The sequence below is a fragment of the Lagenorhynchus albirostris genome, chromosome 3 (assembly GCF_949774975.1).
Source record: "Lagenorhynchus albirostris chromosome 3, mLagAlb1.1, whole genome shotgun sequence".
Taxonomy (NCBI): Eukaryota; Metazoa; Chordata; class Mammalia; order Artiodactyla; family Delphinidae; genus Lagenorhynchus; species Lagenorhynchus albirostris.
The window spans coordinates 35,749,203-35,893,381 of NC_083097.1; the positions used below are offsets into that span (position 1 = coordinate 35,749,203).

The window sequence follows — 144,179 nt, forward strand, 5'->3', positions numbered from 1 at the left end:
CTACAGCAATATGCAGTCTTAGAAAACTTTTGCTCTGTGTCGGCTCCCAAGATATGTCAAATATCCCTACCAGGAGAGAGGAAGGAGAGTGGAGGTAGGAAAACCCCATGAATAGCCCAGGTTCCCATTCAACAGGGATGCTATGTATCAGGTAACTTAATGACCAGAAAATAAGAGTAGAATGTCCCTATATGCCCTAGAACAGCACTAAAGGTGGAAAGGTCCCTCAAAACCTGAAATAAAAATAATAGCTACCATTTATTAGGCATTTATTAGACATTTGGGCCCCAGCTACTTAGAGACTGTGATGAAAGGAGTAGACAGATACATTGTCAGTGGGGGGTCCTCCTGACTACCACCTGAGCCCATGGACTCCAGATTAAGAAAACCTAGTTTACTGTTTTCCAGAAACGTTGTCTCAATTCTCACAACTCCCAGATTACAGGTGAGGAAACAGACTAGAAGGTGCTTGAAACCAGAGTGTCATATAAGTAGTAAGTAACAGAGCTACGAGTCAAGGTGTAGCTTTATGACTCAAGAATCTAAACTTTTAGCCACTGTCAATGTTACTCAAAGTATAGAACAAGGACCTCCTGCATTAGAGTCAGTTGTTCCTAAGAATGTTTTTGACTTCTTTTCCGCTAACACAAGGGAGCAGGGTTTAGCAAACTAAATTTTAATGAGCTCTGCAATAACATGAAACTGTCTATACTGTCTTTACAGGTCTTACAGTTTCCTCAATTCTTTTGGAAAATAATATTTTTCTGACATTAAAATTTTTCTCTGACATATACCCCATTGTAGAAAATGCAAACAACACTGGAAAGTATTAAGATCGTTTAAATCACCTGAGATTCTGCCACATAACCAAAAACATTTCCAATGTCCGGTGTAGTTCCTTCTAGTTATATATATCACAGATTTCTGTCATTCTGTTTTGCAACTTTTGCTTTCACTTAACATGTTGAAAATATTTCCCCATACTATTCAAAACAAGACATTTTAACCTCTATATATTACTGTTACATTGTAATCAACCTATTGTTGAATGGCCCTTTCTAGGAGAAAAACAACACGTTTTTCAAATGAAGGGAATTGAACCATGAGGTCAGCCCTGTATGGCTGGGTATCCCGGGACTCCCAAGGGAAGGGAAGGCATGAAGGAAGGGTTTATGATTTGAAAGGGAGCAGGCCCTAGCAGCATGTCTGCAAGAGAAATTGGGGTATAGGGGGCTCCTGGAATGGAGTCTGGCCAATGGACTTTAAGAGAAGTGGTTTCTGATGCTGAGTTTTAAGTTTTCCTTTTCTATGATAGCCTAAAGTTTTCAGTAACCTCTTAATTCTCTAGAATCGAGCATCGGCTTCGCCCTCTGGTGCTGTACGGGTCCGTACATGGTGGGAGGGCCTATGACAGAGTACATGTCAGGTTGGGAGTTTGAGGCTCTTGGTATCTAGGCAGTTTCTTTATGAAATCCTGCTCTGTGTATTGTCATGTTGTAGGATTCAAGGAGTATTTTATATTTTAAAAATATGCAATGATTTATCCTGTATTTTATTGTTTTAGAGAGACTGACGGCATGTATTAAGATTACTCCTTTTAAAAAAAGTCCTTTTGTCTTTTGAGGAGAAGTCCTCCCTTTAAAGTCACACTTTTCTCACAGAGAACCTTTATCCTACACAGGTAGATGACCACTCTTACAAAACAAGGAAGCAATTATTCTAGGTTCTCTTGGTTTTCCTGCCAATCTCAATGGTCAGTCTGTGGAGCTGTCCAAGGTTTTATTTCTTGTCTTTCCTGTTCTGGCCCCTTTAATCATCACACAAAGAGGCAGCACAGGGTAGTAAGGAAGAGCTGCAGACTCGTGTGACCTTGAGCAAGTCAAATAACGTTTCTGGGCCTCAGTTTCCTCATCTATCAAAACAGGGATGGTAATAAGAGCACCTAACTAAAAAGGTTATTGTGAGGATTTAATCGGTTACTCTTTGTGAAAGTGTCACAGTTCCTGGCAAGTAGTGAAAAAAGGAATCTTTGGATACCCTAATTTCTACCATAAAAGGGTTTTAAACTTAGGTTATTTTTCTCCTCAGCTCTTTCGATTTTGTAAATACACCCTGGTAATCATGAATTGAGGATGCCGCAACAGGAGCAGGAGGAAAGAGTGTTCACTGAGCTGTGACTTAGGGCTCCTAATCATGGCTCTGCCATTAACTAGCTGTGTGGCCCTTGTTAAGTTAATTGACCTCTCCGACTTCGATTTCCTCCTCTGTAAAATGAAGGACTTGAACTTCAATAAATCAACTCTATGCTTCAGTATTCGGTGAATCGCATTCCCTCCTTGTTTGTAGACTGGAAAAATATTTGGCACCTATCATTAGCCAGAGAGTCATAGCTGCGGAGTACACAGGAAGTTAGGGGTCCACTGCCTAAGTGGCACCAAAGGAACAGGGCCTAATATATGCAAGGACTCCACGCTGAGGGTGGCATTAGCGCTTATTTCTGCAGAGCCTAAACCCTGCCAGACTCACCTGAAGGAGCCGTCACTCTGGTTTGCTAGAAAACCCCGTTCTGTTAGGAAGATTACTGGGTCGCTGTCTCCCAAGGACACGGAAACCTTTTTTATCCAGAGGCTGGAGCGGCTCAGTACGAAGCGTGAGTTGGGAGCTGTGTCAACCCTCTTTCGGCTGTGTGGCCACTTCGCATCCGTGCTCTAGGAGGCGTCCTATCTGCGGCAGGGCCAAACCCCCTCCTCGAGTGTCTGCGACGGGTGTCCCCGCGCCGCGCGCCCCACTCCCTCCAGTCCCTCCCGCCTGGCTGCCATAGAAACCGACCTACGAAGTCCAGGCCCGCGTCCCGGTACCCCGCGGGCCTCCCCTTCCCCCCCTCCGCCGGGCCAGCCCCCCGCTCCGGATTGGTCCTTCGGGAAACGCTGCGGGGCGACTGGGTCCCCTCGGAGGAGCCCGGGCCGGGCCGGTGGGCGGGGTTTGCCGCGGCCGCCGTCCGTCAGGTCGGCCACCCCTGACAGCTCCGGGAGCCTACAGCGCGGCCGCGGCGCCCCGACACACACGCACCGCCCGCGCCCGCGCCAACCACCGGGAGCGCCTGGCCGGGCGCCGCGCAGCCGACTCCGCGAGAGGAGCTCGCCACCAAGGTAAGCGAGGGCAGCGGGGCTCGCAGCCAGCACCCCACCCGGCAGCCCCTTCCTCCGCCAGGCTGCCGACCTGGGTGCTGAGGAGGGACGCCTCTCCTCCCCGTGACCCGAGGGGAAAGAAAGACACAACTCCTGGCGGGGGTGGGCGACTTGGGGTTAGGAGAAGGTTAGGTGCTTTTTAGGGGCTCCCCCTCCCAGGCCCAGCGCTCCTGGGAGGAAAGCGCGTTGGAGTCGGAGACCGGGGTGTGCCGGCCCATGGGGCCCGTGCCCGGGGGCGTGCGCCCGGGGTGCGTGTGCGCCTGTGTCCCGGAGTCCCGGCTTGGTGCGGGCACCCGTGTCCGGGGGCGCGCCCTGAGCCTCGCCCCGCGCACGCCAGCTGCGCGCCACCAGCGCTCCCGGGCGCAAGCCCAGAGCTCGAGAGTTTGTATCGAGGGCCGGGGTGACCCTCGGTCACCCGGGGTGACTCCGGCTGGCAGTGGGCAGTGGAGGGAACTGACAGTGAACGGCTGTGGCCCAGAGGAAGGAACCCTCCACCACCACCCACGCCACGACGCGCCCTAAAGAAAAACGCTCCTTTTGGAAGACTGTACAAGTAAGGAAGAACCTGTCTCCTCTTCCCTGAGGTCCCTTCAGGAATATTAGGAGCTCGAGGATTGGGCGATGCGACCCGGAGAGGATCGCAACAGGGTCTTTAAAATGCCGTCTCCGATCAGCTTTGTGTGCCTCACACAATACCGGAGCGGATGGAGAGGTCCAGGCAACAGATAAAGGTGCTCCTAGCCCTAATAAGGGTAGCGGAGGTTCAGCCCTCTGCACTTTTTTTCTTCCTTTCTCTCTCTCCCTCCTCCGCCGTCCCTCCCGGCCTGTCTCCTCAACCCCTCCCCGTTTTCGTCCTCCCGACTTTATTAGACAAGAGGGCTCTCTGTTAGACCCACCCTCCCCCACCCCATTCCTCACCCCGTTTCAAACCGAGAGCGAAGGAACCACATTCTAAGCTCTCACCCGTGCAATTTCAGACAAGTTTGGAAGTTAAACAAATCGCCTTTGCACTCGAGGCCGCGGGAATCCAAAAGGGAAACAAACAAAACCAGACCGAAAAATCGATTCCAAGTTAAGTCAAGATTGCAAAGGGGAATCTAAAACGAGTATTTGTTCATGGCGATAGGATTTTTTAATGTTTGAAAAATATGTATCACTCAAGTTTGCATCATCAGTATTCAATTTGATTCACAGAAGAGCTTCAAAAGATGGTTTCTGTTAGTGTTGCAAAAGCACTTCTAATTTTGGTTGCCATGGTAACTGAAGAAGTCGCCCGGCACTGTTGAGAGGCTGCCTGGCTGGATCCAGGAACTGTTCTTGAGGAGATCTCCCCACGTCGCCTCATGTTGCCATGGTAATAATAATCGAGCCTGTAAGATACTTGTTTCTTTAAAGTACTAAAAGCCCAAGGCATGTCGTTGTTGTTTAATTTTACCTTTTCAGAGTGTGCAATTTGTGAAACAGATCTTCCCTCTCAGACAACTGAGAGTAAACACTGCCCTCCAGCCAATCAGTCCCGCTGGCCCAGCTCCCTTCCCACAGCTCTCTGCACTAAGGACGGAGGCCGAGGAGAGTGTTTGATGCTAAAGGAATCCTGGCCTGTGACCAGATCTCTCTCCCCATTAAGCGTTAAATTTGGAATCCTAATTAGCTTTCTAATTAGAAGAGGGGGGAATGTGAGTGGGAGGCCCAGAAAGAGGCTAATAGGGAAAAAGCTAAGTCCAGCTCTCCGCGGACTGGTGTTTTGTGTGCTGTTGAATTGCCTAGTAAAGTCCTGGTAGGTTTATTTTTGGCTTGACCACTGTTAAGTGGTAAGCCTGTAAAAACCTTCAGAGAGGCCTCATTCTGTGCTAGGAAAAAAATGTGGATTGATATTTAGTTTGAGGTGTGTGCTTTTTTTCTAATAACACTGCATTTAAAATAAAGACAGTTTTGTGTGAAATCTCAATTTCCCAGTAATAACTACAGATAGGCCATAGAGCCCTTTATGCTCTTGGTTTGGCCTTAGGTTTTCAGTTAAAAAGGTTTAATTTGGGCGGAGCAATGGTCCCATTCAAATACTTTTATTAGTAAGTGTTGATGTCTTTAAAGGACCATAATATTTTACACATTCACAATTCCTGAGCATTGAATCCTATAAATTAAATTTACATATTGATAGCATATGACTGGGAAATTTGAAAGCCCCTAGACTTACAGTTAAAAAAAAAAAAAAAAGAATTTGTCCTAGTAGGTTAATGTTTTCAGCCAAGTATCTAGTTCCATTTTAAGAAACTTAAAAATTAAAATATAATGTAAAATCCAACTGCATTCTTTGAATCTCATTACAGTATTTCTCTAGGGACTAAAGAGCCTTAATTCATTGGCTGATTTTCTTTCAGTTGTTGAAAGGACAAACTGTTTATAAAATTAGTCTCGTTCTATGGTTGTCACTTCCTATGGTCATTCTAGAAAAAGTTCTCTAGAATTGAAGTTATAAATTTCAAGAAAAGAAGAAAATATTCAGATTTCTTATGAAGACAATAGTCTACAATTTGAATTAATCAGATCACAGTTCTTAAATTACTTTTTTCTCAAGAACTTCAAAGATAGCTCAACCATTATCATACAGTATACTGGGGAATATTAACCAGTTTTATGGATGGGCAAGTTGTGTTCTAAAGACTCAAGTCATCTCAGCTAACTACTTGGAAAATTAAGAGATGAAAACTAAAATCACCTGGCATGTCTATGAACATGAGTATCAGGTAGGACTTAGAGAAAATCTAGGTGAGAAGAGAGACAAGGTAGAGTGGCAGGAAGAATTTAAGATTATGAGAAAAATAAAACAGTAGGGAAAAAGTCTTAAGTGAGAAGAAAACTCACAGATTAAAGGAAAGGGAGTAAAAAGAAAAAATTGAGTGTAAAGAGAGTTGCACAGAAAAACAAAAACAAAAGAAAAACAAGTTGGAGAATAGGAAGCTAAAAAGAACTCTACTCTTCATCTTCCATGGAGAACAGAGAATCTGATGCTTTTCCAGAAAGCCCCCACTATCCTATTTAGCAAAATCCTCCAACTTAGAGGATCTCTGGGAGGCCTGAGTGGTGGACCAAAAATCTCTCTGGGTCACCGCTTCCTCAGTAGTATGGGCTGAGGCAGCCTTCCCATCTGCTCGCTAGACCTCCTTCTTCCCAATCCTTAAGCCACTAAGAAAGCTTTCTGCATTTACACTTGTTGGGATCATTTAGTTGGGATAATTTGTAGACACACTTGATTATGTAATTGCAATTATTAAACTTTAAATTGCAGGTTTCACTTTTAAAAATCGCTTAAATTGTTATCAAAGTAAGGCATTCATCTAATTTTGTGAATTAGAGCATGTGAAAAGATTCTAACAAAACAACAGTCCCCCTCCTTGGGAGACTCTGCTCTTAGCTGTTTGATCACATACCTCCCCATTTCCAAATAATTCACTTATGTGACTGGTCCTTGAGTTACCAGTTTTAGACAGAATCTATGTACTTTCTCTTATTATAGGGGAACATATAGCTCTCTTACTCCACCCGTCCAACTTCCCCTTCCTCCATTTCTGCAACATAGTTGGTGGAAGAAAATCAGCCAGAGCACCATTAGTATAACCCTTTATTTACAAATACCAGGCAGGGGAGAGCTCCATAGAGCATCAGGCTTAGGGAAGGAGGACTAAATGTTTCCTAGGACTTTAGCCAGAGCAGCCAAAGTTCTGCTAACTTCAGAAATAGTTGGTCAAGGATAGAAAAGGGAGAAATGGCTCTTTCGGATTAGTAGCCATTATTTGAGTAATTTGGATTTTATACAGGGGAATGGGGAGGAAGATTCAGGGGCTAATGTCTTGTGCTAGGACAGTGAGGAGGAAGAGTGCAGGAGGCAAGGACTTGCACACCTCTCCGTGGAAAATCCTGCCCTATTGTGCTTCTCACAAGTGGCATCGCAATGTTAATTAAATCAACATTGTGTTTGCATTGCTATGACTGTGTGATTATTGTTCACTGCAGGGCCAAATCGCGAACTATGGTTGTATTTCTTTTTCTCTACAACTATTTTGAGGAAAATAGTTTTTCATTTGTTTACTTTTTAGAACCTATCGCCAGTTCTTCTAGAGGCTCTTTAAAATGCCTCTCCTGGGTATTTTCCACACAATGAAATGCATCGGCCAATTGCCTTCTTTCTGGGACCCACTCCAGCCCTCCAAAATGGACCCCTCAGTTCTCCAGTCTGAACCAGTTTTCTGATGGCCCTGACACCCACTGGCATTCCAAGATTTCTCTTTACCTTCCTTCTGTGCTGATTCCCTGTTCCCCCTGTTCTCTTGTTTTCTTCTTTCTTGGTTTATGCTTTCATTTTATGGGGCATCCATTTTGCTAGCTTCTTAAGAAAGGGTACAGGAAGTAAATTTGGGGGACCTTGCATGTCTGGAAAAGTCTATTTCACTCTCACACTTAATTGATGGTTTGCCTAGGTCTAGGATTCTAGACTGGCTATTCATTCCTGCGAATTTCCAAAGATTGGTTTATTGTTTTCCAGCTTCCAGTGTTTCTGAAAGTTCATTGCCATTCTGATGCTTGCTTCTTGGCGTGAAATCTGTTTTTTCTCTTTGGAACCTTGTAGGACTCTCTCACTGTTTTATGAAATTTCAGTAAGTATGGATTCACTTTCTATGGATTATGTTCAGATACTTGGTAGAGCCGGGAAACTCATGTCCTGCAATTATGGGGAATTACTAATGTAGGCATACTTGGGAAATTATTCCATTTTATTGGTTTCTTTTCCTTGTCATGTATTGATTATTGTTAATTGTATCAACTCAGGATTTTTAGCTTTGAATAAATTGGGTGCTGCCCTTTGGAATCATGCATGCTGCCAGACCAGTTTCTCTTTTCTCACCACTTTTGGTCTTTTAAAAACCGATCTCTACTCTCATTCATATAGTACCATATCCTTAGCTCTACTAATAGTTTTGGTACTCTTTGGGCATCTGCGTTACGGTACATATTGGTTGGAAGATGTTAATCTAAGCACAAAGACAGCAAATTTGCTACAGACTAATCAATGACGTGAAGGCCAAGCCTAAAATGATGGTGCAGGTTTCATGACCTTTCATGTCAACTATTGGTAACCTGCAGAGTAAAATATCTCTCTAGAATATAGACTTGTTCACCTTCACATTTTACAGTGGAGGAAACCAATCCTGAGATGTTAAGTGTGGAGTCATTTCTCCTGACTCCTTTCTAAACCATTATTCTTTCACCTTGTCTCCTCTCTCTGCTTGGCTACCTTGTCTTATATTTCTTTTTCTTTTCATTTCTTAATCTTCTTTTCTTTAGTATAAAGAAATAAAGAAATATTATAGTTCTTTACTGTAAGACATATTATATTCATACATGAAGTATATATTCTAAAATAGTACATATTCCAGAGGCAGCAAGAAGTAAGGGTTGGGCTTCCCTGGTGGCGCAGTGGTTGAGGGTCCACCTGCCGATGCAGGGGACACCGGTTCGTGCCCCGGCCCGGGAGGATCCCACATGCCGTGGAGCAGCTGGGCCTGTGAGCCATGGCTGCTGGACCTGCGCTTCCGGAGCCTGTGCTCCGTGTCAGGGGAGGCCACAACGGTGAGAGGCCCGCGTACCGCAAAAAAAAAAAAAGAAGTGGGGGTTAAGTCTAATTCTGGAATAGCTTGCTGAGTTTGCATCCTGGCTCTGTGACTCACCTACAGTGTGACCTCGGGCACATTATTTTACCTCTTTGTACCTCAATTTTGGGGGCCTATAATAATGGTACCTACCTTCTAGGATAGTTGCGAGAATTAAATGAGTTGATTCATGTAAAGCTCTTAGAACGGTGCCTGGCATACAATAAATATCAATGTCACTAGTATTCTTGTCAGAAGTACAGAAACAAATGTTAAAATGAAAGAAATAATTATCTTTAATTCTGTCTCTACTACCATCTATAATCCCAACTAGAGAGATGGCCATGGTTAACATTCCAAGGGTTGTTTCTTGGTAGTTGAAAAAAAAAAAAAAGGCATATTGTACATACAGTTTTAATGTTGCTTTTTCCACTTGTCTTTATAGTCTAAGCTTGACTGTTCAATATTCTTCTGTGTGGTGTATTTGCTTCCTGTATTGGCCCTAACACAGAGCCTTGCAAATTAGGTTCTTCATAAGTACTAACTGACTGGGAAGCCAGCTCTTCCTCCTGGACCCTTTGGGTTTGGAACAGGTGTAAAGAGGTCTTCCTGTCATGAATTCGAGAAGACTCAGTTACCTTTAAGACAGGTCTTATCTTTCGCTAGACATTGAAAGCATTCTGGCATCTGAAGAATCTGGAGATGGCATCTGAAAAGTGTGGATCAGAACAAAATGAAGGGATACTCACATGAAAAGATGATGGAGGAGGAGAGGGAGGGCTGGGTGACAACCAGAATGGAAGTGGTGGGGTGGGACTCAGTGGGACCATTAAGCATGGAGGTGTGGGTCTCCCCACCCGCACGGCAGAGACCACATGGAATGTGGATCTGTTATTTTGATTTTTTCCTTGGAACCTCAGCAATTAAGTGAGGCTGGGAAGCCAGTGAAAAGGCTTCTGTGTGCAGACACATCCTGAAAGCTGAGGCTGCTTTGATCTCTTGGGAGATCCGACGTGATCTTCCCCAGTGCATGACAGTCACCAGTCTGCTTCACTCACACAGGACCTATGTAGCCAGAAGCAGTCGACTTAGCAATGTTTCCAGAGTTCTGGAATTAAGCCTTGAGCAGCCCCAGTGAAGATTCATGCCTCTTGAGAGCACTCCATGTAACACTGAGACAAATTGATGTTAGCGGGTTTGTGTTCTGTCATGTTGCACATGCTAGAGAATTACTGTCTTCTCGGGAAGCAGAGAAGTTCTTCAGAGGCTTGTGGTCTGGGTGGTGGGTTTTGGATGGAGATATATAGAAGGTGATGTAGAAGGTGAGGAGGAATGCTTCTGTCTTGCCTAAACTCAGGCTTCCTTAAGAGTCACCCTCTCTGTATAGCACATCACATCCATGTGAGAACTAGTCTGTGTAGTTTGGTGACTACTGTCTGCCGAGAAAAGTAAAAAAGATTTAAAACAATAAAACAGGTGGCATAGTTAATAGCTATAGGAAACAGGATGCAACATTTCTTTAAAGGTTAGTATATAAAAGTGCTAAGTTAGTATATAGCAGTGCTAAGTAAGTAGACTCTGGGTTTAAAGCTGTTTGTCTCATTGATGGAATGTTCAGTGATAGTTGAAATTTGGTGACTTAAACCTTTTTTGTTCAATGCTAGATTAATTGGTGAAAGTTGCCCATCAGAACAGAGACTAAGATGCAAATACAGACTATTACTCCCATTCTTGGCTAATAAAATACACTCTGATCATATTTAATTATGATTAAGTTTTTTTAAAAAACCTTTTAAACTTTTCTGAACTTCTAGTTTAGACAAATACCCTTTGGACATAATCAACAGCACTAGTTCTTGTAGCAGACAGTGAGGTACAGATTTTCCTACCCTTTACATTGCCTCACATTCAATGGCCATTAAAAAAAACAACAACCCCCATTTCACTTTCTGTTTCCCTGACCTACATTTCCTTATCTTCGCACTTGCTTAATCACAGGGGCAAATTCTTTCAGGTTTCATCTCATTCAGGAAGTTTTCCCTGAACATTGACCATACCCCAGGTGTTCTCTGGGTGCCCACCCTACCTGTACATATGTCTGGCCCAATGCTTTGAACGTTATATTTAAATTATCTGTTTTAGGTGTCTACCTTGCCCCACTAGCTGATGATTTAATCGTACCTATGTGGCTCTTGGGGAGGACCTCATACCCACTGGCTTAAAGTAGGCAGGCACTTAAAAATAGTCTGCTGACCTGGATATTTCATCTTGTTATTGGAGGAGTATCCCACAGCCCTAGCTCTGAGGGAGGAAGAGAAACTGGGCTTTCCAGCCCCTACAGCAGAAGAAGGCAAGGAAGGGAGAGTTAATAAAGATGTTGAGTGAGCCAGCCTACGGTGACTGCCACAACATCACTGATTGATAGGGTGACCATGTGTCCCAGTTCATCAGAGAAGGCTCTGGATTACATCTGTTGTCCCAGTGTGATTATTAATAGCACCCCCTTCTACTCTCAAAAGTGTCTTGGTTTGAGTGACAAATTCTGTGTTCACCCTACTTACTGAGCACTCGCTATTTATTGTAGGCTCTCATTAAACAGTAGCTATTAATAAGGGAGATAGACCACAACCATAAGATAAATAACAAGCCAAGATTACATGTGGTGGTCTAACAGCACTTCATAGGTCTAACCGTTTTGACACAGTCTGTGGCTGGTTGATCATCAGCTCCACCCCTCCCACTCCCATGTTTCCTACTGAAACAGGAGGGAAGGGGACAGGGCACAACCTTTAAAAGAATGACATAGCCATAAGACATGACAAAAACTGGTTAGAACCAACTAGGTCCAAGATGGTGGAAGCTTCGACTTCCAGTGGACCTTGAGCCTCATTATACACTCATTGTAATACATTAGCGTTTAATGACACACCCACCAGTGCCATGACAGTTCTGAGGCTAACCATAACAGGCCAAAAAGTGGGTGGTGGCCCAATTCCTGGAAATCCCCGCCCCTTCCCTGAAATAGTTGGAATAATCCTTCCACTTATTAGCCTATGAAATTACCTAGCCCATAAAAAATAACCACCCCATATTTCGGCACCTCTCGCCTTCTGAGGTGGCCCACACTCCATCTGTGGAGTATGTTTCTCTCTAAACAAATCCACTTCTTACCTATCACTTTGTCTCTCACTGAATTCTTTCTGCAACATCAAGAACCTGAGCTTCATTAAATCCTGAGACCAGATGTGTAATCTCAATTAAAAGACCATAGGTTCAGGGATTTCCCTGGTGGCACAGTGGTTAAGAATCCACCTACCAATACAGGGGACACAGGTTCGATCTCTGGTTCGGGAAGATCCCGCATGCCATGGAGCAACTAAGCCGTGTGCCACAACTACTGAGCCTGCGCTCTAGAGCCCATGAGCCACAACTACTGAAGCCCGCACTCCTAGAGACTGTGCTCTGCAACAAGAGAAGCCACGGTGGTGAGAAGCCTGCACACCGCAACGAAGAGTAGACCCTGCTCGTCACAACTAGAGAAAGCCCGCGCGCAGCAACGAAGACCCAACACACCCAAAATAGAAAAAAAAAGACCATGGGTTCAAGTCCCAATCTGAGTTGCACGGTTTCACTATGACCTCCTTTCTAAAGGACATCTCTTAGGTTTTGCAACATGATTTTCCTATCACTTTTATTTTTGAAACAAAAGACTTAGAATCTAGAAAATTTGCATGTTCAATCATCCCGACTAGTTTTTGTTTAGATTTTCCCTTGGGAAATCATGTTATCAAATAGCTGAATATATTAGTATTACAATGTCACACTGACATTTTAAGGAGTAACCATGTTATAGATTTTGACATTTCAGTTGCCTATTGAAATGGTGATGCTGGACTAATGTCTTAAAGGTACCGAGAGCTCCTATTCCTGACCCATTCCAGGCTTCCACCTCTGACCACCCTTAATGTGGTTTATAATTATTTTGGAATTTTTCTTCCTTGGAAGTTCTCACCTCTACCTTCTCTGCTAACCTCTCTTCCCCATTCTTAAAAACGCATTTATTTTTATGAAATCTTCCTCAGGTAAGATTTTCATTTTCTCAACTTTTCACTTGTCAGAAGATAGAATCATCTGCTGAGCACTTCCTGATTGAGCTAACTGACGGAAGTGTTGAAAAAGGTACCTCCCCCGTTTTTTGCCCAGGACAACTCATTGCCTTCTTGGAAAGTTGCTTAAAACCCTACACTTCTGTGGCTGTTCTAAATGACTCATGTTAACAGTTTTGCTCATACCTCTTTCAGAAGGCATGAAGATGTTTCCTGTTCTGAAATTTGGAGTTGAGAGCAGGTGTACCAATCTAAAGCATGAAACTGGAACAAGCCTCTTCCATGTGTTATGGAATACACGACGAAATATGCCGTTTTAAGCATACTCATACACAAAAACAAAAAACAATTGAGATTTCCATTGAAATTCACTAAGTTTGTATATTCATTTAGGGAAGAGTTTACATCTTTATGATATTGAGTATTCTTTTATTAAACATGGTATGTTTTTTCCATGTATTCTTTTTTGTTCTCCAATAAGCTTTCATAATTTTCATGATTTATGTCTCTCTCATCTCCTTTGTTGCATTTATCCTTAGGTATCTCATGAATTTTTATTGCTACTCATATGAATGGAATATGTTTTATTATTGTTATATTTTCTTATTATTGCCAGATTATTATTGGTGAATACAAATGTTATTGAATTTGCACTGATTTTGTCTTCAGCAACATTGTTAAACTTATTTATTAGTTTTAATCGTTTGTGAGTAAAGTCTCTTAAGATTTTCAATGTTTAAAATTCTTTGTCGGGCTTCCCCGGTGGCGCAGTGGTTGAGAGTCTGCCTGTCGATGCAGGGGACGCGGGTTCGTGCCCCGATCCGGAAAGATCCCACATGCCGCGGAGCGGCTGAGTCCATGAGCCACGGCTGCTGAGCCTGCGCGTCCGGAGCCTGTGCTCCGCAACGGGAGTGGCCACAACAGTGAGAGGCCTGAGTACCACACAAAAAAAAAATTCTTTGTCAGCAAATCAGAACAGTTTTGTTTCTTTTCACTATTTAGTTCTTGTCTTCTTTCATTGGCCAGAGGCTCCAATAAATATTGAATAGAAGCAGTGTTAGCAGGCAGCCTTGTCTTCTTCCTGATTTTGTAGAGAATGCTTCTAATATTTCACCATTTAAAAAGATGTCTGCTGTAGGTTTTGGCAGATAGACTTAACTTGGTTGAGTAAGTTCCCCTCTATACCTAGTTTGCTAACATTTTTATTAATAATGAGTGTACAGTATTTTGGTTTTTAAATTTAATTTTATTATTGATTTTTTATACAGCAGTTCTTATTAGTTACCTATTTTGTACATATAAATGTATATATGTCAATCCCAATCTCCCAGTTTATCCCACCACCACCACCCTTCTTCCCACATCTCCCTTAGTGTCCATACGTTTGTTCTCTACATCTGTGTCTCTATTTCTGCCTTGCAAACTCATCTGTACCATTTATCTAGATTCCACATATATGTGTTAATATACGATCTTTCTGACTTACTTCACTCTATATGACAGTCTGTAGGTCCATCCATGTCTCTACAAATGACCCGATTTTGTTCCTTTTTATGGCTGAGTAATATTCCATTGTATATAGGTAGTACATCTTCTTTATCCATTTCTCTGTCGATGGGCATTTAGGTGGCTTCCATGACCTGGCTATTGTAAACAGTGCTGCAGTGAACATTGGGGTGCATGTGTCTTTTTTTTTTTTTTTGGCTGTGTTAGGTCTTTGTTGCTGTGCACAGGCTTTCTCTAGTTGCAGTGAGCAGGGGCCTACTCTTCGTTGCAGTGTGTGGGCCTCTCATTGTGGTGGCTTCTCTTGTTGCAGAGCACAAGCTCTAGGCGTGAGGGTTTCAGTAGTTGTGGCACATGGGCTCAATAGTTGTGGTTTACAGGCTCTAGAGCACAGGCTCAGTAGTTGTGGCACATGGGCTTAGTTGCTCCGTGGCATGTGGGATCTTCCCAGACCACGGCTCGAACCCGTGTCCCCTGCATTGGCAGGCGGATTTTTAAACACTGCACCACCAGGGAAATCTGCATGTGTCTTTTTGAATTACAGTTTTCGCTGGGTATATGCCCAGTAGTGGGATTGCTGGGTCATATGGTAATTCTATTTTTAGTTTTTTAAGGAACCTCCATACTGTTCTCATAATGGCTGTATCAATTTACATTCCCACCAACAGTGCAAGTGGGTTCCCATTTCTCCACAGCCTCTCCAGCATTTGTTGTTTGTAGATTTTCTGATGATGCCCATTCTAACTGGCGTGAGGTGATACCTCACTGTAGTTTTGATTTGCATTTCTCTAATAATTAGTGATGTTGAGCAGCTTTTCATGTGCCTCTTGTCCATCTGTATGTCTTCTTAGGAGAAATGTCTATTTAGGTCTTCTGCCCATTTTTGATTGGGTTGTTTGTTTTTTTAATATTGAGCTGCATGACCTGTTTATATATTTTGGAGATTAATCCTTTGTCCGTTGATTCGTTTACAAATATTTTCTCCCATTCTGAGGGTTGTCTTTTCATCTTGTTTACAGTTTCCTTTGTTGTGCAAAAGCTTTTAGTTTCACTAGGTCCCATTTGTTTATTTTTATTTCCATTACTTTAGGAGGTGCGTCAAAAAAGATCTTGCTGTGATTTATGTCAAAGAGTGTTCTCCCTATATTTTCCTCTAAGAGTTTTAGAGTGTCCAGTCTTACATTTAGGTCTTAATTCCACTTTGAATTAATTTTGTATATGGTGTTAGAGAATGTTCTAATTTCATTCTATTACATGTAGCTGTCTGGTTTTCCCAGCACCACTTATTGAAGAGACTGTCTTTTCTCCATTGTATATCCTTGCCTCCTTTGTAATAGATTAGTTGACCATAGGTGCATGGGTTTATCTCTGGGCTTTCTATCCTGTTCCACTGATCTATATTTCTGTTTTTGTGCAAGTACCATATTGTCTTGATTACTGTAGCTTTGTAATATGGTCTGAAATCAGGGAGTCTGATTCCTCCAGCTCTGTTTATTTCCCTCAAGATTGCTTTGGCTATTCGGGGTCTTTTGTGTCTCCATACAGATTTTAAGATTTTTTGTTCTAGTTCTGTAAAAAATGCCATTGGTAATTTGATAGGGATTGCATTGAATCTATAGATTGCTTTGGGTAGTAGAGTCATTTTCACAATATTGATTCTTCCAATCCACGAACATGTTATATCTCTCCATCTGTTTGTGTCATCTTTGATTTCTTTCATCAGTGTCTTATAGTTTTCTGAGTACAGGTCTTTTACCTCCTTAGGTAGGTTTATTCCTAGGTATTTTATTCTTTTCGTTGCAATGGTGAATGGGATTGTTTCCTTAATTTATCTTTCTGATCTTTCATCGTTAGTGTATAGGAATGCAAGAGATTTCTGTGCATTAATTTTGTATCCTGCAACTTTACCAAATTCATTGATTAGCTCTAGTAGTTTTCTGGTGGCATCTTTAGGATTTTCTATGTATAGTATCATGTCATCTGCAAACAGTGACAGTTTTACTTCTTTTCCAATGTGTATTCCTTTTATTTCTTTTTCTTCTCTGATTGCTGTGGCTAGGTCTTCCAAAACTATGTTGAATAAGAGTGGCGAGAGTGGACATCCTTGTCTTTTCCTGATCTTAGAGGAAATGGTTTCAGTTTTTCACCATTGAGAATGATGTTTGCTGTGGGTTTGTCGTATATGGCCTTTATTATATTGTGGTAATTTCCCTCTATGCCCACTCTCTGGAGAGTTTTTATCATAAATGGGTGTTGAATTTTGTCAAAAGCTTTCTCTGCATCTATTGAGATGATCATATGGTTTTTATTCTTCAATTTGTTAATATGGTGTATCACATTGATTGATTTGCGTATATTAAAGAATCCTTGCATCTCTGGGGTAAATCCCACTTGATCATGGTGCATGATCCTTTTAAATGTGTTGCTGAATTCTGTTTGCTAGTATTTGTTGAGGATTTTTGCATCTGTATTCTTCAGTGATATTGGTCTGTAATTTTCTTTTTTTGTAGTATCTCTGTCTGGTTTTGCTGTCAGGGTGATGGTGGCCTCATAGAATGAGGTTGGGAGTGTTCCTTCCTCTGAAATTTTTTGGAAGAATTTGAGAAGGATGGGTGTTAGCTCTTCTCCAAATGTTTGATAGAATTCACCTGTGAAGCCGTCTGGTCCTGGACTTTTGTTTGTTGGAAGATTTTTTTTTTTTTTTTTTTTTTTTTTTTTGCGGTACGCGGGCCTCTCACTGTCGTGGCCTCTCCCGTTGCGGAGCACAGGCTCCGGACGCGCAGGCTCAGCGGCCATGGCTCAGGGGCCCAGCCGCTCCGCGGCATGTGGGATCTTCCCGGACCGGGGCACGAACCCGTGTCCCCTGCATCGGCAGGCGGACTCCCAACCACTTGCGCCACCAGGGAAGCCCTGTTGGAAGATTTTTAATCACAGTTTCAATTTTATTACTTGTGATTGGTCTGTTCATATTTTCTATTTCTTCCTGGTTCAGTCTTGGAAGGTTATACCCTTCTAAGAATTTGTCCATTTCTTCCAGGTTGTCCATTTTATTGGCATAGAATTGCTTGTAGTAGTCACTTATGATGCTTTGTATTTCTGCAGCGTCTGTTGTAACTTCTCCTTTTTCATTTCTCATTTTATTGATTTGAATCCTCTCCCTCTTTTTCTTGATGAGTCTGGCTAAAGGTTTATCAATTTTGTTTATCTTCTCAAAGAACCACCTTTTAGTTTTATTGATCTTTGCTATTGTTTTCTTTGTTTCTATTTCATTTATTTCTGCTCTGATCTTTATGATTTCTTTCCACCTGTTAACTTTGGGTTTTGTTTGTTCTTCTTTCTCTAGTTCCTTTAGGTGTATGGTTAGATTGTTTATTTGAGATGTTTCTTGTTTCTTGAGGTAAGATTGTATTGCTGTAAACTTCCCTCTTAGAACTGCTTTTGCTGCATCCCATAGGTTTTGGATCGTGTTTTCACATTGTGTCATTTGTCTCTAGGTATTTTTTTATTTCTTCAGTGATCTCTTGGTTATTTAGTAATGTATTGTTTAGCCTCCATGTGTTTTTGTTCTTCACATTGTTTTCCCTGTAATTTATATCTAATCTCATAGCGTTGTGGTCAGAAAAGATGCTTGATATGATTTCAATTTTCTTAAATTTACTGAAGCTTGATTTATGACCTGAGATCTGATCTATCCTGGATAATGTTCCTTGTGCACTTGAGAAGAAAGTGTAATCTGCTGTTTTTGGAAGGAATGTCCTATAAATATCAATTAAATCTACCTGGTCTATTGTGTCATTTAAAGCTTGTGTTTCCTTATTAATTTTCTGTCTGGATGATCTGTCCACTGGTGTAAGTGAGGTGTTAATCTCCCCCACTATTATTGTGTTACTGAAATTTCCTCTTTTATAGCTGTTAGCATTTGCCTTATGTATTGAGGTGCTCCTATGTTGGCTGCATATATATTTATAATTGTTCTATCTTCTTCTTGGATTGATCCCTTGATCATTATGTAGTGTCCTTCCTTGTCTCTTGTAATAGTCTTTATTTTAAAGTCTATTTTATCTGTTATGAGTATTGCTACTCCAGCTTTCTTTTGATTTCCATTTGCATGGAATATCTTTTTCCATCCCCTCACTTTCAGTTTGTATGTGTCCCTAGGTCTGAAGTGGGTCTCTTGTAGACAGCATATATATGGGCTTTGTTTTTGTTTCCATTCCGCAAGCCTATATCTTTTGGTTGTAGCATTAAATCCATTCACATTTAAGGTAATTATCAATATTATGCTCCTATTACCATTTTCTTAATTGTTTTGGGTTTGTTTTTGTAGGTCCTTTTCTTCTCTTGTGTTTCCCACTTAGAGAAGTTCCTTTAGCATTTGTTGTAGAGCTGGTTTGGTGGCCCTGAATTCTCTTAGCTTTTGCTTGTCTGTAAAGCTTTTGATTTCTCTGTCAAATCTGAATGAGATCCTTGCCAGGGAGAGTAATCTTGGTTGTAAGTTCTTCCCTTTCATCACTTTAAATATGTCATGCCACTCACTTCTGGCTTGTGGAGTTTTTGCTGAGAAATCAGCTGTTAACCTTATGGGAGTTCCTATGTACGTTATTTGTCTTTTTTCCCTTGCTGCTTTTTTTTTTTTTTTTTTCCCTTGCTGCTTTTAATGATTTTTCTTTGTCTTTAATTTTTGTCAGTTTGATTACTATGTGTCTCGGTGTGTTTCTCCTTGGGTTCATCCTGCCTGGGACTCTCTGTGCTTCCTGGACTTGGGTGGCTATTTCCTTTTCCATGTTAGGGAAGTTTTTGACTATAATGTCTTCAAATATTTTTTTGGGTCCTTTCTCTCTGTCTTCTCCTTCTGGGATGCCTATAATGCGAATGTTGGTGCATTTAATGTTGTCCCAGAGTTCTCATAAGCTGTCTTCATTTCTTTTCGTTCTTTTTTCTTTATTCTGTTCCGCAGCAGTGAATTCCACCATTTTGTCTTCCAGGTCACTTATTCGTTCTTCTGCCTCAGTTATTCTGCTATTGATTCCTTCCAGTGTATTTTTCATTTCAGTTATTGTACTGTTCATCTCTGTTCTTTCATTTTTCTAGGTCTTTGTGAAACATTTCTTGCATCTTCTCGATCTTTGCCTCCATTCTTTTTCCGAGGTCCTGGATCATCCTCACCATCATTATTCTAAATTCTTTTTCTTGAAGGTTGCCTATCTCCACTTCATTTAGTTGTTTTTCTGTGGTTTTATCTTGTTCCTTCATCTGGTACATAGTCCTCTGCCTTTTCATTTTGTCTGTCTTTCTGTGAATGTGGTTTTCTTTCCACAGGCTGCAGGATTGTAGTTCTTCTTGCTTCTGCTGTCTGCCCTCCGGTGGATGAGGCTATCTAAGAGTTTTGTGCAAGCTTCCTGATGGGAGGGACTGGTGGTAGGTAGAGCTGGGTGTTGCTCTGGTGGGCAGAGCTCAGTAAATCTTTAATCTGCTTGTCTGCTGATGGGTGGGGCTGAGTTCCCTGCCTGTTGGTTTTTTGGCCTGAGGCAACCCAGCACTGGAGCCTAGTGGCTCTTTGGTGGGGCTGATGGTGGGCAAAGGGAGGGCTTACACCAAGGAGTACTTCCCAGAACTTCTGCTGCCAGTGTCCTTGTCCCCTCGTTGAGCCACAGCCACCCCCTGCCTCTGCAGGAGACCCTCCAACACTAGCAAATAGGTCTGGTTTAGTCTCCTATGGGGTCACTGCTCCTTCCCCTGGGTCCCGATGCGCACAGTACTTTGTGTGTGCCCTGCAAGAGTGGAGTCTCTGTTTCTCCCAATCTTGTTGAAGTCCTGCAATCAAATCCCACTAGCCTTCAAAGTCTGATTCTCTGGGAATTCCTCCTCCCATTGCCGGACCCGCAGGTTGGAAGCCTGACGGGCTCAGAACCTTCACTCCAGTGGGTGGACTTCTGTGGTATAATTGTTCTCCAGTGTGTGAGTCACCTACCCAGCAGTTATAGGATTTGACTTTATTGTGATTGTGCCCCTCTTAACATCTCATTGCGGCTTCTCCTTTGTCTTTGGATGTGGGGTATCTTTTTTTGTGAGTTCCAGTGTCTGCCTGTCAGTGATTTTTGGCAGTTAGTTGTGATTTTGGTGCTCTTGCAAGAGGGAGTGAGTGCATGTCCTTCTACTCCACCATCTTGAACCAAATCCTCGCAAATAGCTCAAGTGTACAGTTTTATCGGATGCTTTTTCTGCACCTGCTGAGCTGTTCTTTTATTTTTCTCCTTTAATTGATTCACGTGTCAAATTAAATATACACATCTTCTATTGTTAAGCCATGCTTACCTTCTTGGGAGAAGTTTTAGCTGGTCATACTTTTATAAATATACTGCCAGATTTCATTTACTACTATATATTTTACATTTTTTATATTTATGTTAGGGAGCGAAATTGGCTTCTAATTTCACTTTTTTGTGCAGTCTGCTAAATTTCAACAGGTATTCTATTCCAAGATGGCCTGAGCTGTGATCTAGCTTGTTTCTTCTCTGGTGTATACATATACAGCAAGTATTGCTGTGTATTCTTATTTATTTATAACTTCCATTGAGACATTTGAACTTGTTTAGCAATAATAATAATCACAGTGAACCATTTTGATCTTTCTCTGTGTAGGCTGTCATCCAATAGCATAGGGTTATCTAGAGTTTCATCAAGTCAGGTCGGGTACTTGCAATGGGGAAGGCAAGTCTATTACGTAGTTGTGAATAAAAGATACTTCCATTTGTATATTTACTGTCACTGATATTCATCAGGCCCAGCGGTTTATTAGAAAATAAAGCACTTTGAAGACTCTTCCTTTCTGATTCTCCTGTCTGCCCTTGCTGCTATCTGTAACTCACGCCCAAGCTTGGACCTCAGGGCAACGGCTTGTTCCTTTGAGCATTATGTTCTGCTGTAGTGTAGACCGCATGGAGGCAGCCAGTGGAGTCAGGAGGGCCTGGCGTCCGTGCTGCCCTGACACTCACTTGCTCTCTGAGTTTGGACAAATTCCTCAGCCTCTATACACTTTAATTATTTCATCAGTGCAATGAGAATTTTAATATCTGTCTTACGGGGTTTGTCATAATGACTAATCAATAATATAAAAGCACAGTGTCTGGTATATAGTAATTGCTTATAAAAGTAGCTTTTAGTATACCTTCTCTGTCATATTGAATAAAATGCTAGTAAGACTATGCTAACACCAACTAAAAGCATGACTGCTTGCAGTCGTCCTTCCAAAGGTGCTATTCGTTTGTGGTTTATAGGTTTATGTTACTTCACCTTTCGTATATTGTTTTAATTCTTTATTTTAAAACAAATATTTTTTTGGCGCCTACCATATCCTAGGACTAGATGCTGGGGAATATTAAGGATACAAGGTAAACAAGCAGCTGAGGTCAGTCCAGAAAGGCCAAACATAATTAGAATATGAGCTGATAGGTTATCGGATATGAGATAGCAAGACAGAACATCAGGATAAGATCTGAGAATATCAAGAAATGAATTTCAGTGGGAGTGATTAGGGTGGAACAGCGAACTCTGTCTGGTCTAACACCAAGAAGGTGATACTTCAGCAGGGTCTTGAAGCCTGAGTGAGACAAGGAGCAAGTGTGCTCCAGTCAGGGCAAGTTGGGGATGTCAGGCTACCTGGGCATGAAAGAATATTTTATGATAGGGATGGTAAAATTTTAGGAATAAACTGCATAATAGATTCAGATCTCAGAATTCCTTTCAGGGCTGCCTATTTAACTGTGAGTCTTTGAGCTTGGGACAAGGGACGAGGGATGCCTTGGAATCCTGGGTAAACACTGATCCTCTGGTGTCCTAGTGGTAGGATTTAATTCACCGCTAATTAGTGTTGGTTTTAGCTCCCATGGGGAAGTGTAAACACAAAGAAGGCAAGGAGTAGGGAGAAGGGCAAAGGCAAGTGCATGGGTGTGTCTATTTGCAGAACCATTTTGGAGGAACTGAGGAGTGCAGAGAAGGTCTTGAAAATAGAGCAGGGATTATTTCTCCTGCTTTAAACACAGCAAAATCTGCTGGAGGCTACTAACATGTCACACCCTTAAAATAAAAACAGAGGGAAACGGAGCCTTCTTTACTTGTACTGTGATCATTTTAACCTCAGTAGCCTTCCAAAGGGAGACCGTAATCGGGTTGTTTTTATTGTCTGTGGGCTGGAGCAAGCGTTGGTCTGTAAACATTGGATGCCTCCAACTCAAATAACCTACTTAGGAATGTCTGCCCACATTGGAGGTGTGCTTCACTGGGAACCTTAGAGTGCTGTTCAAAAGCAGTAGGGCATCTCCTCAAACTCACAAGGTTTCAGAAATTTTCCAGCCAGAGGTGCTCGGGTGAGGGGCACTTGTAACAAACCTGCCCTTGTTTTAGGAGACAGCACTTGAAGAGTTTTGTTTTTTGTTTGGTTGTCTTTTTTTAGATTTTTGCCTTTTCTTCTTCATCATACAACAGTTGTTTGTGGTGGGTTTTTTGTTTTTTTCAGCCAGAGAAGGATGTCTGTTAGAGAAATACCTGTATCTTCCAAGATCCACACTACCTTTTAAAGTATCTGTCCGATTCAAGTCATTTCAGCCAGCATTTATATACTCCTCCTGGGTACTGGGTGCCCAGAATCCTGAAATTAATAAGATTGAGGACCTGCCCCATAGAAACCCACGTTCCGCTCAGGAGGACAAATACGTACCCACGTAACTCAAACACCAGACAGGATTTGAAGATGTTGAAGGAAAATGTTGGAGTTCATGGGGGAAAACCAGAGGAGGAGCTAAATTCTTGCGAGGAGTATCAGAAGGAGAACAGCAGGGAAGGGAAAGGAAGGGAAGGGAAAAGAAGGAAAGGAAAGAGAATGGAATGTAGTCTTAATTTGAATACGTAGAATTTCAACCATTAGGTGACTGAAATTAAGAAAAGGAATGAAATTAATCTCTTGTAAAACAAGAGTTTAAAATGATTTTTCTGCTTACCAACAAAATAAACCTGTTTTAATGCATTGATTAATTCTTCTACTCCGTAAACATGCATTGGGTACCTATGATGTGCCAGGCACTGTTCAGAGATAGAAAAGGAATAGAACATCTCTGCTCTCAGTTCCTTCATTGTCTAAACAGGTAGACAGAGATGTGCACACAAACAGTGACACCACAGAGAGACAGATGTACCCAGAGGGAGGCATGAAATACTCTTGAGAGCCCCGTGGGTGTAAGAGAGTCGAGGAAGACTTCACGGACGGATGGAGTTTCAGAGGTTTGATGGTGAATGGGTCATGGAAACAGTCCATGTAGAGGGCATGTCATGTACAAAGGCAGAGAAGCATGAAGCAGCCTGGGATGTTTATGAGACCTCAGGTGTTTTGATATGTCTCAAATATAGGGTTATAAGGGATGAAAAGTTTGGCTGGGTCTGGAAATTAAACTGACAAGAAGAGGATACAAATTTATTTAATATACATCTTATGTGACATGGGAGCCTTCATAAAGAAATGAAGACCTAAAGAAACAGGTCTGAGTGTTTTACACTGGTTTGATGAAGACTTGACAGTCATGGAGGAATATGATAGGCTAAGGAGTACGAGTTGAGTGTAGTCAACTGGTAGAAACTTAGCAAAGCCTCTTTGTTAGGATTCTTCCTTATGACCCTTTGTCTTCAGAGATAAGGCTGCTCCTTTCCTCCAGGTATAGGGAGAGCCCATCTCACCTGAGGGTTGTATAACATGTTTCAGGGAAGAAGGGCAAGGCGAGAAGAAAGTCAGAGTGACTCTCCTGCTTAAAATACTATGGGGCCGGGCTTCCCTGGTGGCGCAATGGTTGAGAGTCCGCCTGCCGATGCAGGGGACACGGGTTTGTGTCCCGGTCCGGGAAGATCCCACATGCCGCGGAGCGGCTGGGCCCGTGAGCCATGGCCTCTGGGCCTGCGCGTCCGGAGCACACAGGCTCCGCAACGGGAGAGGCCACAACAGTGAGAGGCCCGCGTACCGCAAAAAAAAAAAAAAGTGGATTCCAGCGCAAAGCATGACGTGACTCCCAGCTGAAGCCAAGCCGAGATGCCGGGGTCTGGGCCTCAGGGCAGCGCTAGTCCCCCAGGGTGGCGGCCACAGCAGCACCTACCCCCCTATAAGGCTCCGGGGAGGAGCCACTAGGAAGCCACTTCCTCCCTCTGGCCCCGAAGGGTTCAGCCCGTCCTCCTCACAGCTGTGATCTGATTTGTGGAGAATTTACAAGACGAGGATGACCTACAGAAACCGTAGGAACTGTGACCGTACATCCTTTCTTATAACTCTCGGTGTTCAGTGTCCCACCATAGAAAAGTTCGTATCCAGAGAGAGCAGGTACGCCACGTGGAAGGGGGTCTGCGCTAGGAAGACAGTCGGGAGGGCGGGGCAGGGAAAATGCCAAGACCGGGACCTTGACCGTGACCGGCGTGGAAACCGTACGGGATGTCAGTGGATCCAAGTGGAGGTTGGAGAGCTCCCCTTGCTGTGCTGCGGCAGCTGCCCCTTCCCTCCCGGTCCGGCCGCCCGCAGGCGTGGGGCTCCCACCATCCATCCGCGGTGGCGCTGGGCTGGCAGGGGCGGCGGGTGGGGGGGTGGGGGGGTGGGGAGGAAGGGAGGGAGAAACTCCCTGCCCTCGTCGCTCCGGGGCCGCCCGCCCGGAGCTGAGGTCCTCCGACCTTCAGACCGTGATGGAGTACTGAGATATATAGTTTCTCGGAAAGTTTGAGAAACGGAATCAATAACGTGCTCGTCGTGGGGCCCGACGGCGCGGGAGGACTCGGGCGGCTCCCCAACTGCTGCTGCGGGTTGAGCGAGAACTTCCACTACTGGGACAGCGCCGGGCCGCACACCTGCACGCTCAGGCCGCGGTTCTGGGCCCCCGTACAGGCTGTCCAGGCACAGGGTGCTTCCCACGTGCTGCCCACGTGCCCTCAAGCTGCTCACATTTCTGGTCTCAGGACTTAATGAAGCTCAGGTTCTTGATGTCTCATGGGAGAAAGAATTCAGCGAGACACAAAGTGATAGGTAAGAAGTGGATTTATTTAGAGAGAAACAGACTCCACAGACAGAGTGCCGGCCATCTCAGAAGGTGAGAGCGGCCTCCTGCAGTCATTTTAATGAAGGATTTTAAGTGGGAAAGTAATATCTACATTTTAGAAAGATCCTGCAGGCGGTCTCCTGGAGAATAAAGTTGACTGGGCAAGACAGGAAGTCGAAAAGCCCACTAGAAGGCTGTTTCAGCCAACTAGGTACCAGGTGGGATTGACACCTTTAAAGACCATCACCTTCATCCCCCACATGCAATTCAAAATTTAAGCAAAGCTAACCATAAGATAAGAATAATAGAACCCAAGTTCTGATTTTTCTTATGATGATTGTTTAGATGCATTGAAAAAATTATGTCAAATATCAAAATATTTTAAGACTTCTATTGCCTCTTCTCTTTGGTGCCCTGGTCTGCTGGTGCCCTAAAGCATGTGCATCGCTGTGTCTTGTGGGATCCAGCCTGCCCAGTACAGGCAGTGGTCAGGATGATGGGTAAAAAGACTGGGGTGGTTTGAAGTGGGAGAATCAACAGGACTGAGTGATGGATGAGGGGAAGAGAGAAGCCAGGGACGGCGCCGAGACTTCTGACTTGGGTGGCAGGGTCGTGCCCTGCCTTTGGATTTCTGCTGCTCATCATGGCTGACATTTGGCCGTGGCCCCTCCCAGGCAGGCACCCTTCCAGCATCTGTTCCCTCTGCAGAGTGCCTCCATCCTTTGCACTTAGTCCAGGCTCCAACAGGTTATTTTAAAATGCCCTCATTCGAGGGCCCCCAATAAATCCCTCACAGACTTTAAAATCCTCAGGACCAGATTCAGCCTCTGACATAACCACCGTTTCAGCACAGCTCTGTCATGAGACTCCTGACACAACCTTGGCTCGGATAGGAGGGCTCAGCAGGGGCCCCCGTTCCTTTCACCCATCTCTCATCCTCCCCTTGTAGGTGGCTCCTCTGTGCAAAGGTAACCTGGTCCCCTTACTTGCTCTGGAACTGTGGCTCAGTGATAGAAGGAGAAGATGCAGCCTGTGGAGACACAGCTTTATCCTGATGACATGCATCATGTCATCAGCCACTGCCAGCCCCCAAATCTGTCTGGGAACAAAAGGCCCCAGGCAGCCGCTAAATATATCTCTGGGATTGTTTCTGAATATTCTGAAATATCCATAACTCAGTTGGGAAGAGAATTCCCCCCATGATCCTGGGACTAGAGTTCATCATACTGTTTTCTTCGGGATTCCCAAAGCCCTACCTCTGAGAGAAACAAAAACAAGTGCAGGGTGCACACCAGCTAATATTCTCCATGAGGGCTTTAACTCCCTCTTCGTGTTCCTCCAGGCCTGGTGTCAGATACTGGCCCCATAGTGCCCTGTATCGTTTTCATCACCAAGATTGGAGCACCCCCTTCTGCCTGGGGGTGTATTCTACAGTCAGTTGGTAATTATGTCACCATTTCAACCACTTGACACAAAGTGCCAGGTTTCATTTCTTTCCAAGTCACCCTACTTCTGAACTCACAACTCTGGAAAATCTCAGCTTTGGAATGCTGGACTAGACCATGCCACGTGGGTAGGCCAGTTTACTGTATCAGAGATGAGTTACTTTTACATACACAGTCACCAGAGAGAGGCCGTGTTCCCCAGAAATCGGTGGAGGTAAATGTATACTTTTAGTCCTTAAGCCAAGAAAATCGCTGTCATAATCATAAATAGTCCAAATAGCGACAACAACAAAAGCACACGCTGAAGTATACAGGGTGAAATGTGAAAGAGCTTCTTGAATTCTCCACCTCCTCCCCTATTTCATTTCCCTCCTCCTTGGCAACAGTCGGGTACTGCGCATCCAGAACTTTTCCTGCACTTTGTAGATATCTTTCCCTGTGTGTGCGTAGATGGCCACTTAAATGAAGTGACTGTTATCATGAAGCTCTCAGAGATGTGCCCATTTCATAGATCCGTACATACCCCTTATCTTTACAATGATAAATAATTCATAAAATTCAAACTAAAGTAATACAGGGCAGGGAGGAGAGGGGGAGTGTGGGCTGAGAATCACAGCAGAAATCTTGATGCATAATTCAGAATCTTTCCGTGTTCAGTCTGTGATCTTTTTGCAGTTTTATACATTCGAATAATAATAATACCTGGTCTCTAAAGCTCATGCTCTGTTTGTGGGCTGCCCCATGAGATGAGATCCTTGTTATCTACTGTCACTCACCTCCTTGGGGAAATATTTTCAGCCTGAAATACCGGGTCAATTAGCAAGCACCATGGAACAGTATGTAATTCTCAGAACTGGCTCCAGAAGCCTCCTGGCTCCCTGGTGGGTGCCCCTTAAACTGCCTCGCCAACACTGTGTAATCACTTCTTCTTCAACCAGCCCCAGATTGTTCCCGCTCTGGGGAAGAAAGCGTCTCTAATTACATTTGCCTTTCTCTTTCTCAGTCGCCAAGGTCCTCTGTGCAGATGCCTGTGCTCAGCAGTTCCTGGAGCAGCAAAGGCGCAGCCAGACAGAAGGGCCCTTCCTCTCCTTTTAGAGAGCAGTGCATTTTGCTTTTCCAAGCCAGGTAGGCCTGCGTGATCTTTGACTTCATGGCTCATGTTCCTTAATGGATTTACATTATTATTTACTATGTTACTCCATTCACACAGAAGGCCAGTTTGGTATTAATGTATGTTCTCTTCATGTAAAATCCAGAATGACTGCTTATACCTACATGATTTATGAATTTCCTGCCTCCCTAGAGGATGTTCTATTTCTCATCAAGATGAATATTTAGTTGATTTAAAAAAACAACTAATCTTTGATCCTGGTATACCTACTGGTATCGACCTATAAAGACATGTAAATACCCTTTATTACCATTTTCTTTCCCGAGAGCATTTAAAAATGTGGAGATGCTGTATTTTCTGTGGGCTAGATTGCTCTTTACTGAAGACCTCAGTAATGGTTTTCTGTGAAGTAAGTTGAGGGAACGTCCTTTATGGAAACCGGGTGGGGGGTTTTCCCTGTGTTTGCTCCTGGCTGGTTTGAGGCCAGCCTCCTATGAATTTTCTTTTATTTTATTGAAAGTTTATTTTATTTTTTTTATACAGCAGGTTCTTATTAGTTATCTATTTTATACATATTAGTGTATACATGTCAATCCCAATCTCCCAGTTCATCCCCCACCCCCCCACCCCCCCACCCCCCCGCTTTCCCCCCTTGGTGTCCATACTCCTATGAATTTTAAATTGTTCATGACAACAGAAGAAGAAAAAGCTACAGCAGCTGAGACGGCAGATATAGTAGCCATGGAGATAAAAGCGCTGCTTTTTTCCTTCTGGGATGCAAAATTTGTGTTTGAATGTGAATGACATCTTGAGATCAATGCATTTGGTACAGTTCAGTAGTACAATAAAGAATGGTGTCAGAGGTTGGGTAGAAAGATAAGGGATCAAGGCTTAATGAATCAAGGCTTTTGGGAAGAGGTGGGCCAAAGATGAAGTATTTTGGGAACTAGGGACAAGTCATGTAATCTCTCTGGCCCTTGTCTCCTAAGCCCTAAAGTGAAGGGCTGGGAGGGAAGGACCACTGAAGTGTCCTCCGTTTCTAACATTCTGTAATTCTTTGTTCTAGCCATTTTGAACAGTGTAGGCAAAGAACAGCAGGCAAAATCTAAATAAAAGTCCGAAAGGGGAGATAGCTGTTAAGAATGCAAGCTGGAGGGACTTCCCTGGTGGTCCAGTAGTTAAGACTCTGCACTCTTCCACTGCAGGGGGTGCAGGTTCAATCCCAGGTCCGGGAACTAAGGTCCCACATGCCATGCGGCGCAGCCAAAAAACAGAAAGTGAGCTGGGATGGAAGATGTGCGCAGAAATGTGAATGGCAGAAAGGGAACAGGAATGGTCTGGAATCAGAAGGTTGTATTTAATCCAAAAATATGGTCAAGGTAGTAGGTAAAAGATTTGAAGGCAGCTGGCTGGGTAGTTTGCATTAAGTGAGTATTTTCTAGTGTAACATTTTAATTCCCTTAATTGTTTCAAATGTATTTTAACAGCTTTATTAAGATGCAATTCAAATACCATACAATTGACTCATTTAAAGTATACAGTTCAATGACTTTCAGTATATTCACAGAGCTGTGCATATTTATATCACCACAATCAGTTTTAGAATATTTTCATTACCCCTAAAAACAAATGTTGCTCTGCTTAGCCAGTGTCCCCAGCTCCTCCCTCTAAGCCCTAGCCAACCACTAATCTACTCTCTGTTGCTATAGATTTGCCTATTCTGAACACTTCATGTAAATGGGATCATACAATATACGGTCCTTTATGACTGCTTCTTTCACCTACCAGAATGTTTTCAAGGTTTGTCCTTGCTGTACATATGTCAGTACTTCATTTCTTTTTATTGATGAATAAAAATAAATTAAATAAATAAATAAAATAAAAATCATATAAATGAATAATTATAACAATATGTTGTTTTATTTTTAACATATAAAGATACAATATTTGTAACAATAATAGTACAACAAAGAGGAGGAGGGAATGGAGCTATTTTATTTATCCATTCATCAGTTGATCGATATTTGGGTTGTTTCTACTTTTTAGCTATTATGAATTATGCTGCTATGAACATTTGTATATAAGTTTTTGTGTGGACATGTTTTCATTTCTCTAAGGTATATACCTAGGAGAGGAATTGCTAGTTTATGAGATAACTATATTCAACTGTTTTAAAAACTGACAGATTGTTTTTCAAGGCGCTGCACCATTTCACATTCCCACCAGCAGTGTATGAAGTTTCCAGTTCCTCCACATCCTCTCTAACACTTGCTATTACCTGTCTTTTTTATTCTAGCCATCCTAGTGGATGTGAAGTGGTATCTCATTGTGGTTTTGCATTCCCTGATGGCTCATGATGTTGAGCATCTTTATATGTTTTTAGTGGCCATCTGTATATCTTCTTTGGAGAAATGTCTATTTAGATCCTTTGCCCATTTTTATTATTTTTATTTATTTATTTATTAATAAATTTATTTATTTACTTTTGGCTGCGTTGTGACTTCGTTGCTTCACCCAGGCTTTCTCTAGTTGTGGCAAGCAGGGGCTACTCTTCGTTGCAGTGTGCGGGCTTCTCATCTCGCTGGCTTCTCTTGTGGAGCACGGGCTCTAGGCGCACGGGCTTCAGTAGTTGTGGCATGCAGGCTCAGTAGTTGTGGCTCACAGGCTCTAGAGCGCAGGCTCTGTAGTTGTGGCACACGGGCTTAGTTGCTCCGCGGATGTGGGATCTTCCCGGACCAGGGCTCGAACCCATGTCCCCTGCATTGGCAAGCGGATTCCTAACCACTGCACCACCAGGGAAATCCCCTTTGCCCATTTTTAATTGGGTTATTTGTCTTTTTATTTGAGTTATTTTTTGTGTTATCTTTTTATTTTTAATTGAGTTATTTTATTTATAGATTCTCGACACAAATCTTAACACTAGACCATCAGGGAACTCCCAGAACCTAGTTTAAATTTATACTAACTCAATTTTAGTGAAATCAAGAAACTTTACTCCTTTATAGCTCCATTCCCTCCTCCTCTTTGTTGTACTATTATTGTTATAACTATTGTATCTTTATATACTAAAAATAAAACAGCATATTGTTATAATTATTCATTTATATGATTTAATGTCTTTTAAAGAAGCTGAGAGAAGAAAGGATAGCAAGTGTAGATAGACTTGAGGATTATTACAAACCCCTTGAGTGAAGAAATCCTCTCTACTTTGTTTCATTATCATATCCCCTGCACCTAGAACAGTGTTTGTCACATAGTAGATGCTCATTTAATATATAAATGAATGAATAATGATCTCCATACAGACAATCAATGAAGTCCCAGAGAGAGACAGTCCCAATAAGATGTAGAGATGAGTAATGAAGAGATTAAGATTAAGAGAATAAGTTTGCGTGACTTGTGTGTATTGGGGGAGAGGTAATAATCATAATGAGAAGAAGTGAGAGTGTCTTTCTTATTCAGTGCCATATGTGTCTGAGGCTTAACACGGTGTTGGCACATAGCAGATGCTCAATAAATGTTGAATGAATGAATGATGCATCCTATGGCTGGTGCAGATCTTGGAGGATGAGGCAAGAGAGTTTCAGTCTTAGAAGTCCCTGTGTTGGGACTTCCCTGGTGGTCCAGTGGTTAACACTCTGTGCTTCAAATGCAGGGGGCCCAGGTTCGATCCCTGGTCAGGGAACTAGATCCCGTTTGCCGCAACTAAGATCCCGCCTGCCGCACCTAAGACCTGGCGCAGCCAAATAAATAAAATATATTTTTTTAAATAAAGAAGAAGTCCCTGTGTTCCCCAAATGAATACAATCTCTGTCTCTTCTCAGTGCCTCTGGCTCTAAACTGGTGCTTCTCCTGGGGTCTCACCTTGTGTCCCACATCCCCACTGGACTGCCTGGACCACCTGCTCCCTTTGTGGGTCCTAAGCAGGATGTCCAATTACTGAAGGATAAGAAGTGCAAGCCTATTGGTTAAGACTGAGCAGAGGGAAGACAGAATAAATTTATCATTAACCAAGCTGGTAGGGTGGAGGGTGGGCAGTGAGAAGGGGAAGAAGAAAATTATTAGTGATTGGCGGAGGCAACTGAGAGAAAACCTGTGATCTCCTACATTTGTATACTCATTCATTCACCCACAACATTTATTGAAAGCTTGCATAGAACAAAGTGTTCAGCTTTCCTTATGCCAAATATTAAGTCCTAGACATAAAAAATTACTGTATTGTAAAAACATTCTGGAAATAACTATATAGCCCGCTGTGGTGGTGAAGATGAGCCCCGAGACTGGAGCCTCCCTGCCTGGGCTTGAATCCTGGATGGGTGGAGTCGCCTGACCTCCCTTTCTGTAAAACCGAGAATTCATGTAAGGATTAAATGGTTAATACACATAAAGCACCTAGAATAGTGCCCACCCCATCGTATGTATTATATTATGTAAGAGCTAACTATTATTATTGATGTAATAATTGTTATCAAACAAAGACTAGAATAGTTGAGATTATCAGTAAATTTCAATACAAGTTTAGACTTCCCATTTTCCATACTACATATCTATCTAGGCTTCTCCTTAGTAGCAGCCAATTAATTATGTATATATGTATTTATTTATTTTACAGCTTGAGCGAATGAGAAGCAACAACTCTCTTCTTATATATATTTATTTCATTTTGTTATGTGGTTACTGTGGTAAAGAGCTGTTTTCTACCTCTGAAAAACCGGCTTTACTCCAGAGGTTACCAAAACAGAGAGGAGCCCCCTGGATGGATAATTCAGAGGGCAGGAAAGCAGTTGCTTTTCTTTCAAATTAGGTTGATCTGAATGAATTCCTGCCTGAGATTTCAAAGCCATGGCAGATCAATGGGCTCAGGAATCAAAGACACCAAAGGTGATGTTTCTAATGTAAATGTATGAGCCATTCAAAACACTAATTAATGACTGTTCCTAGCTGGTTGTATCATGTAAAAGAGCAGCGTCATGAAAGATTCTTTTTTAAGGTTTAAAAAAAAATCTTTAGATTAGAAAGATACAGTAGAAAGGTTGGATGTTTATTTCCATCGCTGAATGCAAGAACCGCCCCTTCCCCCCTACTCCCCTATTCCCCATAAGTGTTCCACAACCCACTTGCATTGCTTGGACCCTTAAAGTTCACTTGTACAATTAAGATTTGTCTTACTGTAGAACTGCAGGGTCCCTTCCAGTCAATTTTCTCAGTTGAAACATAGAACACACTTTAAACACCGAACATCGGTACCCAATGTGCTTATCTCAGCAGCAGATCGCCTATTTTAAGCCAGGCACGCACAGTGAGTGTCCAGGTCGTTGGAGCCTTAGTAAACTCATCATGTGGAGAGGGGGTTTTGGGCACATAATAGGTGTTTAATAAATGTTTGCTAAATGAATGAATGATGGTGGTGATGGTGAGCTGAAAATACATTTATCATAAATAGGAGTCTTATCTAGATTTTTCACCCTGAATGATCCCAGACAAGTCATTTAACCAGATCATTTCATGCCTTGGTTTCCATGTCTTTAAAAGAAAGTATTGATATAATTAGTGGTTTTAGGAGTAGACTAGAGCTATGTTAATTCAAAATAATTACACTGAAGACTTCTACTGCCGAACTCACCTGGTTACAGCAAGGAGCAGGGAAGCAGTCTAAACATCAGGTTATACATTTGTCAACACAGTCTTACACTGGTCGTCAGGAAAGTGAGCACTCGTTCTTATTTGGCCTGAGGTGCCTTCCAGGGAGGGATGCTATCAGGTAAAACAAATAACAGTGGACATGCAGCTACACAATTATTTATCCTCATTAACTATCCAAAGTAAGAGGAAGAAATAACACATTTAAGTAAAATGGTCACATTATATATCATCCAAACAATGACACTTTTTTTTTTTTTTTTTTTTGCGGCACGCGGGCCTCTCGCTGCTGTGGCCTCTCCCATTGCGGAGCACAGGCTCCGGACGCGCAGACTCAGCGGCCATGGCTCATGGGCCCAGCCGCTCCGCGGCATGTGGGATCTTACCCGACCGGGGCACAAACCCATGTCCCCTGCATCGGCAGGCGGACTCTCAACCACTGCGCCACCAGGGAAGCCCCAATGACACTTTTGAGAATAAAGAAAGGAGGTAATATTAATCACATTGGGAAACGCATGGACAGTATTAGGCAAACCAGAATGTACAGTCAGCCTGGGTCTATGCCATGTCCAGAAGCAGTCTCAAGTGTGCAGGATCAATTTTGCCCTTTTTGAACTAACTAAAAATTTTCCCTTCCTGACCTCACCGTTTGCCTGTGATAGAACTCTCAATCCTCTTAAGATCTACGGTAGATCACTTGTAGCTTCAGCTTATTTGCTAGTTACAGCATCTGTGTTTCTCATTATAAAATCATTAGCATTACCTAGGCAACTAAGAATGAGGCATATGCCTTCTGCTCCATTTGGTGAAATTCTTCCTCTGTTTTTAGCTAATTTCCTTATGTGAGTGTTCTACTGTTATTCACACCTTATTTTGTCTGATTTTCTACAGGTCCTGGTGCCCTGTACACATTCTCCTAAATTTGCTGACTACACGTTTCAGTTCTACTAGTGAATCTTGATAACTTTTCTTCCTCCTATAAGATAGATTTCCCCTCTAACTAGCACTGCCCACTCAATAGTCGTAGGATATTGACACCTCAGCTGGCTGTACCCGCTAGAATATCCATGTATTCTGGTGGAAAAGAGCCAGATCTTTTATACATTTGCTCAACAAATATTTAATTGAGCTCTTATTGTGTGCCAAATACTGTTTAGAGTCCTGGATGTATAATCTAGTCTTTGATCTGTCTGCTGGTTTTCTTAATGGTATCTTTTGATACCCGTAAATTTTAAATGCTGATAAAGTCAAACTTATCAAATTTTTTTTCCCTCTTACTGTTTGTGTTTTTTGTATCCAGTCAAAAAAACTTGCCCTACTTCAAAGTCCTGGAGATATACTTCTAGAAGCTTTATGGTGTTAGGTTTTATGTTTAAGTCAATGACATATCTCAGATTAATTTTTGTGCCTGGTGTGGGCTAAAGGTCAAGGTTCAACTTTTATTTACACAGACATCCAGTAGATCCAGCACCATTTGTTAAAAAAGACTGGCCTTTCCCCACTGAATTGGCTTGGCGCCTTGGTGGAAAATCAATTGACCGTATATATGGGTCAATTCCTGGACTCTCTTTTGATTTTTTGGTCTATCCTTACACACTGTCTCAATTACTGTAGCTCTTATGAATATAGTCTGTATAAGTCAAATATGATCACTACCCTGAAGGAGCTTACAATCTGATTTATGAGAGAGACAGTCAACATAGAAGTCATAATAGTACAAAGAGGTGGAGAAAATCACAGTGCTAGCTACAGATGTTGGAAGTACAAAAGAGAACTCCACCTGGTTTAGGTGTGTAGGTACACAAGCTACCTGAAGGAGGTAACACCTAAAATGATCCTTAAGGGATCAGTAGGAATTTGCAGAGGAGTAGGTCTGGTGCCCTCCAGTAAGAGTGAGAAGACCAGTGTGGCTGGGTGGAGTGAGTGAGGTGGAGATTGGAAGAGATGACATCAAAGAAGAAGGGGATCACATTGGGCTGAGCCTTGAAGGCCATTTTAAGGGTCTTAGCTTTTACTCTGAGTGAGAAGGGAAGCCATCCAAGGGTTTTGAGTAGAGAAGTGACATGATCTGACGTCTTTTAGAAGGATCTTCCTGGATGCTCTGTTTGAAACAGACGATGTCTGAGCTGGTCTCCGAGCTTCTATCTTACCTGGCTGGTGGGTGCCAGATAAAACAGAAGCTCTGAGACCAGCTGCAGAGACTGTAACTATAATCCAGTCAAAAGCTGTTGGCGGCTTGGACTCAATGGTAATACTGGGATGACTGTGGTTTGGGTAATAATGGGATAAAGGGATTGTGTTCTGGATATATTTTGAAAATAGAGCCAGTGAGATCTGCTGACAGATTGAACATGAGATATAAGATAAAAAGAGGAGTCCAGGTTTTCGGCTTCAGCTAGAAGGATGTGTTGCCAGTCCCCAGTATGTGAGAGCAAGTCTGGAGAAGAAAGTCAGAAGCTTGGTTTTCCTACTTTAGAGTAAATATGAGAGATTGCTACCCAAAGTACGAGCCATTTTCCCTACAGAGAAACCAGGTGGAGATAAAGTCATCATGTGAGTCGTCAAGCCCAGTGTGAGCAGCACTGTCCTAGGTGGTGGGGAACCTAGGGGAATGGACGTGACCCCCGCACGCGAACCCTGCTCTTGAGGAGAGCTGCGAGGGGGCTTGATTCACACAAATGAAATGGAAGAAATGTGAAGTCAAGGACCAGACTGTGGATGCAGATCTCAGGTGCCACAGGAGAGTGGCAGTGTGGTCAGGAGTACTTCAAGTATGCTTCTAGAAGGAAATGGGAAAGAAGCCATCTTCACAGGTTGGGGAAAACTTAGAGAGGAAAAGGCAAAACTGTGGTGCTAAGCAGGAACCACTAGAGACACAGATATTCTAGGCCTGGCTGGAAGGGTTGTCAGAAGGATTTCTAAAATTTGGTTCCTGGCCCATAGTAGGCACCTGAGAAAGAATAGCTAGTAGTACGTGTTATATGGGGGGCATAATGGAGATAAAATTATGAGTCAAACTTCCTGAGTTCAGCCCCACCCCCATGTCAACACCTACTCCTTTGATGCCCTTTGCCCTTTCTCCCTTCCTAGGTTGTCTTCTAATACCTCTATTAGAAACCTTCAAATCTGGCTTTCTGAATTGTTTGTGAGGGGGAAAGGGAATTCGACTATCCTATGTCAGCAGGTTCATGCAGGCTTATGGGGTTTTAATCATTTCACTTGTGTGAAGACTACAAAGTTCCAGAGGGGGGCAATGTGACTCTTGGACTTCCGGAGGGCTTTCTTTTCCTACAAATGCTTTGGAATTCATCCCCTTGTCCCCTGCCACCAGCACCCCTCACGTACCTCCACTGCTGGGTAACTATTTAAGAATCCTCAGATGTGTTTCTTGTAGGATGTAAAGGGATCACTTATGATGGATGGGAGGATCTTAGTAAAGGTTTCAAATTTTACTTGAAATTTGAATTTTTTATGATGGTGAAAGTAAGAGCTTTTATTCTGAAATGCTGCCCTCCTCCATGACTGTAGCGCTGCAGCCCTCCTGCCATGATAGACTTTCTTGAGTTCTGCTCAAAGAGAAAAAAATGTTTTTTCGAACACCCCCTATGGCCATCACTCAAACATTGCTCCTGCTTCTTAGTGAACACACTACATTAGAGTTGAAGAAAGTTATAAGGCAGCAGAAGAGCAGTGTCTGCTTTGACTTGCAAATATTTTTAATCCCTTAAAAATAAACCACGAGCTGCAAAGAGGCATGAGTGTTCCTGTACTGTGTTTCCTAAATTAGTTATTCCTGAGGAGATGTAGGATACATTTTGTTTTTCTGCTCAGGGCCACCTGCTTGTGATTCAACCCATGGTTTCGTTCTGTACCTTAATGCCATTCCTTATTTGTATGGAGGCAACCATGCTCCCTCAGAAGAGCTGGGAAGATCTGTGTTTTGGAAATGAATTATAACTGAGATTCATATCTTTATGGGGAAGGGCCTGAGTTTCTGCCATGTTGCTTCTGGAACTTGACCCCATTCTCTTCCTCATGTGTTTGAAATTCCTGGTTTCACATGTTGTAAGGTTAACTTAAATATACAATCTCCACGCTCTTGGAGGGCAACTTTAAGGGCAACTTTCTTAATTTCAGTTGGCCTTAGTTTTGTTTTTCATTTTAATCTGTGAAAAGGAAGTGACAGTACCTTACCTCACAGGGTGGCCATGTCATTCATCCATTCATTCACTTATTCATCCATTTCACTGTTGTCTGTGGTAAAATACCTAGCATTATAAAATTACAAACATTATATTTTTGATCTAGTAGATTTTAACAAATTTTAAAATTGCATTCTAGAAAAATTTAATACAGATACAAAAATGGTGCAAAGAACGTTATAAACCTCCATGTGCTCATCACCCAGCTTCAAAAATGATCAATTCAGGGCTTCCCTGGTGGCACAGTGGTTGAGAGTCCGCCTGCCGATGCAGGGGACATGGGTTCGTGCCCCGGTCCGCGAGGATCCCACATGCTGAGGAGCGGCTGGGCCCGTGAGCCATGGCCGCTGGGCCTGCGCGTCCGGAGCCTGTGCTCCGCAATGGGAGAGGCCACAACAGTGAGAGGCCCGCGTACCGCAAAAAAAAAAAATCAATTCATGGGTCAGTCTTGTTACATTTAAATTCCTATCATTTTCTCCACTCATTATTTTGAAACAAATTCCAGACATATTATTTTATCTAACAATCATTTTTAAAGATTAATGTTTATCCTATTAAAAACCTAATTAAAACGTTTTTAGCATTTGAAACTGCCTTTATAATTTAATCTATTTCATTTCCTTTTAAAGTACTTTATTTGATTAGAAAAAATAACTTTCAGAATACTAATAATTCTTATAAATATAATGATAAGCATACAAACAGGGTAAACCTTAAGTTCTCTTAAATATGTTCCAATGCTACTTATAAACAGTAAAATTTCCACGAAACCACCAAAGTCAATTATTCAATTCTTCATTTTAGAGTCACAAATCTATTTTGTTACTTTATTATGCCAATTTTCTTCACATTACAAGTATATAAAATACCAGTTTCCTACAGGTTCATCAAAACAAAAATATTAATAATATGGGATTTGAGTCTCTTATTAAACATTTCTGGTTTTGCTGCTAAATCTTCCCAAGGTTAAAAGATACTTAATTGAAGGAGTTCCCTGGCAGCCTAGTGGTTAGGGTTACAGGCTTTCACTGCCCTGGCCTGGTCCGGGTTCAATCCCTGGTTGGGGAACTGAGATCCTGCAAGCCACGTGGTGTGGCAAAAGAACAAAAAACAAACAAACAAAAAAAACCTTAATCACTAAGAAACTACTATGTCATCCTAGACCTCACAGAGGTGCGCCCTTCCCACCCAGCTGGCTACATTTGCGGATTAAACTCCACTACTCTGTTTTCTGTTTCATTGTATACTGAATTGTTTTCATAATATTCCTTTTGGGACCTAAATTCTTACAGCTATTTAACTGACAGTTAATTGAGGATTTTATAGCTTTATCTAACTCTGAAGTCAGAGTTGTAAGAAAATGCCAGAAAAAGATTTGTAAGAATGAATTCGATGGTGGGACTTCCCTAGTGGCACAGTGGTTAAGAATCTGCCTGCCAATGCAGGGGACACAGGTTCGAGCCCTGGTCCGGGAAGATCCCACATGCCGTGGAGCGACTAAGCCTGTGCGCCACAACTACTGAGCCTGCGAGCCACAACTACTGAAGCCCGCAAGCCTAGAGTCCGTGCTCCGCAACAAGAGAAGCCAATGCAATGAGAAGCCCGTGCACCGCAAAGAAGAGTAGCCCCCTGCTCACCACAACTAGAGAAAGCCCGCGCCCAGCAATGAAAAAAACAACGCAGCCAAAAAGTGAAGAAAGAAAGAAATTTATTAGAAAAAAAAGAAGAATGAATTCAATGGTCAAATAAACTTGGAGAACACTGAATTAAACAAAGAAACACAAACAAAAAACAGATTTTATTTGTGTGTGTTTTAAACACCAGAAGATCATGAGTTACTAATACAAATATCTAAGAAGGGTGTAATATGTACCATCCCCAGATGTATTTGACTATGGACCTATGGACTGCCGTCCCCTTTTTTTCTGATGATGTTCCTATAAAACCTAGAGCAGAATTGGCAAATTAGCAACCTGACGGCTAAATCTGGCCTGAAGGTTCAGTTTCACTAGGCCACACGGTGTTTTTAAAATATTTAAGCCACCATTTAAAAATTGAGAGAGTTGACCAAAAATTTATTGATTTCCAGTTGCCTTTAAAGAATTAAAAGGCTTGGAAAAAGTAAGCCTGCCTTCCAGCATGGCTACCCAGGCTGTTGCTGAGCCTGGGCTGCCTCGTCATGCCGGGCATGGGGGCTCCACTAAGCCCCATTGAACACCTGTACGGCCCTCCTGGGCATTTGCGTCTGTGACCTTGATGGTCAAGAGAACCTCAAGTAGGTAGAGCTCAGTGAGGGAAGAGCTGATGTAAGCCCATCAGCCTGGGTGGACTGGCCATGGATGTGAGTGTAAGCGGAATGGGGAGACCCCAGCCTCCTGGCTGGGAAAGTAGCTTGTGAGATCAAGTGGGGCAAGAGGGCGTGTCAGGAGCCGCGCTGCTGTTCCTCACTAGGGCAGAACCAGTTCACGTTCATTTTCCATTTGCTTCAAAGTTTCCCAGCTGCCACCACCCCCAACTCCCCTCCCGTGGGGTTCCTGACAAATATGCTGAGGAATAAAAAGCTCGGGCCAAAAGCTAATATGGTGCAAATAATTTTTAAATGTTAAAATAGATTTTCAAATGAAGCATGTTTGCTAATGATCTCCCCCGAGGGCCCACCATGTCTGAGGAGGATTATGTGGGCTTTGGCTGTCCTCGCCTTCTGTTTTCACACATAGAGAAAACCCAGCTATTTTCTAAGCAGCCCAGTGCCTGGCCTTGCCAACCAAGGAAGAGGTTGTCTGAGAGCCTTGCCCAGAAGTTTTGTAATTTAAACTCAGACAAAGAGAACAAAGACAAAATGGTTTTCTTTGATATTATTTTCACAGTGGGTTGCAAGTCAAGAAAATAAATGACCGAGTAAGCTCCGTTTTCTTTAATCTTATTGAATGCATTGCTATGCATCCACAGTAAGCTAATAATTAAGGACCATTCTGCCTCCTCAGAGGCTTTGATCTATAATGACACGACTCTATATTTTTGGCTGGTTGGGTTTCTAAGCTCTCATTAATTTCCATAAAAATTGGTCAGAATCAAAAGGGCAGAGAGTAAAATGACAGCAAACCATGCTTGCATCTAAGAAAAGGGAGGATTTCGTCTGCAATTAGGTATGTCATCATTTCCATTATTGCTTATTTTCAACATGATATAGTTTGATATTTTAGGACACTACTAGAAAGCAGTCCAAATATAAACTATTTATAGCAACGCCACAACGTGTAATCAGAATTTCTGTTTCCAGACATCTAAGAAAAGTCTTTAGGAAAAAAAATCCTGCAAAATAAAAATGAATATCCACAGCCACACAGGATTTATCTTGCTAGTTGGATTTTTTTCTTTTACTTTTTTTATTCTATTGGAATATGTGAGAATCTGGAGTTTTTCCTCACTCATTACTAATTTTGAAATTTCTGAGATTAGTTGGCAATTCAATTACAGTAGAAACCATATGTCTTTGTTTATTGGGAGCACAATAGTGTGAGTCTGGGAATTCTAATAATTAGATGTTGGACTTCATGAATTGATTACCCCCTTTTCTTGTCTTTTTTTCTCTATTGTTCATTTCTTCTAGATTTTTTTAAACAACTCTTTGATTGAATTCCTTAATTTAAATTTCTAATAGAGAACTTTCTTATTCTCTGAGGGTTTTTATTTTGGTTTGCTTTAGTTTTAGAATTTTGTTCTTGTTTTATGGATGCAGTATTTTGTCTTTTGTCTTCTGCTTCCTGCAATGCTTTCTGTTTCCTTCAAGTTCCTTTCAGTCACTGCTGTTTTGGTTGGGTATGCTTTCTCTCTTTTTTCTTTTTTAACATCTTTATTGGAGTATAATTGCTTTACAATGGTGTGTTAGTTTCTGCTTTATAACAAAGTGAATCAGCTATACATATACATATATCCCCATATCTCCTCCCTCCTGCATCTCCCTCCCACCCTCCCTCTAGGTGGTCACAAAGCACGGAGCTGAGCTCCCTGTGCTAGGTGGCTGCTTCCCACTAGCTATCTACTTTACATTTGGTAGTGTATATATGTCCATGCCACTCTCTCACTTTGTCCCAGCTTGCCCATGTCCTCAAGTCCATTCTCTACATCTGCGGCTTTATTCCTGTCCTGCCCCTAGGTTCTTCAGAACCATTTTTTTGTTGTTGTTAGGATTCCATATATATGTGTTAGCATACGGTATTTGTTTTTCTCTTTCTGACTTACTTCACTCTGTATGACAGTCTCTAGGTCCCTCCACCTCACTTCAAATAACTCAATTTCGTTTCTTTTTATGGCTGAGTAATATTCCATTGTATATATGTGCCACATCTTCTTTATCCATTCATCTGTCGATGGACACTTAGGTTGCTTCCATGTCCTGGCTATTGTAAATAGAGCTGCAATGAACACTGTGGTACATGACTCTTTGAATTATGGTTTTCTCAGGGTATATGCCCGGTAGTGGGATTTCTGGGTCATATGGTAGTTCTATTTTTAGTTTTTTGAGGAACCTCCATACTATTCTCCATAGTGCCTGTATCAATTTACATTCCCACCAGCAGTGCAGCAGGGTTCCCTTTTCTCCACACCCTCTCCAGCATTTATTGTTTGTAGATTTTTTGATCATGGCCATTCTGACTGGTGTGAGATGATACCTCATTGTAGTTTTGATTTGTATTTCTCTAATGATTAGTGATGTTGAGCATCCTTTCATGTGTTTGTTGGCAATCTATATATCTTCTTTGGAGAAATGTCTATATAGGTCTTCTGCCCATTTTTGGATTGGCTTGTTTCATTTTTTGATATTGAGCTGCATGAGCTGCTTGTATATATTGGACATTAATCCTTTATCAGTTACTTCGTTTGCAAATATTTTCTCCCATTCTGAGGGTTGTCTTTTCGTTTTGTTTATGGTTTCCTTTGCTGTGCAAAAGCTTTTAAGTTTCACTAGGTCCCATTTGTTTATTTTTGTTTTTATTTCCATTTCTCTAGGAGGTGGGTCAAAAAGGATCTTGCTGTGATTTATGTCATGGAGTGTTCTGCCTATGTTTTCCTCTAAGAGTTTTATAGTATCTGGGCTTACATTTAGGTCTTTAATCCATTTTGAGTATAGTTTTGTGTATGGTGTTAGGGACTGTTCTAATTTCATTCTTTTACTTGTAGCTGTCCAGTTTTCCCAGCACCACTTATTGAAGAGGCTGTCTTTTCTCCACTGTATATTCTTGCCTCCTTTATCAAAGATAAGGTGACTATATGTGTGTGGGTTTATCTCTGGGCTTTCTATCCTGTTCCATTGATCTATATTTCTGTTTTTGTGCCAGTACCATACTGTCTTGATTACTGTAGCTTTGTAGTATACTCTGAAGTCAGGGAGCCTGATTCCTCCAGCTCTGTTTTTGTTTCTCAAGATTGCTTTGGCTATTCGGGGTCTTTTGTGTTTCCATGCAAATTGTGAAATTTTTTGTTCTAGTTCTGTGAAAAATGCCAGTGGTAGTTTGATAGGGATTGCATTGAATCTGTAGATTGCTTTGGGTAGTATAGTCACTTCCACAATGTTGATTCTTCCAGTCTAAGAACATGATATATCTCTCCATCTGTTTGTATCATATTTAATTTCTTTCATCACTGTCTTATAGTTTTCTGAGTACAGGTCTTTTGTCTCCTTAGGTAGGTTTATTCCTAGGTATTTTATTCTTTTTGTTGCAATGGTAAATGGAGTGTTTTCTTAATTTCACTGTCAGATTTTTCACCAAGAGTGTATAGGAATGCAAGAGATTTCTGTGCATTAATTTTATATCCTGCTACTTTACCAGATTCATTGATTAGCTCTAGTAGTTTTCTGGTAGCTTCTTTAGGATTTTCTATGTATAGAATCATGTCATCTGCAAACAGTGACAGCTTTACTTCTTCTTTTCCGATTTGGATTCCTTTTATTTCTTTTCCTTCTCTGATTGCTGTGGCTAAAACTTCCAAAACTATGTTGAATAATAGTGGTGAGAGTGGGCAACCTTGTCTTATTCCTGATCTTAGTGGAAATAGTTTCAGTTTTTCACCATTGAGAATGATGTTGGCTGTGCGTTTGTCATATACGGCCTTTATTATGTTGAGGTAAATTCCCTCTGTGCCTACTTTCTGGACGGTTTTTATCATAAATGGGTGTTGAATTTTGTCAAAAGCTTTTTCTGCATCTATTGAGATGATCATATGGTTTTTCTCTTTGAATTTGTTAATATGGTGTAACACATTGATTGATTTGCATATATTGAAGAATCCTTGCATTCCTGGGGTAAACGCACTTGATCATGGTGTATGATCCTTTTAGTGTGCTGTTGGATTCTGTTTGCTAGTATTTTGTTGAGTATTTTTGCATCTATGTTCATCAGTGATATTGGCCTGTAGTTTTCTTTTTTTGTGGCATCTTTGTCTGGTTTTGGTATCAGGGTGATGGTGGCCTCGTAGAATGAATTTGGGAGTGTTCTCCCTCTGCTATATTTTGGAAGAGTTTGAAAAGGGTAGGTGTTAGCACTTCTCTAAATGTTTGATAGAATTCACCTGTGGAGCCATCTGGTCCTGGACTTTTGTTTGTTGGAAGAATTTTTTTTTTTTTTTTTTTTTGCGGTACGCGGGCCTCTCACTGTTGTGGCCTCTCCAGTTGCGGAGCACAGGCTCCGGATGTGCAGGCTCAGCGGCCATAGCTCATGGGCCCAGCCGCTCTGCTGGGATCTTCCCGGGGATCTTCCCGGATGTGGGAAGATGTGGGATCTTCCCGGACCAGGGCACAAACCCGTGTCCCCTGCATCGGCAGGCGGACTCTCAACCACTGCACCACCAGGGAAGCCCTGTTGGAAGATTTTTAATCAGTGTTTCAATTTCAGTGTTTGTTATTGGTCTGTTTATATTTTCTCTTTCTTCCTGGTTCAGTCTCGGAAGGTTGTACTTTTCTAAGAATTTGTCCATTTCTTCCAGGTTGTCCATTTTATTGGCATAGAGTTGCTTGTAGTAATCTCTCATGATCCTTTGTATTTCTGCAGTGTCAGTTGTTACTTCTCCTTTTTCATTTCTAATTCTATTGATTTGAGTCTCCTCCCTTTTTTTCTTGATGAGTCTGGCTAATTTATCAATTTTGTTTATCTTTTTACAGAACCAGCTTTTAGTTTTATTGATCTTTGCTATCATTTCCTTCATTTCATTTTCATTTATTTCTGATCTGATCTTTATGATTTCTTTCCTTCTGCTAACTTTGGGGGGTTTTTGTTCTTCTTTCTCTAATTGCTTTAGGTATAAGTTTAGGTTGTTTATTTGAGCTGTTTCTTGTTTCTTGAGGTAGGGTTGTATTACTCTAAACTTCCCTCTTAGAACTGCTTTTGTTGCATCCCATAGGTTTTGGGTCATCGTGTTTTCATTGTCATTTGTTTCTAGGTATTTTTTGATTTCCTCTTTGATTTCTTCAGTGATCTCTTGGTATTTAGTAGCGTATTCGTTACCCTCCATGTGTTTGTATTTTTTACAGATTTTTTTCCTGTAATTGATATCTAGTCTCATAGCATAGTGGTCAGCAAAGATACTTGATGTGATTTCAATTTCTTAAATTTACCAAGGCTTGATTTGTGACCCAAGATATGATCTATCCTGAAGAATGTTCCCTGAGCACTTGAGAAGAAAGTGTAATCTGCTGTTGTTGGATGGTATGTCCTATAAATATCAATTAAGTCCATCTTCTTTAATGTATCATTTAAAGCTTGTGTTTCCTTATTTATTTTCATTTTGGATCATCTGTCCATTGGTGAAAATGGGGTGTTAAAGTCCCCTAGTATGAATGTGTTACTGTCGATTTCCCTTTTTATGGCTATTAGCATTTGCCTTATGTATTAAGATGCTCCTATGTTGGGTGCATAAATATTTACAATTGTTATATCTTCCTCTTGGATCGACCCCTTGATCATTATGTAGTGTCCTTCTTTGTCTCTTCTAATAGTCTTTATTTTAAAGTCTATTTTGTCTGATATGAGAATTGCTACTCCAGCTTTCTTTTGATTTCCATTTGCATGGAATATCTTTTTCCATCCCCTCACTTTCAATCTGTATGTGTCCCTACGTCTGAAGTGGGTCTCTTGTAGACAGCATATATACGGGTCTTATTTTTGTATCCATTCAGCCAGTCTGTGTCTTTTAGTTGGAGCATTTAATCCATTTACATTTAAGGTAGTTATCGATATGTATGTTCCTATTACCATTTTCTTAATTGTTTTGAGTTTGTTATTGTAAGTCTTTTCCTTCTCTTGTGTTTCTTGCCTAGAGAAGTTCCTTTAGTATTTGTTGTAGAGCTGGTTTGGTGGTGCCGAATTCTCTTAGCTGTTGCTTGTCTGTAAAGGTTTTAATTTCTCCGTCGAATCTGAATGACATCCTTGCTGGGTAGAGTAATCTTGGTTGTAGGTTTTTCTCCTTCATCACTTTAAATATGTCCTGCCTGTCCCTTCTAGCTTGCAGAGTTTCTGCTGAAAGATCAGCTGTTAACCTTATGGGGATTCCCTTGTATGTTAATTGTTGCTTCTCCCTTGCTATTTTTAATATTTTTTCTTTGTAGTTAATTTTTTTTTTTTTTTTGTGCAGTACGCGGGCCTCTCACTATTGTGGCCTCTCCCATTTCGGAGCACAGGCTCCGGACGCACAGGCTCAGCGGCCATGGCTCATGGGCCCAGCCGTTCCACGGCATGTGGGATCTTCCTAGACTGGAGCATGAACCCGTGTCCCCTGCATTGGTAGGTGGACTCTCAACCACTGCGCCACCAGGGAAGCCCTGTAGTTAATTTTTGATAGTTTTATTAATATGTGTCTTGGCATGTTTCTCCTTGGATTTATGCTGTATGGGACTCTCTGTGCTTCCTGGACTTGACTGACTATTTCCTTACCCATATTAGGGAAGTTTTCAACTATAATCTCTTCAAATATTTTCTTAGTCCCTTTTTTTTTCTCTTCTTTTTGGACCCCTATAATTTGAATGTTGGTGCATTTAATGTTGTCCCAGAGGTCTCTGAGATTGTCCTCAATTCTTTTCATTCTTCTGTCTTTATTCTGCTCTGTGGTAGTTGTTTCCACTACTTTATCTTCCAGGTCACTTATCCATTCTTCTGCCTCAGTTATTCTTCTATTGATTCCTTCTAGAGAATTTTAATTTCATCTATTGTGTTGTTCATCATTGTTTGTTTGCTCTTTAGTTCTTCTAGGTCCTTGTTAAACATTTCTTGTACTTTCTCCATCCTATTTCCAAGATTTTGGATCATCTTTACTGTCGTTACTTTGAATTCTTTTTCAGGTAGACTGCCTATTTCCTCTTCATTTGTTTGGTCTGGTGGGTTTTTACCTTGCTCCTTCATCTGCTGTGTATTTCTCTGTGTTCTCATTTTGCTTAACTTACTGTGTTTGGGTTCTCCTTTTTGCAGGCCACAGATTTGTAGTTCCTGTTGTTTTTGGTGTCTGCTCCCAGTGGGTAAGGTTGGTTCAGTGGCTTGTGTAGGCTTCCTGGTGGAGGGGACTAGTTGCCTGTGTTCTGGTGGATGAGGCCTGATCTTGTCTTTCTGGTAGGCAGGACCGTGTCCGGTGGTGTGTTAGTGGGTGTCTGTGACGTTATTATGATTTTAGGCAGCTTCTCTGCTAATCAGTGGGGTTGTGTTCCTCTCTTGCTAGTTGTTTGGCATCAGGTGTCCAGCACTGTAGCTTGCTGGTCATCGAGTGGAGCTGGGTCTTAGCGTTGAGAAGGAGATCTCTGGGAGAGCTTTCGCCGTTTGATATTACATGGGGCTGGGAGGTCTCTTGGACCAATGTCCTGAACTCGACTCTCCCACCTCAGAGGCTGAGGCCTGACACGTGGCCAGAGCACCAAGACCCTGTCAGCCACACGGAATCCCTGCCTCACCCCATGGGCGAGCGGCCGAGGGGGTAGGTGTGCTTTCTTCCTTTCATTGTGGAGCCTTTCCTCGGGTGTCTGGCACCTCTTGGCTGGACATTCATTCTAAGCAGAAGGCACTTAAATCTGATTGGAAGCTCCTTGCCTGCAAGTGAAACTGGAGGACTGCACAGTAGGTGGTCAGGTGGGTTTTGGGTTGGAGAACCTCCGAAGATGGGTTTCAGGAGGTCTTTTCTCTTTAACCAAAAGAGGAATCCCCTGCCTGGGGCATTATATACATGTTTCCCTTTATTCTGGAAACTCAAGCATTTAGGGGTGCAGAGAGAAGAGGGAAACAGTGCTCCCATAACTGGATCTGAGCTAATGGACTGTCTGTCCTGTGCCTTCTGCTCCTGAGCTGGCCTGGGAGTGGGCAGAGGGAGTAGCAAACTGGCTCTTAGGAGAAAAGGGGCTGGGGCTCTCACTGCTCTACATTCAAACAATCCCCGTTTTTGGTCTGCTTCAATCCTCCAAACTTTGAGGTAGTTTGTCTCTTATAGTTTGAAGTCTCTTGAGCGTTTGGAACGGTATATCTCATTAGCGTGTCCAGTTTTGCAGTTTTCTTCACTGTCTTTGCAGAGTCATTAACTACTCCTCAATTTGCTTTCCATCTCCCCCAGATGTGTTGGTATCTTACATCTGCTATTACCTCTCTTACTCTGTTTGTCCTTATGGGTTTATGCCTTTTTCCCCTCCTATTTCTACTGTGGGGGTTTGGAAGGAAATAGAGATAAATGAAAGCATAAAATTCTGTATTTAACTAGAAGTCCCTAATTATCTTTTGATTTTAAAAGCAGTCCATTAGTATTAGACAATCAGGTGTGGCAATCTCCCTGTATAACCAAAAGTAAAGCAAACTTTCTGTACACCAATTGTGTAAGATGGCAACATATTACATATTTTTAATTTTCTCTTTAAAGGTAAATACATGCACATGAAAAAAGGTAAATCATATAAAAAGAGTAAATAGTGAAAAATACACACCTTTCTCTCATTCTAGTTCCTAGTCCAACAACTCCCCTCCTCAAATGCAGTAAATATTGCCAGTTTCTCAGGTATACCCTCCTCTTTCTTATACTTCTGATATCACATTATGTAAACTCTACTGACCACTTAACAATGTATCTTGGATATCATAACTCATTCTTTTTCACAAGTACAATGAATTATTTCACAAATAATCCGCTATTTTTGTATATGTATGTATTGTAACATTTAACTTGTCCCTACTGACGGGCATTTAATTAATTAATGTCTAGTTTTTTCCTACAGAACAATGCAGCAGTGAATATCTATCTAGCCATATTTATATTAGAAATATGTATACCTTTGTGAATGTACGTGCAGGATAAATTCAAATGGAATAGCTGAGGCAAAGGATACGTACACTTGTACTTTAATACCTATAGCCAGTTGTTCTCCAAGAAATTGTACCAATTCATACCCTCTAACAATGAATGAGAGCTCCTGTTTCCCTCTCTAACCAGTGCATGATAATTTGAAGACTTTGGATTTCTAAGCAGTACTGTAGCAATTCTCAGTTGGATGGTGGAATTCAGACTAAGTTTTCACCTACACAAGAAGGCGGGGCCAGGAATACTATTGGCCAGTAGAAGGTAGCCCAGGCCTTGGAAATGTGGACTGAAATAAGCTTTCTGAGATAATTCAAGTAAATGTTGGGATAGTGGTATGTGTCTATAAATAAAATATTTACCTCTACTCAATAGATCATACCTGAATGTAACGATCAATCAGTTGGTAGGTTAATTCATTCCTTCTTCAACAAATGCTTATCATACAACTTCCAGGCACTGGGCTGAGCCCTGGGAGTTCGAAGAATAAGGTGCAGGTTCCTGCCCTCCAGGTGCTTATCTAGTTGGGGTTGGTAATGACAGCACCGTGGTGAGGCACTGGGAGAGAGGCAAGCCTGGAGTCCTGAGCAAGGCCCAGGAAGGACACAGAGCCAGGAGGTCCTGGAACCTGCAGGAACACGAGGCGATCGAGCACTGCATCCTGTCGAAAGGCCTTACTCTCTTTGCGTAGGTGAAGCTAAAGTTTCTTTCAGGATTAAAATTGTTACACCACTTCTTGTCTGCGTGGTCTCTTTCTGCCAGGGATCTGAGGAGATCTTTGTAGAGCTTCTTAATCTGAAGTACAGGGATGGGTCTCAGAGGGTCTGTGAACCCCTTAAAACTGGATGCAGATTAGGTGTGCATGCTTTTTCCTGGGGATAGGGTCACAGGCTTCATCAGAATCTCAAAGGAGTGTGCAACTCCAGGAGGCTTAAGAACCAGTGGCTTAGATTTTCCTCAAGCGAATTCAGGCTCTTTCACCTTAAAATGTCTTTTAAAACACCCTACTCAGACTCTAGCCTAGAGATGTGTGTGGTTACTAATACCTGGCCCCTTTTAAACCTCTGTCCTTTATCCTTCATCCAGCTTCCCCTCCCCCATGCAGAAATAGGCACAGTGATGGGCAGCCTCCCACCACTCCTCTTTCCTGTCCTTGTTTCTCTTTATTCAGCAACCCCATACTTAAACACAATTACAGTGTAAGCAGTTCTGTACCTAACTGGAATAATGTGATATCATCAAACAGAATTGGGAATTCCCATTTCCAAGGCAGTCTCTCATGTTTTCGCTCGGGTTTTTTGGTTTGGAATGTTCAAGTCCAAAAATCGAGTTCAGCGCACATTTAGCAAACACTTTCTTTATTTAGGACATCATGCTCCATGCTGAGGGAGAGAGGAGGAAGAGCAGGATATAGAGATGAATTAAACCTGGTTCCCACCTTCAGGGATAGGAGACCTGTCGGAAATTGTACAGAGTGCTGTGGGGATCCAGGGAGGAAGTGATTATTTCTTACTGGAGGCTGCATGGAAGAAAGTCATGAAGATATTCTAGCTGGGCAGGTATTTCTCATCACTGAGGAGGCCATAGACTTTTGCCCTCCAGTAACATTACTCTGTTTCTGAACCTTCAAAATGAGCTGCTGCGCCTGGAGGCTGACACCTGATTAGAAATACCTAGAAAATAAGCCTAGGAGAAAAATTAGCCGGTGTATGAGAACATACAGTATAAAGGAAATATAATACATTGTTATTCGAATCAGTGTAAGAACTTTTGAAAACTGATAGGAAATCTTTGTCATTATGATGATCGTATTATTTTATTTCAAAATTTGACATCGTGGTCACTTTATTTTATAAATGATGCAACCAGAAAAGCTGACAGATTTTACTAAAGACATTTCCACTGTACCTACTAATTTCTTTTTTTTTTTTTGGCCGTGCCACGTGGCTCGTGGGATCAAACCCTGGCCTCCGGCAGTGGAAGTGTGGAGTCCTAACCACTGGACCGCCAGGGAATCCCCTACTGTATTATTATTTTAAAAGTCTGGCTTCAAAGCAAGCCAGAAACAGAAGCAGAAAAATTATTTTGCTAGAAATATTTACAGGCTGTGAGGGCCTTTCTGAAATGTAGATCGAGGGGTGTGTGTGCGTACATTTTCTTCTTACTAAATCATACGTGATCAAGCATTTACTACTGATATGAGTCATAACTGAAATTTGTAGAGTGCTTTTAGACTGGCGCTTACCAAGCAGCTTCACATTCATTATAAATCCCGTACTGTACATTAGCATGGGCTAATACATTTCCTTATTCTCTGTTCTTAGGATGAAGTAGCACCCACCAAGTTTTTGAGACAGCTCACGGCTTAGAGGAAGGCTCATCTAAATAAAGGCCGGCTAAAGTGGCATTGCGGGGATTTAATCCTCCTCTGGCTGCCCGTGTGACCAGAAGGCTGATTTGCAAGTTTCTTCTTTCCTGGGGTCCAGATTATCAGGTCTCTGGGGCCCTGCAACTTGACAGCAAAAGTGCAACATGAAGAAGATCAGAGATGCGCACCAGCAGCGGGGACCTGAGGGCCTCTGCGGGGCGTTTACACACCAGAGCAAAAGGTTCCCTGGCCATCAAAGGAAATAGCAAACTGGAGCCTTTGTTTTGGGACACAGCCACCTACCACAGAGCACCAGCACGGCCAGCCAGAAAGTTCTTGGATCCTGATCAGGGAAGCGGCTCTGGTACCTGGACGTGTGCCTGATGGGCCAGTTAGAGCTGGGAAGTTCAGCGTGAAGGAAGGTCTCAGAGTGAGGGCGGCTTCGGGCTTGGCTGGTAGGCGGTTCTGGCATCGGCCTCTGCCCTCCCCTGGCCGAAGGGGGAGCTTGCCCAGCTCCCAGGGACACAGGGCTCTGGCAGTCAACTCCCATCTCCCACCCGCCGGGCCCCTTCGGCCCCTCCCCAGCCTGCCCCCCATCGGTGCCTCTGCTGAGATGGAAACGTGGGCCTGCGGAGGACGATGACTGCCTTGTATGTGAATGGAGGCGGCCTGGAGAACACCCGCTATGCCAGGTGGGACCGGCGAGAGAGCGTGGAGAGTGGCGGTCAGACGGAGTGCACCAAGGAGAACGGAGAGGGACAGCCTCGCCAGCTGACACCCTTCGAGAAGCTGACCCAGGACATGTCCCAAGACCAGAAGGTGGTGAGGGAGATCACGCTGGGGAAACGCATCGGCTTCTACCGCATCCGAGGGGAAATCGGAAGTGGGAACTTCTCCCAGGTCAAGCTCGGGATTCACTCCCTAACCAAAGGTAGGATCCAGACTCCACGGGTGATGCCCAGGGGGTTGGGACCTGGTTGGGGGTCGGGTTAAGGGTCCAGGGCCAAGGAGGCAGGTGAGGCGTCATCACTGAGCCCCTGCTAAGTGCAAGTCCTATGCCGGCCGCCGTCCACTGTTGCCGCAGTTGGTTTTCACAGTGATGGTGTGAGCTCAGTATTTTTATTTCACTTTATAGATAAGGAAACTAAGATCCAGAGATGTCAAATGTGGCTTTAGCAGTTTAATCTTAGATGATTTTGACTCCAAAAACTCTCCCACTATAGCATGCAGGTGAACTCACTAAAACATTGAGGGCAATCTGTCCTCTCCAGTTACACCTTGGAGAAGCGGAGGGGAGTGTGGCTTGATTCCAAGGCCACTCGTATTCCGGGTCCTTATTTGTAACTTCTGTTTGTGTTTGTTTGTCAATACCAGTGGCACAGGGGACCTCCCGGATGGTCGGTGGATAGCGGGGTCCAGCCTCTCCTCCTTACCAGAGGCTGCTGCTTCTGTTAGGTTTGGGGAAAAGGGACTTGACCTCAAGAACTTCTCTGCTTCAGTCTGCTCTGTGCTAGTTCTCATTGTTGTCAGCTCCTTGCTTGCTACCAAGAGCCACGCTTGCTTGGTTGCTGGTCACTCTGGATTCTAGCCCAGCAGCGCCCACCGCTCTGGCCTCAGAGAGGAGCTGTGTGGAGAGACCAGCAGCCCTTTGCTGCCCAACCCATGTGGGCATTTCTCCAAGTTACCTCTAATTTAGCTAACTAAGCCTGGAGATAGTCATAACGGAGTCACAGGACAGAGAAAGAATGCCTGCAACTCGGTATAATCTACAGACTTCCTAAAGCCCATGGGCTCTGCCCTCTCCCTGAGAGTCCCGTACTGACATTTATTCTCCTTGCACTCAGGCTGCCACCACGTCTCCAGGGCTGCGCTTTCTCGTGTCAGAGTTTTGTTTTCTTTTCTTCTCCAACCCCCAATCCCATTCCCCGCTCATCCCTGTTTGGCCCCTATGGAGAAAGTACCACAACCTCCTCTACCTACACACACACACACACACACACACACACACACACGCACACACATGCGTGCACACACGCCCAAGTCACTGGAGCTCCAAGTCCCCTTCTATCTTGCTCTGAGCCCGAGTGTCTGGGTTCATGCCTACTCACCTTACCTACCTGGGGACATTACAGCGCTCCTCTGAGCCCTCAGGTTCCTCGCTGACAAAATGCAGCCAGTAGCATTGATTACGTTACTCATAAAAGCAGCTCTAGGGCTGCGATTCACATCTAATTGGGAAAGATGTTGCTTTTCAATAGTCTAGAGCAAGAGTGAAAGACAACATAAAACACATAAGGAGATAAGGGGCCAGAAATTGAAAGGAAGACATGAACAGGAAGTGGAGAGGAGAAGTTGCATAAAGGCAAACCAGGAGAGGAATTCAGAAAGGGGAGAGTGTCCGTTGTGGCAGAGAGGTCACAGGGGCTAAAGTCTGAGCAAAGCGTGTTGGAGCTGCTTCCCGAGTGTAGGTTCAGATATTAGATTCTAGTGGAGAGGATAGGATAGTGGAAAAAACATGTGCTTCAGAATCAGACAAATCTGTTCAAATCCTCGTTCAGTCACTTACTAGGTATCTGACTTCATGCATATTACTTAGCCTTTTTGGTCCTCAGTTGCCTCAGCTGTAAAATAGAGATAATGACTCGTATCTTAGAATTGTTGGGGAAATTAGGAATAATATATATGAAGTACATGGCACAGAGTAGCCACTCAATAAATGGTGGCTATCATTGTGCAAGTCTATTTTTTACTTAAACCTATTTCAGAAGGAAATTTGATATTAAAGTCATGAAAACCCATGAATAGAAGGTAGTGGTAAAAATAAATACAATGCACACAAATTTCAAAGTTCTGTTTATTTATTTTTCCAGCTTTATTGAGATGTGATTGACATATAATATCGTGTAAGTTTAAGGCGTACAATGTTCTGATTTTATGTATGTATATATTATGAAATGATTACCACAATAAGGTCATTTAACACACTCACCACCTCATATAGTTACAATTTCATATGTGTGTGGTGAGAACTTTTAAAATCTATTCTCTTAGCAACTTGCAAAAAATGTTAAAGGGGGACTTCCCTGGCAGTCCAGTGGTTAGGACTCCACACTTCCACGGCAGGGGACATGGGTTTGATCCCTGGTGGGGGAATTAAGATCCCGCAAGCCACACGGCATGGCCAAAAAAATAAAATAAAATTTAAAGGAAACTTACGAAGTGACTGAAAGTAATTTAAAACATGCCAAAAACCCATCTGTGAGTTTCTTTTTACCTTACTTAGGAGAGTGAAGGGAGAACCGATACAGAAATAACATTTTTATGCTGTGTTTCGGTGCTATTTAAGGCTGTTTTCATGCACTAAAATCATTGCATGCCCCATGAGTGTTCAAGGTTCCACTTCGGGAAACACTGACCTCATCTAGCCCTCCTGAATTTTACAAATGGGGAGATGGAGCTCAGAAGTGGCTGTCCCGAGGTCATGGCAGAGACAGGCTTAGAACCCAGCTTCCTTTTTGCTGCAAGCTACCTCGGGATTTTGGTGCAGGGTGGAGGGGGCAGCTCTTTCACATGCTGCCCTGAACAAGCCGACCAAGTGGGCTGCCACTGCCTTCTTCAGCCCCAGACCCCCGCCAGACCCCACCCTGCTCACCAGCCATTCTCCTTCCTGGCGGCTGGACTGCCGGGGAGGGATCCTGCCCTCCAGTGCCTGCAGCAGGGAAGCAGGGGACAATGCGCAAGTCCTAGAGTGTATAACCAAGACTCAGAAGCAGCACCTACCTTCTGCCCGCCCTCCCCGTTCAGACAGTGTGTAAGAGAGAGCGGCACCTTGTCTTGAAGGTGGCAGAAGGTAGTGCAATATTGTGGAAAGATATCAGCTTTGGAGTCAGCCAGACCTGTGTGGAATTCCAATTCTTTTTTCCTCTAGCTGTGTGACCCCCGAACAAGTTACTTTACCATTCTGTGCCACAATTTCCTTACGTGTACGTGAAGGAAATATATCAGCTGCCTAGGATTGCTAGGAGGAGCGAATTTTAAAAAGATATGATATACCGAATATTTACCATGTACCTGGACAGAGCATGTAGCAAGTATCCATTAAGTGCCAGTATTAGTCTGCTTTCAAAAAAGTCCAGGTCCTTTAGGCCTGTGTGAGTCACACGTCATTCGTTTCATGGGACAGAAGCCGACTCAGATGAGCTCACGCTGACAGGGTGACTTGTGTGCAGGGGAATCTTGTGGCCGCTCAGCAGGGAGGTAGAGCCACGTTTCAAGGATGGAGGTTACCCCCTCCATCTCCCCTTTCTCTGGGGTTGCGCGGCTTCTCATTTCTACTTCGTACTTCTTTCTGCGGAGTGGCCTTCTCTGCTTAATTACCCAAAGGCATATGGCCAAGAATGATTGTTTCCAGTCCCATATCTACATAACCTCTCAGCTTTATCCCATCTCCATCCCACTAGTTTCATTCTATTTCAGCTCAGATTTTGAAAAGAGAATATAATCGCTCACTGACCAGCCGGCGATAGGCCACCGCTGAGTCAAGGGCCTGCCTATGTCAAGTCAGCTGCAGCCTTTCGGGTCACACGACCCACTGCACTGTCAGCAGGGCCCGAGGTCCAAAGAAGCGTCTCTGAGATGGGAGAGTGGAGAACACAGTAGATTGATGGACATACCATCACCGCGACAATAACCAGCTAAGCAGGGAAACCACCACAAGCCAGGAGCAGGAAAGCGTCTAATTCCTTGGACAGGCTGTTATGTGAGGAGGACAGAAGAAAGAGGAAGGACCACAATTGGTGTTTACATAGTGACTTTCTTCTTGAATGCCAAAGGCTTCTTGCCTGTTGGATTACAGAATTCACTTAATTCTAGTCCCTTGAGTTTCAGAGAATGCGGTGTTTTCCTGCTGTGTGGATGGGGGCCTCAGTGGCCTCACTATCATGCTCTCCTCACTCCTAAACCACCACAGAGTAGCCCTATTGTCAAAGGCTCAATGTCAGCCTCTGCTTATGGGATGAGATGGGTGCACAAAAGGAGAGGAAGGCCAAAAGCACAGGCAGAGGAAAAATCAGTTCAACAGGCACATTTAAACAAGCCAGAAAATGTTAACAGCAGGTCATTGTGTACATTGTACTGATGCAACAGGAAAATGAATCCCAGATTTCACCTCCCAACTTGCAGACTCATCCCGGGATGGCCTCGTCCTGGTACCGTGCTCATCTCTCTTCTGGGTTCTATCAGAAGTGAGCCCAGGAAAGAGTAGGAAGGTGAGGACAAAAGGAACTGAGAGTGTGAAGGAGGGGAGACCCAGATGTGAATCGATGTGGGGATGAAGAAAGAGACGGGCGGTGTAGGTACTAGGAAGTGAGAACTCTGGGAGGATGACAGAGGCAAGACTGGAAGATTGTGCCTTATGAAAAGAGGGAGGACGTTAGGCTACCAGGAGCAGACTGGGTTGGAAAGACAGGGGGACATTCCTCTAAAATCTTTACCTCTACAATGGAAGGAGATTTATCAGGGAGTGGTTTAGCTTTGCTGGGAATTACAAATACCCTGTCCCATTACCAGGCCACGTCAGAAGACTTAGTCTGAAGAGCGATTTGTATAAATACGGTTCCCATGCAAAGCCAGCTTGCCAAGATTTGTCATTAGGTTTTCTAGGAAATATGGACAACCTGGATAAGATAAAGGAGGAGGTTCCCAGGGAAGTGGAGGGTTTCTGTGCCAGGGGCAGCTCCCAAGACAGTAGTTTAAAAAAAGACACCAGCTGCTCTGGCTCCCTAAAGAGAAGGCTCCAGTATAGGCCCCTGCTGGCTGGAGTTTATTTTTATAGCTAATGGCTCAGATTCTCCTGGGCCTTGCAAGCTGATCGGGCAGGCTGAAGCCATCATGAGTCCCCTTTTAGGCTGATTAGAAATTTCTCAAAAGAAATGACGCACTGGGCTTCTGAATATTTTATGTCCCATCTGTTGCCTCAAACAAAAGTAAAAGAGGCCATGGGTGCCCGTCCCTTTCTCTGTTGCTGTCCTTTCTGACCCCTTCATCCCTGGTCTTCTTCTCTGTTACTCTAGTCTCATGTTTCTAGAAGCCTTTCTTCTTCTCTCTCAATTTATTTATGCATCGGTTCATTCCTTCTTTTTTAAAAAATATAATAAACTCTCTTGTGCCTTACAGAGATGAATGAGATACAGCTCTTGCCTGATAGGAACTCGCAGTAGGTAATGGAGACAGACAGGAAACAACTGATAAGTGCTGTCACAGGGTGAGGTTACAAAGGGTGTGCTCGACTGTGGCTGAAATCAGGAAAGGGTCAATCGATCAGGAAAGGCTTGCATTAGGTCTTGAGGTTTTCGGAGGAATAATGCAGGACACAGAGGAAAGGGAATTCCAGTCAGAGCGAGAGGATGTAAAGTGACTGGAGGTGTGAGCCAGGGTGCGGAGTGTTTGGAGATTTAAGAGTAATTCAATGAGGCTAGTGCATGGGATGCACCCACAGAGCAGTGGGAGATATGGTGGGTGATGTAGGCAGGGACTAGATCATGGAGAATCTTCTTGCATATTTGGATTTTGTCATTTATGTATCAGGAAGCCATTGAAGAGCTTGAAGCAAGCAATTAATAAAATGATTAACTATTAATTATTTCAGTGAGGAAAGGGAATTGAAGTTGGGACATGACAAGAGTCAGGCATGTCAGAATAAAATATTAGTCTAATGATCCAGATGAATGATGATGTCCACCTCAACTAAGGAAGTGACAGTGAGCATGGAGAGAAGAGGATGCATTTGAAAACTATTTTAGAGTATTGGGAAACCTGTGGTCAACTGCATGGGGGAAAGCAGGAGAGGACAGGGAGGGGAAGAAGGAAAGATGACTCCCAGGTTTCCAGCCTTAATGACTTAGCAGTGAATAGTGAATACAGGAGAAGAAGTGGATTTGAGAGTGCAGATCTGGAAGCAGTGACTTGGAGGTACATGGAGGTCAAGTAAAGGAGCCCAATGACCATCTTGGAACCCAAGAGACAGTATGCATGAGAAATAAAGGTTTGGGGCCTAACAAATCTGGGGTACAGTGAAAGTCTTGTATGTCCTGGTCGTAGGCTCCTTGGTGTCAGACGTTGTATCATATTGATCCTCAGACTTTCCCCACATTCATTATAACTAATAAATATTCAACAGATACTTGGTGAATTAAGTTAGTATAATAACTTCCCCGGAAAATCCAGTAGCGGTGGGAAGAGATATGGGAGGGAGCAATGCATGGCAGTACTCTCTGGTGGGTCCTTCATGCTCTAATCTCCTAGAAGGACAGGGCTGGGGGACTCACACAGGCTCCAGTAAAGCTTGACCGAGAAGGCCCAGTGGTTTTGAAAAAGGGGTCCCTCCTCTTGAGTACATTCATTAAAACAGCAGTTTAAAATTATGTTTTCTGGATGCAACTAGAGATTATCATACTAAGTGAAGTAAGGCAGAAGAAGAAAGACAAATACCATATGATATCACTTAGATGTGGAATCTAAAATATGCCACAAATGAACATATCTATGAAATAGAAACAGACTCACAGATGTAGAGAACAGACTTGCAGTTGCCAAGGGGGAGGGGGTATGGGGGAGGAATGGACTGGGAGTTTGGTGTTAGTAAATGCAAACTATTATGTATAGAATGGATAAACAAGGTCCTACTGTATAGCACAGGAGACTATATTCAATATCCTGGGATAAACCCTAACGGAAAAGAATATAAAAAAGACTTTGCTATACAGCAGAAATTAATGCAATATTATAAATCGACTATACTTCAATAAAAAAGTAAATTGAAAATAAATAAAATTATGTTTTCTTACTTTAAGAATGGTTAGTTATTGGCTTTGGTGAATCCATCCTAAAAATAAATTCAGTATTACTATAACAAAAAGAAGTTCCCTATTTATAATGCAAAGGACTCAAAATAATTTATATGCTCCAATGATGCAGGAAAGCTCAAGGATATTAAAGCATATGCACTTGGATGGAAGTCACACAGCCATTAAAAATCACAATTGTGGAGAGTCTGTGGTAACATGGAGGATGCGTGGGACACGATAATAAATGAAAATGCAAGGCGCAAACTTGAGTTACACTGCAGTGGGGATACTTATCCTGGGCTCTTGTGAGTGTTAAGTGAGATCATTTATTCAACAAATATTTGTTGATCACCTCCCGTGTAACAGGCACTGTTCTAGGGACTGGAGATACAGAATTGAACGAAATAGACCACAATCTGTCCTGTGGAGCTTATGTTCTAGCAGGGAGAGACAGACAAAAGTAAGCCAGTAAAATATTCATTATGCTACGTAGTGATAAGGGACAGGAAGGAAGATAGAGCAGAGGGGAGGGGAGGAAGCACTGGGGGCTGCAGTTTTAGACAAAATGGCCAGGGACAGCCTCCCTGAGGAGGTGATCATTGAACTGAAGGGAATAAGGAAACTGGCCTTGGAGTCCATGGGGGAACGTGGTCAGGCAGAGGGGACAGCAAGCAGAAGAGCGCCAAGGTGGGAGAGTGCCTGTAGAACTCTAGGAACGGCCGAGGCGTGTGACAGCAGAGGGTGGCAGGGACCAGACCGCATAGGGTTAATACGCGGTATGGCAAAGTCAGGACTTCGGCTTTTCCTATGAGGGAAACCCGAGCCCTTTGAGGCAGCAGAGAAGTGACAGCGCGACCTGGCTTAACGCTTAATAGGATCACCTTGGCTGCTCTGTTGAAAATAGGCTGCAAGGGGTCAAAGGCAGAAAAGGAGAGATCAGCTAGGAGCCTATCGGAATAATCCAGGCGAGAGAGATTCCCCAGGGCGGGAGCAGTGAAAGGCTGAGAAGTGGCTGGATTCTGGCTGTATCTAGAAGTAGAGATAACAGGATTTGCTGACAGATTGAAAGTGGAGTGTAAAAGAGAAGAGTCAAATACTCAAGGTTTTTGTCCTGGATGACTGCAAGAATAGAGTTTCCATTTACTGAAACTGGGAAGACTGTAGAAGGAACAGGTTTGGGGCGGGGGAGATCAGTATTGGACGTGTTATGCTGGGCGTGCCTGTTACACATGCAGAGCGGAGGCTGTTGGTGCCTCACCCGTGTCTCCTTGGGCCTTACCATTTCAGTGCACGCAGGCCAGACCTTCAAATGCCAGTCTCTCCATCTCTTTGCCTCTGGGCTTCCTCTAGCTGTTGGAGCTGCTGTTCCTGCATGCGTGGGAAGTAGAGGGGAATTAATGTCTGCCAGGAACAGCCAACGACTAGTTACTGACGGTAGCTGATATACAAATACCCCAGCTCTCTCACTCTTCTCATGATAAAACTCAAACGATAACTCGCAGCAGGATCGTTGGAAGACGGAGGGAACAAAAGATGCGCATCGAGCTGAGAAGTCATCTTGAGACTGAAATGAGGCAGCCCCGTATACTCAATGGATCAGTTTATTGTAGGGTACCTTACAAGGTGGGTTCAGGATCGGGCCGACAAAGATCTGGAAGCATTCGCAGCTGTCCTCTGCACCGCCCGAAGGGCCACTGGGGCCATTTTATAGCTAACCTAGGGTATGGGAGTACCCTTGTAAACAGGAAGTACCTTCCTAAGTCAAGATGATTGATTGGGTAACTAGTCTCGTGGGTACCAAGAAAATGTCAGGGAAGGTCTTCATCATTATTTGGGAACTAACAGAGCATAGAGGCCACGTGGACCTACCGATCATTAAACAATATCTGTTAACTACAAAGCCCTTGACAGAGAAGTGATTTGCCGCATCGTGCAGTCCTGGGTAGGGTCAGTGGAAGGACAGGAAGAATTGTTTGAGCCCGAGATGATGTCAGTTATGCTAACAGCCATGCAGGATTAACTGGTAACTCGCTTAGTAACACATCCTTAATTGGCTGCCTTTCCTCATTCTTCTACCAGTGTTTCCTGGGTACCACCTCCTTCATCGACTACTTGCACCTGAATCACTGCCTCATGCTCTGCTTCTGTAAGAAGCCAAACTGAGACAACCAAGTGGAGGGGTCTTGTAGGCAGGAGTATTTATGCATCTGGAATTGTTGAGGAAATTGTAGGGATGTCCAAGGACTAAGCCTTCAGGTGTTGAACATTTAGAGGCTGGACAGATGAAAAGAACACAGCAAAGGAGCCTTAGAAGAAGTGGCAAGAGGTAGGAGAAAAACCAGGAGCGTGTGTTTTCCTAGAAACCAAGTGACAAAGGTGTTTCTAGGAGGAAGGATGAAATCTGGAAACTGGCCATTGGTTTTAGCAACTTGGAGGTCATCGGTGACCCTGAGAGGAGCTTTTCTGGTAGCAATATCTCTTAGGTTCAAGACATAATGAGGGGAGGGCTGGAGACAGTGACGTAGAACCAGCTCTTTAAGAGAGTTTTGCTACAAAAGAATGAGAAGAAGAGCCTGATGCTAGAGGGGGAAGTGGGGTCGAGAGAGATTTTTTGTGGTTTCTCAAAAACTTTTTTTAATGTTTAACATACGTAAATACAAAAAGAAGTATGAAAATCACAAATATGCAGTTAAATGAATTTTCCAAACTAAAAAGACCCATATAACCACTGCCAAGTTCAAAAAAGAGGACGTTCCCAGTACTTTAGAGGCTCCCCTATTCCCCCCTTCTGTTTACTACATCCCCAAGTATAACCACTACCCTGACTTCTAACACCACAGATTGTGTTTACCTGTACAATTTATATAAATGGCATCATACAGTATGTCTTCTTTTGTCTTATTTCATTTGTTCAATATTAAACTTGTGAAAGCTGGGGACTTCCCTGGTGGTCCAGTGGTTAGGACTTAGCTCTCTCACTGCTGGAGCCCCGAGTTCGATCCCTCGTGCAAGCCGCAAAGCACAGCCAAAAAAAAAAAAGTGGGAAAACCATCCGTATTATTTTATGTAGTTTAGATGCTTCATTCTTATTGCTACATAGCAGCCCATTGTACAAATATACTACAGTTTATTTATCCATTCTACTGTTGATGAACGTGAGGATAGTTTCCAATTTGGGGCTACTATGAATGACGTTACTATGAACATTCTAGTACAAGTCTTTTGGTAACATGTATGCATTTTTGTGGGGAAGACTTTTTTTTTTAGATGGGTAAATAGCATGAATGTATGCAGATGGAAAAGATTCAGTAGAAAGGTTAAAACTTATGACGCAGGAGAGAAGGAAGAAATCTTGGATGCCTGTTCTTGAGTAGAGGAGAGTAGATGGAATCTATTCAACATGTAGAGGGGTCTTCGCTAGGCCTTAGATAGGAGCAGGGACCATTTACCCAGAGAAACAGGAAGACAGAGTTTATGGGCACAGATTCAGGTAGGCTGGAAGAAGTGGCAGAAGGAACTTGAAATTCTCTTCTATGGCTTTCTTTACTCGATAAAATAGAAATCTAAGTCATCGGCTATGAGTGAGGAGAGAGAGAAGGTATTAGACATTTGATGGGAGAAGAGAAGCCATGAAAGCGTCATCTAAAAGTGTAGGGGCACTATTGGACCAGGGAAATATAGTGCGTCTGCCAGGAGCAATAAAGACACACCTGAGGTTATAGATCATGAATTCAAAGTGAGACAAGCCGTCATGGTCACTGCATGGGTGTAGGCAGAGAGTAGGTGGGAGGTTGGATTTAACCAGGGTGTGGTTCAGCTGAGAAAACACGATGAGAGAGACCAGAGATGTTGAGGGAGTACACAGAGCCATGACAACAACAATAAAGATGCTCCTCCAGGACTTCCCTGGTGGTGCAGTGGTTAAGAATCCGCCTGCCAATGCAGGGGACACGGGTTCGAGCCCTGGTCCTGGAAGATCCCACATGCCATGGAGCAACTAAGCCCGTGAGCCACAACTACTGAGCCTGCGCTCTAGAGCCCACGAGCCACAACTGTTGAGCCTGCGTGCCACCACTACTGAAGCCCTCACACCTAGAGCCCATGCTCTGCAACAAGAGAAGCCACCACAGTGAGAAGCCCACACACTGCAACGAAGAGTAGCCCCCTGCTCGCCGCAACTAGAGAAAGCCCGTGCACAACAATGAAGACCAAACACAACCAAAAATAAATAAATTTTAAAGAAAAAGAAAAAAGATGCCCCTCGAGAGCACACCACCCATCCTCCCCATTCCTCAACCCAGAAACCTTTACCTCTTCTTCAACCCTAACCCTTGGCTGAACCCCAAGTGCTATTGATGCTCCCTTCTAAGTATCTCACCCTTTCCTAGTTGGATTAAATTGCTGTAATCTGTCTCCCTCATCCATATTTATGTCATCCTCTGCACTGCAGCCAGAAGCGGTCTTTTAGAAAATGCAAGGCTGGTCATATAGCTCGCTCTCTGCTTGAAACTTTCTAGTGGTTTCTCTTGGTTACCAGAGGGGAAGGGTGCAGGCAAGGGATAGTTAGCGAGTTTGGGATTGATATATACACACTGCTATATTCAAAATGGATAAGCAACAAGGACCTACTGTATAGCACAGGGAACTCCACTCAATATTATGTAACAACCTAAATGGGAAAAGAATTTGAAAAAGAATGGATACATGTATATGTATAACTGAATCACTTTGCTGTCCACCTGAAACTAACACAACATGGTTAATCAACTATACCCCAATATAAAAGAAAAGAAAAGAAAAGAAAGGAAACTCTCCAGTGGTTTCTCAATGCCCTTAATCTGAGGTCCAGAATATGACTCACGGACTTTGGCCCTGGCTGACTCTCCAGCCTCGTCTTGGCCTATCTTTTCCTTCATCTCTGCCAGCTCCGCCCTCTTCTTTCAGTTCCTCAAAGGCAGTGGTCTCCGAAGTAGGTGCACATACCCTGGGGGTGCCTACTGGGATGAGGGAAGAAAATATTAGAACTTCCTTTCTATATTTATTTGTTATTACATGTTTTTCATTTCCATGATTACATACACTTAAAATGTGTATATTAGTAGTGCATGCATATAATTTATAAATAAATATACATAGAGAGCAATGCTCAAAAATGTTTATTAGTAAAGGAAGCTAATCAAAAAAGTATATAGACCATTACCCTAAGGTATTAGGGTCTTTCCTGCCTCAAGATCTTCTCTCCTATACAACCTTACTATTAGAATCTCCCCTTATTGCTTCTCCCCTACTTTCCTCTAGTTAAGATCTTTCCTGCCTCAAGATCTTTCCTGCCTCAAGATCTTCTCTCCTATACAACCTTACTATTAGAATCTCCCCTTATTGCTTCTCCCCTACTTTCCTCTAGTTAACATTTAGAGTCCAGGGAAAGTGTTAAAAATCTTCCCTGACCCTCTGACTCGGGGTCCATCCCCTTGTTTTTGCTCCACTGCATCCCCCTCTCTTACCCTCCTAGCCCACTGTGCTGGACATCTTCCACCTGCTTCCCCAGATCCATTTTCCACCCTTCATTTTGCTCTCTGCCCCAGACTTCATCACGTCTCTTTAGTCCTATGGGTTCCAGTTGGCTTTAGCTTGTAGGGAGCCCTTGAACTGGATCAAAGGAAGGAGAGGGAGAGCCTGAGATCTGTTCCCCCAGCCTGACTGTGAGGTTGATTCAGGCCAGCTGTACTTCTGGAAGGACGTCTCAGCTCCCCTCAAGGTAGCTTTCTCTACACAACACTCTCTAGGTTCTAATATCTGCTCCCTCCCCCCTGTCCCTTTGGTCCCAAAGACAGAGTTTGCTTGGTCCACTCTAGATTTGAAAGTTTGAATTCGTTGCTGACACTTAATGATTAGAATGACTGCATTACAATTCAGATATCTCTTGAAAAAAATTAGATTTGATAACACTGAGTCTACATCCCAAACAGTAACAATTGTCTGGAGTTGAGTAGCAGCTGCCCCTTTGCTCTGGGGCATGTACTTCTCAGGACTCCACAGTCCCCACTACTCCCTGTTGCCTTACAATAAGCTTTCCACCCTATTTCCACCCTGGCCTCTAGAGACATTTGAGTTTGCAAGTCCTGGTTTAAGGAAATGTGTCAGTCTCTTCAACGAATTTGGAGAAAGGGGAGGTTTACCTCTCGAATTTCTCTACTTCTCTCTCTCTCCTCTCCGTCACTACCGAGAGAGTCCTCTCCCTGCGGTTGCTATCATCACCTCCAAAACCACCACCCTGCCCTCAGGTGTGCTCTGCTCCTATCCCTTTCCCACACTGCAGCCAGAGTACCCATTCTAAAGTGGATATCTGGTTATGACAATCCCTTAAAACCTTGTAGTGTCTTCCTACTGCCCTAAAAATAAAGGCTACTTTAGAAAAAAAATTGAAGTATGATTAACTTACAATACTACATCACTTTCAGGCGTACAACATAGTGATCCAATCTTCTTATACATTACAAAATGATCGCCATGGTAAGCCATCTGTCACCATACAGAGTTAGTACAATATTACTGACTATATTCCCTGAACTATACATTACATCCCTGTGACTTATTTTATAACTGGAAGTTTGTACCTCAATCTCCATCACCATGTCAACTGAAAAAAAAATGCACAACCTAAAAGTTGAGAATTATCTTTTATTCAGCAGACAAAACTGAGGACTTAAGCTGGGGACACAGTCTCTCAGATGGCTCTGAAGAGGTGAGGGGGGAGCCAGGGTATATAGGAGCTTTTGCAACAAAGACCAGGTAGTCAGAACTTCAAAAGATTACTACTGTTAATTAAAGAAAACCGGATATTGCAAGTTAAGGAATTCAGCACTTTTCTGTGTATGGGAAGATGCAAAAGTCGGGACTCATTGAAATCATTCCTTTGATGTGCACCTCAGCTATCTGGGGCCAGTATCCTGCGCTTTCTCATTCTGAGTCTCCTCAGGGTGCAGGGGGGGTCGGGTGGCAGCAGGGCTGACTGCTCGATGGCTGGCATCCCATTTCTATCCTGAGTTCCCTCAGGCCGCACCTTCAGTAATGTGAAGGCTTAATGGCTGCAACATCCTTTGTTTACTGATATGTCTGGCAAAGTTTTTTTTTCTCTGAGAGTGTATTTCTTCGTCTTCCCACCCCCAAGACTACATTTCTTGAAATAATTTCCAGGTCTCTGGGTAATGTGACGCCTGCCTACGCTGCAGGCTGGTTTGGGACCCCTTCCCCCCAGCCTGCCAATTCTCCATGCCCAGCGGAGTGGGCTCCTCTTAGATCCTCAAACACAAACGTGACATCTCGCCCAGACCTGGCACACTGTCCCCTTCCCATGGCCAAGTATTGGGCCTCCCTCCTCACCTCCTGTTCACAAGGCAAGTGTCATTTCTCAAGGGATCTCTCTGTTTTCCTATGTGCGCCCCTTCCTAACACGTGCCACGCTTGTAATGAGGGTTTTTTCAAAGTCTCACTGGACTGTAGGAACATGTCTGTCTTTTTCACAGTCTGGTGCAGAGTAGGTACTGCCTGAACATTTGTTGAAAGGGTGGACTTAGAGACCCAGTTCTTCCCGAGCCGGCAATTTCTACCACTTAGTGACAATTCAGAACACCAGGGCTTTTTCAGATGTTTCAGATGATTATACATGTACGTTATGCGGCATGACTATAATCTGATTTAACACAAAGCGGAGGAAACAGGCTGGGACTAGAGTGAGCCATCGGACGCCTAAGGGTGTAGAATTTCAGAACGCATTTCCTCTCGCAAACATTCTCCTGCCTCACTCTGGTCCCGGCCGTGGGAGGGCAGCCTTTCCTAAGAACCGCTCAAATATAAAACTGAAAATCTAAAACTAGGATTGTCCTAAAGGGAGGTTTGAGACAGCGGCCTGGACGCACACCCCAACCGGATTCTTGGGCGGTCGCAGGGTGAGCAGCGCGCGTGCAGCTGCGGCGGCCGAGGGGGCGGCAAAGAGGGACCCGCACCTAAGCAGAATCCTGGCCTGCGCTGGGGAGGACCAGCCGCAGCAGCGGCCCCTTCCGCAGGCGGGCTGCCAGGCTGAAGGACGGAATTCATTATTCTAGCCCTTGGGATAACAGCTCGCCTACCAGGCTACACAAAACCAGAGTTTCTGTTTCAGGTAAAGAGCGGCGGGGAATCTTAATCCTAAAGCCTCAACAGCAGAAAGGACGCGAGCAGCGGGGCGAGAACGCCCCGGGGACCGGCCGTGGCGGTCCATCCGTCTGCCGGGAGGATTGCCTGCGGAGGTCGCGGGAGCCCTGAGGGTCCTGCTCCGTGTAGCTTCCCTCCTCCTTCCCCACCCGAGCAAGCGCGGCCACCTCAGGCACCAGCGAGCCCTGCCTCTTCGTCTTCCAGGAGTCCTAATGGACCTACTTTAACAAACCGATAACACTCCTATTTTAAACTAGCAGCTTCTATTTTCATGCCCATAACCACTGTGCCAAAAGGTCCTCAAACCAGTTGTTTTGCAAGTACGTCAAACAGGCGCCCTGCCATCCCGTTCTCCCTGTTTATTTGCCTGCAAAATTCTTTCTTATCTAATAGAAAGTCTGGTCCAGTTTGAACCAAAAAATGAATGAAGTGTTACTTCGGAGTAGCGATTCATTCATTTTCAAACATTAACCATTTTTATTACACAATCTATGTTAATTGTATAATTAATTGTAGGAAAATTAGAAAACATAGATAAGTAAAAAAAAAAAAAAGAAAAATTAAAGGAAAACCATCCATTAGCGGGGGATAAACTGGGAGATTGGGACTGACATATATACGTGACTATAAAATAGATTAATAATAACCTGCTGTATAGCACAGGGAACTCTACTCAATACTCTGTAATGGTCTACATGGGAAAAGAATCTTAAAAAAAAAAAGAGTGGATATATATACGTATCACTGATTCACTTTGCTGTACACCTGAAACTAACACAACATTGTAGATCAACTATACTACTCCAATAAAAGCTTTAAAAAAAGAAAACCATCCATGATCCCCCCATTAATAAAATAACTATTCTAAACATTTTGGTGTATATCTTGCCAGATTTTTTCCTATGCGAATGCACATTTGTGTTTTTCCTCACTTGTTCTATACTGAACAACTTTCCATGGTCATAAATAAAGATCAACGTGATTGTTTTGATAGCTGCATGTTGTACCATTAGAGAGAGATGAACCACACTTTAACCATCTTTCTTGCTGGACACTTAAGCTGTTCCCAGTGTTAGAGAAGTCTTCTTACACAAGCAATCTTGTACACGTGTCCGATTATTTCTTTAAGATTAATTGCCAAAAGTAAAAAGGGTGGGTCAAAGGGTGTGACCATTTTAAAGACTCTTAAGACGTAATACCAAACTACAGTCCAGAACCATCTTACCAACTAGTCCTCCCACCAGCAGCACCTTGCAGTGCCCGACTCTTCATGGCTTTCCAACAATCCAGACACACCGAGCACTGGTGTTTCCTGTACTGGTACATGGTGTGCCAGGCACTGACAAAGTCAAATCAGATCAAACAGCCCACGCAAGGAAGGGGGTAGGAGGAAGAAACAGATGAGGAGTCAATATTTATAGGTAGATGTGCTGAGATTATAGTACAGAGAATACACAGAAACTGGATGTCATCATCTTCCTGGGACAGGTGTCATAGAAGGCTTCCTGGAAGAGGTTGGTTCTGAGGCTGGCCCTGAAGACTCATCCGGCATTAACTGAGTAAAGAACAGGAAGGAGTGATGAGCCAGAGAGAGGAAATAATCCAGGTAGATCCAGGAAGAGGAAAGATCCCAGGCATGAATGTCCTGTACCTTTTCAGTTAACAGCAAAACGTTCTGTAACGTTAGACTACAGGGTGCATGGGGAGGTGGTTAGGAGCGGTGGGCCATGGGGCTGAAGAGGTAGCTTGGGCCTGATCAAGAGGGGCTCTGTCGGCTAAATAAAGGTGCTTTAACTTTATCCAGAAAACTGGATAAAGCTCACCAAACTGAAACCTCCTTGGGAGGCAGGAGTTGGCATTAAAACCTGTACATGGTAGAGTCACACTGATCTGAGGGACCAGCATGGATTTTGACCTCAAAAACTGCTGTTTGTCATTACTGCTGAGGAGCTCTCTGAGCTGGAAATAGCCACTTAACCTCTGTGTCTAGTGAAATAGAGGGACTAGGTTCCTTCCAGTTCTAAATAGCTATGAACTCAGGCACATCTTTTGACTTTTTTTTTTTTCTTCCAGAAAAGGTGGCCATTAAGATCCTGGACAAGACCAAGTTGGACCAGAAAACCCAAAGGCTCCTATCCCGCGAGATCTCCAGCATGGAAAAACTGCACCATCCCAACATCATCCGCCTTTATGAAGTCGTGGAGACTCTATCCAAGCTCCACTTGGTGATGGAGTATGCAGGGGGTGGGGAGCTCTTTGGGAAAATCAGCACTGAAGGGAAGTTCTCAGAACCAGAGAGCAAGCTCATCTTCTCCCAGATTGTGTCTGCCGTGAAGCACATGGTGAGCAGGGCGAGGAGGGAGAGTCCTGCTCCCATTATACCCACAGTGGGACCATGGGGCTTTAGTTTACCATCATCTAAGCATCCCCGAAGACTTTAGTCCTACAAGGGCAGACAGCAGTCCCTTCTGCGAGAGTCAGATGTCTGGCTGGGATTGTGCTCCCTGCCTCCGAAGCAATGCCCAGGGATCTCCAGTTCCACGGCAGCCTCCTGGCCTTTGTGGAAGTTGGCAGGACTCACTCTGAGCAGCCGGATGACCATCACCCCTTCCTTGGCCACATGCATTCCTCCAGCCCCGTCTTCCACTACTCGGAGAGCTGGCTTTTCACTGCTTCTTGGCCTTGCCTCCCTAATTCTGTGTCTAGGATGCCCTCTCCCCTCTTTTCACATCTCACATCCTCAATCCCATCCACACTTCGTGACCCAGCTCAGTTCTGTCTCTCTCTGTGAAACTTTCTTCAATCTTGGGTCAGCCTGCGCTGATCTTCATGCCTTTGGTGAACCCCACTAGCTCTTTTTTTTGTTTGTTTGTTTGCAGTACGCGGGCCTCTCACTGTTGTGGCCTCTCCCGTTGCGGAGCACAGGCTCCAGACGCACAGGCTCAGCGGCCATGGCTCACGGGCCCAGCCGTTCCACGGCATGTGGGATCTTCCCAGACCAGGGCATGAATCCGTGTCCCCTGCATCGGCAGGCGGACTCTCAACCACTGCGCCACCAGGGAAGCCCCCCACTAGCTCTTGCTGCCTCTGTGCTCAACACATTAACACTTGCTTGTGTCATTCTTATATTAGTTCTCTGATTATGTCTTTAGATAAACCTGGACTCCATAAGCATACTCCCCAGTTCCTCCATGAACTGGTTCTCCTGTGCCCTCCCTATTGTTGGTTGTCCTGCTGGGCACACAGGAGGAATCTGACTTGCAGACCTGATGACCGCTTGTACCACTCTGTTAGTGCAAAGGTTTTCTGCCCTCTTTGCCAAGCTCTCAGTCCAATTGGCAGGAAGAGACACTTGTCTGGTGTCTATATTAGTTGAGAGGCTGTTTCTAGTTTGCTCCTCTGTTCGGATGCCGTGAGACAAGAACTGGGATCAGTGAGCTCCTGGCCAAATTATTAGCAGGTTACTAGTGACCTAAGGGGCCCAAGATGGCAGCTGGGAGGGAGAGGGGGAGGAAAAAGAAGTGAGCAGGGAGAACCTGAGTGTGATGGTAGTGGCTGTTTCAGACCTGTGGTTGTCATCTAAGTGGCCCTGTGCTGGGGTGAACTTTCCCTGGGCCAGGGAATAAGCCAGACCCTTACCAAGCAATGGAGCAGATGGGCAGAGCCTTGCACATTCTACTTGGAAAAGAGATCTGGTGGGAGAGCAGAAGAGGATCCAGCAGTAGAGGATGCAGACTGAGTCCTCTGAGGCTCTACACCCTGACCTTTCTCCTAGCTCTCTGGTCTCCAAAAAGAGGAAGGGTGAATGATAGACATAGATTCAAATTTTATCAGGTTTGTTTGCTATGTGCCAGGACCATGCTGAATGCTATAGATACAGCATCACATACAGTTCTCACAACAGCCTTATGAGGCGGTTCTCAGTGTCCCATTTTCCAAAGAAGGAAGGCAACACTCACATACACACCTGGTATAGTTGAATCTAGAATTAACCAAGATGTCAGTCTCCAAAGCCTGGATTCTTGCCACAGGAGATCCAGCCGGAAAAGTGACATTAAACCATTTCCCAAGAGCCCTTGGCATTAAACTGGTCAAGGGTCTTCAAGGTTGCCTGGATCCAGAATTCAAGGGTAGGGACTGGATCTGCTGCCAGAACCTTGCCCAACATAGTATCCTCCCTTCTATTGAATTCTATAGCGATAAAGGAGCCCACCCAAAGGAGCAGGGGTGTGGACTTGGGAGAGGACTCCTCACCTTCTTGGGGTTGGCCCTACTCAAGACATTGCTCAGCCAGAAAAACCCATGCATGGTCTCAGAAAGGAAGGATGACTGTTTCGCTGTGTTTCACAAGATCTGGGTCTTACTTCTGGCCCTAATTCCTGAGTCCACGTGTGGGGGACAGACTCCAACCCTCACCCCACAGAACAGAACCTTTGGTCTGCTTGGAGGGTGTGGGCTTTACCCTGGGCTAACGGTTATGACAGGGCAGCTCTCAAGATCTGAGGTCTGACATGACTTAAGTTGATCTCCATTGAATTTCTGTTGTTACACCATCATCACCTCATTGTTTCAGAGCAACTGCTGCATCTTTAATGTTGGTATATTACTTTGAAAATGATGACTTTTTCCCCCTTTGTCTTCTTTCCACAGCATGAAAACCAGATTATTCACAGAGATCTGAAAGCAGAAAATGTGTTCTATACCAATAATACTTGTGTGAAGGTGGGGGACTTTGGGTTCAGCACAGTAAGTAAGAAAGGTGAAATGCTGAACACTTTCTGTGGGTCTCCTCCCTACGCGGCGCCCGAACTTTTTCGAGACGAGCACTACGTTGGCGTTTATGTGGATATCTGGGCCTTGGGGGTGCTTCTGTACTTCATGGTGACGGGCACCATGCCGTTTCGGGCAGAGACCGTGGCCAAACTGAAGAAGAGCATCCTGGAGGGAACGTACAGCGAGCCTCCGCACGTGTCAGAGCCCTGCCTCCGGCTCATCCGGGGAGTCCTCCAGCAGGTACCCGCCGAGAGGTACGGAATCGACTCCATCATGAACAATGAGTGGATGCAAGGAGTGCCGTACCCCACCCCTCTGGAGCCTTTCCAACTGGATCCGAAACATTTGTCAGAAACCAGCACCCTCAAAGAAGAAGAAAATGAGGTCAAAAGCACTTTAGAACACTTGGGCATTACGGAAGAGCATATTCGAAATAACCAAGGGAGAGATGCCCGAAGCTCCATCACAGGCGTCTATCGAATCATTTTGCATAGAGTCCAAAAGAAAAAGGCTTTGGAAAGTGTCCCAATAATGATACTACCAGACCCTAAAGAGAGGGACCTAAAGAAGGGGTCCCGTGTCTACAGAGGCATAAGACACACATCCAAATTTTGTTCAATTTTATAAATTGTATTAGACTGCTGGTCATTAAGCAAGATCATTGTTGCTGCTTTCAAATTTTTTCACCAACTTGAGTGGAGACTTTTTTGTAATTTTTAAATAAATTTAAATCTAAGATATGCATTTCCCCTCCGCCCACCCACCCCCCCCCAAAAAAAGTCTATTAGCTCAGATTCTGGCTTGGTTTGCAACCTCATCTTGTTTTCAAACTCTAGCATTCACTCAGTTAATCGAGAAATACTTACGCAGTGCCTACCATGTGCCAGGCGCTGTTTAAGGTGCTGCAAAATAAAAAATAGGCCAGGTCCTTCCTCTCCTGTGCAGGATAGTCTAGTCATTACTGCAGTTTGTCCTGAGGCTGTAACCGGACTCATACCTTCCTTCCTCCATCAACCATTGTAAATTTCCCTCACCTTTGGCCAGCATTCCGGCTGGTCTAGATTGGGTGGTATGACCCAGACCTTTACCATCAAAGGATCTGAACCCTTAGATGCCTTGCTCTTGTTGGCTCGTGGTCGCTGCAATTGCCTCTTCACCATTATTATGAGGCTCTAAAGTAACACTCTTGGGTTCAGACATACTCCTCTTTAGCTCCTTATGAAAGTCAGGGTCAGTAATTCCCACCCCTATAATAGCTCCTTTCTTTGCCGGCTTGTCACCTGGCATGGGGATCCCAAAGTGACCATGTGGTAGCCATAGATCTCAAGTCACTGGACCCCTACTGGGTCTCCCAGTAGAAGCATCCCCCTGCCCCTAGGATCGAAAACCTCTAATCTAGCCAAGCCGAGACCGTAGGAAAAAGAAGTACAAATTCTTCAAGTGGGTCCCTGATTGTGATGGTAAGAAAAGTCAATCATGCTTCTACCCAGTGGTTCCCAGACCTGTGTATTGTAACAGCAGGGGACACATATCTATTAGCCATTGTTAAATCATGTATACTGAATCCTGGGGGATAGCACCCCAGCCCTGCAGCGTGCTGCCCTATAACCGGTGCCTTAGCTGAGCCACTCCATCCATCTATGCTGGCTGCTTCTGGTGTTGAGGTATATAGTAAGAGGGGTACATCCCATGGTCATGTGCCCATTGCCCACACGGCTCTTACCAAAACTGTGGTCCTTGAGGCAATGTTATGTAATATATATGATAATGGACCAGCTATTCTCTAGGACCTAGCATGATTGTATTGGAGGATTCACTGAAGGCAGGAAAGGTGAACCCATATCCTGAGTAGATATCAATTCCAGAAGGATGAATCACTGCTGTGTTTGTCTGAATTTGTGACTCTGTGGATCTGATAATGCCCAGCTCGGGAGGAGACAGCTCCCTTTGCTTGGTCCCTCAGTGACCCATAATCAGGTGCTCAGTCTCTCCTAGAGCCTAGAAACACACCAAGATCCTGAGTATTTCTCTGCTGCAGAAAGCATGGCCTCACTCCAGGACCCTGCAGGGCTGTGCTGTAACCTTCTACAGCGGTTGCCAAAAAGACTCCACACCATATTCTTAAGCACCATGTAGACAGAGAGTAGCAATGCAGTTTGCACCGAAGCCTGAAACTGCTGTAGATTTTTTTTCTGTGGCATCCACTTGAAACCAGCAGTCCCGACAAATGGGTTAGAGGAATATGCCAAGTATATAATATATGTGCTTCCAAAACCCAGATAGGCCTACCAAACCCCGTGCCTCTATCTCAGCGCTAAGGGGTACAAGGTGCAACATATGTGGGCATGCCTCAGGTCATTGGTCCTCTAAACACTTCATCAGTGTGACCAGACCCCTGAATCTTCATGGGTCTGCCCACCAGCTTGCCTCTTTTCTTTCTTTCTTTTGGCTATACAAGTAACACTCTAGCAAACTGTCCCTCAGGACTCTGTGATCTCTTAGCCACTGTCACAAAGCCCTGCAAATCAAGGCACCCTGACTCCCGCTCCAGCCTTACCGTCCATTATATTATGTCCACCTCGCCTCTGACAATTAAGTAACGACACATGGCCTCTGCCACTCTGGAACCCCATTATCCCTGCATGCCCAGTTCCATGACTGGCATTTCCTACTGTCACCCCTTGCCTGCAGAGGGCAGGAGTCACTGATCTTGTTGGAGATGGTGGCACCCCCTCCCCAGTGCAGTCTTTTTTTTTTTTTTTAAATATAAATTTATTTATTTTTGGCTGCATTGGGTCTTCATTGCTGCACGCGGGCTTTATCTAGTTGTGGCGAGCGGGGTCTACTCTTTGTTGTGGTGCACAGGCTTCTCATTGCGGTGGCTTCTCTTGTTGCGGAGCATGGGCTCTAGGCGCACGGGCTTCAGTAGTTGTGGCACGTGGGTTCAGTAGTTGTGGCTCACGGGCTCTAGAGCACAGGCTCAGTAGCTGTGGCGCACGGGCTTAGTTGCTCCGCGGCATGTGGGATCTTCCCAGACCAGGGCTCGAACCCGTGTCCCATGCATTGGCAGGCGGATTCTTAACCACTGCGCCACCAGGGAAGCCCCACCAGTGCAGTCTTTATTACCTGTGTGAAGGCAGTGTCCTCCTGGGAACTTAGGTGCTTCTTCAGACTCACATAATGAATCCATTCTAACATTCACACCTCCTGGAATTTTCTGACCCTTTCCTTAATCCTGGCACAGCAGTTCCCCCATCTCCACCTCATTTGTATGTCAGACTCATGTCCAAACCTCAGTAGCTATCTCAGCAGTAATAATAGGACCAGCTTCAGGTGTCCTTCACTCCAAGTCACGGGTAAATGCTCCCATGATAATAAACTCTCCGTTATCCTGCCTTATAGCCTTTCCTCAACCTCCATCCCTGGCTCACTACCCTCAAGAGCCACTCACACACATTTCCCCCGGTTCCTGACGGTAGCATATTAGACAGGTTCTGCAATTACTTCAGTGTCTTTGAGTATTTCCTCCCTGACAGCAGTTGTAGTTCTCTGCTCAGGCTGTGCTGAGGCGTGACTGGTTCCTGGCTTGGAGAATAAGGGTGTTGGAAGCGCATCTTGAGGAGCTCAAGCATCCTCCTCCTCGGGCATCTGCCTCACCAGAGGCCTTGGCAGGCTCTTCAGGAAAGGAAGTACGAGCTGCCCCTGCCAGCCCCACACTCGCGGAATCCTGGTGTTCAGCATTTGCAGGCTCCTCCACCCCGTTTACGCTGCCGTGTCCCACTCTCTTGCTGTTGAGGCCCTGACTTTAATAAAGAATTGTCAAGACTGAATATTTTATCTCCTTTGCAGCTCAGCCAGCCTTACAATGAGATCCTGAGCCTGTTTTAGGTAGTTTTCTCTCTGCTGCAGGAGAGAAGCCTCTCCTTAACTGTCACTACAAAGGCCCTTAGGCTTTCGGTGTGCCTTGAGCTGATAGTTGGCTGACTTAAACCTGTCATGTTTTCCCCTCAGGCTTCCAAAACAGTTAACAAAAGCTAGCCAAATCCAGAGGCTTTATCTTTTTTTTTTTGCGGTACTCGGGCCTCTCACTGCTGTGGCCTCTCCCGTTGCGGAGCACAGGCTCCGGACGCGCAGGCTCAGCGGCCATGGCTCACGGGCCCAGCCGCTCCGCAGCATGTGGGATCTTCCTGGACTGGGGCACGAACCCGTGTCCCCTGCATCGGCAGGCGGACTCCCAACCACTGCGCCACCAGGGAAGCAGTGGTGCCACATGGTCCAGTATTTCTCCCGTTCACGTGCCGCAGGCGCCGCATGGTCCAGTATCTCATCTCCCCAACCCCCCATACCTCTAGATGACAGCCTCGGTAGTAACTGTGCTGCTCCTGCAAGCCAGGGGTTGTCCGCACCCTCTTACCAACAGCACATTAGTGTTCTACTGATGTCTTAACAAATTACCACAAATGTAGTGCCTTAAAACAACACAAACTTATTATGTGACAGTTCTGGGAGACAGAAGTCCATCGTGGGTCTCAATGGGCCAAAATCAAGGTGTTATCAGGGCTGGGTTCCTCTCTGGAGACTCGGGGAGAACCCATTTCCTTGCTTGTACCTGCTTCTAGAGGTGGCCCAGATTCCTTGGCTCGTGGCCCCCTTCCTCCATCTTCAAAGCCAGCAATGGGCCATCTCTTTGCTCACCCTTGTATAGTGACATCTCCCTCTGACCACAGCTCGGAAAGGCTCTCTGCTTTTAAGGGCTCCCGTGATTAGGTTGGACCTACCCAATCTCCCCATCTCAAGGTCCTCAAGCTTAATCACATCTGTTTTTGCCATGTAACACAACATATTCACAGGTCCCAGAGGTGGAGATCAGAGGTGGGAATCATTCTGCCTACTACCAACAGCAATGGGGTTTTTGCCGTGACTGGTCAGTAAACCCGCTCCAACCACCTATCCTGAGGGTCTGCTTTATAGGGCTGTTCTGGGTACCAATCGTATTAGCCTGGATTCTCCAAAAGAACAGAGCCTGAGACGAGAGCTTGCACGTAAGTCATTTATTTAGGAAATGATCCCACGACGCAGGAGTGAAAAATAAGAGGCAAGCCCATATAAGGATGTGTTGCCAAACTGGCTGTAGGCAACTGGTAGTTGATTCAGCAGGATCTTCTGAGGCACCTTCTGAAATGCTTCTCAGAACTATCTGCCCAGGGGAATGAAAGGAGGAAGCATTTATCTACCAGCAAGTAAGGGTCCACTACTGTTAAGGGTGGCCCCATGGGAACTTAACTTCTTTGCACTTCTGGGCCATATTATGAGTTCCGAATGACTTCTATGAGCACCCCGCAACACAGAGACCGAAATGGGAGGCGTGTAGCAGGAATCCGGAGGGAGGTACTATCATATTCTCTGAGATCCTGGTCAAAGACTGCATGGAAGCAATTGCCACAAATGTGGCTAGAGTAGAAGGCAGGGCAAAGAAGGCCTCAAGTGGGCCCAAGGTTTCTGATGCACAGATCAACGGTTCTAAGGCTGGAATAAACTTGGCATGTTTGAGGAACGGAGAAGGCAGGATGGATGAAAACATAGTAGGCCTTGGTGGGTGTGGTACTGAGTTGAAATAGGCAGGGGCCAGATCCCTCAGGACTTTGCAAGCTTGAATAAGGAATTTGATACATAGGGTGAGACGTGCTTACTCCTAAGGTAGTCCAGGCAGCCTTTCGGGAGGAAGCAGATCTTGAGCTGAGACCCCAAAGATCAACAAGGTTTTGCTAAGATGGGTCGGAGGTGCCAGTTTAATAGCATGTAAAAAACCTGGAGGCAAAGGGAAGCTTTTGCAAAATTAGATCAAAACTTCCATTATTTTTACTGTAGATGCCTGCACAGTGATGAAATAAGACCCCAAAAAAAGGTGAATTCCTTGTTTTTCACTTCTAAACATTTAAAATGAAAATGTATTTTTTATAATTATAAGCTAGAACCCCGATATATAAACTTCCTGAGGATTGGTATTCATAATCTTCATCTCCACAGTACCACGCTTGTAATAGTTTGAGGAGGAAAAAAAAAAAAAAAAAATCACAGGTCAACTATTTCCCTCCACCACCAATTAGGAAAAAAATAGGAACCTATGATTTAATTAAGAGCAGTTGCTAGAAATTTTAAAGAAAGTGTTCACTTTTATGTCAAGATTACATAGCTGTAAATTGTTTAAAGATCCTGTTACATTCCTTGCTCTCTTCACTTCCACTTTCGTGTGCCACGACATTTCAAACAGCAGACAAGAGATAAAGTGTTTCAACTAAGCCACAGGAGGGTCAAAAGGAGCTGCTGCATCTGTCTGAGTTGTCAGCATTAATCTGAAACATACTCATCACTGTTCATGAAGTAAACAAAACCCAGAAGGTGAAAAAAAAAAAGTGCACAAATTCCAAAAAGAGGAGGGGAAGGATAGAATTCTTAAGGCCATATTAATCAGGATCCTAGAATTTGTAGAATTAGAGAACATTGGCCTCATCTTCTAAATGACCCAGAGATATTGGAGACTGGCCCAGAAAATAAAAGAAATTATTACTAAATATTTAATCTAGACATGACAGCATTATAAAATAGCTAATCAGTACTAGAAAATAATCTGGTTTAATTCCCAATTCATACAATCCCCACAGGGATTGAGATTATCTAGTCCAATATTACTGCCAATGCAGAAATTCTCTTTGTAAAACCTCTGGGAGCACCAGCAACCTGAGACCCTCAGGCTGGAGGCTCTAGATGGCAGCTCTATACTGGCTGTAAAATGTGCTTCTAGTGTTTAATTGCCAACCCTTAATCTTACGTTGCTTTTAGGAAAACACAATAACTCTCTTCATAAATATTTATAGTGAAATTCACACATGCTTAGCACCCAATTTGGGAGTTAATTTCTTTGTTTGAAGTATAAGAATGATAAACCATCAGTATAAATTCCTCCATACTAGACAAATAGCTCCTTGAAGGCAAGACCATATATCTTGTAAATCTTTATTTCTGATGGAAGCAGAGTACCTTGCTTATATCAGGTCTGCACATTTTTTTGAATAATGAATTAATGAGTTAGTGAATTAATGGACTGAAATGAAATGAATGACTGTATTTTAAAATAACATATTAGCTGAATTCTTGCCTAAACTGTTAGTTCAGGAGGGAGGGAAAAAAGAATACTCAAATATCTGAAATATTTCTCTAAAACTTTATTCAGAGTACTCACCTCACTGTTACTAAGGTGTACAGTTTATGCTCTGTGCCAGTATTAGTAGACCTGCCCATTGCCGGCAATGGACTTTGAGAAAACCCATTTCCTGACACCCCAAAAGTTAAATTACTCTTTTCAAAACATACCAAACTCCCAATACTTGCAGAAGTATTGCATGCACCATTTTCCCACCAATCTTTAAATCTGAACTTAAGTTATTAATCTACATCCATGGATGTTAAAATGAAGTCATTTTAACAAATTATGACTGTACAAATCAAAACACCGCTAGTTAATATTAGACAAAGAGTATTTTACAAACACTACATTACATATTACCTTGCAATCTGAAACTTACATTTTATATATGTGTAAGTTTATTTTAGATAACTGAAACGTCACAGAATTCAATGGCAAATTTTAAAAAATTTAGTTCTGTACATTAGTTCCAACTATCTCTATTTTACAATCTATAAGGCTCATGTCATAGTTCAGCACCAAAAAGATCTACAAAACTGTCTAACCAGTCTTCTTATTTATTCCATATGATGGTTTTTGTTGGTTTTTTCTTTTTTTTTTTTAAGGTGAAAGTCTGAAAAAATGCTTTATATATCCTACTTCCAGACCTTGAGAAGTGGGATACTTTTTGGCTGGTCATACTATGTAAAAACTTCGGTTACCTTTTAATTTTCATTGAACAGATACAAAAACCAAAAAGGATACTTACAACATGAGTTTCGGTTGTCAGTCTTTAAGTTGAATTTATAACACTGAAGCATCAGAAATAACCTAATAATAATGCCCTGCCCCTATCCTTCCTTTTTGTTTTAAATTTTTAAAAGGCAGACATAAAAATGTTTTATTTATTCTTCAAAATAAGGTGCAAAGAAGGATTGCAACCACCAACTTCCTCATACACAACTCCAATAACATCTCAATGTTGTTCCGCAAAATACACCTTGAACTGAGTCAGGAGCAGACCTAGAGTTACATCCATGTTTTCTATACCAGACGTCTGCTCAATGCCAGCAATCTCTCTGTTCACAGAGGTCATTACAGTAACGCATCACTGCTGGCCTGGATTTAAAGCAACGGTTTTTAGAACTAGTGTAACTGTCCCAACTCTTCTCCTTCTTTAGGATTCATAAATTCTAGAAAAAGAGTATGTCTGTCTTGCCATTTTTAAACAGGGTTTGTGCATATCTCATTAAGACCACATTCCCTAAACCAGAAACTTTTTTCAAAAACCACAGGAACTTTCAGTAATCTTGTTTGTTCAAAGTATAAAATTCTTACGTGTTTAAAAAAATTAAAATTGGAGACTAGTACCGTTGCTTTCTTCGCCAGAAGTGCACAATTCATCACACTACATTTAAAAACTAAGCTTCATGCATACAAATGGCCAGAGGGGTATGAAGTTTTACAGAGCCCTTAACATCATTCGAGTACATTAAGCATTGGCTAAACCACAACAGGAAGCATGTTAGGAAACTGAGCAAAGAGACTTTCCCAAGAACACGATAATTTTCCAGGCTCCATGTCAGTCACATAAAAATTGAAGCAACATGTAACCCTTTAAAATTGTCCCCAGACAACCCATTCCCCCAACCGTTCCCATACATACCCCCCGCCCCGAAGTCCTCCACCTCACAGAAGTATCTTAATGCTCCCCGTTACTGATGACAGCTGCTTCAGGTTCTGCTGCTGTTGCAGGGAGTCTTGGCACTTTCTTAGCAGGGCTTGGAATATGCTAAAATCAAAAGAAAAAAGTTGTTGCCTCTTAGTGTTTTTTTTTAAGGAAGAGTCAAGTTGCTAATTAAAGTTCTAGTAGGAAAACTGATAGAGGGCAACTTTGGAGAGGCTTATGCTCAGTACATATTCTATATAACTTTTCACGGAGGGAGCTAAATATCTCTTCTTTACTTTATGGTGAATTTATTATACAATTATCCGTGTAGCAAGAGAGGGGAAGGACACGGAGATCCACCATACCCAGTATTTCACTTGTCACATCTTGTGTTTGCAACTCAAACACTTGTGGCTTGACTTGCTACCTCGAGGAGCAAGACTATGCATTTAGCAAATTTGTGATGAGTGGATAAGATTAATGACTTCAAAGTTTTTAAAGTCCTCAGTCTGAAGGCTGGCTCTGATCCTGGTTAAGTCATTTAACTTTTTTCAGCCTCATCTCTAAAATGGGCACAGTATCATTTAAGTCAAGGGGGTTCTTTTAAGGATTAAATTTAAAAATTAAATTAAATTAATTAGAAAATGAAAAAAGTGGCTAGCATGTAATAGGAATTCAAATCATAGCTATTTCTGTTCCTTCTTGACAACTGGAGACAGATTAGACAGTAGGCTGAGAGAAGGGATGTGAGGGGCTCAACACCCTGCCCCTACTTCATCTCTCACCAAGACACACACCACAGGTGAGCCTTCTCTCTAAATCAGTTTTCCTTTAAATTCTGGTATTGTTAACAAAACCTCGTATTTAGTGTGCACTTAAAAATGCTAACAATTTAACTGCAAAGCACTTTATACAACTGGAAAATGGCATAGCTAGAATCCAATACCAGAGCCCTGGCTCTGAATCACGCTGCTTTATTGACATTCCTTTAAGTTGCTAAATCTCAGTTAGATCCCCTAAGCCCTAAGATCTGGGGATAGAAATTTCTTACCCTGTCAAAGCCCAGAACCAAACACAATGAGCTTTCTTTACCTCAGTTGCTGTGCTTGAATGCACAAGCCCTACGCCTTCATCCAAAGTGTCATCATTTGGAGAGGGGCGCCGAGCGTAAGTTCTTCTGTGCTTCTCATCTACTCGAACTAGGTACCATGTTCCTTCAAAGAGTGAGTCTATTGAACTCTGGGGAATATAGCTGACTAAAGGAAAGGCGGAGAATGTGAAAAATTAGTTATGACATACAGCTCATCTGGTAATAAAACTAAAGATAAAATTTGCTATTTCCCCATAATTTTCACCAACATCAGGTACGTAACTGAATCCCGCCTAGATATCTGGACTAATCTGACACATCACATGTTGAATGCTATTAGAGCCCTCCAATAGGCTTCTGGGTATGTATTAACAATTTAATATTTTTACCCAAGTGATGAGTGTCCTCTCGGAGCTTCATGTTTTCAGCAAAGACATCTGGTGCCACGCAAGTTCTTGAGTCAAGCCTTGATTTAAGATCACACAAGCTTGCTATTATTTTATCAAGAGCAGACCCTAAAACAGCAAATAATTCCAACATTAAAAGACTAAAAATAGCATGCCACAAAGCCTGAACAAAATGTTGCCAAATGAAAAAAACAACTTTGCATTTCTTCAGAACTACTGGCTATTGTTTAGTTAAAAGATAAGCTGTTATTTATTTGGCACAGCTTCCGCTGACCTCTCACTAAACGTTTGTTCCGTATCAGCCAGTAGACAAGCTAGGAAATAGGTGGGATTTGAAACTATAAATAACTTGTCTACAGTCAACCTACAGTACAGTTTTAGAGTAATGCCAAGTCTTCCATCAGTTTTTCTCCATATTTTTGCTCCTCCCTGCTCAGGGAAGGCACAAAAGTGTCCTTAAATACAGCTAAGACCATACCCTTATAAACATTAGACAACTCAGTAAACCAACCAAGAAATGACCTGGTATTATTCACTCATATGATCAGACTCAATCATTGGTGTGAAGACTCAAAAGCCACCTGCCTTAAATAGGTATGCTTCCCTTTCTCTACCTACGTCCCCTGGCTACATATCCTTTAAAAATGAGATAAAAGAGAAAATAAAGTTACTTGCCAAAGAAGGAAAAGTCACACTATGCCATTAGAAAAAAAAAGTTTCAGCTGATTATACATTTTTTTCTGACTTGGAAGGAAGGAAAGCTATTCTGACTCAGACATAATCCTGCCCTTTACCCAGTTAAGGCAGATTTTCAGAGAGTATGTTGAAAGAAGTAATGAAGATTAAAATGTCATAATGATCTACGGGACAGATTCAAGCACTCACTTGAGAAGCCTGCTAAGTCAACCTTACCACAGTAGGTTCTCAAGACATTCTTGTTGAAAGACTCAGCACTTACCTGGTGTGGCATCTTGTGTAACTTTGAGGGAGTACAGAGTGGCAGCTAAACCAGAACCATAAGAGAACACACCAATCCTCTTTCCTGCCAGCTGCTGAGGTGCGTACCTGTGTAGGAGGGAAAAAAAACATTAAAAAGCTTAACTGATCCAACTACAATGGGTGGAAAACCACGAGTTGGAATGAAATTCATCCTAGGCCTAGGGATCTAATCTAAAGCTTTACTATTACAGTAAGCAGACTGAAAACAAGAATTCTTATCTCTCTGGGAATGATGGGGTTTTTGAAAGTTATCATGTCCTAATGTAAGTTATTTGCCAACTGGGGTTCAACTGTAGGTCAAGAATAATAAAACCAGGACTTCCCTGGTGGTGCAGTGATTAAGAATTCACCTGCCAATGCAGGGGACATGGGTTCAAGCCCTGGTCTGGGAAGATCCCACATGCTGCAGAGCAACTAAGCTCATGCGCCACAACTACTGAGACTGTGCTCTAGAGCCCGCGAGCCACAACTAGTGAGCCCACGTGCCACAACTACTAAAGCCCGTGCTCTGCAATAAGAGAAGCCACCGCAATGAGAAGCCTGCGCACTGCAACAAAAAGTAGCCCCCACTCACCGCAACTAGAGAAAGCCTGCATGCAGCAACAAAGACCCAACACAGCCAAAAAATAATAAATAAATAAATTTATTTTAAAAAAAAGGAATAATAAGGCCATGAGAACAATAGTCAGGAAAGCAAGTATGAAATTAAATACTCTGGAATAATTGTACCCTCATCCCATATGTCCTTCAAGTCAATAGACAATAGGCTAGAGAGCCTGGAAATAAAATACCATTCTGCGACCTGCCACCAACATGCCTGACACCAGATCTGGTCTTAGAAATCTAACATCTCCGAACGAGGGGAGTGAATCAGCGGAAATTTATACTTACTGTGCAAGAACGGAAGCAAGGGAGCCATACACTGAGGATGTGTACATATTTCCATTTTGATTTGACACAAGCAAAGATGCCTTTGTTTTCTGATTGAAGAGTTCTGAACTAGCCTTCATAAATGCCTTTTCCACATCTCTATCGAAGTAGGTATCTTCTAACTTAACATCCCTGAAAGATTTAGAAAAAAGAAAATCTTACGTTATTCAAAGACTGTATTTTTATCATATTACTTAGTGGACCTAACTATAAGTGTGTATGATTCTGATTTCCCATTTATTAAAAACCAAGTAGCAGTATGCTAATTGCTAGGTAAGATATAACAGTTGTACATATATTGTCCTTTTTCTGAAAGGTTTTTAATCAAATTAAAACAACATAATTCGAATGGGTTAATAACCCACTAAAGCTGTCATCACCAAACAGAATATACTACTATTTCAAGTCCATAATAATGTCCATTTAGTTAGAAAAGTCACATTATAGGAGCCAAGTCTTAAAAAGTTGAATAGAATTTTATCAGAAGGAGAAGAGACACAGGAAAGGAGAAACAGAATGAGTCTAACAGGTATAGCATACTAGGAGGCCCTAGAAGTGGGGAAAACGTGGAAGGAGTATGAAAGCAGACGTCAGCAGTGGCTATGTGCAGGATGGATACGGGTACAGGGGCTCGGGAGAGGCAGGGAGAAGAGTTAAGAGGCTGCTCTATAAATACAGACACTTGTGGGGCTATATTATTATGGTGACAATGGCAACAGATCTAAAAAGAGGAAATCAGAAAATCTGAGTAGAAATGACTAAAGAATTCATGTAGGTAAGCGACCACCTCTCTGGGACTCAGCTTCTTCAGTGATTACATAAATAGGTTAGACAAGATGACTTCTTTTGACTAAAATTTTCATGTCTGTACAAATATTGGTTTCACAGATATAAAAAATACTCTCACATATAAGGGAAAAAATCATAATTCCTCTTACCCAAAGGCTTCCAGGCCACTATAGATACTATTTTTATCTCTGTTCTGGTCATTAAGGAAGTCATTCAGCAACATCCGAGCTACAGATTTCTGAACCAGTTTACAATAGGGTGAGTGGAAGATCATGAAACCAAAATCATTCAAGGTGAAATCTCTATCATTTCCCTCTGAAAGAGAAATCCAAAGAAATTATGAAATTCATTTAAGCCACTGACTTTTGAAGTTTGATTTTAGAACAGGGTTGGGATGTTTTTATATCTTTAAGCAGCAACCAAAAATACACTGTATAATGAAATATCTCTATAGTTTAAAATGTTTATCAAAAAGACATCTAGAAATAGAACAATATACACTACTGTATTACTGGTTTTCAAACTGAACTATCACAACCCATTAGTGGGTTGTGTAATCAATTTAGTGGGTCAGGGCCAGTATATATTTTTTTAACCTTAATAATTAAGAGGTTTTTGTTTGTTTGTTTGTGTTTTGTTTTTAATGAAACAGACTAGAATAGAAAATAGCAAACTGTGTAACCCGCAGCATGGGCAGGAAATTTCATGACACTTTAGTTTCCATTTAACTGCACATACAATGTAAAGGATACGTTTTACTGTGGGTCCTAGTAAAAAGTTAGAAAATCATTGTATTGTTAAATACTGGCAAACAGTATGATATTTTACATACTTCAAGAATGCTTCTTATGCAAAGCCACTATGTTACCTAATATCTGTTATTGAATATTATTTTTACCCCAAAGTTGGACTATGGAAAAAGCATACTTTATATGATATGGTGTGTTTTAATAGCAGTAATTCGAATACTGTCCTTCTCAGCACCTCAAGAACTTTCTCAGGGTTAAAGATGGAGATTGATGATGACACTAAAAAAGCAAGTATGAATTCACAGCTCAAGTGCAAAAAGACTATGTGGGCAGGGGGATCACTTCGGTATAATTTATTTTCATTAGAGTTTTCTTCAGATCACAGTTGCAAACTAAAACCTTGTGAGAATACCTCTCTCAGAATATGTACAAAATTCAAGTTACTTTCTTTTACCCTGCTTTTGATTTTCTTACTGGGGTAAGTCATCCTAAGTATTTTTATAGAAATACACTACATTTGGAAAGTTTACCTGTTCTCTTAAATTACACATTCCCAGAAACTATGGGAAAACTATGCTATTTGGTGGGTGAGAAAGAAATGGTTTAAGGAGACACTAATGAAGGATGCCCAAGAAGCAGTTTCTCACTAAAGACAGTCGGCACATTATACTGCCTTCAACAGATAACAAAACCGAGGAAAATAGATAAAGCCCACCTTTCTGCCACTGGGCATAGATCTTCTTGCGGTAGACAGAATAGCAGCGGTCTAATGCACTGAGGTAGCACTGAATGGACAGTTTTCCATCTACTATAGGATACTCAGAAAGCATATCAGGCTTGTAAAAGTCATAGGCATGTTGCATATGTGTCCCACGAAGTCCTATTAGAACAAAAAAGAAAGAGGTCCATGTATCTCTGCTTTCTGATGTATGTTAGTAAGCATATTGCATCATCTGGGAACTTCCCTTTAATCTAGTCAACTCACTACTCACAGAAGAGAAGTCACAAGGTGAAACCAATATGTAATTCAAATGAAGCATAACAGTATCCACGGACAGGCCTAAGACTCTTTGGATATACAACATTTTATGCAAGTTTCATATACCTAACCAGGAGATCATAACTGCTCTACTGAACTGAAAACAAATTATTGTATGACTATGGCTAAGTTATATCTCCCAGTTATTACTTAAACCCAACTTAAACCCATTTTACTCCTCTGTAAAGTGGGGATGACATCACTTACCTCATACAATTGCTATGAAGACTAAATATGATAATACACATAGAGCACTTAGCAGGTAGTGCCTGCATTTAATGAACACCAAGTACTAGCTTCTATTTTTATTTTCAAATTTCTCAGCATATTGTACAAATTAAAAAAAATGCTTTCCCAGACACTCACCTCGTTCAAAAATTAAAGGAGCATTAGGCCCAATTAGCATAGCAACGGCTCCAACTCCACCTGTAGGTCGAGCATTTCCTGTGGCGTATACAGCAATATCCCCTGCAACTACCATGGCATACCGTCCTGAAAAATATTTTGTATTATATACAAGAATGTGATCAACACTCTAAATATCATACATATAAACTGAATCTGTTATATTTTCCCAGAATATCCTTTCCCCATCTTTGGTAAAGAAAAAAAAAATTCTGACTAAATTTTGATAGATAATTTTGTCCTACATGATAAAGATAACCAATTCATAATTCAGATAAGCTGAAAGTCATAGCTATCTTTCTGAACATGTTCAAACAAGCATAACTGGTAAGTGTGCATACGGCATTAATTAAAGGTCATTTGGGCGTTTTCACCTTCAAGGAGAGTTTCTTTGGAATAATATGTAACATACCATCCCAAGAGCTGGACTCAATCCAGTTAACAGCATTGAAGACAGCAGCTGTGCCTCCATAGCACGCATTAGTTGTGTCTATTCCTTCTATATCTGTATTCCCAGACTCTTCAAAGAGCTGCATCAAATTCGTCTTCACTGACTTTGATTTGTCGATGATTGTCTCTGTTCCAACTTCTAGCCGCCCAATGCAATCGTAAGAAAGGCTATTTCTCTCCATAAGATTCTGGACCACAGTCATGCAAAGAGAGTTGATATCTTCTCTATCTGTGCAGAAGCCCATCTTGGCCTGGCCCAGGCCAATAGTATACTTTCCAGCATCTACACCATCATATTTTTCCAACTCTGCTTGATCAACATATTGAGAAGGAAAATAGATCTCAAGGGCAACAATCCCCACATCTTTTGGCCAGCAGGCTTCTGTGTTCAAAGGAAGTGACCCAGGCATGGTGAAAGAACTTTAGAAAGAAAAACAGAAAAAACATTGTTGTAGATTATAGGTTGCAGACTGTCAAGTTCAAACTTAAGAAATCAACATTGAGACTTTCATTATCACCTAAAATATTAATTTCTAAGTTTAGTTTACTTAGGGAGTCAATTTTAATATGTGAAAGTAGTAATTATAGTATGACTGGAGTTATTATTAACTCCATTATTATTTAAAATTATCATCTTTTAGGGACTTCCCTGGTGGTCCAGTGGTTAAGACTCCGCGCTTCCACCGCAGGGGGCACAGGTTCAATCCCTGGCCAGGGAACTAAGATCCTGCATGCCCCAGGGCAAGGCCAAACAAAACAAAAAAATTATCATCTTTTAGAAAGGCTTGCACTTTATTCAGAGCTGGATATATTTAGATTTAAAATATGATTATTAGAGGTAAAGAAAACTCAAATAAGATTCTTCTATGTTGTAAAGAACTGTAAGATAAAATACAATGACAATTTAGTAATAAGGCCCACAAATCAGAAGTCAAGTATCTGATCTATTCCTGGCCCCTCAAAAAGTTTTAAAAAAGTCATTCATTCATTTATCATAGGTATATTGATTATTCATAGCTATTGACTTTATGGGACTTTAAAACTGTTAGATCAAACAATATTGCAGTCTTTATTGATCTAAACAATACCAGTAAGTAGAAAAGCCACACTGTCAAGTCTACCATAGCAATCTACTCAAGGCCCCTGCTATTATAATCCCAGCTTTCCAAAGAAGCCTCCACCCAGAACCCAAATGATTAAAATTTAAAGCGAAGACAAGTTTCTGGACCCATAACAGTCAAAAGTCAATATTCTGTACTTTCTACAGCTGGTGTATAGGCAATAAATGATCATAAAATCACAAGGTTATCACTTAGCTTCTAAATCAGGCAAAAAAAACCCAAAACAGATTCAAATTTGAAAACTGATAATCCACACATTATTTGTGTGGCATCTTAGATAACACCTCTTAAAACAACCCTTTCTGTTTTAAAAAGGGCCTTAAAAAGTTGGACTGTTACCACACTGTAAACTAGAGTCTAGATTTATTTACCAACAGTAAAAAGAAAATGTGCTAGCCACTCAAGAGTGTTGCTGTGGCCTATGGGTAAGTCACATAACCTATCAGAGCCTCAATTTCTTTAGAGGTTGTATCAATCAGAAGAAGAGAAATTATTCTAGGTATTTCTAACAGAGGAGGATTTAATACAGGGAAATGGTTACCAACTTGTTGGCTGGGCTAGAGGAGCAAAGGGGAGGAAGGTGGTTACTATTCAGACCCCATGAGCTCACATTCCTACTGAGGCTGCCAGAGCTCCTGGTCCCAGCACCTCTGCTGCTGAGTTAGAGCCAAAGCCCCACACTCTTGCTGCTGCTGCCACTGACAAAAGGCAAATCCTGTATCTATGTCATTTGTCCTCTGCCACTCTGCCAACTCAGGTGTAGCATTAGGGATAATGAAATTACAGACTATTGCCATAGTGCGTTGCTAATTATTGAAATCTTGAGAAAATATCTAAAGCAGAGAAGCTCTCCTTAAATCATGAGATCTACCCTTAGCCCATAGGTTATCAAGGTATGAGTATATTAAAACCTGAAAAATAAGCACCTGGAAATATAATCACAAGATCTAAGTCAAAGGTCTTAAGAAAATCTTCCTTCTAAATACAAGAATTTTTCATGAAAATTTTGTCTCAATTATTCACACATATCCTGGGTTGCAATTGTGGATTCCTTACTGAGGGTCATAGTCAGAAAAGTTTGAGAGTCACCATTTTACACAGTCACTGGTGCTCTGTGGAGAATGGATCTGAGTTAGGAAGCTGATACAGAAGCCCAATGAGATGTAGGTCATTAACTAGATCAATTACTACATGAAGAGTAAAGGAACAGCTTCAAAAAAATATGGAAGCAGAAAACTGGCAGAAATTGTGACTGACTAGATAGTAGGAAAAGGATGAAGTACTGAGGATGACTTCAGATTTCTAGCCTCCACTGTTTTATTTCTTGACAGAATCACTCACTGTCAGATACACAAGTGAACAGAGAAGCACCTCTCCAGTTTGTCCTATCTTTCCCCTGTTCCATGCAAACCCATCAATTTTATGATAATCTAAACTCTGCTACACTGAAGTTGAAATGAAGACATAAAGGGACTATCTAATATGTCATAAGGCAGATTCTAAGTTTATAGTAAAATAGGTTAAAGTCCTCTGCATAGTCCACAGAAAAAAACTCAACTAGTGTTAAAAACAAAAACACAGTCCACATACTTATAGAAGAACCCCTCCTATATGCTACCCTTTAAGTCACCAAAGCAGAGGCAGTAGGATTAACTACCTTCCCAGCCTTTCCCACAAGGTTAACCTTTAGATTCTTTTCAACTCTTCAAACCGCTCTAAACATGCTGAGGACAGTATAATTTTCCCTGCCTGGCCCAACAGCTTGCAGTGCTGTTGGAAATAAAATGGACAAATATATATATAATCTTCTGAAGATATAAACCAGTTTATGAAAAGCCAGAAAGAAGGCTTTAATTCCAGAATTACTCCATATTTACCATAATCTAACTAGCTCTGATCAGTCACTGCTATATGGTACTTACTAAGTAAGGTGTAACTCTATTTTTAAGCCTCCTAGAGTTAAATAAGTGACTTGTTTCATTTGAGGGGAAAAAAAGGTAGCTAAACTAAAATAGCCCATACCCAACAAAGCGACTCATGAAAGCGAATCATGCCTCTGATCTTGATGTGGAAAAAATTTTTACATTGTCTGAACTCAGTCAATATTGCTCGTTCTCTGAGGATTTTTGACAGCCAAGGTGTTTTCGTTACATTCCTGGTAAAACACCATCTAATTTGAAATATTTACCTTTTGGTTGAAATTGAGGGAGAGTGAGAAAAGTAGAAAAAAAGAGAGAAATTAATACAGGGAGTAACTGCCTTCATGGCATTTTGAACAACAAAAAGATTGATATAGTTTAGGGTCTATAATCTTTACTTTTAACTATCCTGTTGTGTGCTCTTATGTTGTGCTCTCAAATGCTCTCTGAAGTAGGCCAGAAAAATTAGAAAAAGAGAAAAAAAAGAAAAAAAGGCCAGCTAAAGACCTGGTATGTTCACATTATAGCATTAACTTTAGTCAAAGAATGGGATATTCTGGTTAATTCACTATTCTAAATATCACAAAAATTTTCTAAATAGAACACAGTTTAAACATCTGACAGTTTAAAAAATTACCTGCATGTATTCTTAATCTTTTGAAAAAAGCAGACTCATAAGACGAGCTCCATGGTAATACAAGAAAGCAATAGCTGCAAATATTTAGATTATTGGTTCAAACACATTTGTAACCACTGTCCAATCTTACATAAACATTCAGTCTACAGCCCTGATGGATATCTTTCGAGGCTGTAATTCAGAAAGCACTATTGGCACACATGCTTACCTGTGATTGTTTCTGACTAAGCAGTTTATACGGTTACATTTTATTATCTAGATTTTTTTCTCTTATGAGTGAACGCTTATTTTTAAGATTAGTTTCTAGATTTTAAACATTAGTCTCACAAACACAAAATCAGTCTCCTGAAGCATTATGGCATTAACTAATGTTTAAAGACAAGGTGTAATCCTAGCATGGGTTTTAAGAATGTGTGGTGTACACAAATGGTTATTTGTCTCAGGATAAAAATTAAATTTCCCCCTTCCATTAGAAAGGAGCACTTTCTGTTAGCAGCATGACAGGATGCCATACCTGTGCGAGGGATAAAGAACGGCAGTCTCCAGGTCTGTCACTCTGTTTCCTCCTTCAGGCACTAGGAATTTCAAATAAGAACCTCTTTTAAAGTCATAAATCACCACACAAATTCAAATAATGACTCCAATTCAAAGTGAGTTCAAAGAAACATTTCCTTGTCCAATTACATTATGTAGAACAGAGTTTGACTTTGCTTAGAAAAATGGTACTTAAGGCTTATAAAACATTTTTCTCCTTATTAGCTCTTACAGTGGTAGGTTCGATCCTGGTAATGAACTGACATGAGTAGTTCTATCACTGATTCAGGCTTTAAACCAAATATGATGCTGGGAGAGTTGTAGTCTTCTTTACTAAATTAGGGTTTTCAAGAATTGGGGGAAAGGAATATAAATGAGTTGTACTAGGCTAATAAATTTCTGGAGTAAAGAGGCTTACATATTCAAGAGCTTGCTCTGCACTTGGGAGTTTGTGACTTGAACAATTTGTGCCTCTCTGAGCTTCAATTTCCTCATCTGTAAAATGGAGCTAATACCTGCCCTCCCAGTTCATTGTGAAGGATGGTTGAGAAGATAAAATATGTGAATAATATAAAGCATTTACTATTATCCTAGCTCTCAGTATTTTTCAAACAAAATATGTATCTTTCTAGCAAGACCTAATTATCTTCATTTATTTAATCTTACGCTCCTAGTTTTCAACATGGTCACTTTCACCTGCCCCAACCTTTTAGAAAGTGATTTTCCCCTTAGTGCTTGGTTAAAAAGGTAGTTATTTGATATCAAGACCAAGGAGCATTAAGCTTTATCATCATTTAAATTCTGTGGAAACAAAATGATGTGGAAACAAAATGCTTTGGAGCATTTTCCTCAGTCCACCTGTTTTGAAGGGTTGTTACTTGAGACAACAGTTCCTGTTTAACGCAAACAATTAATTACCTTTGCTCTCTATTTAATTGTTGGTGAATATAGCATCCGCCCTTGCCTGATTAACTGGAGACTACCCTCAGCTGCTGTTTAGTAAAGCTTTACTTCTTTTACACGATTAGATCATTTAAGAGCTTAGAGACTTAGTTCCTTTCCCTTCATTAAGTTCACCACCCCCATCCCATAAATCGATACTGAGGTTTGTGGGAAAAGACTTCTATATTCCAAAAAACCTCTGATTCCAGGATGATATATACATTTTGAGAAAATAACTTTTTGTTCCTTATTCTCTCAAATTATCCCTTTGTAATCTGCAAATTAAGCATTCCATGGGGACTAGTTCTCACTGGTGGAGGGGGGGCGGGGACATGATTCCTTCTTAAGTGTTGAGACTATTTAAATAACTTAATATTTCTTCTTGAAACCACATTTGCATATGCATTTGACACTATTTTCATCAAGGACATTTCTCTTGAACTGCCAATATTCCCTCTTTCAATTTTGATTATTTAAACTGGGGAGGGAGGTTAGGTGGGAAGGCAGAGAGAGCAGGAGGGAGAAGGGAGAAAGAGAACTCCAGCGCACAAAAGAAAGCAAAGAAAGACAGAAGAAGAAAGAAGATTCACAGAGGACTGCCATGCTACTTAAGCTCTCAGGAGAAAGAGAGGCCTGGAGTCCAGGAAAGGAAATGGAGCAATCAATGCCACTTTGGGGAAGAGTCAATCAGAAAGGGATTAGGCTTTCCATTCTCTTCTGCAATTGCTAGGAGCGTTCTCTATCCTGACTAAAACAGCAGTGCCGAAGTCGCAAGCAGGTCATCAGCTTATTTCTAACAGAAGGTCTTTTCAGAGCAAGTGATAGAGGGAAGCAGCGTGGCTCAGACAGCAGTTTATGAATCACAAGCGGCTGGGCAGGTTATCACAAAGCATGTTTGGAGGAGACTCCTGAGCTGAAATATAGGCGTTTCGAGTTTGGCAAAGATTAAAACTGAAGAATGATAAGACTGCCTAGGGCCAATCAACTTTCTCCTGGGGTTTGTTCAGTGTTCTGAATTCCTCCTTCTGGCTCCCTCGTTAGCCTTGATTCAAACAAATGGTCGGAGAAGTTCACCCAGTACACATTTTGGTACACGATAAACCACAAGCAGTTACCTGCTGATCTTTTTCACTATTACAGGAGAGAAATCCAGGAATCCTTTTTAACTGAGAATGACCCTTTCCTCCTTAGGAGCAAGCAAGCAAAACGACTGTTAGGAAAGCCTTGCCCACACCTGTACAACTCTGGTCTAGTTCCCTAAGTAAAAATCACAGACACCCTGCCTCCCCCCAGAGGGACTGGTCTGCTTATCAGAGATTCTACTCATATTTCAAGGTCCTGTTTTAAGCTCCCTCTTCCAGGAAGGTTTCCTAGAGCTTTCTAATCACGGCCCTGCACTCCTACAGCAAGTATGTCATTCACACCTACACTGAAGCCTTCATATTCTACTCTCAATGGAAAACTAGTTATTGGCAGTCTTCTTAAGAATACTGGATACTTAGACTCCTATTGGGAGAAGGGCTATATTTTGATTCTTTTGAAATCCCTTTTAGACCTTGGAGTAAAGGGCACACAGAATTGCTATTTTTTTTTCTTTTCCCATATCTCTTCCCGCTTGCGTCTCCCTCCCTCCCACCCTCCCTATCCCACCCCTCCAGGCAGTCACAAAGCACCGAGCTGATCTCCCTGTGCTATGCAGCTGCTTCCCACTAGCTATCTACCTTACGTTTGGTAGTGTATATATGTCCATGCCTCTCTCTCGCTTTGTCACAGCTCACCCTTCCCGCTCCCCATATCCTCAAGTCCATTCTCTAGTAGGTCTGTGTCTTTATTCCTGTCTTACCCCTAGGTTCTTCATGACATTTTTTTCCCTTAAATTCCATATATATGTGTTAGCATACGGTGTTTGTCTCTTTCTGACTTACTTCACTCTGTATGACAGACTCTAGGTCTATCCACCTCATTACAAATAGCTCAATGTCGTTTCTTTTTATGGCTGAGTAATATTCCATTGTATATATGTGCCACATCTTCTTTATCCATTCATTCGATGATGGACACTTAGGTTGCTTCCATCTCCTGGCTATTGTAAATAGAGCTGCAATGAACATTGTGGTACTGACTCTTTTTGAATTTTGGTTTTCTCAGGGTATATGCCCAGTAGTGGGATTGCTGGGTCATATGGTAGTTCTATTTGTAGTTTTTTAAGGAACCTCCATACTGTTCTCCACAGTGGCTGTATCAATTTACATTCCCACCAACAGTAGAATTGCTATTTTTTGAGGGGCTGAATTTGGAGTTATAATTAGAGGAAAAATCTTTTAGATTCAAGTACGCAATAGCAGCGGCCCTCATTACTGAGCTCTTCACTATCACTTTCAACATGAGCTGCAGCACCAAACAGTGTCCAGAAGTTTAAGAAAATTGGCTTTCTACTGCTGCTGTTCAAAGCAAATGGTAGGTTTCAATTATTCCTTGAAAAATGTAAGGAGTTCAAATGGAATCAGAAGAGAACATTTGTCGGTCTTACAATCATTCCCAAATGCACACACCCCCAACCACGAACCCTGCAAAGACGAAGCCTGTGAGCTTTGGAAGATTAGCTTCTCCTCTACTGCTCTCACTACACTCAGTTAACAGCAAGTGGACATCACCACAAGCTAAGCTTTTAGGGTTGACTAAATTATTAGGAATTGAGTCCTACCACCCTCCCATTAGATTGGGTAACATGTTTTTAATCTAACATTTTTTATCATGTCTTGAGAAACAAAAATATCACACCCTTCTATGATATTTGGTTTTTTTTTAATAACCCAGCATAAAATTATGACTCTATATTCCTTTCCAAATGAAACTAAATAGAGATTCTGATATATAGCCCATCAAGTTCCTCCATCCACAACCCCAGTGCATCTCCCTGCATTCAGTTCCACTGACTTACCACTGTTTTAAATAATGCTAGGGTACCCATGAAACACACATTACACCAATATCAGGGTTTTGCATTTCCTGTGAGAAAAGCTATCTAAAATCTCAATCAAAAAAAAAATCTCAAAATCAATCCCACAGTTACGAGAAACAAGATGTAAAAGCACCCTGAAGGAATATTTAAGAAAAAAACAAAATGAAAAACAAGGCCCAGGATTAGTCTAACAGATGACGTGGCCTTCTATGGCCCTAAACATAATACCATTTAGCTCTCCCCGTCGGAAACACCTTCTGAGAACTAGGGTTACTGACTAAACTAGAATTGAACTGAACTAAACTCGAACTGATTTACGGGCAAACTTACAAACTTAGGAGAGAGACCTACAAAGTTTAGACACACAGAAAAGAAAGTCTTTCTCCTTTCCCATAAGATATGCTATCCCTGCCCTCCGTATCCACAGAAAAATAACTGAAATTTTAAACATAAAGAACACAAACTTCTTAGATGTCTCAAGCTGCAAAGAACCATTTGGCAAAGATACAGGTTAAGGACTTTCAATTAGTCTTCTAACAAATCTGTGCAATAAAAGTCCAAACTCCACCTCAGAAGGAAAAATCTGCTAACTATACAGGCACTTCCATTTGCCTCAATCTTGTCATTTACCTTGCCATTGTTTTTCATGATTCATCCCTGAAACAGAGCAAATGTTACTCAGCAGCAGCCAGAACACATCATCCACTGCAGCAGTTTGGCAAGAGCATCAGCAGGAGGGCAGAGTTGCAGCAGAGGTGAGCAAAGAAGCCTGTGATGCGCTAAACCAAGGCCACGGGGCGAGCATGACCAGCCGGGCCAGCCTCACTTTACCTGTTGTCCAAATCTCTCTCTCCTCCAGGGTGGGTCAGAGTAATTCTTTCTCTACCACTGGTCAGGGCAGGACACAAGTTTTTCAAAGACTCCATATACCAAGCTTTGAAATGTCCTTGGTTCAACCCAAACCTATTGTGGGTGAAGACCCTGTGCTTGCCTGCCCATTACATCATCATAGCAAGTCTGGTTGGTCCTGAGGCTACTGGCAGGAGGGAGATACGGAATTTCAAAACACCGAGGAAACCTATATATATATATCTTAATGGGCATTAAAAATATGGAGGCGGGAAGGTGGGAAGCAGGAATCTGTGATACCTGAAGCAAGCACAGACCGAAGCAGTCAAGAATTCAAAGTACTCAACCAGGTTAAACCACGGTTGTGATGCTTTCTCGCACCTGAGCTAGGGACGAAGAGTAATGCTGCCCACTTCCCTTTCTCCCAGCAACTCTCTATCTGTGGCAGGAGGACACACCCCCTGCCAAACTACAAGCCTCCATCTAAGCGTGATCTTCCCCATCCTTCGGCGTCCACCCCTAAGCCAAGGCTCCGGGAACACCCTGACAGTCCAACTCCTTTCTCGTCCCCCTCATGTGGGCCCCCCATCCCCTCAAGGCGGTCACAGCCACTCCCCTGGCACCTCCACCTCCTATGTCATCAGAAGCCTAGCCCTCAATGCCCTCTCTCCTTCTCCCCTCTGCGACTCGCCTGCCCACATCAGTGGCCCCGGCCCCTCCTAGGACCCACCGCGGTCGGCCCCAGGTCCCTGACAGGGGACGCCCTGCACGGCCCCCGCTCACGGTGCCCCATCCTCCCGGGCTAGGTCCACGCCTCAGCCCAGACCCTGGCGGAACCGGAGCTCCTTCAGGCCTAGTCAAGGACACGGATCCGCTGGGCCCTCACCCTGCTCGCAGGGCCTCAGCAGCCCAGGTTTCTTCCTCCACTCGGGACACTCACCGAAATGTGAGCGGGCAGTGGCCGTGGAAAAGGAACGACCAACGAAGATGCAATCCGCGGCGCCCGCCCTCCCCACCAGCTTTATAGCCGCCGACCCACCAGACTCCGGCACGGCCCGGAGTCGGTGGGAGGCGGGACCATGGACCTAGCAGCCAATCGTGACCGGCAGAGTAGGCCGGTAGCGCCCGCCTCCCTGTCCGGTTTCAACCAATCCGAAGGAAACTAGAGGCGGGCACTCGCTGGGGTGTTCCCTCGTGGCTGGAAGGGCGGGGGAAGGGGCGGGGTCAAAGCCGGAGGGCCGAGGAAATGGGGTGAGAGAGTGACGTGTGGTGGCCCGAGAGCCGGCCTACCAATGACAGAGCAGCGAGAGACGGCGAGAGCCAACGGGAGCGGAGTGAGAGGTTCTCCGGCCAATTGGAACCCAGTGAGAGGAGATGTGAGCCAATGAGGCCTCCACGTCCCACCACTGGGGAGAGATGGTCAAGTGTGGAAGGCAAGTTGGTCCCTGCTGGAGAGTCTGTCAGGTTGCCTAGCAACCAGAGCTAGGCTTCACCTGTAAAATTTCTGAAATACTTGATTTGAATTCAATCTTAACGTTTTCTAGTTTCCCAGAGCATCCAAGTGTGCCTGCATGACAAATTGGAGCAGAATACGTCACCAAGAATTTGTAATTTTGTAAATATTCTAAATACCAGATTTGCAGATACTCAATATTGTCACCTCTATACAAACTAACTAAACCTAAAACAGGATGGTTTGGGATTAGACACCAATGAGGAGGGTAAAGGGCCTTGCCTAAGCAGGGAATTGGTCCTGATTCTAGGATTTTTGCTAGCCCATATATTCTGAAGGAAGGGGGCTCCATATGGCCCATTCCCCACTGTATTTTCTGAGCTTAATATGCGGTAGTTGTCTAATTAAAGGTTGTTGAAAGAAGGAAGGGGTCCCATAATTCTCAGTATAGCAAATCCACAGGATAAGCACTACCTAGTTCCCCCAGAAGACAGAGAGGAGCAATTCAAGCTGGAGGAAATCACTGAAACACTGTTTGGGAGAATCCAAAGGAGGATAATTATGGCCTTAAATTAGACTCTGCGTCATCTTCTCAAATAGAGAAACTGTAGCACTTAGCTTTGGTAGGAGATCATGACAGGTTCAGAGTTGTTTGTATCTCTGTCCCCCTTGGTTTCATTATCACCCAGGAACGCTATTGATAAGGGGTCACTGATGATTCTATGCATCACAGAATTACTTTTATGTGAAATTCATTATCCACTATAGATACTAACCTAGTTAGAGATATTCTCAGCTCTGAAGTGGCCAATCATATTGGCAATGGAACCACTGTGAAGTGGTGGCATAAGTTACTTGGGAGAGAGGACTACTCAATGGTTATACTCCACAATGTAGCTGATGACATTCATTCTGTTCCAGAATCAATGTCATTTATACCTTCATAGAGTAACTAGGTGACAAAGAGAAAGAGACACTGCTTGATTGTGACCAACAGCAATTTTGAGGGGGTTTTAAACATTCTTGGCATACTAGATTGCATTGAAAGGCAGTAAGGATAAACACAAGAAAGAAGATATAGCTTTGTCCTTAGAAAAAGATAGCAAATAGTTCCAACTCCAGGAGTACACAATAGGAAATAATTAGCTAGATAGTCTTGAGGAAGTTCATTTTGCACAACAGGAAATTCCCACAAGGTGCAGACTGTCTTTTTGATCAAATTAATCTCCAATTAAGCAAAGTGAGCATGGTTATTGGGAAGTCAAGCAACAGACAATGAAGTGGGTTAGTAATAAATATAGAACATCTCAACTGAATTTTAAAAAACAAGCCTCTGTGATTCTGTGAAATATAATGGTAGATTATACCAGGCTACACATATATGAGCTCTCCATGCAATTGAGGACAAAATACATATATTTATTTTGGTAGAGGCTGCAAGCATTTTTGAGCTACAATGTGACATAAGCATGTTATACTTGAATGTATATATATTTTTTTCTTTTTTTGTGGTACGCGGGCCTCTCACTGTTGTGGCCTCTCCCGTTGCGGAGCACAGGCTCCGGACGCGCAGGCTCAGCGGCCATGGCTCATGGGCCCAGCCGCTCCGCGGCACGTGGGATCTTCCTGGACCGGGGCACGAACCCGTGTCCCCTGCATCGGCAGGCGGACTCTCAACCACTGCACCACCAGGGAAGCCCCTAATGAGCATTTTTAAGACATGTTAATATATATGTCTTATTACATTGTTTCTAAATGTAATTCCAATAATATTAGTAAAGCACTGTAGACGCTGTACATCAAAGGGAAAGTATAATTTATTGTTGTGCCCTACTTGGAAAGGAGCAAAAGTTTCTTAAGAAGCAGGAAGATGTAATGATAACATTTGGTATTATAAATTCATCCACTGAACAACCGTCTTCTTTTTACTCTGTGACAGGGATTGTGCTAGACCTACGCTGTCCAATAAGGCAAGTGCTAGGCAAGGCAATGGCTCTTGAACACTTGAAGGGTGGCTAGTCCAAAGTGAGCTATACTGTAAGTGTAAAATACACACCAAGTTTTAAAGACAGTACAAAAAAGGAACTATCTCGTTAATAATTTTTTGATTGATTACTTGTTGTAACAATAATATTCTAGTTATATTGGGTTAAATAAAATATATTATTAAATTCACTTCACCTGTTTCTTTGTAGTTCTTAGTGTGGCTGCTAGAAAATGTAAAACTCCATATGCAGCTCCCATTTGTGGCTCCCATTTGAGCTAGACAGTCGGAAGACACAGTTGAAAGACAGACTCTGTCCTTAAAGAGTTCATAGTCTAAAGAGTGGAGGAGAGAAAAATGAATATAGCAAAGGGCTGGCTTTCCAGCCACTATCTCACTAGAAAAAGGGTAGGAGAGGGTGAGGTAGGAGGAACCTTCAAATTTGTCAGTTAAAGGTATTTCTATCTCTTCAGGTTTAAACAGCTTTATTTTGCTTAAATATTCTGTCCGTTCAAAGTTTAGTTCCGTAACAGAGCTATTTCTCCTGAAGCCCTTTTTCATGGCAAGATGGCAATGGGCAGAGCATACTGGGTTGTTGTTACATCTGAAGAGGGGCCTCAGCCCTAGTTGTGGGGTCTTGTACTGGCCTCCCTTTGCTGACTAGGATTTGGCCTTGGCCTTGGTGCTCTCTTGTGCTGCAGAATCCCAAAGCTTACTTTCATTTGATGTCCTACCCAGTAGTCTGCACTCAGCAGCCCAACAGCAGCCCACTATTAGGCTCACTCAGCCCCTTTTGCAGCAAAACCCTTCCATGCTGCCAGCCAGAGTTTCAGCTGTCTTCCTTCCTCTGCATGACATAAGGAACTCCTGCATGATTTCCCTGGTGGTGCAGTGGTTAAGAATCTGCCTGCCAGTGCAGGCAACATGTGTTCAATCCCTGGTCTGGGAAGATCCCATGTCAACGGAGCAACTAAGCCCGTTCGCCACAGCTACTGAGCCCCTGTGCTGCAACTACTGAAGCCCGTGTGCTTAGAGCCTGTGCTTTGCAACAAGAGAAGCCACTGCGCTGAGAAGCCCATGCACTGTAGCCCCTGCTTGCAACAACCAGAGAAAGCCCACGCACAGCAACGAAGACCCAACACAGCCAAAAAATAAAAATAAATACATAAATTCTCTACATAGAATCTAAAAAAAAAAAAAAAAAAAGGAACTTGAGGGAGGCTCAGGGCCCAGTCCCTACCTGGCTGCAGACTGATGCTAGTAAAACTGTACTGCTACACCCTAAAGTAGGTCTGTGGTTTCCAGGGAGAGACTCTCCTCTCTCCAGAACCACTTTACCACCACTAATGAGAACTTGATTGAAAACTCTACTGATTTAGTTCTCCCACCCCAACAAGCCACCATTGTTTCCAACACTACTTCCCTCTAGGGTTTTACCTCTTACCCTTCTCACCCCTGAAAGTGTTACTACCATTCGAGGATACGTGAAAGGTATTTTAAAAAATAGCACAATTAACGATTACAATACAGTTCAAGGGCTACATAAAGAAGCATGCCCAAAAGACAATGGAAGTTCAAAGGAGGAGTATCTAGTCCATCCTGGTGGTTAAGGCAGGCTTTCCAGAGCAGGTGATATTCATTCATTTATCACATTCAGGAGTCTTTACTGCGTACCAGGCACTGTTCTAGGTTCAGGGGGGTTCTGTGTGGTAAACAAGACAGACACAATTTCTGATCCAGTCAAACTAGTTGGTGAAGACTAAACATTATGTAAGAAAATAAGTTGAGATATCTTCAGGTAGTGATAATACTACAAAGAAGATAATGCAGAGTAATGAGACAGACACTTACTGTGGGATGGGTAAGTACTCGAGGTGGTTAGGAAAGGTCTCTCTAAACCAGTGACACTTGAAGGATGAGAAGGATCCAGTCTATGAAGCTCTGGGGGCAGAGTGATGCAGGGGGAGGAACAGGCCTCAAAACAGGAAACAAGGGCTTCCCTGGTGGCGCAGTGGTTGAGAGTCCGCCTGCCGATGCAGGGGACACGGGTTCGTGCCCCGGTCCGGGAAGATCACACATGCCGCGGAGCGGCTGGGCCCGTGAGCCATGGTTCCTGAGCCTGCGTGTCCGGAGCCTGTGCTCCGCAACGGGAGAGGCCACAGCGGTGAGAGGCCCGCGTACTGCAAAAAAAAAAAAAAATCAGGAAACAAAAGGCCCATATGTCCAAGCTGAGTTTTGAAGGACTAAGAAGTTATCTGGGTTGTGGACCAGAGGGCAGGAAGAAGAGGAGGGGGACGGGGAGTCATTTCAGGAAAAGGGATCCATCAACTGTATATGTGGGAACTCCAGCCTTAATCAAGAATGATAAAATAAGTTGAGATTACGGTAACAGTGAAATCTCCTTTGTGCTAGGTTTTTCAGGTAAAAGGAATGTTAATGGAGCAGGGTGCAAGATTTTCTCTGTAATATTGAGGGGAAAAGGAATGGGTTCAATGGAATGTCCTTCCCAAAATGTGATCCGGAGAGCAATCTATGGCTCACCTGTCAACATTTGTAAAGAAAGTTTACTGAGCATCTACTATCAGTATTTTCAGGAATTCTAATAAGTGTCTTATACACATTATCCCTCCAGTTAACCCCACTGGATAAACCCCAATTTACAAATTTGGAAACTGAGGCACTGAGAGGTTAAGTAACTTGTTCCAAGTTAATTACAAAGTAGCAAAGCTGGGATAAAGACTCATGTCTAGGGCTTCCCTGGTGGCGCAGTGGTTGAGAGTCCGCCTGCCGATGCAGGGGACACGGGTTCGTGCCCCAGTCCAGGAAGATCCCACGTGCCGCAGAGCTGCTGGGCCCATGAGCCATGGCCGCTGAGCCTGCGCGTCCGGAGCCTGTGCTGCGCAACGGGAGAGGCTACAACAGTGAGAGGCCCACGTACCGAAAAAAGAAAAACAAAAACAACTCAGGTCTACCGATGTCAAAGCTCATATTCCTTCCACTATTCTATATAGAGAAACATAGTTGTGCTCAAAGATAGGGTGGACTGGAGTGAGGTGGTAGATGTCAAATAAGGGAAGGTAGGTAGCTTCTCCCAAGCAGCCTCAGAGGATAGCACTTATTACCCTTGGGGAATCTAACCATAGAACAGGTTTGGTGCTTGGCTCATGGGCTCAGCAGACCTCTTTTATCAACTTGCTCATAGCAAGTCCATCTCTGAGGGGTGCAATACATTAATCAAGTTTATGATGCATAAGATCAGAATGCCAGCCTACTATTTATAAAACCAAAGGGACCACAACCCTAAAAGTCTACACGACTCAACCTCTAGGTTAACCACACAGGAAATCAAGTCATCCTCAGAACATTGATTGATAAACATGGAATTGGGAAGACATTGGAAAGACAGCTCTTTCATGCTATTGCGCTAAGATAACATGATGTATCCATTTCTCAATAGGATGGTCTTCCCAATAGGAGTGGAGATATGCCAAGGCCATAAGCCATCGATTGCCTTCACCCAGGCCCCTTTAAGACCGGCTTTGCTAATGAGACTAGAATACTTGAAATTTACTCCTAAGCTCTCTTATTCTGTGGACTGTGCTTAATTGGACACTGTTTGCATTTGTATCTATGAATCCCCTTTTCATGAGTCCATGGCTCACCATCTCCACTTCCAGCGCTCAATTCTCTAAACAAGTCAGTATAATCAGTCAGGTTAATGTGTAGTCTTGATTGCCTGAGTGACATTTGGTTTCTTTCAAGTAACTTTTTCTATCTCTGCTCCAGTATGTGTCAACTTCTTAGGGCTTATTCCTCAGCAGATGATCTTGTTTCCATCCTTAGAGGGCACCGCAGAGTAGACTCCACCTACTGAGAGCCCACACTGCCCTCACTCTCCCTCACAGTGGTGTATGGAAGGAATGTATTAAGACAGCGTCCAGACCACAGACAGCCTGAATTATGCAATGTGGTTACAAGTGAGTCACCCTAGATTGGAGCACACAGGCAAGCATGAACATAGAGGCCCAAAGCCGAGATACAAGATATGAGGTATTAAATACCTTACAGTCTGAAAAGAACGGTGCGGGGGCCAGATACATTCCTACAAAATAAATTTATTTATTTTTGGCTGCATTGGGTCTTCATTGCTGCTCACGGGCTTTCTCTAGTTGCGGCGAGCAGGGGCTACTCTTCGTTGCCGTGCGTGGGCTTCTCACTGCGGTGGCTTCTCTTGTGGACACAGGCTCCATGCATGTGGGCTTCAGTAGTCCTACAAAGGGCTTTTGAATTGGTGAAAGAAAAATCTTTCTAAAATCAACCACCACTTGCTCTACCTTCACAACCTAAAAGAAGGTGTGATGGTGAGGGTAGGAAGAGAGGGAGGTCAAGAGTCATCAGCCCTGGGAGGAGTTCAGTATTTTGGGGAGAGGGTAATTTCTTCCCGCCCTGTGGAGGAAGGGAGGGTAGTTCTTCCTCTATTCCTCTCCCCCAGTTTAAATCCAGGTTTGGGGTTGTTGGCAAGAATCAAGCATTATGGGGGAATATAGTTATCATAATTAGTTTTAGCCTTCCCTAAAAAATATTTGGATTCTGTTCCTAAGAAGGATGGAGCAAAGGGCTGAAGATAGGCAGGAACTGTATCTGCCATGCTGGGGAGTCTCCAGCTGGGAGCTGCTCCACTTGAGCAGCCCACTTCCTATGTGTGGGTGTGGGTGTCTAAGGGCTGCGTGGAGGCCACGCAATCACAGGACTCTGCAGCCAGGCTTGCGGTTTTATGACAGTTCACTCCTTTTAAGCCCTAATTGGATGCTGGTTGATCTAATTTGGAGATTCCATTTGTTGGTGTGTTAGTCACTGTTCTGGTTGCAAAGAACAGAAACTAACACATACTAACCTAATCAATTGGATCACATAACGAAAAATGCAGGCGGTTGGTTTTGTCTCGAGGATAATTGGATCCAAGAAGTCAGTTGATGTCTTTTACTATTATCGTGGTCTCCATCTTTCAAGAATGATTTCCTTGGTGTTGGCATTTTTCTCTGAAAGTCTCCTTCCTTGCCCAAGATCTCCATCCTATAAGGTGAGCAGTTGGAAACAAGACAGGACAAAGTCTAGTTCTTGGAGGGCTTACTTTCTAGTGGAGTAGTCCAAGGAAAACACACACTGTGCGTCTCCTCCACTCTCAATGCTCTGCTACAACACGGCTTCACTTCTGAAAGCAGACCTGGATTTTATACACATCAAGCAAGTCTTCGACACCAGCTGGGTGTCCTACAATTTAACTCAATTCTACCGGTTAAGGGCCCAGTCCCATAAGGCTGCTCCCCAACCCAACCCAGTTCAGACACCAATCACATGTTTAGGGTGTTACCTGCACTTCTGACCCACCAGCTATAAATCAGAAATTCCCATACCCCCCTCCTCGGGTTCAGTTAATTTCCTAGAGCGGCTCACAGAGCTCAGGAGAGCAGTTTACTAACTAGATTACTAGCTTATTACCAAGGTTAGTAAAGGATACGAACCAATAGCCAGGTGAAGAAATGCATAGGGCGAGGTCCAGAAGGGTCTCAAATACAGAAGCATCTGTCTCCATGGAGTTTGGAGTGTGCCACCCTCCCAGCACGTGGACATGTTCTTGTTCACCAGTCTAGAAGCCCTCCAAAACCCTGTCCTTTTGGGTCTTTGTGGAGACTTCATTTTTTAGGCATGGTTGATTAAATCACTGGCCACTAGTAATTGAATTCAATATCCAGCCCCTCTCCCCTCCCCAGAGGTGTTAAGGGTGAGTACTGAAAGTTCCAACCTTCTAATCACCTGGTTGGTTCCCTTGGCAACCAGCCCCTATCCTTAGGTGCTTTTTAAAATTCACCTTGTTAACATAAACTCAGGTATGGTTGAAACTCACAGATTGTTACTGAATAACGAGATACCTCTACCACTTTTATGACTTAGGACATTCCAAGGGTTTTAGGAACTCTGTACCAGAAGCAGAATGAAGATCAAAAATATATTTCTAATTATAAATCACAATATCGAAGGTGGGGAGGGGCCAGAGAAATATATAAACAAATATATAAATAAATCCATAAATAAGATGAATATTTCCATACTGAATATTATTAAGAAAATAAATAAGATAGAATATGATTGGCTGGGATGAAGTTGGTGATACATGAGGTGGTTAGAAAAAAAATTAATTTCTGTGACAGTTGAGTCAAGAAATCAGTGATGAGAGGAAGCCAGCTATATGAGGCTCTGGGTGTTGCAAGAAGAACAGCAGGTACAAAGGTTCTGAGATAGAAATAAACTCTGCCTGTTTGAAGAACGGACAAAAGGCAGGTGTGACTGAGTTGAGTTTTGAAGAACTAAAAGGAGTTAGTCAGACTTGGAGATGGAATCATACCTTCAACAAAAAGAGAGAAATTTATCTAAAAAGTAACAATGGACCATGAGAATAAGGGGAAATATGGAAGTTATAGTCAGTAGCATAAAAATCCTTCCGTGTACTGGGTTTTTCCTCTGTTCCAGTCTGGGCAAAAAGAGTGAGTTCAGGGGGCTTCCCTGGTGGCGCAGTGGTTGAGAGTCCGCCTGCCGATGCAGGGGACACGGGTTCGTGCCCCGGTCCGGGAAGATCCCACATGCCACGGAGCGGCTGGGCCCGTGAGCCATGGCCGCTGAGCCTGCGCGTCCGGAGCCTGTGTGCTCCGCAACGGGAGAGGCCACAGCAGTGAGAGGCCCGCGTACCGCAAAAAAAAAAAAAAAAAAAAAAAAAAAAAAGAGTGAGTTCAGTGGCATACTCCTTCCTCACTGTGATTCTAGGAGTTACCTGCTAATCACTTGAAAATGTTTTAATACTAGATACCATTTATTGAGCATCTACTATTTTCTAGGCATTGTAATAGGCAGCTTAGGTACATTATCCTACCCACCAAGCTATAAGTAGATATTATTCCCAATTTACAAGTGAAGAATTGAGCTGCAGACCATTTAAGTAGTTTGCCCACAGTAAATGACAAAGTTGGGATTCAAATCCAGGTCTTCTGTGCCAAAACTCATGTTCTTTCCACTAGTCTGTGTACCCCTCAAAATCACAGTGGTGTCCAAGGACAGAGAGAGGTGGTAGACATTGGAAAGAAGGAAGGTGGGTCGCTTCTCCAGATAGGCCACTCAGGCCAGTTCTCATTTCTTTGAGGAACTGAACATGCTCAAGGATTTGGCACTTGGCCCTGTGGGCTCAGAAGCTAGCTTTTAGCAAAAGGCACAGAAATAAACTCATATCAACCAAATTTATGGTGTGTATTATAATTAGAATGCCAGTTTCAGAGATAGTTGCCTGGAAAAGCACAGACAAAACATGTAATCAAGAATATGAAATGTCAGTTTACAAATGTTTAAAAAAACACATTTTTGAAAGTATCTTTGATGCATGCAGGTGTGTCCTTTCCAGGATGGATGTGTTTCCTTTCTGTGGGGAAAGTTCAGGGAGCTCTAAACTCTCATGGCTTCCAACCTAGCAAACGAAATGTTACTCTGCAAAAGTTATTTTCAAATACTGTTTATATTCCCTTATAAACTTACTCTGAAAATGAGAGTCCCAAATTGTAGCAACTGTTAGGATAATTGGGATAATTAAGGAACAATATGCCCAGAACAGTTATCAACATAATCACCAAATCTGAATACTTAAGAAAAAGACAGGAAGGGAAAAAAATGAGAGTTTGGTTGCCATTTTTGAATATTGGCTTGAGGTTCACTTTCTGAAATGAGAAAAGGATGTTGAAGCACTGTCCCCACATACTGAATGCTTCCAGTTTAAAAACTAATAAAAACATATGATATAATAAACATAGAACTATTAATATTTCTTGGTTTACATATTTTCTTGATTCCCAGTTGGAATGAAGATATGAAGTAATATTGCTGTATTACTTTTTTGTCTTATGGACTTTAATTCTTTAAAAGTCACACTTTGTGGGAGTTCCCTGGCAGTCCAGTGGTTAGGACTTGGTGCGTTCACTGCTGTGGCCCTGGGTTCAGTCCCTGGTTGGGAAACTAAGATCCCGCAAGCCTCAGGCCAAAAATAAATATAAACAAACAAACAAACAAATAAATAAAATAAAATTCACTGTGTTTTATTTTTAAGTCACACTTTGTATTTCATCTCTCTGGTGATCATAAAGGTACTATAGAATACAAAATTTTGGGTTTAAGCATGACCTATTTTAATTCATGCAAACATTTAGTTATTTGCACTGATGCCAAAAATGACAATGCCCATTTGTCATTCTTTTCTCTTGACTTCTTAGCATGTAGACCTTTTTCCTATATTGGGGGAATTCTCCATGAATGTCTCTTTATGTCTTCCTAAAGATGAGAACAGCAGATAATCACTTTCCCAGAACAACTAAGAGCTAGGGAGAAAACAATCTGTCAGATGCATCCACCTGGGACTTTGAAGCTAGTGTGGCAAAGAAGCAAGGAAGTGGAGAAATCATTTTGATAGTGGCTGCACCATCCATTTTCCAAGGGCGAAGTCCAAAAAGTGTGTTCACAATCACTTCCTGACTGGCGTGACCCCGGCTGCTGTGCCGACTGGCTGGCCTCCCTTCGTTTTTGCCCATCTTCCAATCCTGGTTTTAAGGAATTTCTCTGAAATTCCCCAAGATGCCCAATACCATTTCAGTAAATCCCTTTTCTGTTTAAATCAGCCAGAATTGGTGTGTGATACAATGGCTAACTTTCTATGTTTGCACCTTGCTGAAGTTATTATACTGAATTTTATGATTTAAAAAAAGAACCCTGAATTTACTTCATTCTCCATATTGGTGTTGGGAGATTATGAACATGGGATTTTAACTGATATGTGTTATAATCCAACCGTGCCTGTGTCTTTCTTAAATTGGTCCTTGTGAAACCCAGAAAAATAACATAAAAATGGCATAGACCTTGTTGGGGTGGTGAGGGGGAAGCATGTGGAGGGTATGACTGTATAATCCTACTGGCCTCTCCATACCACTGACTCCCCCCTGCCCTGGGAAGAAGGAGCAGTTTACCTAATTAGAGGCTTTGGAAGAAGACACCAGGTGTTGGGTGTTGGGAGTGGTTGGTTGGCCTGCAGAGAGGGGATGCTCTTAGTTGCTGTCTACCTTGCCGTATCAGCCTGGCCCTTCTGAAGGAGGCGTGCCCTCATCCACCACTGCCTATGCCTGGGAGGGTGAGTCTATGATTCTGGGGCACAGTATTGGGAAGCTCATAGACACCATACACCTAGATCACATCCCTTACCTTGGCTTTCATCAGTAATAAAGGCAATACTTAAATCTCAACCACAGTTGTTTCAGAACTTGACAATTCTGAAAGAGAGTCCAGAAGAGGACTGCTTTTATTTAAGCCCCCTGAGATTCTAAGAGGTCTATACAAATTGTTCCATGTGTACTTTCAGAGTAAACATTTTTTTGGGGGGGGCCTCACCACTCAGCATGGGGGTTCCTAGTTTCCTGACCGGGGATCGAACGCATGCCCCCTGCATTGGAAGTGCAGAGTCTTAACCACTGGACAGCCAGGGAAGTCCCTGAGTAAACTTTTAAAAGTTTAATATTTGTCTATTTTTCCCTCTGACATCAGTCTGGATCCAGTCAGGAAAGAGAAAATGCACAATAGTTAAACAGGAACATTTTAATAGAAAGAATTATTACTAAATGATATGATTGGTCTAAGAGGGATCGGCTAGTCCAGAAGTAAAGGGAACTCTAAAGCATACAGGAATAGCAGAGAGGAGGAGAAGCCAGCAGCCCCAGGGCTGAGAGAGAGCACGGAAGGGAAGCGCTGCGCCACCAGGCTGAGATCCATGCTTTGTTGGCGAGAGCTTAGCTGTGGCTCGTGGAACGGCAGAGAAGTCACTTTATAATTTGCTGGAAATTTGCCCTCTGGGGTGCTGGGGAAGTAGCTGGGGCTCACCAGAGGCGCTGGGCTACAAAACTGCTGAGGATCAGGGAGCAAGTATAGGGGGAGGGGGACAGCTGCTGGCCTCTGGGTGCCACCCACCCCTACCACCCCAGGCACCGAGTCCTGCAGGAGCCTTTTTCCTCCTACAGTGTCTTTGTAGCAGCCCCTCTACCAACAAAGCTCAACACCATGCCATCCGGCAAAGGAAAAATATTTAAAGGTACCAGAACTGTTTTCACAGAGCAGGCAAAACTGGTGAATTTGGAGCTAAGAAGCAGCAAATCCATAACCAGTACACCTAGATATGGATTTGATTGTATTTTGTAGTGACATCAAGTCAATTGTATTTTCTGACACTCTTAACTGCTTTTTAAAACTCGGGGTAACCCAATACTAAAGTAATAAATAATCTGTGTTTATCCAAAGGCATCTGAGAATTTGGAGTTAAGCATTTGCATTCTCTGTTCCTTGTAAAGGAATACTGAGAATTTTTCTTCTCTTCAAATAGCTGGTTATGTGTTCAGATGATACTGATAGCTTTTGCTGTTTTTTGTTTGTTCGTTGTAACCACTGCTTTACTTCCTTTCCAACTAAAGTTTGTTCCTGTTGCTTCTTTTTCTAAGCTTCCTACCTTTTAGATGTATGGCTTTATAGTAAAGCTGTGTATGATCCCTTTAGTCAGTTTTCACTGGAAGCTAATGTCAATGTGTGTTTAATTCATGTCTTCACTTGGAAGTCTCCGTCCTGGTTTTAGTAGCTCCTTGGCTGAAGGACTGAGCCCACCAACTCTCATCCTCAGCAGTTGTTACCAGCCTGTGCTGTCCCACGCTTCAGGGAACACATGTCAAACTCTCAGTGGTCCCATCGAAGCCCCACCTAACTTGAGGAGATCAAAGCACACCTCCCTCCAAAGAAATTCTCCTCACTGTATTGTCTCTTAAGCTGTCCTCTGTCAACTCTTCAATACCCTTTGTATCAGTCAGCATTCAACCAGAGATACAGAACTAATAGGAGATGTATATTAAGAGATTTATTGCAAGGAATTAACTTATGTGATTGTGGAAGCAAATCCATAGGGCAGGCCTTCCCAGAGGACAGGCTGGAACTCCCTGGCAAGAGTTGAAGCTGCATCTACAGGTGCGTTGTTTTTCTTCAGTGAAGCCTCAGCTGTGCTCTTAAAGCCTTTCAGCTAATTGAATTAGGCCCACCCAGATTATTAAAATAATCTCCCTTAAAGTCAGCTGACTTTGGATTTTAATTGCATCTACAAAGTACCTGCTCAGTAACACCTAATTAGTGTTTGATTGAATAACTGGGGGCTGTGGCCTAGCTAAGTAGACACATAAAACTGGTCATCACACCCTTATTATGGTCGAATGTCTTTATAATTGTCAAACTAGTGCTTTACTCTTTCCTTTGAAAAGCTGCATCTTATTCTAGCACTCACTTTGGAATTTTCTATTACATCAATTTAATTTCCCTATATACCCCCTTGATGCCCAGCATAAGAGAACAGTCCAGACTGATGAGCCTTTTACTTTTTTTTTTTTTTGCTGCACGCGGGCCCCTCACTGCTGTGGCCTCTCCCGTTGTGGAGCACAGGCTCCGGAAGCCCAGGCCCAGCGGCCATGGCGCACAGGCCCAGCCGCTCCGCGGCATGTGGGATTTTCCCAGACCGGGGCACGAACCCGCGTCCCCTGCATCGGCAGGCGGACTCCCAACCACTGCGCCACCAGGGAAGCCCCTGATGGGCCTTTTATTTGTAGTTTCCTGAACCTCCTAGCCTCATCTCCATCTTATTCCATAGCTCACTACTCAGGACATCTCTTGGTCTCCCTGGTTCTTAAACTGGCCGCAAGTTTTATCTGTCCTTACTCTGATGCATGTCCCATTCCTCCTGGCTCACACATTTCCCTGGCTATGCTTGAGTTGCCCTACTTAAGCCCCATATCCTCACAGGACACTCTGGTTCCCCGGGCTGTTCCCGCCTCATTCAAGCGGCATGCCTTCCCCCAGTCCATCTTATGCTCTGCTTCCAGACTGGGGATAAGTGTGCCTCTGACCTTCTTACCACTCTGCAGTGAAAACACCAAGCCAAGCCAGGTAAGATGCCCCATCTTCCCTACCAGCGGCACACATCAGGCGTTCCTCATTACGTACAGAATTAAATACCAAGCCACAATCATTCAAAGCCCTCTGTAATATTATACTGGCCTATTGCCGAATTTTCTCCCCAAACCAGGTAATTTGCTCTTCCTCCAGTGCAGTCTGTACTTTCCCATGTTTCTGACTCAGCTTGTGCTCTTCTTCTGCCTAGAATTTCTCTCCCACCACCATGTCTACCCATCAAAATCTCACCCATCCTCCGAAGTCCACCAGGAGTGATACCCCCTCCATGAATCCTTTCTTGATATCCTTAACTGGATGTCAGGCCTCTTTCCTACCTTATCCCTCTTATGGTACACATATACTCTTGCTTACATTACAGTTATTCTGCAGGTTGCTGTTATTTCCCATCCATCCCTAGATTGGAAGCTCCTTGAGGACAGAGACTGTTCTAGCTCATGTTTCTATTACCTCTAACATCAAGCACAATGCTTTGCCCAAAGTAGATCCTTAATAACTGTTTTCTGATATGAATACAGTTGATCTGGGTCATTGTTTCCCTAAAAGTTTTGTGTAGTGAGCTGCACATACGATCTCTGAATCTGGGAACCCAGCTTTGTGCTTTACCCTTGTCAACCTTATCTTTTCTGGCCCTCATTCTCTTTATCTTTAAAATGAGAGGATTCGGCCAGATGATCTTCAGAGTCCCTGCCGTGTTCTTAAATTCTAAGATTTTTTAAATGCCTAAAATGGGACTGCTGGCTTGTTTTCACAGTTCCTCAAAGAAATAGCCTTTGCTGTGAGAAGAAAAATATGCTATTTAAGGTGACAAAGTTTGAGTTGTTGACATGACAGTAAGTCAGCAAGTCCTGACCTGCCCTGTCTTATCCAGCCTGGGACATCGTCCTATCCATACCCACCAATCCGGGAGCTGGAAACCTGGTCAGATGTACTAGCGTGACAGCAGGCAACATGGGAACAAATGAAGGGTAATAAGAGAAATTGAGGGCACCATCTCAAAGACAGGTGGGTGAACTAGGACTTGAAGAATGAGAGGGAAGAGATATGAATGAGTGAAACCAAGCTAAAAAGCCTTTTGGGAAAAGTGAGGATTTAGTTAAGAAAATCTACTCTTCTAATTTTTAAAATACACTTTTATTTTAGATTAATTTTATATTTATAGAAAAGTTGCAAATTTCGTACAGAAGAGCTCCCCTATACACCACAGCCAGATTCCTCTATTGTTAATTCCTACATATGATACATTTGTCACAACTAATGGACCAATATTGACACATTATCATTAACTAATTTAGATTCTCAGCCTTTACCTAATGTTCTTTGCTTGTTTGTGATCCCATCCAGGTGACCACATTATATTAAGTTGTTATGTCACCTTGGGCTGTGACAGTTTCTCAGACTTCCCTGCTGTAGTTTTGTTGTTGTTGCTGTTGTTTTGCTTTTTTTAAAAATTTATTTTATTTATTTTTGGCTGCATTGGGTCTTTGTTGCTGCACGCGGACTTTCTCTAGTTGCGGCGAGCGGGGGCTACTCTTCGTCGCAGTGTGCTGGCTTCTCATTACGGTGGTTTCTCTTGTTGCAGAGCACGGGCTCTAGAGCGCAGGCTCAGTAGTTGTGGCGCACGGGCTTAGCTGCTCTGCGGCCTGTGAGATCTTCCCGGACCAGGGCTCGAGCCCATGTCCCCTGCATTGGCAGGCAGATTCTCAACCACTACACCACCAGGGAAGCCCCTGCTTTTAGTTATTTTTCTTTCAGTTTTATTGAGATATAATTGAGATACAGCACTGTATAAGTTTAAGGTATACAGCATAATGACTTGATTTACATATATTGTGAAATGATCACCACAGGTTAGTTAACATCCATCATCTCATACAGATGCCAAAAAAAGATAAATGTTTTTTTCCTTGTGATGAGAACTTTTAGGTTTACCCTCCTAGCAACTTTCTAATATATAATAGGGCAGTGTTAACTAGAGTCATCATGTTGTACATTACATCCTCGGTACCTATTTATCTTAAAACTGGGAGTTTGTACCTTTTGACCACCTTCATTCAGTTCCTCTACTCCTTAGACTTTCCCTGTTTTTGATGGTTTTGAGAAATGTTGGTCAACCATTTTGTAGAATGTTCCTCATTTGGGGTTTGTCTGATGTTTTTTCTCATGGTTATTCTGGGGTTATGTTGTTTCTTGGAAGATGATCAGAGGTCAAAGTGCTATTCTCATCAGATCATATCAAGGTGACTTATCACTGTTGATGTTGACCTTGATCACCTAGCTCAGGTAGTGTTTGTCAGGTTTCTCCACAGTGAAGCTACTCTTTTCCTCCCCTCCATACTATACATTTTGGAAGAAGTTTCTTTGTGCAGCCCCTTCTTAAGGGGTGATACTGAAACCAAGCCAGACCCTGCGGGGCCCTCCCAGGCACAAAAGCCCCTCTGTGTCCCACGTTTCCTGTTTGTGGGAAAAGGCTTTAGTCTCCTAGGCCTTCCCTGAGTTCCAAAGAGCAGACAGAGGCAGTTACTAACTAGGGAAGTGAGGGGATGCAGAAACAAAGGAAAAGCAGTAAAGAAACAATAGTGCAGCCATAAAACAGTCCTAGTTCCTCCTCAAGGGATGTACAAACCATCTGACACATATCCTTGAGTTGTTCTGCAGGAACTAAGACACCTACCCAGTTGGAGGATGGTGACTACATGCTAACCACAAGAACAAAGACCCCAGACTGGTTGGATCCAGAAAGTTGGTTATGAAGATTCCTGAAACACCACCCAAACGTTACCTTTAAAAACTCTTCCCTTTGGGCCTCCCTGGTGGCGCAGTGGTTGAGAGTCCGCCTGCCGATGCAGGGGACACGGGTTCGTGCCCCGGTCCGAGAGGATCTCACATGCCACGGAGCGGCTGGGCCCGTGAGCCATGGTCGCTGAGCCTGCGCGTCCGGAGCCTGTGCTCCGCAACGGGAGAGGCCACAACAGTGAGAGGCCCGCGTACTGCAAAACAAAACAAAAAACAAACAAGCAAACAAAAAACTCTTCCCTGAAAGCCATCAGGGAGTTTGGGTCTTTTGAGAATGAGCTGCCCTTTCTCATTGCAGGGCACCTGCAATAAATGCTGTCTTTCACCACAACTTGGTGTCAGTAAATTGGCTTTGCTGTTCTGCAGGTTAGCAGATCCAAGTTTGGTTCTATAATAAGACTCTACTGATTTTATTTTCTCTTATCCATCAGATTTATCTTGTTCTCAGAGCCTCATTGTCACTCTGGCCCCATCACCTCTTTTCTTCTCCTCCATTCCTTGATGTAGCAGAATTTCCCCTGCGACAGATCCCTATGAATCCCCATGAAGAGTATTCCTTTCCCTCTACCTCCTTTCCACAGAAACGTGCATTAGTCAACCAGTACTGGTAACAAATCACCCCAAAACTCAGTGATTTAAAACAGCAACCATTTATTTCCTCACATGTCTGAGTGTTAGCCAAGGATCAGCTCATTCAGGCTGGGTTCAGCAGAAACGGCTCTTTTCAAGCTCTGGGTCTGGCCAGCTCATATCTCTTCTCTGTGTGTTTTTACCCTGGGACCCAGACTGGAGGGAACAACTACCCAAAGTGGAGGATTCTTCTTCAATGATAGAATGCAAGAGGGCCAGCCCTACCCCAAAAGCACTTTTTAAGCTCCTGTTGTATCACACTTGCTAACCTGCCAAGGTAAATCATGGGGTCAAGTCCAAGGTCAAGGGGAGGGGAATACACTCTGCTTTTGTTGGAGGAGCTGCAAAGTCACGTGGCAAAGGGTGTGGCCACAGGGAAGGACAAGAATTGGGGCCAGTAATTCAATATACCATGGATGATCATAGTAGACACCAGTTTCAGCACAGGAAAGAACCACTTCTTTGACGCCACTACTGATATGGACACAGGAAAGGGGTTAAGAGTTACTGTCGGCTTCCCTGGTGGCGCAGTGGTTGAGAGTCCACCTGGCGATTCAGGGGACACGGGTTCGTGCCCCGGTCCAGGAAGATCCCACATGCCGCGGAGCGGCTGGGCCCGTGAGCCATGGCCGCTGAGCCTGCGCGTCCGGAGCCTGTGCTCTGCAACAGGAGAGGCCACAACAAGAGGCCCGCCTGCCGCAAAAAAAAAAAAAAAAAAAAAAGAGTTACTGTCATTGATTTTCAGCTATGGCATTGGGGAAGTAGTCTTGGTGTGAAGTAGAAACAGAGGGAAAACAAAAACAAAAACAAGAACACTATGAAGCTGCCCACATCTTGCCCTTATCTCAAAGAGCTATAGCTATAGTTGGCCCTCTGTATCCACAGTTTCCTCATCTGAGGTTTCAACCAGTATTTTGAGGTTCAAAAACATTGGGAAAAAAGAAAATTCCAGAAAGTTTAAGGAGCAACACTTGAATTCGCCACACACTGGCAATTATTTACATAGCATTTACATTGTATTATAAGTAATCTAGGGATTATTTAAAGTATATGGGAGGATATGTGTAGGTAATATTGCAAATACTGTGCCATTTTATATAAAGGACTTGAGCACCCATGAATTTTGGTATACATGGGAGTCCTGGACCCAATCCCACCCCCGCCGAGGATACCAGGAGACAGCTGTACTTTATCCTTTTCTCTTGTGTTCTCCAACTCCCTCCCATCCAGGTCTCAGAGGTTCCAGATAAAGAAAGGGCCAAGGGAGGGTAAGCTATGATATTTTCTCAGATTTCTCCCCAATCCAATCCAAATCAATGAAACAGAAGCTATTTCCGTGCTGTGAAACAAATAACACATATGACTAAATAACTAAATAACACATATGACTAAAAGATCAGGACACGTTCTTTCGATGCCCAATTAGGATATTTTGTAATCCCACCAACGAAATGGTCAGATTTTGCCTTTCTTCCGTGTGACCCCCAGGGCCCAAAGGGTATCGTCCCACCTGTGCTCAGCGACAGGTGATTTGTGTGCTTTTGCTCCAGATTCGCTTCTGCTGCCCTGTTGCTGCCTCAGCTACCAATGACCCATGTGAGGGTGCTGCTCTTAGGGGCACAGATGTCATCTGTTCTGTTAGTAACAGCTCCCATGTCACCACTCTGGCCTTGTGAGGACACTGCTTTCCCCTTAGTTATGCTTTCTGAAGCACAAAGCAGATCTTTCCCCAATTCTCCATGGCGTGACGGAGGCCAGGTTATAATGTCTAACAGGTGCTCAAGTACTAGGAATCAGAAAGTGTAAGTCAGGTTGGAGAGAAAGCTTCACTTTCAAAGGTTTTTCTCACTTAAACAAACCAGAATGCAATCTTCCTCAAAAACGAACAAACAATTCCTAAGTACCTCTTATGTAGCCAGCACTATACTTTACATTAAATCCCCACACCAATTTTTTTAAATGCCTTAAATCAACAGAAATGTATTGTCTTAAAGTTCTGGAGGTCCAAAGTCTGAAGTCAGTCTCGCTGGGCAAAATTCAAGGTGTCTGCAGGACTGCATTCTTTCTGGAGGCTCTAGGGGAACATTCATTTCCTTCCTTGCCTTTCTAGCTTCTAGAGGCTGCTCACATTCATGGACTGTGGTCCTCTCCCTCCATCTTCTAAGGCAGCCATGGCGGCCTAGAATTTGTCACAACATACAATTCTTCTTAGAGACAGATTATTCTTCTGTTATCACATCGCCTTCTCTGACTACACAACAATCTCTAGAGGCTGGTTTTATTATCTCCATTTGTAAATAAAGAAACCAACATTCTATGTAAGGATTCCAATCAAGGCCTGTCTCACCAAAACAACCCAGTGCTTTGTCTACCACATAATGCTACACAAACAAACAAACAAAAATCAAATGTCAACATTAGCTTTTAAAAAATTGTATTCATTTTATCCAAGTATGTTTGGAGAAATTAGGTAAAAACTGTTCTACTTCACTTAAAATACAGTTCAGTTTATAAAAATGAATTGAATAATGACATAGTTTTGGAGAATTTTGATTTATAAAAACACCTTCACATATATTTTCTAAGTTTTGTGTGTGTGTTTTTAAACTAGCAATTGCTAACACTACAAAACTCAAGTAGGATTATTAAAACTAATATTTTATTTGAGTTATTTACATAGCTATCATTATGAGTATATTAGCTCCAAATAATATAAATATCTGCTCCATCTTCACTGCCTCCAATTTCTCTGCCTGAAATATGGGGAAATTGGCCTGATTATGAGGTTTGGTTGGGGGAGCTAGAAATGTCAAGTTTCTCCTTTTACCGCTGGAAAGCAACTTGAGCCCATTTTGGATCAAAGAGCTATTTCTAACAAAAAAATTGATGTGTTTATGTTGCAGGAAAGAGAGTGGGGCCGTAGAGGATGGTCACGTCCCAGGTCTCAGGCGTATCTGGGACGGCCGCCAAGTGTGGGTTCTTGGCTTCGCGCAGGAAAGAAGTCAAGAGCGAGCCGTAGTAAAGAGAAAGAAGGTTTATTCAGGGAGATATACATTCCATAGACAGAGTGTGGGCCATCTTGGAAGGTGAGAGAGACAAGAGGCCACACGGTATGGGGTTGTCAGTCTTTATAGGGCTGGGTAATTTCATAGGCTAGTGAGTGGGAGGATTATTCCAACTATTTTAGGGAAGGGGTGGAGATTTCCGGGAATTGGGCCCCGCCCACTTTTTGGCCTTTTATGGTCAGCCTTGGAACTGTCATGGCACTTGTGGGTGTGTCATTTAGCATGCTGAGGAATTACAATGAGCTATGCTGAGGCTCAAGGTCTAGTGGAAGTTGACTTGTCCACCGTCTTGGACCTAGCTGGTTCTAACCAGTTTATGTCGTGTCCTCAACGGCTGTCATTCTTTTAAATGTGTGCCCTGCCCCCTTCCTGTCTCATTTATATTAAGGGTTACACCCAGTTGAAATAAACCTTGTTCAGGCCTGTCCTTTCAGGGAATCAGAACCTTGCAATTGGCACCTGTGTTCTACAAGATTTAGATATCTGAAATAATATCTTATGCAACCCATAAGACTTGCTCCACTGGCTTGGGGTGTATAAATAGAGTCACATTTCTTTTATTCTTCCAATCAATTGATTGCAAATCAATTTACCTTTATTCACAAGAACTAGAGTGTTTCCTTCTCAAGGACACTCTATCTCCTCTACCTGAATAGTCTAAGAATTCAGTCCAAAGCAAGGCACGCCTGCTTTCCAAGCACCAGGTAGAGAGATCGGAGTCTACAGTTGGTGTGGTTGCTACCATAGGGTGTTGTTACTGAATTCTGGATCCTGGACCCTTTATTAGGATATTTTATGCTCAGATATTCACTGAGCATCTGCTATGTACCAGTCGCTGCACTGGACACCAAGGATGTAGCTGAGAACACACTAGACATGGCTTCCATCCTCATGAGACTTTCCCAATACCATGGTCCAGATGATGATGCCCTAACTGGACCAGACACACGGACCAGCTTAGGGAGATGCTCCATGCTTAGTTCCACAGTTGCAGCTCTCCTGGGTCACACACAGGCTCAGACAATATACCAAGTGGCCAGGTTCTGAGAGCTTTGACTGTCAACCACACACCAAGGTAGAAAGAATATACCTTTGTGCCCAAACACCGAGCCCCTGGTGTCAAGCCTGAGTCATCAGCTGAGAAGAATACTTCCGTTCTGGTGAGGTTGCCTTAGTGGCAACTGGTGCCTTGCCTTCTAGCAGACCTTGGGAAATTACCATGACATTAACTCCCATCTCAGCAGTTAAGGTTAGACTGTTGGTCCCTTTTCCCAGATGCTCTGGTCTCCTTGTTCAAATCGTATACTCATTCCCCAGAATTTTAGAAGAAACTGCTCCTAAGCCATAAAGGGGAGAGGGAGCTCTTACTGTGACATTTGCCTACGTCCACTGACCTTACATTTATGCAGCAAAAGGAAGCCACTCAGGAAAACCTTCACAGAAAAATTGAGACTAGCAAATCACCATCCCAAGGTGACTTTCTGTCTGCCTAGAAGGAAAGAGGCTAAGACCACTGAAACCATAACAGCACTGCTTTACCTGTCTCCGTCTTTGGGGAGAAGGAGAGGGATGAAAGTTTCTCTGCTTAACTCCAGAGAATTCTTATTTATAGACTTCATTTTCTAATAAACATTGTGGGGTTTTTTTTAACTGAGATATAATCGACATGAAACATTATATTAGTTTTAGGTGTGCAAAGATGATGATTTGACCTACATATATATTGCAAAATGATCACCACAACACAGTTAACATGCATCGTCACACACAGTTACAGGTTTTTTTCTTGTGACGAAAACTTTCAGGATATACTTTCTCAGCAAATTTCAAATATACGATAAAGTATTGTTCACTGTAGTCACTGTGCTATATATTACTTCCTCAGGACTTATTTACCTTATTATTGGAAGCTTGTACCTTTTGATCACCTTCACCCATTTTGTCCACTGCCCCAACCCTGCCTCTGGCAACCACCAATTTGTTCTCCATTTCTACGAATTTGGGGTTTTTTTTAGTTTCCACATATGAGAGATCATATCTGATTATTTTTTAACTAGAGCAACACAGAGCAAAGTGATGCCTTGGGGGTGGAGGTGGGGAGGCAATTAAGAAAGGATAGTGTTGCAGGAAAGAAAGTGAGACACGAGAAGATGCTCATGTCCCAGGTCTCGGGCGAGTCCCTGGGACGGCCAAATGCGGGATCTTGGCTTCGCGCAGGAAAGAATTCAAGAGCGAGCCATAGTAAAGTGAAAGAAGGTTTATTCAGGGAGATACACACTCCACAGACAGAGTGTGGGCCATCTCGAAGGCGAGAGACACCAGGGTATGGGGTTGTCAGTTTTTATAGGGCTGGGTAATTTCACAGGCTAATGACTGGGAGGAGTATTCCAGCTATTTGGGGGAAGGGGTGGGGATTTCCAGGAATTGGGCCACCGCCCACTTTTTGACCTTTATGGTTGACCTTGGAACTGTCATGGCACCTGTGGATGTGTCATTTAGCATGCTGATGTGTTACAATGAGCGTATACTGAGGCTCAAAGTCTAGTGGAAGTTGACTTGTCCACCATTTTGGACCTAGTTGGTTCCAACCAGTTTATGTCGTGTCCTCAACGGCTGCCATTCTTTTAAAGGTTGTGCCCTAACCCCCTTCCTGTCTCAATAGTAGTTTTCCACAAAAGCAAAATGTGTGTGTGAGTGGGGGGTACATGTGTGTGCACCTATGCGTGCATGTGTATTGTGTAGGGTGTTATATGTATATAATCTTTTACATATTTATGCCATTGTGTGTCTGTATATGAAACTTTGGTTGCCTATCACTTTGCTAACCCATGAAGTCTAGAAATGGGCATTTCTGATGTCTCCCATACAAATCTTCAAGTCATCGACCAGAACGGAGGCTGAAGTGAGCTGAAATTGAGCAGTTACCAGTAAGGCAGGCATGCTGAGAGCTGCTGGCCAGTGTTCAGGATGCGGTGGGTGCGGTGAAATTCATCAGGCTTCAGCACCAGACAAAATCCTCAGCTGGATTCCAGGCTCCAGCTTTTAATAGTTTCAGCTTTGGGCAAGTTGCTTAATCTCTCTGAGCCCAGGTTTCCTTTTTTGAAATACGTGGGGAAAAAATATCAACTTTTCAGAGTTAGTGTGAGAACTAAATATAACATTTCTGGTATGGTAGGCAGTACTCAAAGAGTAATTATCAGTGCACTTTGGAGGAAGACGTTAGCTCTCTGCTTCCTAAGATTTTTGCAAACTGTAATATGTCTAAAGCTACTTGTTGCCCTGATATCCATCCTCCCATTCTTCCTCTAATAATAGTTTCAGCTGAGCATGTGACCACCAGCAAGAAACTATGTTTCCTTTTTCTTTTGAAGTTGGGTGCGCATGTGTCTCATTCCTGGCTCAAGGATTCGAGGGAGTGTTATATACAACCTCTGGGTCATGCGCTTAAAAGGAAAGAGCATTTCCTCCCTCATTCCCACCTCACTCATCCTCCCTCTTCTGGGATGAATTGTGCTCCCCGCTCCCAAATTCTTACATTGAAGTCCTAGTCCCCCAGTACCCCAGGATGTGACTTGTTTAGAAATAGGGTTGTTTTCGATGTAATTAGTTAAGATGAGGTCATTAGGGTGGGCCCTAATGCAGTATAACTGGTCCTTATATTATATAAGGGGGAAATTGGGGCACAGAAATAGGCATGTGTAGAGAAAAGATGTTGGGGAGAGACACAGGGAGAAGACGACCATGGACAAGCCAAGGAGGCTGCCGGGAGCTGCTCCTTCCCTCACAGACCTCAGAAAGACCCGCGACTACCAACACCTTGATTTCAGACTTCTAGCCTCCAGAACACTGAGAAAATAAATTCCTGCTGTTTACGTCATCCCGTTTCTAGTACTTTGTTATGACAGCCCTAGCAGACTAAGGCGCTCTTACTGCAGCCTGGGGTGGCCCCAGCACACATGGTGGTGAGCCGTGTTTGATCATGTGGACAAGAGGACAGCAGAGAAACAAGGCAAAAGGCAGCACGGAGGCACCATTTCAGCCCTGGACTGTTTACACTTGGAGTGCTATGTGAGGAGAGAGAAATAAACTTGTGTCTGGTTTGGACTACTTTTTGTTTCAGAATCTGGACCAGAGTCCTAACTAAAACAAACAATGATTAATAAACAGCCTGTTCACCAGAGGAGGCTGTCTGAGGCAGCATTCAGTGTAACTCTTAGCTAAGTGGAATGTTCTATTTTGGATGGAAGATATTTATAATTTGGGGTTGGAGGAAGGGAGAAAATGGGCACACTCACTCCTGTGAATGAAATATAAACATTCAAAGGCAAAAAGTCAAAATTCAGTGAACTGTTCTCAGGGCATTATGTGGTTGAAAAAAATGATCTTGTCTAGTTTTCTTCAGATAACTGGTTCTCTTGCTACTCAAATTAGTTCCTATACTAATTACTAGTATTATTGCATCTACTAATTATTATCCTCCTCCCCATTAGAGCATTTACTTCCTTGTAAGTGTATTTTTTTAAAATATTTTGCCCTCTGGTTTGGGCTTTGAACTTCCTGGGGAACTGCAATGAATAGGGCTTCTTTGATCAGCAGATTTTAGGCTGAGTCTGACTGAAAACAAAATCAGATAATTATCAGGATTTTTAAAAATTCAGATGTATGGGACTTCCCTGGTGGCGCAGTGGTTAAGAATCCGCCTGCCAATGCAGGGGACACGGGTCCGAGCCCTGGTCCGGGAAGATCCCACATGACGCGGAGCAACTAAGCCTGTGCGCCACAGCTACTGAGCCTGCGCTCTAGAGCCTGTGAGCCACATATACTGAAGTCCGCGCGCCTAGAGCCCGTGCTCCGCAACAAGAGAAGCCACCGCAACGAGAAGTCCACGCACCGCAACGAAGAGTAGCCCCCGCTCGCCGCAACTAAAGAAAGCCCGCACACAGCAATAAAGACCCAATGAAGCCATAAATAAATAAATAAATTTATTAATTAATTAAAAAAATTTAGATGTATGGCACCGTGTCAATGACAATGAAAGATATTTGATTCTAGTATTTGGCTTTTATATAATCAGAAATGGGATCTTCTCAAATTATTAAATAAGAAACAATTCCTCTTATTCCTCAGTGTCTTTTCTGACATCTCATGATAATATCACTTTCAAACCCAAACATTCCTCTCATTCTCACTCTGTTTGGCTTCAGATATTCTGTCACTCAGGTTACTGCCAGCCTTCGAATATCTGTGTTTGAAGTTAAGCTCTTCCTTTTTCCTCAGCTTCTCTTTGCCTTTTATATCTATAGCTCTCACTGTCAGCCATATTTTCTATTAATATATTTAAAAGAAGCTAACTCAGAACTTCCCTGGTGGTCCAGTGGTTAAGACTCCATGCTCCCAACGCAGGGGGCTCAGGTTCGATCCCTGGTAAGAGAAGTAGATCCCACATGCCTGCCGCAGCTGAGTCCGCATGCCGCAACTGAGACCCGGTGCAGCCAAATAAATAAGTAAATAAATAAACAAATAAATAAATAAATATTTTTAAAAGTACATAAGAAAAAAGAAGCTACCTCATCTGATTCCCAATCCTCAGTGTGTGTGTGTGTGTGTGTTCTTTAATTGTAGAATTTGTTGCCATTTTTGCTTTTCTTTGATTACACTATCTCTTTATATTCATTATCTATTGCTGCATAACCAATTGCCTCAAACTTTATGGCTTAAAACAACACACCTGTATTATCTTACAATATTTGTGTGTCAGTAATCCAGGTATAGCTTAGCTTGGTGTTTTGCTTCAGACTCTCTCAAAAGGCTCAATCAAGGGCCTCTTGCCTTGTGAGATGACCCATACTCTGAGGAGTTGGTTTCGCCCTTGGCCGCTCTCACTTTCCGAGACAACCCCATGCCCTGGGGCTGCTCCAGCCTTTTGAGACGGACTGCATTCTGTCTATGGAATGCGTATCTCTCTAAATAAATCCACTTCATCACTTTGTCCGTCACTGAGTTCTTTCCGCAATGAGACATCAAGAATCTGAGCTTCATTAAGTCCTGAGACCAGAGCAATTTCATTTTGGCCCAGAGCCTCCAAATGTGCATATCCACACCCATACGGACGCGTTTCCTGGACCACCCTAAAATGAGAGGTACTAGAGGCTCGGAAATACGGTATACTGAAACCCCCACCAGCTGGGAGAAGTTAACGGTACGCTGCCCACCAGCACGTAGACCCCAGACCAGTTGGAACTAGAAGGTGGATGATTCTGACTCCCACTTACCTCACCACCAACCAATCAGAAGAATGTCCATGAGTTGATCACACCCTCTTTGAACCGCTACTCTAAAACTTCTCACTACTCCCTCCAGGTTGGGACACACAGTTTTGAGGCCATCAGCTTGCTGTGGCCCCCTTTGCCTGGCAAAGCAATAAAGCTATTCTTTTCTATTTCACCCGCCCCCCCCCAAAAAAAAAAGGCTCAATCAAGATGTCAGCCCAGGGCCTCTCACAAGCTGTCATCAAGGTGTTGGTCTGGGCAGTAGTCATCTCAAGTCTCAGCTGGGGAAGGATCCACTTCCAAGCTCACGCACATGGTTGTTGGCTGGATTCAGTTCTTCACAGGCCACTGGACTCTGATACTCAATGGCTATTGGCTAGAGGTCACCCTCAGTTCCTTGCCAAGTGGGCCTTTCTCACATGGCAACTTGCTTCATTAAGACAAGTGTTAAGGGTTTAATTGTGTGCCACAAATTCATATGTTGAAGTCCCAACCCCCTGTGTGTCAGAATGTGACCTTATTTCTAAATAGGATCATCACAGATGTAATCAGTTAACATGAAGTCGTTAAGGTAGGCCCCGATCTAATATGGACTGATGTCCCTATAAAAGGGGGAAATCTGAACATAGATATATGCACACAGAAAGAACACCCTGCAAAGATGAGGGCAGGGATCAGGCTCCTGTTTAGACATGTCAAGGAATGCCAATTGCCAGCAAACCACTGGGGGAAAAGCATGGAACCGATTCTTCCTCACAGCCCTCAGAAGGAACCAACCCTTCCTACACCTTGATTTCTAGACTCCAGAGCTGTGAAACGATACATTTCTATTGTTTAAGCCACCCAGTTTGTGGTACTTCGTTAGGGCAGCCCTAGGAAAATAATAGAGCAAGTAAGCCAAGAACACAAGAGCAAGTGCCAACGAGAGGAGGATCACAAAGCATTCTACCAACACTCAGATAAGCAAGGAACCGAGGACTCCTGCCAACAGCCAAGTGAGCAGGTCACCTTAGAAGAGGGTCCTCCTGCCCCAGTCAAGCCGTCAGATGCCTGCAACTCCTGCCAACATTTTGACTGCAACCTCATGAGAGACCCTGAGCCAGAATCATCCAGCTAAGCCACTTTAAGCACTAAGTTTTGGATTAATTTGTTACATATCAATAGATGAATAATACTGGTTCCTTTGTGTCTGATCAATATACGTGTGAGATACATCCATGTTGATGCATGAGTTATAGATTGTCATTTCTCATTGATGGATGCTATTTCATTTTATGAATGTAACTTTTTTTTTTTAACTGAGGTATAGTTGATTTACAGTGTTGTGTTAGTTTCTGGTGTACGACAAAGTGACTCAGATCTTTTTCAGATCATTTTCTATTATAGTTTATTAAAAGATATTGAATATAGTTCCCTGTGCTATACAGTAGGACCTTGTTATCTGTTTTATATACAGTAGTTCATATCTGCTGATCCCAAACTCCTAATTTATCCCTCCCCAGCACTTCCCCTTTGGTCACCATAAGTTTGTTTTCTGTGTCTATGAGTCTGTTTCTCTTTTGTAAATAAGTTCATTTGTATCATTTTTTCAGATTCCACATGTAAGTGATATCATATGGTATGTGTCTTTCTCTTTCTGACTTACTTCACTTAGTATGATAATTTCTAGGTCCATCCATATTGCTGCAAATGGCATTATTTCATGCTTTTTTATGGCTGAGTAGTATTACATTCCACTCACATCTTCTTTAACCATTCATCTGTCAATGGACATTTAGGTTGCTTCCATGTCTTGGCTATTGTAAATATTGCTGCTATGAACATTGAGGTGCATGTATCTTTTCGAGTTAGAGTTTTGTCTGGATATATGCCCAGGAGTGGGATTGCTAGATCATATGGTAACTCTATTTTCAGTTTTTTAAAGAAAAGTTCTTTTTAAAGAAAAGTTCATACTGTTTTCCATAGTGGCTGCACCAATTTACATTCTCACAAACAGTGTAGGAGGGTTCCATTTTCTCCATACCCTCTCCAGTAATGACTGTAACATTTAAAATCTATCCATTCTACTGTTGATGGGCACTTAGGTAGTTGTAATTTTGGGGGTGCTATGAACATTTTTTTTTTTTTTTTTTTTTTTTTTTTTTTGCCGTACATGGGCCTCTCACTGTTGTGGCCTCTCCTGTTGTGGAGCACAGGCTCTGGACGCACAGGCTCAGCGGCCATGGTTCACGGGCCCAGCCGCTCCACGGCATGTGGGATCTTCCCGGACCGGGGCACGAACCCGTGTCCCCTGCATCGGCAGGAGGACTCTCAACCACTGCGCCACCAGGGAAGCCCTGAACATTCTTATGCATGTGTTTTGGTGAACATATTTACTTATCCAGATATTGCTTAAGTGTGGAATTTCTGGGTCATAAGGTAGGTATCTGGCTTTAGTAGATACTACTGAACAGTTTTCCAAAGTGATTTTTATTAGTTTACATCCCCACCAGCACACATAAGGGTCCCAATTACCCCATATCCTCACCAGCATTTGGTATCTTCGCCTTTTTTTTTTTTCGGCTGCATTAGGTCTTCGTTGCTGCGTGCGGGCTTTCCCTAGTTGCGGAGAGCGGGGGCTACTCTTGGTTGCAGTGCTCAGGCTTCTCACTGTGGTGGCTTCTCTTGTTGCAGAGCACAGGCTCTAGGCATGTGGGCCTCAGTAGTTGTGGCACACGGGCTCAGTAGCTGTGGCTTGCAGGCTCTAGTGCTCAGGCTCAGTGGGCATGGCACACGGGCTTAGTTGCTCCACGGCATGTGGGATCTTCCCGGACCAGGGCTCAAACCCCTGTCTCCAGCATTGGCAGGCGAATTCTTAACCACTGCACCACCAGGGAAGCCCTCTCTGTCTTTTTAATTTTAGCCATTATGGTGGGTCCAGGGTAACTCTGAAAGTTGAGAATCAAATAGGGAGTCACCTCTTTTCTTCACCCTTTATAATCTCCAGAACCCCTATCACCCCACTTCTTCCTAAACCTAGGTTTTCTCGCAGATTCTACAATTTGCCTTCACTGTGATCTGGGTTTAGCAAAGTCAATCTGCCAGAAGCTGTTTCTTCTGCCCTACCACCTCTGCAAAGAAAGTTCTGTAATTCCCTGATACAGATGATTGTGCCCTGGGAGAAAGATAATCAGAAATGAAGATAAAGTCCATGTTATGAACAGGCTGGAGTCAGAGATGTAGGGAAGAGGTAAAAAAAAATAAAAATTCTGAGATTAAGAAAAGCTTGAAGACAATGGAGCCCAGTCATCCTGGGTTTAGTTGGTGTACTCTCCCAGGCCAGGACCTTGCAGAATTTAAGCCTTAGTATCCCTGTCACTCTTAGGTAGAGACTGATCATTACAGGAGTGCAGGACTCTTCTGTGGTGTCTTATTTTCATTGGAATTGGCCAAGCAAGAGGTCAGTTGCCTACAAATGTTTTCTCAGTAAATATTTATCTGAGTGCCTGCTATGTGCTAAACCCTGAATGAAAGAAGGAGATGTTTACTTTTTCAATAGTTTCTGCAGTGGCAGAATGGCAACAAGATGGACAGACTACAATATACCAATTGATCAAAGTATCTGTCAGTGAATTATAAGGAAGAGCATAATCACAGCTTTGGGGGTAGGATGGGATGAACTTGGAGTTCTCTTATATTTACCACAGGGAAAGCATGATTTTATAAAAATAAAATAATAAGAAGAAAATGGCTACAATTGTCAAAAGAGCATCAAATTGGTTATGTAAATTGTGAAACACATCAGATGTCTATTTGTTCATGGATAATATAAAAACCCAGAGCTCACAGGGAGACCTGGCTACTCTTGAGAAAGAAGTAAAATACCTAAACCACACAAATAATGTAGAAAGTAGTCATGTTTCATTAGGCTCAAGCTGCCTGAATAGTGAATCATACACAGGTCATTGTTAGAGAAGGATATTAAACTCCAGCACACTACTTGGCCTGGCAGCAAACAATACTTACATAGTCAGGATGGTAAATAAGAGCGCCATTTACTGGTTGTGTTAATTTCCCATTGCTGCATAACAAAGTACCATGAATTTAACCACTTAAAACCACACCCATTTATTAGCTCACTGTCTGTACACCAGAAGTCCAGATGTGGTGTGACTGGGTTCTCTGCTTAGGGTTTCAGAAGGCTGAAATCTTCTAGATTTGAAATCTTCAAGATATTGGCTGGACTACATTCCCTCTGGAGGCTCCACAGGAGAATCTGCTGCAGGGCTCATTCTTGTTCCTGGCTGAATGAGGTTCCTTATAGTTGTGGGACTGAGGTGCCTGTTTCTTTGCTATCTGTCAGCCTGGGGCCTCTCTCAGCAACTACAGGCCATCCACATTCCTTGGGACTTGGTCCGCCTGTTTTCAAAGCCAGGTATGGCATGTTGAATTCTTCTCATGTTTTGAAACTCTCTGACTACCCTGTCTTTGACCTCTAGACCCAGACTTACAGTGTTCCTGTGATTAAGTCATTCCCACCCAGATAATCTCCCTAACTTTTTTTTTTTTAATATTTATTTATTTGGCTGCGCCGGGTCTTATTACAGCACATGGGATCTAGTACCCTGACCAGGGATCGAACCTGGGCTCCCTGCACTGGGAGAGTGGAGTCTTAAACACTGGACCCCCAGGGAAGTCCCTCCCTATCTTAAGGTCAACTGATTTGTGACCTTAAAAATTTTTGCTGCAATACCTAGATTAGTATTTGGGAGAAGGTGTGTGTCAGGGCAGTGAATTTTGGGGATCATTTTAGAAAATTTCCAGCAATATAGTTTTCAATTTTAGAACCTACCTTAGATTCTAGACTAGTGATTCCCAACTAGGGTTGGGAGTAACTTTACTCCTCTCTCCTAGGAGATATTTGGCAATATATGGAGACATTTCTGAATGTCATGTGGTAGGTAGGGGGCAGAGATACTGCTAATCCACCTATAAGGTATAGGAGAGTCCCCACAGCAAAGAATTACCCAGCCCAAGATATCAGTAGTGCTAGAGTTGAGAGACCCTGCCTAAAAGCATGAAAGATGATTATTATTATAGTACAGAATTATAGTTACATAAATGTAAAAATATAGCTGATATGACACAAGATGCAAGATGGAAGGATAGGAGGAAAAGAAAAGGAGAATGGGGTATTATCTACATCTTACATAAAGAGACTGAAATTCTAGGATTAACAGACTAATGAATGGAAAGTGGGTATATTGTAAGTTATAAAGATAAGGAAAAACAATAGTGATAAAACTATCAAGGTGAGGAGGGAGAAGGGAAGGGAAATAGGAAGTAATGAGGAGACAACAGAGATTGCCTAAAATTGATAAACAAATAAATAATATTTTAAGCATTTCACTTGAAATTATGGAGGTAACCACTGATGGGGTTCTGTACACACTACCCCAAAATACGGCACCTTGAATATTGAATATTTTAGGCTGAAGGAGTTTGAGAAAACAGCAGAAGCAGGAAGGTCACTCTGACCTTCCCCCACCCTTCCTCCCTGAAACAGGTCATAAAACCCTCAGGTGACAGGTGTTCTCCCTATACATGGAGGAGAAGAGCAGCCTTATTTCTGAGGACAAAGGGACATAGCAAGACCTGTTTGTTAGGATTCTTTTCTAAGTTTCCCCCAGTTGACTACACTGCCTTCATATTCTTTGACCTATCACATTTCTCTATGACTATCCACTCACCATCAAACTCGGCATAAAAATACTCAGGTCTGTTTCTTTGGGTCTTCATTTCCCTTTGAAGGCTCCCATGTCACATAAAATGTATATTAAATAAATGTGTATGTTTTCTCTTGTTAATCTGTCTTTGTCAGTTTAGTTTGCAGACCCAGCCAGGGACAATAAGAAGGAGGAGAAAAACTTTTTCCTCCCCTACACCTCCAGAAGAAGGAAAACTTTTAAAAAGGTTAAGAGGGTGCCTCAAAGAAGCAGGTCTGGGAAGAGGGAGGACAGAGTGAGAGGATGTTGTTTTTCATGATAAATTCTGCTGCATTTTTTCTTTTATATTTTAATACACACTTGCATTATTTTAATAAAAATGTAATCTAAAAAAAAAACTTAGAGGGTTAACCTGGGTGATATATTCATAGTGCAGTATTGGTGACACAGTAATGTTTTAATAAGCACATGTGATGGCCTGTAAAATGGAATTTCTTTAAGAAGCTGTTCTCCCAGGCATGTGGTCCTTATACAAAGCTTCATTTATTTGCATTGCAGTAAAATCCAAATTTTTAAATATCGCATAAAACTTACTGTCCTTATAGCTACAAAAAATTGTGTAGAATTCTGGATCTGGACTGGAAGCGAGACAAAATTGAAAATAATTCAAGTTGTTGGTCGAGAGGACTAGAGACCAATGTTTTTATTTTAATTTTTCATTAATGTTGTCTGTTATGATTAATTAACTTTAAAACTTGTGATTGACTTTAAGTTACTCCCATATTATTATCTTATTTTATTAATTATTTTTAATTCAATGTCACTTTCTTCAGCTTTTAGAACCTGCAATTTGATGACATTGGATGATAGGACTACAATATCAAAAGGGAATATTTAGCGCTATGGTCTGAATGTTTGTGTCCCCCTAAAACTCATATGTTGATATCTTAACCCCCGAAGTTGATGGTATCAGTAGACGGGGTCTCTGGGAGGTGCTTTTGTCATGAGCATAGAACCCTCATGAATGGGGTTAGTGCTCTGTGACAGAGGTTCCAGAGAGCTCCCTAGTCCTTTCCACCTTGTGAGGACACAGAGAGAAGTCAGCGGTCTCCAACCCAGAACAGAGCCCTCACCAGACACCGAATCTGCCAACGCTGTGATCCTGGACATCCCAGCCTCCAGAACTGTGAGAAATAAAGGTTTGGTTATAAGTCACCCAATCTGCGGTATTAGATTTTGTTATTGCAGCTGGAACGGACTAAGACATTTAGGAATTATTTTCCTCAGGATTACCTGCTTTATCATATTAGCATATTAAAAAGCATGATGGAGTTGAGTGGAAGCATGCCTCATTTTCTGACAAAATCTGTCTTTAAGTTGAAAAGAAGCAGCTGGTGAGGGAGATTTTGCAGAACAAAGGCCATAAATAGTGTGCAATTTCCTTCACTTCCTAAGAGTGCAAAACTCAATAAAATCATGTTGGGGCCTGTTCTAATCTATGAAGACGTTTTTTGCCAGTATTGGCACCGATGCCAGTAGCAACATGTCTTAATTCTAGACCCAAGTAAAACTGTCAGCAGGCATCCCTGGCCCTTTGTGGAGCACCTGATGCCCAAATCTTTACCTGAATTCCTCCTCTTCTGCCCCACTTCCATGTCCACACCTTCTAGGCTCAACTGCTGGGGCTGATGGGAGAAGAGGAAGCGTCTGGAGACCTGGGTACAAGGCTGTCTCTGCCACTTACTGTGTGCCTTTGAGCAAGTCATTTTACCCCATGAGCTTCTGGTTTCCTCATCCATAAAGTGGAAACATCAATACAAAACTCGCAGGATTGATGGTAAGAATAAATCGATCATATGCTAGATTAGTGTCAATGAGGAGTATTAGACAATCGGCCATTTGGTGATATTTTTAACCTACATTAGGTTCAGCACCTCCGTGTGCTTCACTAACACCTCCAAGTCATGCTGGCAACACCAGTGCCAGAGAGTGGCCGGCAGCGACTCAGACGCCTGACACTTGGCTGAGTGGACCCTGTGCTCCTGCCATCTGGTGGCTGTTTATGAAAACGACCTGTTACTCTACATCCCGAAGCCTCTGTGAGCAAGGAGGCCCAAAGAGCAGCAGAGCCTTGAAAGGTGGTTTAGGAATGAAAGAATGTAGGCTCCTTCTTTAGGAAACCATAAAATCATCCCACACAGGACCCAACTCTGGACCGCTTACAAGCGCCAAGAGCTGACTCTAGGAGGCAGATGGCCCCCAGAGCAAAGCAGGCGTTTTTGTCAGCATCCAAATTTGTCAGTCCAAACAACAGCAGATGCTCAAACTACTCCATGTTTTAAGGTGATATTCAGCTAAAAGTTTTCTATGTAGAAAATGAACTCCGCTGTTCATGAACTCTAAATGGTGCAATAAGAAATATACTAATTCACAAAGGAAGCATTCTTACCAAAAAATGTTAAATCTGAACATGAGCCTGAGGAAACAGACAAACACAGAATGTAGAACAGGTTCTGGCCTATACTCTTTTTTTTTTTTAAAAGTTCATGCCATGGGAAGAAAGAAAGAAAAAAAGCAGAGGGACTTTCTTAGATGAAAAGATACTGAAGAAATATATAGAGATGTGGGTGGATCTAAGACTGTCATACAGAGTGAAGTAAGTCAGAAAGAGAAAAACAAATATCATATATTAACGCATATATGTGGAACCTAGAAAAATGGTACAGATGAACCGGTTTGCAGGGCAGAAATTGAGACACAGATGTAGAAAACAAACGTATGGACACCAAGGGGGGAAAGCGGCGGGGGGTGGTGCTGTAATGAATTGGGAGATTGGGATTGATATATATACACTAATATGTATAAAATGGATAACTAATGAGACCCTGCTATATAAAAAAATAAATAAAATTCAAAAATTCCAAAAAACAAGAAATATAACAATTGCAATATGTGAACCTTGATTAATTGGTTGGAAAAAAATCTATGCTCTGGAGATAGTTGGAAAAATTTGAATGTGGAATCTGAACATATATATTATATCATATATATGATGAAATTGTTGCTAGGTATAAAGCTGATTATGCGATTATATAGAGAATGTCTTTATTCTTGAGGGATGCCAAGTTGTAACACTAAAAGAAGTTTAGGAATGAAGTGTCATGATGTTTATAACATTTTCAAATGGTTAACGGTTCAGCAAAAAAAATTATATCTTTATGTATATAATGTTTTATATATACATGTACAAGGAGAGAAGAGAGAAAACAAAACAAATGTGGCAGAATATTACCAAGGATTAATCTAGGTAAAGGCATACAGATGTTCGCGGTACCATTCTTTCCACTTCTCTGTAGGTTTGGAAAATATCATAATAAAAAGGTTGGAGAAATTCGATTTGTATGCTGTGCTTAAAATATTATGTGAAGATAAGTATTCTCTCTTCATTTCATTTTTCAGTTGAGTATATTATTGGCTCCATTTGCATCTGTATAATTGTTCCTTTACAAAATTATATTTTGCTTCGCCCTGTTCCCTGTTGGAACATTCACATGATATATTTATAGCCAGCCGTGGCCAAGTTCACTCAGGACTCATCTGTGTAGCTTCATCTGTACTCTCTCTAGTAAGGAGTTTTATGGCCATGTGTTTGATGCCTCCCCTGATGTGCCCCTTTACTGTTCCTCCTGCTGGGGTGTTTCTTCTTACGGCAAATGTTGCCTTCAGCATCTTTCTTGCCTGACTGTTCTTTCATCCACTGCTTAATAACGTGATTGTGCGGGCTGACACAGATTCTTCTGCGCTTTACGTGAAGGCTGCCAAGAAGGGAAGAAAAAAAAATCACTGATAGAAAGTACAAGTCAGTAAAAACTTAGTGAACTTATAGGCAGTTCCCACTTTGGGACAGTGTATCTTTGGACATAGACTGAATCCTAAAGCTGAGGACCACAAGGATGAGTCTTTACTATGGTGCTGCCTGTGGTTCCTCAAACACCTGCAGAAAATACTAAAAGGAGAAGGAGAAGGAATTAGAGGGGGAGGGGAGGGGGAGGGAAGGAGAGAAATAAGATCCCACATGCTGCACGGCATGGCCAAAAGATGAAAACAAAAACAGAAACAAAAAAACGCAGTGCTCTGCTCAAGATATACAACTTTGCCTTGTGTTTATGTTTAGAAAGAGCTAGAAGCTCTTTAATGAAATCACTGTAGAGAAATTTTAAACAAACTGCTGTCTCAGACATCAAATATTCCAGTGATTGTTCAAAGGGTGTGAACCAAAGGACCTATTTCTAGGCAGAAAGGACAAGGAAATAAATCTAGTGAGTTCAATGTAAGTTAATTTATATTAGTTAATTGTGATTAATAATATTGATACATGCTTTTTGGGAACTGTATTTTCAACGCTTGCAATATTCTCTACATCTAAAACACTTGTCTCAAACCTTAATGTCTTTATACACAGTCAAGGTTAAGGGACTACATTTTGGATAAGTAAAAACATGGTCTGTAGTAAAACAATTTGAAAACAAGAGAACATTTATTTATTTATGTCGAATCAGAAAACACAACAGAGATGACCTGTAATTTATGATTACAAAATACTACATAGTCCAATTTCATCTTATTTGAGACCAGGTCATAACTACTCTATATTTTTCAGCTGTCTTATCAGCACAGAGGGGCCAATTTAAAAACTTGTACTTGGATGAAGTATTTTTAGATCCAAGTGATTGGCTTCAGAGTTTCCCTTTAATTAAAATTGAGTCCTTTTTAAAATGAAGAATCATGTTTTTGATCATATTTTCCTTTATCGAAGTGAGGATTTGCAATATTTCTGTACCTATACCTTTTATTTTTTAACATTTATTTATTATTTTATTCATTTATTTATTTATTTTGGCTGCACTGGGTCTTAGTTGCTGCATGTGGGATCTTTAGTTGCGGCATGTGGGATCTTTAGTTGCGGCATGCGTACTTTTTAGTGCGGCATGCAGGCTTCTTAGCTCCGGCGTGGGGAATCTATTTCCCTGACCAGGGATCAAACCCAGGGCCCCTGCATTGGGAGCATGGAGTCTTACCCACTGGACCACCAGGGAAGTCCCTGTACCCTATACCTTTTAGATCTCTATCTCACACCTGCTTAACCCAAAGAAACTTCTCTGGAAATTCTGAGAATAGTGTCCCCTGAGAGTCCCCAGCATCTATCTCTTACTCATATACACACAGACACCTCCTCTGGTTCTCTCTCTGTGGCTTTCTGGGAGTCCCACGGGAGCCCTTACAAGTTCTGAAGGCTTTTTTAGTCTGAGGTGACATATGCCAGTGAGGTGGAGGGAATTGAAAGCTGAGAATCTAGCATTTCTGAGAGCAGCCTCAGGCAGATTTACTTCAGCTAGGTAGGGCTGACACAAATACCCAGGTGTTTCCAATTTTCCAGAGCATTGCCTATCTGTGAACTGCCTATGAATTTTCACTCTGCAACTATTACCAGCACTATTTATTCAGATTAAATAAAAACTGATGGGATCTTGGCCAGGCATATACTATGGGAGCTTTTCAAGCTCGTTGGGAACGTGAAGCATCCCCTCAGAAGGGAGCTCGTCAGTTAGTATTCCCCGGATTGCTATGGGAGTCACTGGTTCCCGCCGACTAACCCTCCTGAGCTGACAGCGCCAGTGAGGGGCGTGATCTGAGGAGACACTGAGAAGAATTTCCGGTCCTCTCGCTTCTCCCCCACAGACACCCGTGCTTATTAAAAGTTTGGGTCAGGAATTGTCTTCCTCCGTACATCTAACCCCAAGTGTGATATTTAAACTTTGTTGGATATGAGATCCTTTTGAGGAGCTTGTGAATTCTATGGACCTTCTCCCTAAGAAAATGCTCACACATTCATACCCACAAATTTCAGGGAATTCACAGCCCCCTGACCTGAAGAAAGTCTATCCATGGACAGCTTACAAACTCTTCCTCTGAACTTCTGAGAATATTTTCTTGGAGAAGTGTTTCTCAAGGATGAGTAATGGATGGATTCCTTTGAAAGGGGGGAAAATGTATCTTAAATCTCAGAGAATGGTCTGCAGGACCCAGTTGGATAGAGTCTCCTGGGGACTGCAGGAGGGCAGAGTCTGTTTTGTTACTGCTGTATCTTTGCACATAGAAGGGTACTGGGTAATCGCTAATCAATATATATTTGTTGAATTCATTCAATTAATGAAGAGGTTCCCCAGTGACTCAGGAACTCAGGCATCAGCATTGGGCTTATTTGTGTCACCTGGAGCCACAAGTGGTATTAAAACCAGCACTCCTGGGAGATGCCTAATGTGCCCTTGTTACGATTTAAAGGTGCCAAATGCTTTGGAGTTTGGGAGAACATTTTATGGGTTTTATGAGAGACCTTGGAATACAGTGTTCTAAACGAAGAGACCTGTGTTCTCATCCCATTTCTGCTGTTCACTAGCTATCTGTCACCAGATGAGCTATGTCATCTGCTCAGTGACAGCGTTCTCCTGTGCGACATGGATATGATTTACGCCTTCCTCACAGCATTATTGTCAGAACCCAGATTTGCTAAGTACCAATGCATTTCCGATTCTAAAGTCTCTGTGGAGACGTTGAGTACATCAGTAAGTCCGGAGTTTTGAATAGCTGAGCCATGGGTGGAGGTAGGAGGGGTGAGAACATTCACCAAGAGCCAACAGCCCAGAATCCAAAGCAAAGAAGGGCATTTGAACTTGATTGCACGTAGCACTTGTGACAGGTATGGACACCTCCACGCTTCTGTTTGAATCTTACATACACTTCTGATGAATTCAGAGAGGAAAAATCATAGCAGCCCATTACTTGCAGGGAAAAATTATAGTTAAAGCCATGAAATTGAATAGAGTCATCTTCTGTTTTTATTTTTGCTTTTGTTTTCACTCAGAATGTCCCTTTTTGGCTGAGGAAAGTCGTGCACACTGTCTGGTGACTAAAGGCATTTCCCTCTCAACACAGCAGTGCAGTGCAGGGAACGGAGGGTTAGCATGTGCCTCTGGACATCCTGGCACAGAGAGAGTGCGCATTCACGCCACCCTCCCCTCCCTTGTTCAAATAATTATATGTATGCCGCGTATCAGGCAAAGTCTCCCCAACCTACTGTTCACTAGACGAGAAACGACCACTCTGCAGGTCTAGACCTCCCTGCCCAAGAACACTCACATGACAGCAGCCAAGTCACAATCCCCGTCAGCTCTCTGAATGCTACATGTAGTCACTCTTTCCAGAAGCCTTCTGGAAATATGATGTGAAACCTCAGTGCAGCAGCTGGAGGCAATGGGAAGTATGGCTAAAAGAGGAGAAGAAAGAAATGTGAACTCTCACAGTTTACCGAACACTGGCCTGGCTCTTATCTTGAAGACTCTAGAGAACAGAATGTTAACCCACTGAAGCAAGAGGCAAACACTTACTGGGGGCTTTGTACATGCAGACTCCAGGGCAGGACACGTCTCTACCCTACAGAACTTACACTGTATTGGGGGTGGGGAGATAAAACTAAGCACAAGCAAAGACACAAAACAAGGCAAGAGTTGAGAAACAGCTTCAGATGATGTTACTGGGGTTGCAACCGTACTTGCTTAAAGAGGTGAGGTTGACAAAGTGTCCCATGAGCTCCGAAGGGAGCAACCACATGGGTCCCTGGAGCAGGTTTGAAATGGACCCACCAGGGAAGTTCTTAACTGAATCTTTAAGGAGTTGGATGGGTGGAGAAAAATGGAGAAAACTTGTCCAGGCCAAAGGAAGTGCATGGTCAAGAGTTCTGAGATAGGAAAGCCCAGGGCACATTTAGAGAATAGAGAAAAATAGACCACTTGGTGTGAACTGAGTGGCTGGGAAGCTGAGTAATGGGAGGTATGTTCAAAGCATAGACTGAGGTCACACCCTCAGTCTTAGAATGTCAGTCTAAGGAGGTTTATCTTTTATGAAATGGAGTCCATTAAAGATTTGAGAAAGGAGAAGGGTTTTAGGAAAATTTGTCTTGCAGTAATGAGCTAGTGGGGATAAGATAAGGGAGGAGTGACCGGGGCAGGAAGTCAGGTTAGGAGGAGCTTACGTTACCCAGATATAAGGAGAAAAGGGCAACAGAAATATGCAAGGAAATCTAATCTCCTACTAAAATGTGTACCTGCAAATCTCTACATGCCACATGCACACAGTATTCTATGCTCCCCATTCTTCCAAGTGGGTAATACATTTTTTTAAAAAAAAGTTAGAAATTATAGTCAACAGTGGCTGCAGTCTCATAATAACAGACAGAAGTTAGCCCCTGAATTAGAGGTTAAAAGAAATGAGTAAAACCCCTCAGTGGTGTCAGCTCTAAGCCATAGAGGTCCCTGCTCTTGGGACAAGGAGAGATTATAAGTGAGAGAAGCCAGATTCAAAGAGCCACATATTGTATGATCCCATTTATATGAAATGTTCAGAATGGGCAAATCCATAAAGACAGAAAGGAGATTAGTGGTTGCCAGGGGTGGGAGTAGGAGGGAATGGGACATGACTGCTAATAGGTGCAGGGTCTCTTTTTGGGTTGATGAAACAGGCTGAAATTAGATTTTTAGAATTACAATTGTAATTTAGAATTACAATTCTGTGAATATACTAAAAGTCATTCAGTTGTACCCCTTTTTTTGTTTGTTTTTTGGGTTTTCTTAGCCACATCCCGCAGCTTGAGGGATCTCAGTTCCCTGACCAGGGATTGAACCTGGGGCCACGACAGTGAAAGCCCGGAATCCTAACCACTAGGCCACCAGGGAACTCCCCGAATTATATGCTGTTTTTGGAGGGTGGGGGCGTGCTGAGCTTCGAACCTAGGCCCACAGCAGCGAAGCACCAAGTCCTAACCACTGGACCACCTGGGAATTCCTTATTTCAATTTTTAAAAAATTACGATGGGAGAAGGACACTGGTTGTCCTCACATTTATTAATGCATTGATTTCCTTAAACTAATTGTTTCTTTCTTTAGCTACGCTGTGCTTCCTATTCTCCAAGTCAAACTGTTTTACTATCCCAAACAAGGTTTTGGGTTTATTCATGTAACCATTCGTTCATTCACCCATCTTACTATATAAGAATTACTATGTGAATTCTTATAAATGAAATACTATCTATATTTATGGCTATGAGCTCTTTTACAGTGAATCACTATGCTGGACCTTGGGGGTAGAAAGATGAAGAGTTACTACTACACATACTTCTGTTATTAGTTGTAACCCAGGCAACTATAAAATATGAAATGGACTTTCAGAAGCATTGTGGGAATTAAGAATCATAGGCAAACCTATGTGCTTAAGAATTTGAGTTTTCGGAGTGCTGACATCAATTCAAAGCACAGTTTTAAGCCAGAAAAGCACTCAGGACCTATATGTACTTAATAAACTGAATTATATTTCTCAGATATAAAGGTAGGCTGGGCTCACCTGGAGATCACTTAACCTAAGACAGATTAACTATCGAAAGGCAAGAGGCAGGCCAGCATTTATCATATGTTCACAGATGTGACTGGTGCCCTAGTGAGGCAGCTGGAAATGTAAAAGGCCAAGAAAGATGGAATCCTCTGAAGCGTGCACAAGTAGTTAAGCAATGAAGAATCTTAACAGGGTGGTTTGCATTAGGGCAAAGGTAAGATTCTTTTAGATAACATCGCCCCCTAGAGGTTTTCTAGAGCAGCTTCCTATCAATATTTCCATTTTGAAAGAACCACCAGGAACTTCCTCTGATTTCGATGATAAATATAAATATAAAAACATATTTTTATTTTTGCATTTTTATATTTTTTGCATCTATGTTTATAAAAAAGATTACTCCATACTTTTATCCCCTGATATCATCCTTGAATGTTCTGAGTGTTAACGTTATATTAATCTCAACAATGCGTTGGGTAGCTTTCTCTGTTTTTCTATTATTTGAAAAAGTTTGTGTAAGACAAGGATTACCTGTCCCTCCAATGTTTGGTAAAACCTCTAAAACCATTTAGGTCTACTGTCTGTCTGAAGAAAAGATGTTCAATTCTGACTTAACTTCCTTAGTAGTTACATGTTTATTTAGATTTTCTGTAACTTCTCCAGTCAATTTTGATATCTTAGCTTTCTAAGAAATTGTACATTTCATCTACAATTTCTAATGTTTTGTCACTGAAAGAGTTCGGAACACGCCACCCCAAAATATGCCACTCTGGCATGTTGATTATTTTAAGTTAAAGCCACTTAAAAAACCAACAGATGCAGAAATGGTACTCTGACCTTCCTAAAAGCAAGAGAGAAAACTTCCACGTAAAAGGTACTCTCCCAACACCTGGGGAAGAAAGAAATTTTTAGCAGCAGAGGGTGGTACCACCCCACCTTCTGGGTGAAGTGAGATGGTATCTCCACCCCACAGGAAGCTGAAGCCAAGGAAAATCTGCACAAACGAACCACAAACGAACCTTTTTAAACTAAGCCTTATGTTCCTAGTCACTTTTCCATGGTTAACTGCTTTAGCCCAACTTCCTTTGTCTTCTCACGTTTTCACAATTACCACTCTTTGTCCAACTTAATATATAAGTCGTAATGTTACCGAACCCAGGTCCAGCTGCTCGCCGCTCAAAAGCCAATAAAGAGGCGAGGTTGGTGGAAAGGAAAGTTTACTTTATTTTGGATGCCGGAAACCGGGGTGGGGGCAGGGTATGGAGGGCAGACTCCTGTCCAAAGGCCGACTCCCCCCCTGACAATCAGGGGGCAAGAGTTTTTATAGACAGAGGGAGGGGGCTACGTGGTGCAGAAGCTCTGACAGTCATCGGTGGTCTGACCAGCGTCATATCGATTGTTTTCGGTACAGTTAATCTTCAGTTCCGGGATTGGTTTGTTCCCATTTCTTTCGAGGCCAATTCTTGGAACTGTGGCAGCTTATGTACAGCTCACCGGATATGGCTCAGAATATTGTCTATGGACCTTAAGGAGAAACTAAAAGTCCTTGATTTTGCTTAATGACTAAACTATTATAATTTGGTCTCCTTTGACTGTTTTCCTGTTCCTGCATTTTCTCACTTCTCTGATGAAACTTATTCTTCGGCTCAATTTTTTCCACAGATAAAAGGCAGGCTGAGGACATGGGGGGTGGGGGGAAGGACCATAGGGTCCTGCTCCATTTCAGTAACTCAGACTGCTTCTTTGGGTCTTCATTTCCTCGTGAAGGTGATTTCGGACGCACGCAGCAGTAAGCAGCAGCTTGTAACAAGCAGCAGTGAGCAGTAGTTGGAAGCAAGATCTTAAGTTCCCTGACCGGGAGTCCTAACTGCTAAACCACAGAAGCCAGCGGCTAGGGCCTAAACCCCTGCCTTGTCAGGAAAGAATTCAAGCGAGGAGGCAGAAGGTAAAGAGAAATGTAAAAAGTTTTTTGGAAAAGCACAGTGCATGCGGAAAGACGCACAGGCAAACTCCGAGAGAGTCGCACCTTTGGGAAGTTTAAATCCTTTATGAGGGGCCAGTTTTCTGGGTCCTTGTCTCCCTTCTGGCCAATCATCTTGCTTTGTCCCCCTAGGCTAATTTGTCTCAGGACCCTCCCCGTAGGTACGCACGCACTTCTCAGCTAAGATGGATCTCCACACAAAGGATTGGGGGGGGGGGTGGGGAAGCAAGACTCATCAGGGCCTGGCGTTGTTCCCTGACTTTTGACCCCCAAGGAGACTTTCTGTGTATGTTTAGTGTCTCCCTTGCCCCAAGGAGGGGGGGAACGGAGATCCCTTGATCCTTTACTCAAACAAGGTTTTGCCCCTCTTTGTTCTTGCCATAACTGTTATCTTAAGGCATCCACAAGAGACAAAGCTTGGCTATTTACCCTGTCCCTGTTATAGCTTCCATTTTGGAGAGTAAACAGGAGGCTGATTTTAAATGTCTAACCGGGAGCCCATCTAACTCCTGTCTCAGGAAATGCAAACAGGAGGCTAGTTGTAAGGGTCCTGCCTGAAGCCCACTTTTTTCCTACCCCAAGAAATGTAAACGGGAGGCCAGCTGTAAATGCCTAGCTTGGGGCCCATCTATCTCCTGCCTCAAAGGCACCCATTAAATAAATTTGTATGCTTTTCTCTTGTTAATCTGTCTTTTGTTACAGGGGTCCTAGTACAGAACCTAGAAGGGTAGAAGGAAAAATTTTTTTTTCCTTCCCTACATCACAGCACTATCTTACCGTATCTACAGTTGAGTTCTTTTTTAGTATACAGTGTTTGAAGAGGCAGTTCCTGTGCAAAGTAACCGTTTAAAAATCTGGGCCTAAATAATAAAGAAAATATATTTATAAATTTACAAAAATCATTTTCTTAGAAACTAAAAAAATGCATTGAACTCATTGGTTAAAAGTGAAATCACGAAACATTTATTCTGGAAAACAGCGGAGGTGCTATTTATTATAACAGGTAGGATACAGCTAAATTTAGCCTAAGTGCATTTATTTAAAACACAAACACGATAAAATAAAAGGTTCAACTCGCGACCCTAGAAAAGGAAAATCAGAGGAAACTAAAACGAAGATGGGAAAAAGACACCAGCACGACGCTGCGGCGCTTTACGGCTGTCGCGCTACACCTATCTGTAGGCAAGGCGGCCGTGGATCTGGAGACTAGGTGCTGGAGCCGAAGCCCCGGCCCAAAGAAGGGGAGGAGGAGGAGGAGTGCGGGGCGACAGCTGCGGGCAGCGGGTGGTGCTTGTCGTCGCTTGTCTGGGCCACGTCCCGCCGCTTTTCCGGTCTCTGCGCCTGTGCAACCTGCTGGGCGCCACAGGCAAGGTGGGCCTGCTTTTCGCTCAGCGGGTGTTTGGTGCGTGCGGCGCAGGGAGGGCGCGGGAGCGGAGAAGCGGGCAAGTATAAGGAGTGCGCCTCCGGGAGGGTTACATCACGCGACCGGCGTGGTGGCTGGGCTGCTCACGCGCCCACGGACGTCAGCCAGCGCGAGCCTCCCCGGCCGCGACCCTGAAACAGCAGACAACTGCGCCCGCCGCCCGGACCTCCCCGAGCGGAAGCGCGAGTCCTGCCTCTGCCCGGCGGCTCCTGAGGACGCGCTCTGGCGGCGCGGGAGAGCCTGGCCGGGGCGCGCAGGGCCAGCCTGGCCTACCGCGGGCTGTCCTTCCTGGAGC

At 43.0% G+C, this 144,179-nt stretch overlaps 3 protein-coding genes across 8 annotated transcripts; 1 reads left to right on the plus strand and 2 right to left on the minus strand.

The window, feature by feature from the left end:
• The first annotated feature begins 3,018 nt into the window (after positions 1-3,018).
• On the plus strand, positions 3,019-73,089 carry NIM1K (NIM1 serine/threonine protein kinase). 2 transcript variants are annotated; one of them, XM_060146046.1, is made up of 5 exons: positions 3,056-3,149; positions 27,954-28,075; positions 51,541-52,515; positions 69,695-69,963; positions 72,272-73,089. In XM_060146046.1, exons 3-5 carry the CDS (start codon positions 52,224-52,226, stop codon positions 73,019-73,021), a joined length of 1,311 nt encoding a protein of 436 aa, XP_060002029.1. In that variant the 5' UTR covers positions 3,056-3,149; positions 27,954-28,075; positions 51,541-52,223; the 3' UTR covers positions 73,022-73,089. The 2 variants fall into 2 exon arrangements, with proteins under 2 accessions (XP_060002030.1, XP_060002029.1); XM_060146047.1 differs by lacking the exon at positions 27,954-28,075 and having other exon boundaries at positions 3,019-3,149.
• Positions 73,090-79,602: 6,513 nt separating this feature from the next.
• Positions 79,603-98,138, minus strand: HMGCS1 (3-hydroxy-3-methylglutaryl-CoA synthase 1). 5 transcript variants are annotated; one of them, XM_060142919.1, is made up of 12 exons: positions 98,009-98,083; positions 92,296-92,356; positions 90,917-90,995; positions 88,067-88,525; positions 87,616-87,741; positions 86,926-87,090; positions 85,611-85,776; positions 84,634-84,804; positions 83,702-83,808; positions 82,726-82,851; positions 82,339-82,502; positions 79,603-81,369 (listed from the first exon to the last, which is right to left on the minus strand). In XM_060142919.1, the coding sequence occupies exons 4-12, from the start codon at positions 88,512-88,514 to the stop codon at positions 81,280-81,282; spliced, it is 1,563 nt and encodes a 520-aa protein (XP_059998902.1). In that variant the 5' UTR covers positions 88,515-88,525; positions 90,917-90,995; positions 92,296-92,356; positions 98,009-98,083; the 3' UTR covers positions 79,603-81,279. The 5 variants fall into 5 exon arrangements, with proteins under 5 accessions (XP_059998902.1, XP_059998906.1, XP_059998905.1 ...); XM_060142923.1 differs by lacking the exon at positions 90,917-90,995 and having other exon boundaries at positions 88,067-88,524; positions 98,009-98,138; XM_060142922.1 differs by lacking the exon at positions 90,917-90,995 and having other exon boundaries at positions 88,067-88,524; positions 97,955-98,104.
• A 36,526-nt stretch (positions 98,139-134,664) lies between these two features.
• On the minus strand, positions 134,665-138,710 carry CCL28 (C-C motif chemokine ligand 28). Its single transcript, XM_060146298.1, has 3 exons — positions 138,635-138,710; positions 138,240-138,366; positions 134,665-134,857 (listed from the first exon to the last, which is right to left on the minus strand). The coding sequence occupies exons 1-3, from the start codon at positions 138,708-138,710 to the stop codon at positions 134,665-134,667; spliced, it is 396 nt and encodes a 131-aa protein (XP_060002281.1).
• Between the last annotated feature and the right edge of the window lie 5,469 nt (positions 138,711-144,179).

What these genes read in the sequence shown, in the direction of transcription:
- CCL28 (XM_060146298.1), bottom strand. Translation starts at nt 138,710, where the DNA reads ATGTGGTTGCTCCCTTCGGAGCTCATGGGACACTTTGTCAACCTCACC. An exon ending in CAAGTACGGTTGCAACCCCA is followed by an intron (nt 138,367 to 138,634) that starts GTAACATCATCT and finishes CTCCTCTTTTAG; the next exon opens with CCATACTTCCCATTGCCTCC. An exon ending in TGTGACTTGGCTGCTGTCAT is followed by an intron (nt 134,858 to 138,239) that starts GTGAGTGTTCTT and finishes CCTTCTTGGCAG; the next exon opens with CCTTCACGTAAAGCGCAGAA.
- HMGCS1 (XM_060142923.1), bottom strand. Translation starts at nt 88,514, where the DNA reads ATGCCTGGGTCACTTCCTTTGAACACAGAAGCCTGCTGGCCAAAAGAT. An exon ending in AGTGGCCTGGAAGCCTTTGG is followed by an intron (nt 84,805 to 85,610) that starts GTAAGAGGAATT and finishes TAAATCTTTCAG; the next exon opens with GGATGTTAAGTTAGAAGATA. An exon ending in CTTGCTTCCGTTCTTGCACA is followed by an intron (nt 83,809 to 84,633) that starts GTAAGTATAAAT and finishes CCTCCTACACAG; the next exon opens with GTACGCACCTCAGCAGCTGG.
- NIM1K (XM_060146047.1), top strand. Translation starts at nt 52,224, where the DNA reads ATGACTGCCTTGTATGTGAATGGAGGCGGCCTGGAGAACACCCGCTAT. An exon ending in GATTCACTCCCTAACCAAAG is followed by an intron (nt 52,516 to 69,694) that starts GTAGGATCCAGA and finishes TTTTTCTTCCAG; the next exon opens with AAAAGGTGGCCATTAAGATC. An exon ending in TGTCTGCCGTGAAGCACATG is followed by an intron (nt 69,964 to 72,271) that starts GTGAGCAGGGCG and finishes TTCTTTCCACAG; the next exon opens with CATGAAAACCAGATTATTCA.